Genomic DNA, 144,179 nt, shown 5'->3' on the forward strand with positions numbered 1-144,179 from the left:
TTGCTTTGATGTGATGTTAAGAGAATTTAAAAGATTATTAAAAGCTTATTAAAACTTCCTGCCTCTTTCTTGCTTCCCAAGCACCTGCACAGCAGCGAAGTGTAAAACGAAAATCTTAGTTAAATGATAATGTATTAAAACTAAACCAGGCAGCCCTGCTCGTAAGTGAGCCATTGTAATATTCAGGAAAAGTGCAAACTAACAGTGAGACCAGTCAGTGCAATCTCATAGGTAGTGGAATTGCCCATTGCCAGGGTATCCGTTCTCTTGAGCCCATGGATGCATGGGGGTTGAGTGAACAGGCCCATGCACATTTCAATCCCAGAAGTGCATTGATGAGCCATCACCCACCTCCTCCCAGCATTGTCCAGTGGCTGCATTGGCTGTTGGACATGGTAGCATGAGGCAAGTCCTGGTGCTGGTGCAGGTGCTGGAGCCTTCTAGCATCTGTGCTTTTAATAGAATCATACAATATCAGGGTTGGAAGGGACAGGGCCGGCTCTAACTTTTTAGAGCGCCGCACCGTGCCACCGAACCCCCCGCCAAAGCGCCGCACCGGGCCACCGAACCCCCCGCCCCCAGTGCTGGGCCGGGCCGCCCAAACCCCCGTGCCCCCCCAACGCCGCGCCATGCCGCTGAAACCCCCGGAGCGCCGTGCCGCCCAAACCCCTGCCCCCCTGAGCGCCAGGCCGGGCCGGCCAACCCCCCCGAGCACGGGGCCGGCCAAACTCCTGCCCCGCCCAAACCCCCAGAGCGCTGGGCCGCACCGCCGAATCCCACCCCCATACCCCCCAGCGCCGCACCACCGAAACATTCCCCGCGCTGCCCAGCCAAAAAAAAAAAAAAAGAAAAAACCCTTGAGCGACGCCCCGCTGAACAACAACAACAAAACACCGCGAGCGCCCCCTGCAACCTCAACATTGGCCGCCCCTTCTCAGGTGCCGCCCCAAGCACGTGCTTGGTCAGCTGGTGCCTGGAGCCGGCCCTGGGAAGGGACCTCAGGAGGTCATATAGTCCCACCTCCTGATCAAAGCAGGACCAATCCCCAACTAAATCATCCCAGCCAGGGCTTTGTCAAGCCAGGCCTTAAAAACCTCTAAGGAAGGAGATTCCACCACCTCCCTAGGGAACCCATTCCAGTGCTTCACCACCCTCCTAGTGAAAAAGTTTTTCTTTTCAGTGGATATAACGCAATTTGGGTCCCTTAGGTACAAATGGGTCAATAAGACTCAACTATGTATCATGAATTGCTCATAATTGAACAGAAATCAATTGCAGAGCCAAGATAAGAACCACATTTTGATATCCACCCTCCAAACCATTGTTACATAGTTGAACTTTAAAAATAATAATACAAGATGTCAGACAACCATCTCAATCAGAATTTATTTAATCAAAGATTACTAGCCAAAGATTAATACAGCACAATTCAAAATACAGAAAGGAAGGTTTTGTTCTTTACCCAGCCAATCTGAAGTCTGCTTGCATTCACAGTCACATGCGTTGCTCTATGGCTAATTAATTTTCTATCCATCATAGCTCTAGATCATAATGTTTAACATTATAAATTATATCATTTGTAAGCTCTGACACTACCATCTTTGGAGTGTCTCTCTTAGGGAGCAGCTGGTGCACAAGCAAAGTGCAGGTAAATTTTCAAACATGACTAGGAATTAAGTCTTATTTCTCTCGTTATACATGTTGCGGACAGAGCTGGGCAAATAACTGATTTTTTGGTTTGGTGGTAGTTCCAATTTTTTAAAATCATGTTGAATTGACCCCAAAACAATTTTTTGATACTTTTGGCAAATTGAGAGGTTAAAAAAATCATTTGGCCTCAGACAAAACATTTCACTTTGATTTAGAGCATTTTTATAAAACTTTTTTAAAAATACAATTGAAGTTATTTTTAATTAAAAAATTTAAATATTTTGTTTTGAAAATGTCAAAAGAAAATGTTTTGACTTGTTTGGAGTTTGTTAGCTTTGTTTTCAAAATGAAAACTTCGGTGAAACTAACACAAATTGTTGATATTACCTCACCCACCTTGTCTCACAAATTATTGAAACATTTCCGTGACACCAAATCATTTTTTGCAGAGAAACAGTTTCAGTCAGAAAATGTCACCCAGCTGTGAAGCAAGCAGCCTCATGCATAATAATAAACAGAAATGTTGCAGCGGGGAGGGACGATGTACCCATCCTGGGTGAAATCTTGGCCTCATTGTAGCTAACTGCAAAATTTCATTGACATCAATGGCCAGGATTTCATCCCCTGTCTGAGCACCATAAGATTAGAACAATGCAAAATGAATGTGGCTCAACTCCTATTTGCTAGCCGATGGCCTCTTGTCATTTGTAGAACTATCTCCATAGCCATCAACAGCAGCTCTGAACAGGGTTCCCTAGGTGCTACCTAAAACCTGAGTGACACTTTACACATGGAGCTGAGTCAGCACAGAGGTGATGAGGGCACTGGCTTGAATAAAGAATCAGTTTAAATCCTACCATATGCTTGCTCTTTTCCTTCCAATATAATCAGGGCCCTGCCCAGGCTCCTTAGGAACCCAGAGGAGTGAAGCATGAAGTAGCTCAGGTCTTTATAGTCATGGCTCTGTTTGCATTTTAGGTACTGTCATCCCTATGGGCTGAAAATAAAAGAATCAATTTTCAATGACTGAAATTTGGTTTTCTTTGGACAGATGCCTTCTACCTGCTGCTGCCTGGAGTGCTCTTCAGCATTTGAGAAGCTGCTGTCCTGTCATTTGGTAAAATCAAAATAACAAACAAAAAACCAACAGCCATGTTTCTGACTGACCCTGCAATGCTGTTATTCCTTCTGCTGCTGCTGCGGAGGCCAAGTTAGTGAGTTTGCTAACAAATATTTTCATGGAATCATGCTGACACCAGTGGAGATGTCTTGATAAAGAAAGGAGCAAATCTTCCATTGCCTGTAGGCTCCTTGAGGACAAAGGACACCAGCATTTGCCAAACTGAAAAAGACAAAATCAGGAGAGGAATAAATGATGTTTTCAAGCTTCTACAAGTTCTACAGACAATAAATATCAGCCCTTGTAAGTGTTAACACACTGGACTCCCTTTCTGTATGGTGACCTGGGTCCAGCCTTGCTTAAGTTCATGTGTCAAATCTTCGTATAGAGACACACCCATAAATAGGAACGGGGCAAGGGAGTTTGCTATCTACCACCTGACATGTGTCAGTGTAAGGGTCAAAGAGCACCATGTTGGGGACAGCCATGTTCCCCTTCCTCTGTCCCAGGAGATAAATTCGGCCATTCGCAGTGCTGCATCCCATGAAGAATTTCTGAGTCAGGCACTCTTCATCCACTTGGGTCCATTCATCTGTGTCCATATCAAAGCGAAAGGCTCCTCCTCCTATGGTGTAGAGTGCTCCATTCAGAGCTGTAACACAGAGGTCATACCTAGGGAGAAGGAAAACTGGTGATCTCAGGAGGACACAAAGAGAAAGGTCAGCACCCCCAGCATGCATCCAGTTTCCTCTAAATGGAAAACCATTGAACAATTTGTATAGATGCTGAGAATAACTCAGTTTGATGATGGTGAGTGAAGATCTCAGGCCCTCTCTGCAATATTCTTACTAATCAACTCTCTGCTTTACTTGCATCAGAAGTTAACTGAAATGTTGCTACTCTTTAGCTTTCAATAATAACCATCCACTTCAGGGAAAAATCACCTCCTTTAAATATCAGAGATCAGACATGCATCTGACAAAGTGGGTATTCACCCACGAAAGCTTATGCTCCAATACTTCTGTTAGTCTAAAAGGTGCCACAGGACTCGTTGTCGCTTTTTACAGATCCAGACTAACACGGCTACCCCTCTGATACTTGACTTCTTTAAATAGTTATTAATCTTTCCTGGAACACTGTCAGGTAGTTTAGGGCCTGGGATTTAATAGCAATTGCCTATCTTTTCTTCTTTAATTCAATGAATACTGCTTTTATTTTGCATTTAAATATCCCCCTGCAGCCCCAAACAAGAGCGAAATGCTAGGGCAAGAGCCCTAGATAGTGAAACTCACTAGAAACTGAGCAGTCTAGTGTCACTGTCCAAGTCCAGTGAAAGTAAAAAGGTAAACAATAGAAATAATGCCAGCCTTTGGTGATCATATTTTAAAGTGCGGTGATTGTCCAAAACAGCAACTTGGGGCTGTTTTTACAATCTTTCTCAACAGGTCTGCTCTTGGAATGAAATTCACTTGTGCAGAGGACAGCATGAGGCCTTCACACCAGTGCATCAGCTTTTTGCTGGCCCTGCACAGAGGTAAATTTCAACCTTTGTCATCAGATTAAAGGGGCACCTGAGCATAGAGAAAAAACTGCCTTTGTGATACCCTAGGGAGTGTTTCAGTTCTGCAGAACACCTTTCAGACTCATGAATGCATCAAGGACATTTCAGAGGGTAGCTAATGGTCTAACCCAAGTTTTGATAATTGAAGACATACTAACATACCTAGATGACTTCATTTGTTCCCACAAAACATGGAAGGAACATCTGGTAGGAATGGAAAGGATCCTAAAGCTTTGTAAGGAGTCAGGGTTTAAATTTTTGGGAAACAAGTATCAGTTTACAAGGAGTCACACCACCTTCCCAGGACATATAGTCAGTGCGGAGCCCCCACCTTGGAAACTGAATGTTACAAAGGTCTGGAAAATACTCCTTACACTCAGAGACTCAAAAGAGCTCCGTCTATTTAATTTATGAAAGAGAAGGTGATTATGTGATTTAATTACAATCTAGCGAGGGCTTATACAAAGAGAAGACATCTGATACTAGATGGCTCTTTAGTCTAGCAGAAAGACATAAGATCCAATGGCTGGAAGTTGAAGTCAGCAACATTCTAACTGGAAATAAGATGCACATTTTTAATAGTGAGTGTAATTAACCATTGGAACAGATTAGCAAGGGATGTGGTCAATTCGCCTTCATTTGAAGCTTTTAAATGAAGACAAGATCAATCTTTCTATTAAATATGCTCTAATTCAATCACAAGCCATTGCCTGAAGTTAGCAAAGTTCTAACTGAAATAAGATGCCTACTTTAACAATGAATGAATAACCATTGGAACAAGTCAGTAAGGGGTGTTGTAAATCCTCCATTACTTCTAGTCTTTAAATCAGGATTGGCTGTCATTCTAAAAACTATGCTGTAGCTCAGCTAAAAGTTGCTGGATTAGATATGAGGAGAAGTGGTGAGGTTGTCTGGCCTATGCAATGCAGGAGGACAGACTACACGACCATAATGGTCCCTTCTGGCCATGAAATGTATGGACCCATGAATGGGAGGGGACATGTTTCACAAGATGGTGAATAGAGGATGTGGCCACAAGAGAATCTGTTAAAATACTGTCAAGGCAGCCAATGAAATGTCTGAGGACCCTTGAACTAAATGCTATGCGATTCTTTACTTTGCAAATCTTTGTGATGTGATTTTCATCTTGGCATTGTCCCTTTTATATTGATTCTGACTCGCACTAATTTGAGAGCCAGACAACAATGGCCGGGGGGCTGAGCTGGAACTTCTACTACTGGTATGTTTATCTCTAAATAGAGAAGTAAATAAACCCTCAGCAAACTGCATGCATTGTTCTGGGCAGAAGCAGGTGTGTCTGACTCATGCCCCCTCTTTCCTGCTCCCTCCACACATTTGTTTGTAACACTCACTTGGTGCATCTGGAGTTAAATTAAGTGTACGCTCTTTAGGGCAGAGGTTGCCTCTTACTATAGGTTTGAGCTGTACCCTGCACATTGAGGCTTGATCTGAGTGCAGCCTCTGGTGTCACTGTAACAGAAATTCATAAATAAAATCAATCAATAATACCTAGTTCTTATATAGCACTTTTAATCTGCGAGTGCTTTACAAGGAGGTCAGAATAGTATGAACAATAATAAAGTTAATTCTGTCTTTTAAAAAGAGGAACAGTTGCGACCCTAGAAAATAGGGGCCAATCTAAGTGCTGCTGTGAACCTATCCTGGACATCACCTTATCCCTTCAAGAGATGGAACAGCTTGACGAGATACAGGTTACAAACAGAAACCAGCATGATCAGATGGATCATACCAGACCAACCAGGGGAGAAATTCAGCGCAACTGAAGTCGGTAGGAGTTTTGCCATTGACTTCAATGAAAACCCCGTGAAATCTTTTTCAGGGAGTCACATCCCAGAGCAGAGTTCCTCACCTGGGAAGTGGTGAGAAGGAGATGACATCCCAAACATCCTTCTCCATGTCCAGTCTCTGCACTCCACCATACACATCTCCCTTTTCATCCAGGCCACAGACCACGTAAAGCCTGGTCCCCACACTGACTGCACCTGCTCTCTCCACAGGCTGAACCATGGGGCTCATGCTTTGCCATTGCGAGTCCATTAATGCCAGGCGCTCCACATCTGGGATTATGCCCTCATCTGTGCTCCCTCCAAGCACATACAGATAGAGCCCAGCCCCTACGGCACAATGGCTGTTGCGAGACTGCTTCATAGCAGGCCCTTCCAGCCAGTTGTTGTCCCAGCAATTATAGATCAACACCCAGTCCACGCTGTACCACACAAACTCATCTCGGAAATAACCTCCCGTCACAAAAAGGAAGTTCCCTGGGGATAGAATGGAAAGAACTGTCAGGCAGAGGCATCTCTCAGCCATCCTCATGCATATCCTGCTGCCCACTTCCCCTCAAGCAATTTGCACATTTAGGCTTCCTTCCTGCAGCCTGATCTGTGTGGAGTCCCTTGCACCTGAGCAAGTTCTCCTTGGAATCAATGGGGTTCCAGGTAGGTATGGGGTCTGCCCATGTAGATCAGAGTGCAGGACTGGAGTCTTAATCTCTCCTTCAGCTTCTAATATGGATGAGACATGAACAGTTTGCTGCAAATATTTGACACTCGGTATTTGAAATTTAGCTGCATTGCCTGCATTGTGATTGGTCATGTAAGTCAGATGGCCTTGTTTCTCTTCCTTGATAGGAGGAAGCTAACTCTGAAAATAAGGTTTTCTATAGAGTACTAAGCTTAAAATGTGCATTCCACAGGTATTCATCCCATTACAACTTGATCACCCCAAAGCCATCACAAAATGGCTGCAAAGATAGAGCTAATCTGCTCTTTAATTTGCACTAAACGTCACACCAGTTTACATTTGTTTCAGTATTTGCTCAGATGTGTCAGACTAACAGAATATAGTAACTCTCCCATAAGAGTAATGCACTCAGTGTAACACAGTCAGGTCCGTGCAGTTAATTCTGAAGATCATCACTGTGACAGAGAGGGCTCTGGCCCTAAGAAGGAAGCTATACAATAGAGTTACTCTGCACAACTGATGTAAGTGGGAGTAGAGTCATAGCTTTAATGTTTATGCCCCATGATCATCACATTCAGAAAGAATGAATATTTCCTTTTTTCAGTCAAGTCCCCATACAAACCCCTTACAGCCAAGCCACCAGGACTAACAGGTCTTTGAACCAAAGAGAACTTTAGGTCTGAGTTAAGTCACTAACAGCACTGATGGTTTAATGGGGGGAGAATCTGAGCCCACAGCAATCAAGGCTCCAAACCCTGACTTCCTCTGAGTTTGCCCAGTTCTTGCTAGGTGCCACCTGCACTATTTGTTGCAAAGAGTTCTGAGCACACATGCATCTCAGAGAGTTACCTACTGCTGCCACTGCATACTGGATGAGGTTCCTGCGCTGCAGCGGGGAGCAAAGATGCCAGGTGCCAGATTTAGGTTGAAACTGAAATAATTCTTGCTGCTCCTTATCATGCTTCCCTCCCAGAATATATAGGGTCTCATAGCTCCTGCTGGTGCAAGGAGACAGCTCCATGTTCCTCCATCTGAGTGGAGGGCAGCTGTCTAACTTCTTTAGCAGCCTGGCAGAGGTATCCTTCTCTCCAGGGCTTTTGCTTTGTTTCACCAAGATATCAAGGAAGGAAAGACTCAGGAAGGTTACCCTGACCTGCCCCACCAAGTCCAAGAAGGCCTCCTCCCTAGATGCTGGGTCCTGCATTATCCATTTCATCACAGTATCAAAAACGACATCCTCTTGGGGAACAAAGAGGTCATTGTTTTGCAGGAGCTGCAGCAACATTTCTTTGGGAAGCTTCTTAAATTCTTCCTGAGAAGTCACTTCCGTCCAGTGCGTGAGAGCCACGCTGAGAGCTGATGCATGAAGCTCTGGACAGGCAAAGCATTGGGCATAGGCCATCAGGCTCAGACAGTTGGAAACGTGCAGCTCCCTCTCCAGGAACTTCTCACACATCCTTTTCACTCTCTCAAACTGGAGGAAGTCGGCTGTTTCCAGCAGGCGGGTGACATTGTGCAGAGTTATGAGCACCTTGGCTGTGCGAGTGAACTCGAGAAGCGCTTGGAAAGTCTCTGCATCTACTCCTCTGATCACTATGTGGTGTTCGGAGCTCTCTCTAGTGCCCCCAAAAAACATGGCCTCAAAATAGCGACTGTGGAGAGATAATGCACCACGATTGACCTGGAAAAGTCTCTGTCCAATCTCAAGAATGGTGTCGGTAACTGGTTCTGCCCGAAGTCTCAGCCCTTCTGGTTCCTGCGCACAGTCCATGTTAGTTGTCAGCTGGAGGAGTTAAAATTAACTCAGCCCTTCAGCACCCTTTGCTCATGTGAGGCATCTGGAACTGTGACTTTGATAAATATGTGATATGCCAGCCTTGTCCTAAAAATAGACCATGCTTCCTAGGCTCCTGTCTGGCTCCGTCTTTCCCACTCTCACTAAGCTTATTCTGCCACCACTTCGCTCCTCTCAGACCCCTCAGCAGCTGCAGCAGTAAGGCTGTAAATCAATACTGAAGTTTTGTGGCTAGTTTATAAACATTAAGAGCAAGGGGTAATAAGCCCCTTCAGAGGGGTTGATGGATTTCAGAAGCCTGATGGTGAGTGAGTGGAAAAAAAACCTGCACACCCTAGACAAATTCCATAATTTAATAAGAAATACATACTTGGCAGTTACACAGTGGCTTTCATTCAAGATTTTACAAAATCCAGTTAACTAACCTTAACCAGTCTGTGTGTGTGGATAGGCAGCTGATCTCTACTCCCAAGGAAACTGAGGCACAGAGAGGGGAGGTGATTTGCCCTGGCCCCCAGAATAAATCTTAGATTTAGCAAGAGAGCCCAGAACTCCCAGCCCATTTTCACCACAATGAGATTAAATGGTTTGACTAAACTACAGCTGAGGAATTAATTGTGTGTTTTTAAACCATCAGATCTCTCTGCAGTTCTGGGAAGCAGAGGAAGTTCAGAATGATGTGGGCTTCACAAAGTAAAACCAAAAGGAGCCAACCAGTTTTCTCAACTGCAGAAAGTCTGTTGTAAAACAAAACAGGAAATAAGTCATAACTCCCAGATCTTTCTCTAAATGAAGATCAATCTGCAACTTAATACTGGATAAACACAAGCAATCAACTAAACTGAGGCACAAATCTAGGTGCCCTGGAATGGATCCAGATCCCACCAACCCCACTCTACTTCTCACAGAGAACAGTGTGAATGTGCCCTCCCTCACTGTTCCCAATTAGCTAGGTCTTCACAGATGGGGGTATTTCCGCAAAGTGAATGTGGCTCAGAAAGCCAGCTGCAATAGAAAGTCCCCCTCTGTTCCTCCAGCTAAGGAGAAACTGTCTCCTAGCATGAGGTTCACAATAATGTTTCTTTAGCAGTTAAGAGCCCTTTTCTAAGGACCTTGGTACTAGGTCTCAACTATCTCCTACTCTGAACCTCACTCTAATCAATCAGACATTATGGATTTAAATGATGCTGGGTGCTCTGATGTAAGTCTGCCTCCAGATTTCTTACCAATCCTTGAAATTGAGCTCTGCGGGTGCACTGCAGAACTCATACCAGGCTACTACAGCTTGGAGAGACTGGGCTTCTGCACTTTAACATTGACACTATCCCTTTCTACCAACCCAACTCCTCATTAATAACACAAGGGCTGCCCCAGAGAGCAGTTGTAATTTGTCAGTCAATGTAAAGTGCACAAGCTCCCAGCTGATATGGTCAGATTCTAAAATATGTGACCTGAGGTGGAATTGGCTGTTGCCAGTAGCACTGGCAAAGGCAATATTATTCTCTAGAAGTGCTCTGGGTCATCATATTGCTGGTCTATTAGTAGGTCCATCTAAATACTTATACTATAGCTCATCACCATGGTATCTGAGAGCCTTTCAAAAGAACCAGGTAGTGCTCCACACACTGATCCAACTTTCTTCATCTATCCATGTCAAGGGACAGGGTGGGATAGGTGTTATAGCTGATTGGAAAACATAATTTCTGTCCCATGGGAAATTCCAGTATTTCATCATGTTTTCATCCTCAATTGGGACAAAAAGTCAAACTATCAAAACTTTTAGCAGATCAAAAAGTTCAGAAAAAATTTGATTTGCCAATATCTGATTATTAAGAGTCAATATTAACTGGTGCCTGCTTGAGTTGCCCTGGTGTCTCCTAGGAGTGTGTAGTTCACCTGGCTCATGGTCCCATTCTTCTTTACAAGCCAAGGTCCCCTGCTAGACTAACTATCCCATGATGCACCATGACACACTGCAGCAGTTTAGACGGATATAAATTAACACTGAACCCCCCTGAAACTACATGTTTTAATTTTCCATTAGGAAAATGGATAGTTGTAGGCAAAATTGACATTTCTGGAAAATCAACTTTTTCCACGGAAAACCACATTTTCCATCATTAAACAGAGCCAAGGTCATGGAGAAGCAGTGATCCTTATTCTTTCACTTAGTCCCACAAATGTAGAATGAAGATGGGGCAGAGGAAACAGGGAAAGTCTCATTTCTGGGAGTTCTCAGCAACTATAGGAACCATCCTTCCTCACTGACTTCCATTTCCAAATGGAGTGGTGGCCCCACATCAGAGTCCATATGTACATCAGACTTGGTCTCCTTTCACCTTCCCCTCCACCCTCTCTGCTCACAAACATCTCTATGCCTTCTTCACCACTGCCATATATGGTTGGCATGCTCTTCCAAGATCGATGCAGAGATGTGGCAGAGTTAAGGTTCTGGTGCACAGTCAGCAGGGGAGGTAACTGGTTGTTGTTGGAGAAGGTAGGCATGCACTGTTAAGCTACTTAACTTTTCATTTCCTTGCTTTGGTAGGTTTGCATCACGTATGTTTCCAAAGTTTTGTGTGTGTATTAGTCTACATAAGGCTGTAGGACAGAACCAGTTTTGGGGGTTTTCTGCAGAAGCCCCAGTACATTGTGAGTTCTATAACATAGCATGTTATACACGTAAAACTCCTGTTACTTTTCAGTAGTTATCACAATTACAGAAAAGAGCTTAAAAAAATAATTGGCACAGCTTTGATCAAGAACTAGCAAAAGCTTATAAAAACTAAAATCCAATGCCTTCATCATTTTATCCCTCTGTAAACAGCCTTTTAGTGGTACACCAACAGGGAATTTCTTCTTCCTGAAGTTTCGCATGTGTATTCAGAGACTGTCAACGTTCTAGTGACAAAAAAGGGAGATTTAGAAGTCCCCACTCTTCAAAATACAGAGTCCATGCAGCTAAAAAACAGAGTAATTCTATTTCAGCTCCTACCTTAGTAAGACTACATAACCAAGTTCCAATTAAAGAACAAAGTTTACCTTCAGAACCATGCAAAATCACGTTCAATGGAGCTGCCCAGACCAAGTTGTGCTTTCACATATATGGGCAGCATTGTTATTATTGATGCTGCATGAGCCAGAAAGAACTCTAGCGGACTTTTATATGCTATATTGAGTTTACAAGACTGGCTTTCCAGATTAAAATTGATATAAGCACAAGAGCAGCAAATTAGCCTCATAAGAGCTTTTATTTATTCACAGTTGCTCTGAAGTATTCCCATGTATCATATATAAAGTTTAGAAATGCATAGTTACAAGTCAACAAGAAGAAATCACAAGTGGGAGTATGTGTGCAAGCTACAAAGTAACCTAGTACTACCAGACTGCCTGCAGTAGAAAATTAAATTTTAAAATAAAGCATACAGGACAAAACCAATGTTCTTTCCCCGTGGTCCAATCTGCTATATAGAAGAAAACAGGTATCTTCAGTAGGTTTTAGGTCACTCAGCCAAGCCTGAAATTTTCTGGGGCCACTCAACACAGATGTCTCTAAGGAAGACTGACTTTACAAATTCCAAGAAGGTAAGATTTGGAACAAGAGCGAGAAATTAATAGATTCCCTTCTTAGCTCTGGTGTTTATAAAAAATGGTAACAAGTCAGTAAACACTCAAATTAGTTTCCCTATAAGGGCAGGTCTTCACTACGGGGGTGGGGTGTGTGTGTGTGTGTGTTGATTTAAGATACGCAAATTCAGCTACGCAAATAGCGTAGCTGAATTCGACCTATCGGAGCCAACTTACCCCGCTGTGAGGACGGTGGCAAAATCGACCTCCACGGCTCCCCGTCGACGGCGCTTACTCCCACCTCTGCTGTTGGAGTAAGAGCGTTGATTCGGGGATCGATTGTCGCGTCCCGACGAGACGCGATAATTCGATCCCCAAGAGATTGATTTCTACCCGCCGATTCAGGCGGGTAGTGTAGACCTAGCCTAAGTATCAGGGTGGGCAGGCAGGTAAGAAATCACTAGTACAGAGCCTAAGATACTCTATGAAATGGTCTCTGCCTATGAATTCTGCTGCCTAGAGGAACGAAAACAGGATGGAAAAAACAGATCTGAAGAAGTTCTCTGTGTAAGCTTGTCTCTCGCTAACAGACATTGGTCCAATAAAAGATATTACCTCACCCACTTTGTCTCCCTACTATGAAAACTTGGTTTTGGGCGTATTTAATTAGTCTTTTGGACCCAATCTTCACACATGCCTGCTGGCTACCACTATGATTTCCAATCAGTCGTTTTAAACCCAGAATAGAGAAAGGGTTCCCTGTACCTTTAAGACTTCAATTTGAACACTGACTAGATCAGTAATGAAGTTTTTCTTTATTGAACAAAATTAGATCTTATTTTGCAGTTGTCATTCAGTGTTCCTGCTATCACCGTGGCAAATGGCAAAGTAAAAAGGTCAAGGTCCTTCTGCCCTTTATAAAATGAACATTTAAAAAAAACAATCTATTCCCCAAAATGGGAAGGTTTCTCATACACTGTTCATTATCTCCAATGATTTGCAGCCTTGAGGCTTCAGTGAGTCCCAAGAAAACGTTAGCCCTCCTGCTGCTGAATGAAAGGGTTTGGAATAGCTTCCATTCCATCCTGTGGACAAATAAGAACCACGGATGTTCCTCTGCAAACCACCAGTCCCAGCTGACGGGTATCCTCTGTTAGTTTGTATTGGTCATCTGGATCTGAAAGAAAACCATCCAGGAGGGTTTAGGATTACAATGACAGCATAAAGAAAAGAAACAGAATTCAACAATTATTTTATAGAGTAGAGATTAAATTTCCTCTATCATTCTTCATAGAATCATATGGGACTGGAAGGGACCTTGAGAGGTCATCTACTTCAGTCGCATGCACTAATAGCAGGACTAAGTATTAGTCTTATAACTTTTGATTCCTATTAGTACCTCTAAACACTCACTGTTACTCTTCTTTTCTTTCTTTATTAAACTCATATTAACTATTCTCCTAAAATCTTTGCAATATTAGCAAGAGTGTATCTAAGTTCTAAGGCCCAGCATGTTGGTTCTTAACCTGTGAATGACTGGTATTCAGGAATTTTAGGTGATTGAGGGCTGGGCTGTATCTAATTCTTCTCAGGATCTGCGAGCCTGTGGGAATCCAAGTGTCCACAGAAAAGACCTCTCAAGCTAGTAAAAAATGTCTAGGAGTAGGTTATAAAAATCTGGGTGATCAATAAGGAATATTTGTTATGGCAGATTGGTTCTGTAATGGTGGAAATAATGACCACTGAAAAAGGTTTTAACTCATTCAGAACTGTCAGTTGTCATAGCTGTTAGTAATAGTGATAAGACTAGAGATTCCTTTTTACTTGGTCAGGTAAGCTGAGGACTACAAAAGAAATTCCATTAGTAAGTAGAAAAACAAGAATACATGGTAAAATTATCATGGGAAAGTATTTTTCCCCCTCCAATAATGAGTTTTTGATCTCATAACTTATAAAAAACAACAACAACCCAGGTCTTGGAAGTCAGGTTGGGGAGTGCAGACTATCAGCATCCCACCAGAGAGCGAGGAGAGAGAAACAGAGGCCAGCTCTTTCCCTTACATAAATGTAGTAATGTATCAATTCTTTCTGTATTCTGCATAGTGCTGTACTAATCTGATAATCTTTGCTTAAATAATTCCACTGAAGTCTGTTATTTGAGTATCTTGACTCGTTAGTAACTTCAAACATGCAACATACCTTAAAATGAAGTTACTGATAACTGAGAATTCAAAGCTGCACATATCCTGTGCTGTGACAATGACAATGTGTGACAGAATGCACCTACATCCACACCCTACACACTATTGTAATAATCTTTGTACAAAGTGTGTCCTGCAAGGGATCACTTGAAAACTCAGAATTTACTTGTTGTCATGTCCTGATAAAATGCGTGCGACAACGTTGTATGTGAAGTTTTAAGACTGTATGTTATAAGACTCCATTGTATGGTGTTAACATGTTCCAAACTGAGGTTGGCCAACACATCTGTCTCAAACAAAGGAATGTGTGCCCTGTTTGTTTATTGCTTAAATTCAAATTAGAGTCATCGTATAGGAAGGGTAGACAAAGAAACCTCAAATAGGTGAGGACAAGCAGAAGGGAATATCCTTTCCTATAGATTGCCTCCTGAATCTCAGCTGGAAATGTTTTCTAAGAGGGGGACTGACACTATAAAAATGAGGGACAAACACCCCAAGGTACATCATCTCTCTCTCTCTCTGCGCCCCTCAATTCACTGCACCAAAAGGAACAAAGGAAGCAACCAATGAACTGGGGAAGGGGTCCTGACCTAAAAAGTTGGTCTGTAAGACTTCTGAGATCATATGGTGAGAAAAACTTTGCTTTGAATTTAATATAGTTTAAGTTGTGCAGCAGTTGTGTTTTATTCTTTATTTTTCTTGTAACCATTTTGACTTCTATTCCTCATTACTTGTACTCAACTACAAAGAGATAAATTGTGTGTAAAACTTATTCTATTGTTTTATCTAATACAGTGTGTTTACACTGAAGTGTCTGTGAAACTCCATTTAGGGTAAGCAGGTCTGTGCATATTATTCCTATTAAAGAAATACAAACTTTATATGAATTTGTATGGTTTTAGGAGAGGGCTGGGAAATACAAGACATATATGCACGGGGAAAACAAATCTACAACTGGGAGTGTGGTGGGGTCACCCTGCAGTAGAGCCAAAGTATGGCTGGCTGCCTGACTGCAGCACGCACACACACACACACACGCACACACACACACACAGAGCTGGGAGTGACTTGCATGCTGCAGACTATTTGTGAGCAGTCCAAACTAGAAGTTACAGCAGCAAAGGATTGTAAACAGCACCCTATGATAAAGAGATTGCACTACAGTACTTGTATTAGGTGAATTGATATATATATATATATATATGCTGTAAAAAATATTTTTATTTTTGATTACAAATATTAAGTGATCACTGTACACTTTGTAGTCTGTTTTAACGGAAATCAATATATTTGAAAAGGTAGAAAACATCCAAAACTATTTAAATAAATAGTATTCTATTACTGTTTAACAGCGCGATTAATTTTTTTAATCGCTTGACAGACCTAATTTTTATCAATGACTTGGAAGAAAAACAAAATCACCACCAATAAAGTTTTCACATGACACAAAAGTTGGAGGAGTGGTAAATAAAGAAGGTCACTTATTTAGAGCGATCTGGATCAAACTGGGCACAAGCAGACACTATGCATTCTACTATGACTAAATGTATGCAGCTAGGAACAAAAATGTAGGCCATACATACAAGATGGGGAACTCTACCCTGGGAAGCAGTGACTCTGAAAAAGATTTGGGGGTCATAGTGGATAATCAGCTGAACATGTGCTCTCAGTTTGATGCTGTGGCCAAAACAGCTAATGCTATCCTGGGATGCAAAACAGCTAATGCTATCCTGGGAATGTTGAATAGGAACAGAGAGGTTATTTTACCTCTATAAATTGGCACTGGTATGATCGTTGCTGGAATACTGTGTCCAGATCTGGTGCCCACAATTCAAGAAGGGTTTTGATAAACTGGAGAGTTCAGGGACAAGCCATGAGAATTATTAAAGGAATAAAAAACATGCCTAATATGATAGACTCAAGGAGCTCCTTCTATATAGCTTAACAAAAGAAGGTTAAAGGATGACTTGATTCCAGTCTACAAGTATCTACTTGGGGAATATTTAATAAGGGACTTTTCAATCTAGCAGAGAAAGGTATAACATGATCCAATGACTGGAAGTTGAAGCTAGACAAATTCAGATTAAAAATACACGCCTTATTTCCAAACAACTAGAGTAATTAACCCTGTGTTGTGGTGGATTCTCCCTCAATGACTATTTTTAAATCAAGATTGTATGTTTTTCTAAAAGATCTGCTCTAGGAATTATTTTGGGGAAGTTCTATGATACTATGTTATACAGGAGCTCAGACTAGATGATCACAATGATCACTTCTGGCCTTGTAATCTATGAACTTTACTTTAAAGGTCATACCATTCAGATTCCTCAGATGGTAGAAATTAAAAGCTCTTATCAAACGAGACACCTAAGAACTGGTGTCCAGATGACAAAAGAACTCCCCAATCCCTAAATCATCACTCTTGCAGAGAGATTCTACGACCAAAAACTACAGGAAGACAGACTTTTCTATATATAAATTCCTCATTCACCCAGTAAGAATTACATTTGCACATCCCTAGTATTTAGCCATAATGGCGGAGGGAGAAAAATTGTTCTCCTTAACCTCTGAGGATAGGACAAGAAACAATGGGCTTAAATTGCAGCAAGGGCAGTTTAAATTGGACATTAGGAAAAGCTTCCTGTCAGGGTAGTTAAGCACTGAAATAAATTGCCTAGGGAGGTGATGCAATCTTCATTGTTGGAGGATTTTTAAAAGCAGGTTAGACAAACACACGTGTCAGGAATGGTCTAGGTAATACTTAGTCCTGCCTTGGATGCAGGGCTAGATGACCTCTTCAAGTCCCTTGCAGTCCAGTCACAGAATTGTAGGACTGGATCAGACATCAGTAGGGGAACATTCTCTTGTATGGATATTGCAACATCAAATACTATACTTTTTTGTAGTCACCACACTTAGCCATTATTTTTAGCATTCCACAGATTTTTTTTTTTTTTTAAATATACTTCTGAAAAATAAAATGTTATTCTAAAACTGTGGCCAACTGGACAGATGATACTTTGTGACACAATAAACACGCATTCTTTTGACCCTGTGTATCCTCCTGAAAGTTAGATAGCATGATGCTCATGACCTGGCATTGCCAGCAAATCGAGGGACATGAGCATTCCCCTCTATTTGACACTGGTGAGGCCTCATCTGGAGTACTGTGTCCAGTTTTGGACCCCACACTACAAGAAGGATGTGGAAAAATTGGAAAGAGTCCAGCGGAGGGCAACAAAAATGATTAGGGGGCTTGGGCACATGACTTATGAGGAGAGGCTGAGGGAACTGGGATTGTTTAGTCTGCAGAAGAGACGAATGAGGGGGGATTTGATAGCTGCTTTCAACTACCTGAAAGGGGGTTCCAAAGAGGATGGATCTAGACTGTTCTCAGTGGTAGCAGATGACAGAACAAGGAGTAATGGTCTCAAGTTGCAGTGGGGGAGTTTAGGTTGGATATTAGGAAAAACTTTTTCACTAGGAGGGTGGTGAAGCACTGGAATGGGTTACCTAGGGAGGTGGTGGAATCTCTTTCCTTAGAGGTTTTTAAGGTCAGGCTTGACGAAGCTCTGGCTGGGATGATTTAGTTGGGGATTGGTCCCGCTTTGAGCAGGGGGTTGGACTAGGATGACCTCCTGAGGTCCTTTCCAACCCTGATATTCTATGCTGTATCACAGCATATGCTAAAGAACAAGGTAAAGATCATAACACAGCAAGAGTTTTGTTTTTAAACAAAAAGAGGAAGCAGGCGTCAGCTGTAGTGGATCACCTGTTTGTGCTGATGGTCATTTTACAAGAGTGCCCCAGGGTTCATAAGACAGCTAAGACCGGAATTTTCAAAGAAGACTAATGAAACCTCAGTAGGTCCTGGATGTTTAACTCCATTAGCTTCTTTGAAGATCCCAACCTGAAGTGTTAAAGGCATTTTGTGGGAGGAAGCGATATAAATTAAAATAAATAAATAAATAAATAAATCGTTTTATTTTATTTATTTTATTTTGTGGGAGGAAGTGATATCAAGCAATTACTACCTGTGACATTGATTCACAGCAGTTAAGATGATCTGCCCCTTAGTAGTGATTCCTGGTTAAGACTACGTTTTAGTCATGGGTATTTTTAGTAAAAGTCATGTACAGGTCACAGGCAGTAAACAAAAATTAATGGGTCGCCCTGACTAAAACTTGGGCGGAGGGCCGCTGGTGCTTTAGGGGGGACGGTCCGGGAGCACCATGGGTACTGGGGGAGGTGGCCCAGGACCCCTGCTGGTGTTGGGGAAGAAAGGGGAGGGGTGCACAGCACGTACCCCACAATCCCTGTTAGTGCTGGGGAGGGGAGGAAGGGGGGCTGCGGCGTGTGACCTGGGACCCCGGCTAGTGCTGGGGGAAGGAGGGGGTTGGTGGGACTTCCTACTGGCTCCATCCCTGCAGCTCCTAGGCAGTGGAGTCAGGGGCAGGGGGAGGGAGGGGCCCTGCGGGCACAGGCAGTGCAGAGAACCCCCCGCCCCTAGGAGCTGCGGTGGGGCCCCTCACCCCAAGGTAAGCGCCCCCCACAATCCCCTACCCGAGCCCCCTCCCACACACCCAAACTGCTGCTGCTGGGCTCAGGCAGCCCCTGAACCAGCACCAACCACTGCAGAAGTCACGGACAGTCAGAGAATCCGTGACTGACTTGCAGCCTTATTCCTGGTTATTCAGTTTGGAGACTCGGGCGTTTTATCTATAAATGAATCCTTGACAACACAAAATCAGCTTCCATAGTTACTCTAAGCTTTCAGATGGCATGTTCCATACCTCTCATATATTCAATAGTGCCATCAAGCACAAGGTTTAGAAGAGGGTCAAATCCTTTCAAGACTCCGCTAGCTGAAGACACCACACACACATAAAACAAAAAACAAAACAAAAAACAAAAAAAACAGTTAGAAACTAAAATACACATAGCTTTTTTTACAAGACTGTAGCACAGGGGTAGGCAACCGAAGGCGGCACACGAGCTGATTTTCAGTGGCACTCGCACTGCCCAGGTCCTGGCCATCAGTCCGGGGGGGCTCTGCATTTTAATTTAATTTTAAATGAAGCTTCTTAAACATTTTAAAAACCTTATTTACTTTACATACAACAATAGTTTAGTTATTTATTATAGACTTATGGAAAGAGACCTTCTAAAAATGTTAAAATGTATTACTGGCATGCGAAACCTTAAATTAGAGTGACTAAATGAAGACTCGGCACACCACTTCTGAAAGATTGCCGACCCCTGCTGTAGCAACAGGAAGAAAAATCCCAAAGCCAAGATGTAAGAAAATAACAAATTCCATCCCACTCCCAAACTGGGAAGGGGAAACAAATGAGAGCAGCCACCAAGAAGTGCTTGATCTGGGAGAGAGAGAGGGAATGGAGGATGCCCTTCTCTTCATATTAAGATGTCATTAGTAAAGACAGTGAAGCAGGACAAGTTGCTTCTAGAACTTTCAGGTTATTCAGATAATTAAAAGCAAAGAAAAAGCCATTTCAACTAGTGAAACTTTTACATTCTAGTTGTGTGGTCAGTAGATTAGCACAGTCTTTCATTCACAAAATGAACTGTCCATGTTCTTACTAGAGCAAAAAAGTAGGTTAGTAGGATAGTAATTGTTTAATTGACATCATCATAAGTCAGAGTAGATTGTGTCTGTGCTGGTAAATTTTCATATTTTGGTTATAACAAAACAAAAAAACGACAACAGTAAGTCCCCCTAAACAGCCCAATGCATCCCATCTCCTGTGCATCTTTTCTAGAATGTAAGCTCTTGTGGCACAGGCATTGCCTTCATGTGTATATACTGTAAGGAGCCAAGTACCTTGTTCATACTAAAGTACATAAAGTAATGATTTTGCAAGGCTGGGCAATGAATACATTATGCAGGATCACATGAGTTGACTTCCCCGCCTTGTAAAAGCCAGTTTTACCATTTGTATTACCATAATGTCCAAGACCCCCAGTCATGCTAAGACTCCATTGTGCTAGATGCTGTACGAAAACAGAACTAAAGATAGTCTATGCCCCAAAGAGTTTACAATATAAGGCAGCTGACAAACTGAGATAGTTGGGAGTACAAGGAAATGACAAACCATATACCAGCAAACACGCTAGGCAGCAGTTTCACTGCACTAATGGGCTAACTGTTATCAAGTTCTTTATAGGCATCACAGCAAAGGGGAGTTTTAAGGAGAGATTTGAAGCAGGATAATGAGACTGTTCTATGGGGGTTTATGGTGAGCGTCTCCCACAAGTGAGGGGCAGCATGGAAGAAAGAATGAAAATGCTTGTTTGAAAATTTAACAAGTGGGTGATGGAGGCTGGCATCTTTTGGTAATGAGAGAGGGGAGTCAATATTTCGATACTGAATGAGAGATGAGAGGTAGACCATGGATAGGCTGTGAAGGCCCTTGAAAGTGAAGACAAGATGTTTGAGGTGTTAGAGAAAGGCGAGTCATAGTTGAGGGATGCAAACAGAGGGGTGATGTGGTGAAAGCAACGGGCTGGGAGAATGATGTTTGTGGCAGCATTCTGAATGGATACAGGACAAGACTGCATTTGTCCAGGCCAGAGAAAAAAGGATGCTATAGTAATTGAGACATGAGATGATGAAAGCCTGGACAAGAGTTTTAGCTGCTTGGATGCATACGGCTTATAAGGCCATATCTTAAGAGATGTTATGCAGAAAGAATCTCCAATATTTAGATGCATCAGCTAGATATAGAACAGGAGTATTTGTGGCAATAAGCTTTCATGGGCTACAGCCCACTTCTTCGGATGCCCACGAAAGCTTATGCTCTAATAAATTTGTTAGTCTCTAAGGTGCCACAAATACTCCTGTTCTTTTTGCAGATACAGACTAACACAGTTGCTACTCTGACACCTAGATATAGAGTACCTAGACAGAGGTTTGAATAAAAAATGATAGGCCTGTGACATGGGCATGAGTGACAGGCAGAATGGTGATGTTGCTTGCAGTGACAGAGAAAGAAGGTGGGGGGAGAAGGCTTGAGAGGACGATTAAGAGCTCTGTTAACCACGTTGAGCTTGAAAGGATGGATGGCTAGACATCCTTGGGGAGATGGCAGAGATTTTAATTTGGACAGAAGAACAGAAGTCGGGAGTAGAGAGGTAGATCTGAGAGATGAGCACAGAGACAGTAGCTGAATTTGTGTTTGTGAATGAGACTACTCAGAGATAAGGTGTATTGAGAGAAGAGAAAGGAATCAAGGAAAGAGACCTATGAAAGTCCCCCCTCCCCCAACTGGACATCTAGTGGACATGCTTAAAGAGCAATTAGAGAGGCAGGAGGAGAATGAGAAGAGGACAGTCACAGAAGCCAGGGTAGGACAAGGTTTAAAAAAAAAAAAAGTATGGCCAACTGTGTCAAAGATGAATGACAAGTTAAGGAGGAAAAGGATGGAGAACTGGTTCAGAGTTTTTTTGCTAGGAAAAGGTCATTACAGATTTTGGTGAGAGCAGTTTCAGTTGAGTGCAAGGGGTGGAAGCCAGATTGAGGAGTCTTAGATTGAACTGTAGGAGAGGAACTTCAGACAGCAATTGTAGACAGGAATTCAACAAGCTTAGAGATGAGAGGGAGAAGGGAAACAGAGCAGTCATTGGAGAGGCAAGTGGGGACAAGGATGATTTTTTAAAATGGGAGAAACAGAGGTTTGTTTTTGTGAGGTGAAAGAACCAGTGGAGAGTGAGAGGTTAAGTAGAAGAATAAGGGAGAGGGGGAGATAAGAGTGAGCACCAGGGAAATCTAAAGATGCAGTGGTGTTACTGGAGCACATGGAGGGATTATAGGAGGCAAAAAGCAGTTAGGATTATGGATGTGGGATGCATTATACCACAAATGCGTGATGATCTGCAAACCAGCATAGTTCAGTTTGAAACTTACCTTCCCTACCACCTTGGAATTTTACTCGAATTGTTTTGTCAATGTATTTTGAGAGATCCAAAATGCTCTCTTTCTTCTTCTTTTCTTTATCCTGGGGGGAAAAAAAGAAGCAAAGCTTACATAACTAAAAAGTAAACCAGAACCATCGCTTGGTTACATGTTTGGCCAGTGCTTGCCACAAAGGGGTCCTGCAATAAAAATAATTAATAATACATTATTAATAGTTAGAAGAAGAATGGTGAAAGTATGCCCTGCTTAATTGCAAGGGAGCTCTTCAGCATAAACTATCAGTGCCTTCAAATTATGGATTAGCCCACGGAAACTGAAAGTCCCCACAAACATACCTTTGTTTGGATCTAGATAGACTAGCGCATGAATTTTAGGCCATGCAAGATGCAACCTGCTTCATTAAAGTAGGCCCTTCGAATTCGAGGCAGGCTACCAAAAGCCTCACCCCACTCTGGAATATAACGTACACAACAAACCAACCGATCCCACCATATAATACACTTACCAAACGGAGTATTCAAGTAACATCTTTATCTCTAAATTGAGCCATAAAACTCTCACACCTCAACACACTAGCTTCAGGAATGACAGTAGTGATTTGTAAAAAAACAACAAGGAGTCTGGTGGCACCTTAAAGACTAACAGATTTATTTGGGCATAAGCTTTCGTGAGTAAAAACCTCAATTCTTCGGATGCATAGAGACTTGTAGTGATTTGTAATGATCGATTATAAGAGTCTCATGGCACGTGCTAAACCTTTGGAAAGGGGACTTTCAGTGTACTGGATTCTTCTTCATCCCTTATAACTTTCCTAAGGGAAATTTACACACTGGTTTGCTTTGCGGCGCCCCTCTGCGTTTGGCATCATCTCAGCTTGTGCCGCACCAGTCACTCGCCGTGCTGCTGCTTCCGCCACACGCGGCCCTCCCGCCAGTAACGCAACTCAGCGTTCGCCCCCCCCCCAGCCGGGGCTTTTCAGGGCAGGTTCTCGCCGCGGGACCCCAGGCGGACTCAGCTCCGCTCGCACCCAGCGCGACCTAGCGAGAGAGCGCGGGGCCGAGCCCCCCGTATGGCTTCACTCGCGTCTGGCCCGCCGCACTCCATGGAGGAGCCGGGCGGGGCAGAGCTCCCACAGCCTCCTCCCACCCGCTCAGGCGAGGAAGCTCCGTAGGCTGCTCCGCGGGCCTCCCCTAGCAGGGCTCGAACTAGCCCCGGCGCTCGGGAGAGACAAGGACAGTCCCCACCGCGGGCCAGCCCCGGCTCTCCCGCTACTCACCGCCATCTTGCGCCCACCAAGCACCTCAGCCCTCTGCTCTTTCACCCTGACACTTCCGGAGTCTGGGTCACAGCCCCGTCCTCTGATTGGCCGCTTCGCCCGCTTGCCCCCTCCCAGAGGCGGGACTTCCGGGCTGAGAGGCCGGGTTGCTGGGTAACACGGCCGGAGCGGTGCCAGTCCCGGCTCTGCTCACGAACAACCGGGGCTCCGGCGGCTCTCGGGATGGTGGCGGCGCTGACAAGCCGGGTCCAGCCTGGGCTGCTCCTGCTCCTTGTCGCCCAGGTGAGTCCCTGGCTCCGCCTGTGGGCACGGAACAGAGGCGGGGCGCGCCTGGGCCCCGCTTCCCCTTCCTGGGCCCCGAGGCAGCTCCCGACCCCTCCGTGCGGCGCGCCCGGGTGCTGTCGCTGCGGGACTCCGCCTTCCGACCGGGCCCCCCCGGCCTGGCAGAGCCCCTCGCTCTTGGACTGTGTTCGCCGCCCCAGCCCCCCGCGGCCTTCGCGCGGGCTCCAGCTGCCTTGTCTGGCCCGGCGGCCCCGCACCAGGGGGCGGGCGAATGCCCGAGTCGTAGCAGGGAACAGCTCGGTCCTTGGCTTACAGCCCCTGTCCCGGAACGGGGGTCTCGCTGTGCACCCAGCGGAGGGCTCTGCCTGAGGGGAGCCAGGGTTTGCCCCTCCAAACCAAAGAGTCTTGTCCGCGACCTGCGCTTCCAAGTGGGTGACGTGGGGTCACTGCCGCAGCTGGTAGCACTGGGCGCTTCCTGAACAAAAGACTTCCGAATCGACAGATATTTTCAGTGCCCAATGTCTGTTCAAGACCAGTCAAAGCTGAAATGTCCTTGATTTGTAGGAAGCCATGAAAACCATATACAGTCCTATACAGAGACAGAAAATAAACGTGGAGACATCTGCAAAATGGGGTTCAGGTACAAAGACCGGCTTCTTCACCAGACTGCAATAATAAAACTACAGTAAGGCTATATCTATACTACCACTTAAGTTGGTATAACTTATGTTTCTCAGGGTTCTTATGCCACCCCCTTAAGCGACATAAGTTACACTGACCTAAGCGCTTGTGTGGATAGTGCTATGCTGGCAGAAGAGCTTCTCCCGACAACGTAGCTACCGCAGCTCTTTGGGGGGTGGATTAATTAAGTAAATGGGAGAACTCTCTCCCATTGGTTTAGAGCAGTTACACTAGAGAGTTTACAGCGGTGCTGCTGCATCAGTAGCCTAGGTATGGAAGGGAAGAGAGACCTAGCTAAACTGGGACTTCAATAAGTCTCTTCCCCATCATGCCAGATACATTTTGGGATTTCCCATTACTGTTTTCTTAAGGCTGGTCTGTGCTACAGAGGTAGACGTAATGTAGCTTATGTGGACCCAGCTATGTCAGTGTCTACACTCCAGCCTTCCTCCCACTGATGTAAGTGCCCTACTACACCAACATAATAACTCCATCTCCATGAGAGGTGTAAGGCTTATGTTGGTGTAGTTGGGTGAGGTAGACACTGTGTAGACATCCCCTGTCCTGTCAATTTCATGGCAGGAGCTGTGAAATTGACAAGAAAGCCCCTGATTCCCTGGAGAGCTGGGTGGGTGAACCCTGCTCCCGGCTGGGAGTCAGGGCCAGAAGTTGGGGGGGGGGGGGGAGCAGAGAGGGGAGGGGCAGCCCCTTGGGAGCCTGTGGGGCAGCTAGACTTCTGGCAGGGAACTGTCAATGGAGCTGAGAACCAGGCTCTCAGCTCCCATGCTCAGGGGTGAAAGTAACTTAAAGGATTTACCGGTATGTCGGAGTCCTGAGCGAGGGCAGGGCCTCAACCAGAAGAGGCGGGGCCTTTCAATATGTAAACATGCTGTGGCTGGGAGTCCCAGGGCCTTTCAATACTGAAAGGCCCTGCCTCTTCTGGTTGAGGCGGCTGGGAGCCCCAGGGCTCAGGGGCGATTTAAAGGGCCCGGGGCTTTGGCCGCTGTGGAGCTCCGGGCCCTTTAAATCATGACAGGAGCTCTGCCACCGCTACCCCGGTGCGGCAGGGCTCCCGCAGTGATTTAAAGGGCCCGGGGCTCCCTGCAGTGGCAGGAGCACCGGGCCCTTTAAATCCCCGCCAGAGCCCAGCTGCCAGGGTCCCAGGGCTCCGGCAGCGATTTAAAGGGCCTGGATCTCCAGCCTTTGTGGGGAGTCCTGGGCCCTCTAAATCACTGCCGGAGAAGCCGGTCTAGTCCAGCACAGCGTACCAGACCATACCGGCTTACTTTCACCTCTGCCCATGCTGCCCCTCTTAGGTTGGTGGAGGCGCTCCTGGTTAGAATGTGCACCACTGTCCCAAGAAGGATAGTGTGGACATTCGACTGTGGTGACTGTCAGTCAACCTAATATACCTCAGCTTAGGTTTCTAGTGTTGACAAACCATAAGTTTATGGAGGGGATGATATAATGGGATAGCCTAATTTTGGCAATTAATTGATCTTTGACTATTAGCGGTAAGTATGCCCAATGGCCTGTGATGGGATGTTAGATTGGGTGGGATCTGAGTTACTACAGAGCATTCTTTCCTGGGTGTCTGGCTGGTGAGTCTTGCCTACATGCTCAGGGTTTAGCTGATTGCCATATTTGGGGTCGGGAAGGAATTTTCCTCCAGGGCAGATTGGCAGAGGCCCTGGGGGTTTTTCGCCTTCCTCTGCAGCATGGGGCATGGGTCACATGCTGGAGGATTCTCTGCACCTTGAAGTCTTTAAACCATGATTTGAGGACTTCAGTAGCTCAGACATAGGTTAGGGGTTTGTTACAGGAGTGGGTGGGTGAGATTCTGTGGCCTGCGTTGTGCAGGTGGTCAGACTAGACTATTATAATGGTCCCTCTGACCTTAAAGTCTATGATTCTATGTCTTTCAATAGTTCCTGAAAACATAGTCTTCCCTTCCCACTCATGGGAGTCCTGCCTGTGTACTCTGGGGAGAAGGAGGTGTGGATCAGAATACTTAATCCTGCACAAGTACACCAGTGGACATTTTTTTTTGATGTTGTGTTCTGAAATTCTCAGTCTTTGTTAAATTTTCTAACAAGCACCTTCTTGCTTTCTTCCATGCTATCCCTCACATTTGAGAGGAGCTCCGAATAAACATCAGCACAACACACTCATTATTCTCCTACAAAACCCCGTTAAAATTTCTCCTTTGCTGTGATGCCTACAAAAAAAAAACACCCCAAACAAACTTGACAGTTGCTGATGTGCTGAGACCACTGCTTATGATACTGACCATTATTGTCTCTGTTTCCTTGTACTCACCCACCTGTCTGCAACCATTTGTTGTATATTTTCTTATACTTAGCCCATGACCCAAAGAGCTTACAATCTATCTTTTTAGTTCTGAGTTTGTATGATGCCTAAATACAATGGGGTCATAATCCGTGTTCTCTCTCATTTTTTCCATCCATGTCTGGAATGAATTTTGTTATGGGGACCAATATCGATTTAATGTGCAACTGTGCACCACCAGTAGAAACAAAAAACCTAGATATAATATATATTTTTAAAAAGTTACCATAGGGATAATTACTCCAGCCATGACAGGTTAGGCACTTTAGAACTCAAAGAATTAAATTTAAGCGTAAGAGAGAAATAAAATTATGAAATGCATTGATCAGTCAAAAACCTAAAATAACAGCACTTTGAAAGAATAAAATTACAGAGAATATATGTGCATTGCAGGAAGTACCAAGCAATAACAACCACACAAGTATGTGTTGGGAGGTGAGTTTGAAAGAGACTGTGTGTGGTTGTATATGTGTGTAAGAGAGAGAGAGAGAGAGAGACAGAGACAGAATGTGTGTGTGCTGGCTGCTGGGGAAGTCTATGAGAGACCCTGTGCTGTCTCTTTAAGACACTCACACCAGAAGGCTCAGACAGCAGCAGCTGAGCTCTCTGCTCCTGAGCCCTGTGTCCCCCCCTTGCTCTGCAGAGATGGGGTACATGGGTGGGGGGCACCCTGACAGCGCCCCCTTATGCGCACACACACACACACACGCTCTGCACAGCAAGCAGGAGGGTCCCGGGAGCAGCTGGCAATGGGCTCCAAGGCAGAGGGCAGGAGCAACGTGCACCTGAACACACAAGCTGCCGTGTGTGGCTCTGCAAATCAAGTGCGCAGCACTCCTGGGTGGCCGTGTGACCACGCAGCTCTGAGGAAACACAGATCATAGTCCATAACTTGGGCTTCCTAGGTGCTATGAAAATATTAATAAATAACCCTAGTAATTCATTACATCAGGGGGACTGTTAAGGGTACAAAACAACTGGTTTCGGTCCTGCCGATTGTTATCATGAAGCAAGTTTTGTGCAGCTATTGTCTCTTGAGTAACATCTGGACATAATGAGGAAAATCACTCTCTTTGCCTTCTTATTATGACCTAAATTCTCCTGGGATCTTGTTATGGATATTCAGAGAATAGTATCAAGTAAAACAGATCCTGCCTTAGTCACAGTTCAGGGCAACTGCACCTTTATTTCCCCTCAGGGGTCCAGCAAGGGCACCCATTCTCATGCTTTCAGCTCCCCAGCTGTTGCCTTTCTTGGTGGAGATCCTTGTTTCTTTCTCTTCCAACTGGAGTATGTCCAGGCTGCACAGTTTCTTACCTTCACTGTGTATTTTCTAGCACAGACAGGTTGCCTAAAGACACTGTTTGCTTTCTTTTTTGAGATGGTTAACAAGTCACTTCCTATGCAAGCCTACTTTAGTCCTAAGGTGAAAAGCATTACAGAGAGAACATTAAAAACAATAGGAGAACGCACATGCATGCTATTAAACTTATGAGAATTACCCCCAACCCTAACAGGGATTCTGCCAGGAACAGTCCTTCAAACTCTCACCCAAAGGAATTCCGAAAATCTCGGGGAGGAGGGAGAGAGGAGTTGGGGAATTCAAAGGCTTGATACTGGAGGCAGTACATGCAGTGTGACAATAACACATACAGTTTTAATACAAAGATATTAACCCTAATTCAATAAGTCAGGATTCCCCTGAGCTAATGGCTCTTTCAGTTAGGGCAAGTCAGTTTCATAGCCAGTAGTAAGCAAGGGAGTAATGTGCTCAGCATCACATCCAACCAGTTTTGACTGGGCCCCATTTTGGAGCTGGCCATTCAGTGTGAGATCAAGTGAGACTTGAGCTCACAACCTTGACAATTGTTGTCAAGGGTCTTAACTGCTCAGCTACTATATCTCAAAGCTAATACCTAACTGGGGACTTGAACTGTAGCCCCTCAGATTAAAAGTCTGATGCTATACCAACTGAGCTATCCAGACTCATTATTTCAATAAAGTTTTTCTGAATTCCATAAAGTTTGTTTAGGAAATTACATGATATTGTCAGTATGTCTGTCACAGGATCTTGTTATGGGTGTTCAGAGAATAGTATGAAGTAAAACAGATCCTGGCTTTAATTTAGATATGTCAGAAGATCAAGACCTGGTATTCTGAGCAGCAAGCCATTGAGGAGAGAAGCTGGTGATAAAAGTAAAAGGATGGTTTTTTTTCTAACTGCCAGCCTTGCAGATTCTCCCAGGGGTCCTGGAGTCAAGTCCAATTTTTACCTTCTTAAGTATCACCAGTAATAAATTCTTCAGGGTAAATTATGTTGTCATTAACTCAATGCCTTCAGCAGGTAAACAACAGATATGTGATGTCAACAGATTTGACTCTGAATGGATTTACTGAGTAAGATAATGCGGTTTTTACAATAGCCACTTTTCAGAAAGACCTGAACTTTAAGATTTTCTGTGGTTGTGTCAACCTGACGTGGGCTGTACTTTCAGTGTTGGTAATGCAAAGTTCTTCTTCATGCATTTTTTTCCCCATAACTTCCTCTATCCTACCCTTTGATAGCTACTGAACAATCTGTCCTTCCTAGGTATTTACAGCCAGCACGTCTCTGCGGCCTGCCGCTTCCCACAGCTCCCATTGGCCAGGAACAGTGAACTGCGGCCACTGGGAGTTGCAGGGGGGCCATGCCTGCGGACGGTCAACGTAAACAAAATGTCTCGCGGCCCGTCAGTGGATTACCCTGATGGGCCGTGTGCCGAAGGGTTGCCGACCTCTGCCTTAATGCATCCTTAACTGAAGTTTCCACAGACCATGCACAACAGCAGAGGACCAAATCCTGGAAATAATCTAAAAATGGATGTGCAGCTTACCTTTGTCACACGTGTGGGTGCGTGCACGCTTCTTGCAACTCTTTCTTACGGTCCCTTTTGTTATCTCAAAGAATACTAATTCTAGATGGCATGTGTATATTTTCTTCCTTCTTTTAAATAGCGTGATAGGTCTCACTAAGCTCTCAATCTGCAATTTGTGTGGTTTGATCAATGTCAGCTACAAATCAAGTACTATTGATTCACTGAAAGCATCAGAAATGTTATATGAAAATAGACTAAAAGAAGCAGCAAAAAGGAACAAAAAATGGAGCTTGAGTCCATGAGTTATGATAAGCCTTGGAGCACTTTTCAGTGTAGGGGGATATGGCTTCAGTTAGTACAGACCTTTGTGGAAATGGCCCTAAAACTCTTTCTTACCTCATTGGAATAATGGAGGTGGCCCTTTCTGTTGGTGTACTCTCTGGCAAGATGGGCTGGTGCCAAAACAGGGATATGTGTGCTGTTTGTCACTCCATTGCATTTTGGAAACCCGATTGCTTCAAAACCATCTGTGGTCCTACACATTACCAAGAGTCACAGCCATGGTGCATTTCCCAATCCAAATTGATTTCCCACGGACCAGTAGCAGGCTGGTGTTGCCACTCGCTTCTCCACTGTCAGTGCAGCTCTCATTCTGGTGTCTCTGCGCTGGAGGGCTGGGACAAGCTCAGCATACAGATCCAGGTACATGGCTGTGCACATCTGAAAGTTCTGCAGCTGCTGCTCATCATCCCTAATCTGCATTACCCAGTGATGCAGTCAGTCAGTACTTGTTTCTCGGGCCCGGGCTCCACCATCTGCAGCTGCTCCATGAATGCCACCAACAACCTTGAATTGGTTTTTGCTATGTCCAACAGCAAACTGTCCTCCAAGGAATAATCATTTTCCCTACTCGTTCAGTTTCTCTTGCAGCTCTGTAGATAATGTTTTCACCCCTTAGCTCACAGAGAGCCGAGAAGCGATTACTACAGGATTGTGCTCCCTGAGCTTGCAATGCTCATGACAAAGCCCTGGCTGGGATGATTTAGTTGGGATTGATCCTGCTTTGAGCAGGGAGTTGAACCAGATGACCTCCTGAAGTCTCTTCCAACCCTAATCTTAATATGATTCTATGACAATAGTGAAGAGCTATGCAGGCTCCATGCTTTTGTCAGAGATGGCAGACAGTGAGGAGGGCCACACAAGTTTGTGGGATTTTAGGAAAAAAGGTGTGAAAATGATGGGATAAAGATAACATTATGGGATGGAGGCAGTTGCAAACTGGGAAGTTGACCCCATGCTCCCAGTCACCCCTACATGACTCATTTTGGCCCCATCATGCATTGCCAGAACTTTGCAAAAGGCAGGGCACTAGATGGTGGCAAGTTGCATAGTGGGATACCGGCCCAAGGTGCATTGCGCTCTGCATTGATACAAGCACTCCTGGTGAATATGTACACTGCCAACACAAGGAGCCATGTATGCATTTGCAGAAGCATTGTACTAACTGCTGTATGCTAATGTAATTTTGAGTCAATATAAGTATTTGGTCCTGCCATGCGGGCAGGGGACTGGACTCAATGACCTCTCGAGGTCCCTTCCAGTCCTATAATCTATGATTCTATGATAACTTTGATCTCAGGCTTTGTGAATCTCCATCATTTTCCAGGCACAGCAATGCTCAGTGTCACCACACCTAAGTTCCTTTGTGAAGCTCCCACTCTCTAAAGGGGTTTTGTGAGGATAGATGCATTAAAGATTGTGAGGCATTAAGGGTATGTCTACACTACGAAATTAGGTCAATTTTATAGAAGTCGATTTTTAGAAACTTAGAGACTTACAGAGCGGTGCGCTGTGGGTAGCTATCCCACAGTTCCCGCAGTCTCCGCTGCCCATTGAAATTCTGGGTTAAGTTCCCAGTGCTTGATGGGGCAAAAACATTGTTGTGGGTGGCTTTGGATACATGTTGTCAGGCCCCCCTTCCTCCCTCCCTCCGTGAAAGCAACGGCAGACAATTGTTTCACGCCTTTTTTTCCTGGGTTACCCATGCAGATGCCATACCACAGCAAGTGTGGAGCCCGCTCAGCTCACTGTCACCATATGTCTCCTGGGTGCTGCTGGCAGACGCGGTACTGCATTGCTACACAGCAGCAGTTCCTTGCCTTTGTGGCAGACGGTGCAATAGGACTGGTGGCCATCATACATCTCCTGGGTGCTCCTGGCAGACCTCGGTGAGGTCGATCAGGGGCGCCTGGACAGACATGGCTATCCTCCTCTTAAAGCACTGAATGGGAGCCAGAGACTCCAGGTCATTCTCTTCTTTAAGTTTCATCTCATGGAGATTCAGTCCTGCCTGGAATATCATGCAAGCTGGAGGCTTCTGCCTCAGGCTGCTCTCCCAGCCAGCAGCACCGCGTGGTCACACCTACCCCAGCCTACCACTTGCTCCCATGGCTCATGAAGCCTGGACAGTAGTAAGGAGCAGTTCAACTATAGGCTGAGCAAATGCAGAATGGTGGTAGAATGTGCCTTTGGATGTTTAAAAGCTCGCAGGCAGTGTTTGCTGACTAGGTCAGACCTCAGCGCAGCCAACATTCCCATTGTTATTGCCGCTTGCTGTGTGCTCCATAATATCTGTGAGAGTAAGGGGGAGACGTTTATGGTGGGGTGGGAGGTTGAGACAAATCGTCTGGTGTCTGATTTTGAGCAGCCAGACACCAGGGTGATTAGAAGAGCACAGCAAGGCGCGCTGCGCATCAGAGAGGCTTTGAAAACCAGTTTCATGACTGGCCAAGCTTCGGTGTGACACTCGTGTGTGTTTCTCCTTGATGCAAACTCGCCCCCTTTGTTGATTTTAATTCCCTGTAAGCCAACCACCCTCCCCTCTTCAAAATAAAGTAACTATTGTTTTGAAACCATGCATTCTTTCTTTATTAATTTAAAAAAAAAAATGAGATGACGGACAAGGTAGCCTGGGTGGGGTGGGGGAGGAGGGAAGGACATGGCCACATTGCTTATTGTAGCCACACTAAAAATCAAACTGTTTGAATGACAGCCTTCTGTTGCTTGGGCCATCGACTGGAATGGAGTGGCTGGGTGCCTGGAGGCTCTCTTCCCCCCCCCCCCCCCCGCCCTCCCATGTTCTTGGGCGTCTGGCTGAGGAGGCTATGGAACATGGGGAGGAGGGTAGGCGGCTATACAGTGGATGCAGTGGGGTCTGTGCTCTTGTTGGCTTTCCTGCAGCTCCAACAGACACTTCGTGTCCTGCTTCTGCTCTTCGCGCTCACTTAATTCTTTCCTGGCCTCTGCCACTGTATGCCTCCATGCATTAAGCTGTGCCCTGTCAGTGCAGGAGGACTGCATGAGCTAGGAAAACATGTCATCATGAGTGTGTTTCTTTTCACCTTCTAATCTGCGATAACCTCAGGGAAGGCGATGATAGGGGGAGCGTAGAAACATTCTATGCTCTACGATTCTGGGGGGACTGCACGGTCACCTGTGCTGCTGAGTTCGCCATGCTGACCAAACAGGAAATGAAATTCAAAAGTTCCCGAGGCTTTTCCTGTGTACCTGGCTAGTGTATCAGAGTTCAAAGCGCTGTCCAGAGCGGTCACAATGGAGCACTCTGGGATAGCTCCCGGAGGCCAATACAGTCGATTTGCATCCGCACTACCCCAAATTTGACCCAGCAAGGTCTATTTTAGTGCTACTCCCCTCACCAGGGAGGAGTACAGAAGTCGATTTTTAAGAGCCCTTTAAGTCAACAGAATGGGGTTGGTTGTGTGGATGCATTTTCATATACTACAGAGGGGGAAGGGAGAGGGACTCTGACCCCTCCTCTCAGAGGGGTAGGTCTCTTCCCCACTTATTCCAGCTCACACAGAGGCAAGAAGGTGTGGAGCAGAGTTGCCTGTGATCTTGGCACATATTGTGAGGGACCGGAGGTCTGGAATCCTGGTCCATAGGGCTCTTAGGTATTAGTAAGTTCCAGCCTGCCACCAATTGCTAGAACCAGAAGCTCAATTCCAACAGAGGACTCCAGTGATGGGATCTGATTGGCAGAACTCTGGGGCTCCTGATTGGTTCCCTGCTTCTATTTAAATGAAGCACAGGACTAGGAAGTTGTCCATGTGAGTTGGTTTCCCCTGCTTAGGACTGCTTCCCTTGTGCTACCTGCTTCTACAGCCTGACTCTTATTAACTGGTAATCTCAGCATGCCCGCCTCCTGACATCTATCTCGGTCTGCCTTCTGGCATATCTCAGACTCTGACCTCCTGGTATCTGACCTGACCTGACTTCCAACTCCTGTTCCGACCACTAGGTAAGATGCCCACTTCCCAGTCGTGACAGTTTGCATGGACCACTTACACCAGAGAAATGAGCCAGGTGGTGCCAGCAGAATTAATCTGGCTAACCCTTTGGGAGCACCGGACACATTCGAATGGGCTGACTGCCTTCAGGTGGACACCCAAGCCCTGCAGACATGGGTTGTCCAAGTGACCTCAGAAAACCAGCAGGAGCAAGTCAGACAGTTGCATGCTGAAAATGCCACACTCCAGACATGGCTCCTAGAACCCTGTTCCCCAGTCCCATCTTCTGGAACGGTTTGATGGTAATTGCCCAGTGCCGCTTCCTATTCATGATGTAGCCTCAGGGCTATGCTACTATTGTGCAAAGGTGAGCCTGGTTATCAGACAGCTATCGGGGGAAGCCTGAGACTGGGCCTCCCCCTTCTTGGAGTGGCAACAGCCTGATAGTTTCAAACTGGGAGGTCTTCCTCCAAGCTATGTCAATGCTATCCAATGTTCCGCACCGAGCCCAAATGGTGGAGGCTCACATCAAAGACGATGCTTGTTTCTGCTGTATATGATGGTATAAGATGACCAAAATCAAACTCTGCATTCAAAGTGAGGGTATAATCTTGATTTTTATATAATGGTGGTATAATATTTTCAATACTGTTTTCTGTCCCTTATATCCCGAAGAGAAACTTTATCTGCAGTTCATTCTGATGAATGACTTCCATTAATTCAAGTACTGTCTTGTTGGATCTACTTGAAGGAGAGTCTGTGAGCTGGAAGATTTTTGCAGTTGAGCCTATAGCATTCTTCGTGTGCTGCCAGGTTCAGCTGAGAGCTTAGTCTGGGAGAAGGTGGAGCTTTTTTCAGTTTATTTTGCCTTTCAATTATTTCCCATAGTGCTCGTAGTGGTGCAATCTTGTATCAAGAAGGAAGATTATACCCTGACAGCCATCCTCATGTTTCAGATAGGGTATCATTTTCACTTGAACGTGTCTAATGTATCAGAAGAGGCGGCTGTTCATATTCTGTGCAATAAAACTATATGGGAAAACTTAAGTTTACATGAGGAAATTCAACGTACATGCCAGGAAATTCAATGTACAGAACAGCTCTTTTTGTATACTGAGGTATGGTTAATTTCAACAGGTGTGGACTTGAGACAGCCTTTGCAGGTAGTGTGTGCTTTTCTCAAGCCTTTTACTAAGGAAAGGGAAACTATAGATGGAGTTGTATTTAGTCAGGGTGAAAGGAAAGGGGCATTGTACTGTAGAACCTCAGAGTTACGAACACCTTGGAGGTTGTTCGTAACTCTGAAGTGTTCGCAACTCTGAACAAAATGTTATGTCTATTTTGTCAAAAGTTTTGCAACTGAACATTGACTTAATACAGCTTTGAAACTTTACTATGCAAAAGAAAAATGCTGCTTTCCTTTTATTTTTTTAGTAGTTTGTTTAACCCAGTACTGTGTTTCCTTTTTTGTCTCTGCTGCTGCCTGATTGTGTACTTCTGGTTCCAAATGAGGTGTGTGGTTGACTGGTCAGTTTGTAACTCTGGTGTTTGTACCTCTGAGGTTCTACTGTACTGTGACAGTTTAGAGAGCTTGGCACAGGCAAAAAATCTTTTTGACTATGTCTTTGATGTAGGGAGAGAGGGTGAGAAAGCAGGACAGAATGATAGGAAAAGGAAGGGCGTAAAAAGAGGATTTAGGGTTATAATGAATAGGAGGATGTTAGAAATGTCTTAGGGGTGGGGAGAAGGGGAAAGTATCATTGGAGGGGAGTTTTTGGAGGCAGGGTTATCTTTACTTCCTTCTTTCAATCCATGTCTAATTCGTAAAGTTTTCTAATGTTAATATTCCCCACTGCAGGTGTCACTTGGATCCTTTTACACTTCTGCATTGCTTTGTACTGTGGTAATTTGTGTCATATAGCCCAAAATTGGTTAGGCCCTGGCTGATCTCTGAGATGCCTCTCTGTGCCTGATTGTGACCGTTGCATTCTGTTGGAATGCTTGTCTACCCTGGGCTTTACCTCCTGAAAGCAGGCAGCGAAGGACAGCACAGGTATGTGTTGGGAGGTAGGCGTCTCTGCACAGGGATCTCTTTCCTCTTGCCATCTGTTAGAGCTTGAGTTTGATTATTTTTAAGGATGCCCTGAAAGAAGAGTGTGTTCTCACTGTATGGCTTTCTTAATTTAGGCCTTCAGCCAGAAGGTAATTATCTCACGTGGAGGTGATAGAAGTTGGAATGAGTTTAATCTGTACCAGTTGTTGAAGAGTTGTTTGCTTTAATGTTTATACTATGTACCCAAATATTATAATGGGTGCAATACATACAAACTTTACCTTTTTGAATCTCTCTGCTTTCAGCTACTTTATTTTGTCATACTCAAGTTTATTGACCCTGAGAATCGTAGGGAATTCCTTCCCACTCTCTCCATCCACCACCCCAGTTGGTCTAGCGTAAGTGCTAGCAATGGTAGAAGTGTAGTGTAAAAAGTAGGTGTTTTCAGTATTGTTGTTTAAACCTGCTCCAAATAGGGTTGGACAACTCAGTGGTAAAAGAACTCTCCCACCATTCCTGGTGGAGCTGCAGCAGTACTAGAAGGATGGTGGGAGAATTGTGTAAAAGTCTTAATATAGACAGCCTCAAAGACTTAAGTGGCTTAAGCACTTAAGCAGAGAAATTAAAGCTTGTTTTGTTTGTATATTGTGCCCCTTTGTAATATTTGGGTGCCACAGCAGCTACATTATTAAACCACTCTTTACAGATCTGAAAGTAAGCATTTCCTCCAGCCCGCTCCACACATTCACATAGACTCCTAGACTTTAAGGTCAGAAGGGACCATTATGATGGTCTAGTCCGACCTCCTGCACAACACAGGCCACAGAATCTCTCCCACCCACTCCTATAACAAACCCCTAGCCTATGTCTGAGCTATTGAAGTCCTCAAATCATGGTTTAAAGACTTCAAGGTGCAGAGAATCATCCAGCAAGTGACTCATGCCCCACGCTGCAGAGGAAGGCGAAAACCCCCCCAGGGCCTCTGCCAATCTGTCCTGGAGGAAAATTCCTTCCCGACCCCAGATATGGCGATCAGCTAAACACTGAGCATGTGGGCAGGACTCACCAGCCACACCCAGGAAAGAATTCTCTGTAGTAGCTCAGATCCCACCCCATCTAACATCCCATCACAGGCCATTGGGCATATTTACTGCTAATAATCAAAGATCAATTAATTGCCAAAATTAGGCTATCCCATCATATCATCCCCTCCATAAACTTATCAAGCTTAGTCTTGAAGCCAGATATGTCTTTTGCCTCCACTACTCCCCTTGGAATCAGAACTTCTCTCCTCTGATGATTAGAAACCTTCGTCTAATTTCAAGTCTAAACTTCCTGATGACCAGTTTATATCCATTTGTTCCTGTGTCCCCATTGGTACTGAGTTTAAATAATTCCTCTTCTTCCCTGGTATTTATCCCTCTGATGTATTTATAGAGAGCAATCATATCTCTATACTTGGATCCCCTGGGAGAATAACATGAGGGGGAAAGGAGACCAGGAGAGCTGCCTGTATTTTAAAGAACCCTTATTGAGGTTTCAGGAACAAACCATCCCAATGTATAGAAAGAATAGTAAATATGGCAGGTAACCAGCTTGGCTTAAAAGTGAAATATCCTTGCTGATCTTAAATGCAAAAAAGAAGCTTACAAGAAGTGGAAGATTGGACAAATGACCAGGGAGGAGTATAAATATATCACTCAGACATACAGGAGTGAAATCAGGAAGGCCAAATCACACTTGGAGTTGCAGTTAGCAAGAGATGTTAATAGTAACAAGAAGAGTTTCTTCAGGTATGTTAGCAACAAGAAGACAGTCAAGGAAAGTGTGGGCCCCTTACTGAATGAGAGAGGCAACCTAGTGACAGCGGATGTGGAAAAAAGCTCATGTACTCAATGCTTCTTTTGCCTCTGTCTTCACGAACAAGGTCAGTTCCCAGACTACTGCACTGGGCAGCACAGCATGGGGAAGAGGTGACCAGGCCTCTGTGGAGAAAGAAGTGGCTCAGGACTATTTAGAAAAGCTGGACGAGCACAAGTCCATGGGGCCAGATGCACTGCATCCAAGGGTACTAAAGGAGTTGGTGGATGTGATTGCAGAGCCATTGGCCATTATCTTTGAAAACTCATGGGGATCCGGGGAGGTCCTGGATGACTGGAAAAAAGCTAATGTAATGTCCATCTTTAAAAAAGGGAAGAAGGAGGATCAGGGGAACTACAGGCCAGTCAGCCTCACCTTAGTCCCTGGAAAAATTATGGAGCAGGTCCTCAAGGAATCAATTCTGAAGCACTTAGAGGAGAGGAAAGTGATCAGGAACAGTCAGCATGGATTCACCAAGGGCAAGTCATGCCTGACTAACCTAATTGCCTTCTGTGATGAGATAATTGGCTCTGTGGATGAGGGGGAAGCAGTGGACGTGTCATTCCTTGACTTTAGCAAAGCTAAAGTATTCTTGCCAGCAAGTTAAAGAAGTATGGGCTGGATCAATGAACTATAAAGTGGATAGAAAGCTGGCTAGATCGTCGGGCTCAACGGGTAGTGATCAATGGCTCCATGTCTAGTTGGCAGCTGATATCAAGCGGAATGCCCCAAGGGTCGGTCCTGGGGCCGGTTTTGTTCAATATCTTAATTAATGATCTGGAGGATGGCGTGGACTGCACCCTCAGCAAGTTTGCAGATGACACTAAACTGGGAGGAGTGATAGATACGCTCGAGGGTAGGGATAGGATACAGAGGGACCTAGACAAATTAGAGGATTGGGCCAAAAGAAATCCGATAAGGTTCAGCAAGGACAAATGCAGAGTCCTGCACTTAGGAAGGAAGAATCCCATGCACGGCTACAGACTAGGGACCGAATGGCTAGGAAACAGTTCTGCAGAAAAGGACCTAGGGGTTACATTGGACGAGAAGCTGGATATGAGTCAACAGTATGCCCTTGTTGCCAAGAAGGCTAACAGGATTTTGGGCTGTATAAGTAGGGGCATTGCCAGCAGATCGAGGGATGCGATTATTCCTCTCTTTTCAACATTGGTGAGGCCTCACCTGGAGTACTGTGTCCAGTTTTGGGCTCCACACTACAAGAAGGATGTGGAAAAATTGCAAAGAGTCCAGCGGAGGTCAACAAAACTGATTAGCGGGCTGGAGCACATGACTTATGAGGAGAGGCTGAGGGAACTGGGATTGTTTAGTCTGCAGAAGAGAAGAATGAGGGGGAATTTGATGGCTGCTTTCAACTACTTGAAAGGGGGTTCCAAAGAGGATGGATCTAGACTGTTCTCAGTGGTAGCAGATGACAGAACAAGGAGTAATGGTCTCAAGTTGCAGTGGGCGAGGTTTAGGTTGGATATTAGGAAAAACATTTTCACTAGGAGGGTGGTGAAACACTGGAATGGGTTACCCAGGGAGGTGGTGGAATCTCCTTCCTTAGAGGTTTTTAAGGTCAGGCTTGCCAAAGCCCTGGCTGGGATGATTTAGTTGGGGATTGGTCCTGCTTTGAGCAGGGGGTTGGACTAGATGACGTCCTGAGGTCCCTTCCAATCCTGATATTCTATATCTCACCTCCGCCTTCATTTGGTCAGGCTAAACAAGCCGAGCTCTTTGAGTCTCCTTTCATAAGACAGGTTTTCCATTCCTCAGATCATCCTAGTAGCCTTTCTCTGTACCTATTCCAGTTTGAATTCATCCTTCCTAAACATGGGAGACCAGAACTGCACACAGTATTCCAGATGAGGTCTCACCAGTGCCTTGTATAACTGTACTAACACCTCCTTATCTCTGCTGGAAATACCTCGCCTGATGCATTCCAAGACCGCATTAGCTTTTTCCACGGCCATATAATATTGGTGACTCACAGTCAGCCTGTGATCAACCAATACTCCGAGGTCGTCGTCCTCCTCTGTTACTTCCAGCTGATCAGTCCCCAGTTTATAACAAAAATTCTTATTAATCCCTAAATGCATGACCTTGCCCTTTTCACTATTAAATTTCATCCTATTACTTTTACTCCAGTTTACAAGGTCATCCAGATCTTCCTGTATGATATCCCGGTCCTTCTCTGTATTGGCAATACGTCCCAGCTTTGTATCATCTGCAAACTTTATTAGCACATTCCCACTTTTTGTGCCAAGGTCAAAGTATGGCATGATCTACCTTTTGTAAAACCATGTTGTATTTTGTCCCAATTACCATTGACCTCAATGTCCTTAACTACTTTCTCCTTCAAAATTTTTTCCAAGACCTTGCATACCACAGATGTCAAACTAACAGGCCTGCAGTTACCCAGATCACTTTTTTCCCCTTTCTTAAAAATAGGAACTATGTTAGCAATTCTCCAGTCATATGGTACAACCCCTGAGTTTACAGTTTCATTAAAAATTCTTGCTAATGGGCTTGCAATTTCATGTGCCAGTTCCTTTAATATTCTTGGATGAAGATTATCTGGGCTCCCCGATTTAGTCCCATTAAGCTGTTCGAGTTTGGCTTCTACCTCGGATGTGGTAATATCTACCTCCATATCCTTATTCCCATCTGTCATCCTACTATTATCCCTAAGCAACTCATTAGCCTCATTAAAGACTGAGGCAAAGTATTTGTTTAGATATTGGGCCATGCCTAGATTATCCTTAACCTCCACTCCATCCTCAGTGTTTAGCGGTCCCACTTCTTTCTTTGATTTTTTTTTTCTTATTTATATGGCTATAGAACTTTTTACTATTGGTTTTAATTCCCAATTGCAAGGTCCAACTCTACATGGCTTTTGGCCTTTCTCACTTTATCCCTACATGTTCTGACCTCAATAAGGTAGCTTTCCTTGCTCATCCCTCTGATTTTCCATTCCTTGTAGGCTTTCTGAATCACCTCTCTGAGATGCTTGCTCATCCTGCCTATGAATTTTTTCCGCTTTCTTGGGATGCAGACTTCTGATAGTTTATGCAACTTTGACTTAATTCCAGGCCTCCTCCACCTTTAGATCCACAAATTCTTCAGTCCAATCCACTTCCATAACTAATATCCTTAATTTTTTTTAAAGTTAGCCCTTTTGAAATCAAAAACCCTAGTCACAGATCTATTTTTGTTTATCCTTCCATTTAGTTTGAACTTAATTAGCTCATGATCCCTCGAAGCAAGGTTGTCCCTACAATCATTTCTTCTATAATATGGTCCTCACTACTCACTGTCAAAGTTAGACTCAGGACTCATAGTTTGTCAGACCACTCTGTTTTATTAGCACAGCGCTCTGCTAATAACACCCAGATAATATGAGCACCATGCAAGATTCAAACAGTTTTATTTATACAGATAAAAGTGTGCGAGCTAAACAAAGGGACAGAGAGCAAAATTGTAAAATTTGCCTGGGGCACAATATGCATATCCTGCTTCCTTATTAACTTTTACCAGAGTTTTGATTACTTTTAACTCTTGCTTCCAAAACACACAGAGATCTGAAAAAGAAAACAGTCTATTGTGGCTCCTTTGGATTTTAATTAAGTAGCATGTTTCGTTTGCATTTCCTTTACCCACCTCTATAATACAGTGCACATGTCTGCACATTCCTTCTATACTTTAACTTTTAAAACATTAGCCATATTAATTTTTACATAAGGTGTAACTGTTTCTTTTGTTCTTACAGAGTTTTATGTATCCTTATCAAAGTGACAATATGATTACACAGAGCCATTTTAAGGCTCACTGTTTCTAACATTTCTTCTTTTTGTTTTGTGCACCTCACCCCTGCTGTTGCTTCAGGGGGGCACTGTCTTTTTATTCTTTTACTATAGCTCTCATTTGCTATTTTGTTATAAAAAGAAACAAACAAACAAAAAGAATCCAGAATCTCTTCCTATTCTTCTGATTTTTGACTGCCCTGCTGCAGCCACGACTTGGCCTTTATTTTATAACATTTTAAATTTTGTAAAGAATCAAGTTACCCCTTAAGGGTTAACTACCAAATCCCAAAGCCAACCAACACTGATTACCTGTGTCTGACAAAAAGGTCTGTCAGTTTTGCAACTTTGAATTAAAGAGTCAAATGGATTTTTAGTGGCATTATAAACAAAACAAAACCAATTTATCTTAAACCTACAAAACAGGAGTTTTACAAACCTCACATATTCCCACCGACAGACGGATACATACATTTTCTTTTCCTTAACATCCCTTTTACACTGCTTTGTTTTTACATAGCTGTACATAGATTACATTACCTTTATACATTTGGGGCAGTTAAGTTCCAACAGAACCCCCCTATGTTCTTTTAGCAAATTTGACTTAATTGTCCATAGTCAAATTATTTTAATTAGATAGTCTCTTTACCTGGATTATTTACAGACTTTTTTTGGAAAAGGGCCCATTTTTCCTTCAGAATGGCTGCAAAGAAACCAAGAATTCTTTTAACAAGATCCTTAACATTTTTACAAGATTTAACTGCTTAATTCTTTTCAGCCTCTGTAGAGTTAACTTTTCACTCTCTTTCCTTAAATCACTTGTTTATCTCCCCAAATGACACCTTTATCAACTCTGATTTCACCCTTTTAAGTATTGTTCCAGGGGTTCATACTTTCACTTACTCCTGACACTATATCCTTAGGGCTTCCAACCTGTTTTTCAGTTTCTTTATCTGTTGCTTGCCTGCTTGTCCGGGCCCGATCCTGCTTTTTCTAGTGAACCGTTTTTGTGAGTGATATTGTGGTCATTTCACAATTTTGAAAGAAACGTTTAAGGAAAGGGACTAGGAAGGGTGGGGGCTAGTTGAGGAGTCCACTCTCCTTGCTGAATTGGTAGTGGAACACTAAAGAATCAGTTTCTGAGGCAGACAACGAAGGGGAACAGAACAAGGGGCTTTTTGTCCTTTTTACAATGAGATGGGAGTATGAAGGGGGTTGGGATCGATCCGGGGTTGTTGGTTTTTTTCCGGAGAACAGGGTAAAGGGGAGTGCTCGGTCTGGTGGTGGGAGAGGAGGCTTTTAATAAAGCTTTTAACTTATTATTTGAATATTTGAGAGAGGCGAGTTTTGATTTTGTCCGCCTATGATTTGCCTCTTCCCACCACTGCATGAAACAATTAACCTCTTCTTTTCCAATTTAGTTTTAGATTGGCCGAGTTTGTCTTTTAAGATGTCCACTCGGTCCTTGTTCCAAGATTTTAACAGTGGCCACTGAGTTTTGGGATCTCCCTGAGTTAGCCTAGACCATTTTTTCAGAAATTTACAGTCCGGACCCTTCCTAAAACTGAGCCGACTTAGACGTCTGGTTACCAATACAGGAAGACTTTACACACACCAATCACACAAGAAGGAAATTCGGGTTCATCAGAGTGATGCCCGGTGCAACACACAAAAGGAACCCACAGGCTACTGCCTCAATCGCCCTTGCTTTCACACCAAGGGTTTTACCCAAGGTGGGGTGCAGCTGCAATTGTGCAGTTTTCACTCACTCTGACCGCGGGGACAGGAACCGCTTGGTCGGCCGATCCCCGGACGGAGATGGCACCCAGACTCAAACACTCCACAGAAGGATGGATAGACACAGAGACAGGACAGTCCTCAGTCTGGACAAAACACAGAAATAATTACCTGACCAGATTCCTGATGTCAGATCCCGGGATCCCTACCAGAACAGAGTGGGAACCAACAGGTTCGATGGCGTAAACCTCACTGTGGTCGTGCGCCCTTCCGTTCAGGGGGAGGACCGCTCGGGCCAAATGCCCAGGTGCCGGCTACCACGGTCATCCTACAAAAATGGTCAGGAATCACATGGCCTCAGTGAAGATGGTTGCCATCTTGGTGGAACCTCCAAATTGTCAAAGTTAGACTCAGGACTCATAGTTTGTCAGACCACTCTGTTTTATTAGCACAGCGCTCTGCTAATAACACCCGGATAATATGAGCACCATGCAAGATTTAAACAGTCTTATTTATACAGATAAAAGGGTGCGAACTAAACAAAGGGACAGAGAGAGCAAAATTGTAAAATTTGCCTGGGGCACAGTATGCATATCCTGCTTCCTTATTAACTCTTATCGATCTAAGGCTAATGCTTCACCAATCGCCCTTAAGTGGAGCAATTCATTAACAGTTAATGTCTGCTTTCCTGATACCTGGATTGCAGCATTTCTCATTTCTACGTAAAGGTACATACAGCATTGTTTCATTCATTCTATTTCTTTAATATAATTTATTTCACTTTCACATCACCAAAACCAAATCTAAAATGGCATCCCCTCTTGTTGGTTCAGCAACTATTTGGTGAAGGAATCCATCAGCTACCGCATCCAGGAAAATCTGAGCCCTATTATTATTACTAGCACTTGTCCTCCAGTCTATATAATAATATAATATTTGGAGATATACCTATCTCATAGAACTGGAGGGGACCCCGAAAGGTCATCAAGTCCAGCCCCCTGCCTTCACTAGCAGGACCAAGTACTGATTTTTGCCCCAGATCCCTAAGTAGCCCCCTCAAGGATTGAACTCACAACCCTGGGTTTAGGGGGGCCAATGCTCAAACCACTGAGCTATCCCTCCCCGCTGGGAAGTTAGTCTCCTATGATCACACAATTCCCATTAGTATTTACTTCATTAAAAACATTAAAGAGGTCTCTATCCATGTCCAAATCAGATCCCGGTGGTCTATAGCACACCCCAAGCACTATCCCAAGGGAGGCTCTAGTAGCTTTCTTCCCCAATGTGATTTTTATCCAGACAGACTCTGTCTTATCCATTCCATCACTTCTTATTTCTTTACAGTTTACTTCATCACTGATTATACAATGCTACTTTATCACCTTTGCCTTTATTTCTGTCTTTCTTAAACAACACATACCCTTCTACACATACACATCTGTACTCCAGTCATGACTACTATTCTACCATGTTTCTGTTATCCCTATAATATCTGGTTTCACTTCCTGCACCAGTAGCTCTAGTTCCTCCATTTTATTACCTAGGCTCCTCACATTAGTGTACAAGCATCTTAATTTTTGCTGTTTGGCTTTCCTCACATCCTTTACCAGATTAGACACAGACATTCTACCGCCAGTATCACCTATTAGACTGGTGTCTACACTACCCTTCCTCCTTATGTCCATTCTCCTACCCACGGCTGTATCCTTTCTTACTTTGTTTTCTTCCCTCTCCATGTTAAAATCTGGCATGGAGATTACCCGGATATCGCCCAACCATCTCCCCCATATTCCTAGTTTAAAGCTCTCTTAATCAGTTGTGCAACCCTCTATCCTAGGAGTCTATTTCCCGCGCTACTCAGGTGAAGTCCATCCCGAGAGAACAGTCCTCTGTCCATGAATGCTTCCCAGTGGCCATACATCCCAAAGCCCTCCTTATAGCACCACTGCCTGAGCCATCTGTTGAGCATCATGCTCTTGTCACACCTTTGTTGCCCTTCTCTAGGAACAGGCAGAATCCCATTGAAGATCACCTGAGCCTCGAATTCCTTCCCCAGTTTGGCATAGTCTCTCTTGATTCATTCCAGCGAGAATCTAGCCATATCATTTGTTCCCGCATGAAGGACAATCAGTGGATTCTTTCCTCTTCAGCTTCAGGTCCACATCCCATATCTCCGCACCCGGTAGACAGCACGCCCTTCTGTTCTCTGGATCAACTCTGGTTACAGGCCTACTTCTCAGTAAGGAGTCCCCAGTCACGTAGACCTGCCTTTTCCTGGTGATGGTGTGATTTTTCTGGTCTATCCCCTGTTCCCTCTGGCTGCAAGTCCTCTCGATTCCTATTCTCCCTTGCAAACCTCTGCCACTCTCCTGTATCCTCCTGGGACTCATATTTGGTCCTATAGGACTCACTGCTCTTCTCTTCTTCCTTGTCCTCTCACCTTCAGTGACCACCTGCTGTGCCCCTTCTTCATTTTCCACGTCTGCAAACCTGTTCCTGAGCTCTCTTTCTCCTTCACTAGCCCGTCTTTTCCTCTGCCTGGTTCTCTTAATCACATGCTTCCACTGTCCACTGTCTTCACCAAGCAGTCTCCCCTCAGAGTTCTTTGGTCTGCTTCCATTTGCAAATCTGAGCTTTTCCCTTCAGCCTCCTCATGTCTTTGCTCCATCATCTGCTCGAACCCCCTTCTAAACTCAGAGTTTCCACCTGCATCTCCAATCCTTGGATCTTCCATCAGCTCTATCTGGCGGCACTTCATGCAGACGAAACTTTTTCGGTACCCCCTCCAGGATCATGTACATACCACAGCTTCCACATCCAGTCATCTTCATTGTGTCTTCCACTGGTTGGCTCACCACCACTGCTGCCTCTGTCATAGCCTTCCCACCTAAGTCCTGTTAGTCCGGGGAAAAAGAAAACGTAACCAAACCACCACAACCCACAGCAAAGCAAACCCCCAACGAGCACCAAAACATGGCCAGAACACCACGCACTCCCTTCACTAGCCTGTCTATTCCTCTACCTGCCTCTTCCCTGCAAACTCCCATTCAAACTCCCCTGTTTACAGCTCTGTTTGCTGGCTCCTGTGCTGCTGCAGCTGTCACATAGGATTGCCAGGTGTCTGGTTTTTGACCAGAACACCTGATCAAAAAGGGATCCTGATGGCTCCAGTCACCACCGCTGACTAGGCTGTTAAAAGTCCAGTTGGCGGCGCAGTGCGGCTGACAGGCTCCCTATCTGGCTCCGTGCAGCTCCCCGGAAGCGGCGACGTGTCCCTGCAGCCTAGCTTCTGGGGAGATGCCTAGGTAAGCACTCCCCAGAGCTCACACTCTGAACTCCCTCCTGTGCCCCAACCCCCCAGCCCTAAACCCGCTCCTGGAGCCTGCACCGCCTCCCACACCCCAACTCTGTCCCTTCCCCTCCCCGCACCCAAAGTCCCTCCCTCAGCCCACACCCCAACCCTCTGTCCCAGCCCTTGTATGAGGTGAATTGAAAAATACTATTTCTTTTGTTTATCATTTTACAGTGCAAATATTTGTAATCAAAAATAATATAGTGAGCACTGTACACTTTGTATTCTGTGTAATAATTGAAATCACTATATTTGAAAATGTAGAAAAGCATACAAAAGATTCACAAAAAGAACAGGAGTACTTGTGGCACCTTAGACTAACAAATTTATTTCAGCATAAGCTTTCGTGGGCTACAGCCCACTTCTTCAGCTTATACTGAAATAAATTTGTTAGTCTCTAAGGTGCCACAAGTACTCCTGTTCTTTTTGCGGATACAGACTAACACGGCTGCTACTCTGAAACCATACAAAAGATTGAATACCAATTGAAATTTATTATATTGTTTAACAGTGTGATTAAAACTGTGATTAACTGTAATTAATTTTTTTAATCATGATTATTTTTTTGTTAATCGTGTGAGTTAACTGTGATTAATCAACAGCCCTAGTTCAGAGTTACAAACAACTTCCATTCCCTGAGGTGTTCGTAACTCTGAGGTTCTACTGTCAACTAAAGGTGTGATATATAGCACTCCTAGCTGTCCCTGAAATGGTGCAAAGATTTATACTCTGCACTTAAAGTGAAAAGGTTGCCATGGTTACATGGTTATTGTTATTCAGCATAACTAAGAACCTGATGTAGCTACAGCTTTTTTTTGTAGATAATCATGGACACAGCAGGTGTATAATGTCCATCAGAAAGCTCCAAGGCTCTATCGCAGTACCTACAAAGCTCCATAGAAATCTATAGCCTGAGCTGAGTAAAATAAGTGAAAACTATTAGGGCTCAGTGCGCACAAAATGATATACAATGTGGCTGCTGGTGGTTTCTTGGCTTAATTCTGTCTTGAGTTCCTTCTCCTCAAATGGAAGGTTTACACTGTGAAAGGATAGGGTAAATATTTGCTTGTTGGGGGTGTTGAAATCAAGGATGGATTTCTAGACTTGTGGCTTAGTGTGCCATATGGCAGCACTGCTGATTATGTTGATGATAATGATATTTGACACTAGAGGAAGAAAACATCATGAGCTGGGCTGATCTAGGGTCTAGGAAAAAGGAGGCATTAGGGTAAAGACACTGTCATCTTGTAGGAAAGACTGGTGGAGGCTGCAGAGTGGGAGAAGGTAGAATTGGCAGTTGTGATAACCTGGTGGATGGAGGGCATTTTGAAGTGAGAGGAAAAGTGCGAAAACTGCACTGTGTGGTGGGAAGAGTAGGGGAATTGTAAAACTCAACCCTTTCCAGAGTGGATGTGAAAGGCTTTTGGACTGCCAGAAGAAGGGAGGCAGACTAGTGGAGACACAGTCATTAGAAATTAATCCAGACAAGAGAAGAGCAGCAGTCTCGGTTCAGCATGTTGGCCTGTGGGGATGGGGCAGAGTAATGGCTGAAATTTATTATTTGCAGACTAACAGTGTAGCTGATGATGAGCAGGTGTCACCCCTGTGATTTGCTGAAATACATGGTTAGTCACATCTCTAGGCTGGTCAGTTGACCATTAGTCCAGATTATCTCAGAGCGCTAGATTCTTGTTTGGGTCATTATCTACAAACGCAATGTTCATATTAATAGTAGTAATTTTGTGTGAATTGACAACTGACTTTCAGTACATGAAAACTCAGGCAATGGCTGTTATAACATCAAGCAAATGCCCTGGGAAAAGTAACGGTGTGAGGAGCCCAGTAAACTGGTCAATATTCAGTAGTGTCTGGTATTGCTAAACGTTTCCTTATCGAACACCCAGCATGATTGGACTAAATGAATGCTCTCTGAACCTTACTCCTAAGGAGCATTTGATATATACTGAACTTCTTTCCCAGTAGCTTGTATGAGTCTGTCTTGACCAGTTTTCTCAGAGGTCTAATTATAAATACAATTTGCAACTACCATAAACCTCACTCCCTCAAAATATTAGGAACCACTACTAGTGGAAGGTTATTGCTGTTCTTCATATAGAGAAACTACAAAATTAATACCTGCCTCATAGGGGTATTGTGAGACTTAATATTAGTAAAGAACTTTGAATTCTTCAAATGGAGGGGTCTAGAGAAGTCTAGTGTTATCATGGAAGCTTCATGATGTTTCATAAAGGCTTAAAATGCACTTGTAAAAAGTGGCCAATTCAAATGCTGACAGAAAAAAGACTACTTAAATATTGATTTTGGGGGGGGGGGGGGGGGGAGGAAGGGGTGTAGAGGTTTGAACATAAGAACGGCCATACTGGGTCAGACCAAAGGTCCATCTAGCTCAGTATCCTGTCTTCCAACAGTGGCCAATGCCAGGTGCTTCAGAGGGAATGAACAGAACAAGTAATCATCAAGTGATCCATTCCCTGTTGCCCATTCCCATCTTCTGGCAAGCAGAGGCTCGGGACACTATCCCAGCCCATCCTGGCTAATAGCCATTGATGGACCTATCCTCCATGAATTTATCTCATTCTTTTTTGAATTGTGTTATAACCTTGGCCTTCACAACATCATCTGGCAAAGAGTTCCACAAGTTGACTGTTGTGTGAAGAAATACTTCTTGTTTGCTTGTTTTAAACCTGCTGCCTATGAATTTCATTTGGTGATACCTAGTTCTTGTGTTATGAGAAGGAGTAAATAACACTTCCTTATTTACTTTCTCCACACCAGTAATGATTTTATAGACCTCTATCATATCTCTCCTTAGTCATCTCTTTTCCAAGCTGAAAAGTCCCAGTCTTTTTAATTTCTCCTGATATGAAAGCTGTTTCACAGGGGTGGTTATCAAAATTGTTTCTTTTACTTCTGATCATTTTAGCAAAAACATCCCATCAATGTGATTCTCTCAAAATATCCCCCATGCTTCCATAGGTTCTGAAAGATCCAACAGCCTATTGCTCGTTGAAAAGCTTTCCATTTTCTTCCTGACAATTTCTGTGATGCAATTATGAATTATCAATACTAAATCTGTAGCCCATGGAAAATTTAATAAAAGCAGTATAAAACCTGATTTAATGTCCATGAATTACAAGGGACAATTGTTCTGACTTTATTATTTGTTTCCATACAACTTAATAGAAATCTCCCTCTTTTTTTTAATGTAAATAAAGAATTTCCAGTCTTTTCCACCCCACTGCAGACATCCTTCCTGCAGAATTTAAATCCAACTTCATGCAAAGTACATAGAGTCCTGGCTGTAATTTCTACAGGCAGGGCCGGCTGCAGGCACCAGCGAAGGAAGCTGGTGCCTGGGGCGGCCAATGGAAAGGGGCGGCAGTCCGTCCTTTGTTGGGGCGGCATGTCCTGGTTGGTGACAGCAGCTCAATTGGCCTGCTTCAGTCTTCTGCGGCAATTCGGCAGCGGGTCCTTCACTCCCTGTCTTCCTCTTCGGCGGCAGCTCAATTGCTTTTTTTCTGCAGCTTGGGGCGGCCCTGTCTACAAGTAGAATGTCTGTATTAAAGATGAAAGCGACTACAGTCTGCAGAAGTTACCATTTTGTGCAAGTTAAACAAAGGCCTCTGGCTCGTAGCAAGTGGCTTGAGTGTCCTTATTTCAATGATTGTATCCTTTTGTTCTAAGCTAAATATTCCCCATTTCAACTAAAAGCTGCCTTCTTAAGTCAAACCATTTAAATGAAAGTTACAATTAGAGCTGACAGATTTCAGAGTGGTAGCCGTGTTAGTCTGTATCAGCAAAAACAATGAGGAGTTCTTGTGGCACCTTAGAGACTAATAAAGTCTCTAAGAGCAGCAAAGAGTCCTGTGGCACCTTATAGACTAACAGACGTATTGGAGCATGAGCTTTCGTGGGTGAATACCCACTTCTTCGGATGCAAAGTCTCTAAGGTGCCACGAGGACTCCTCATTGTTTTAATTAGAGCTGAGTGAATTATTGACTTTTTTGGTTTGTAGTTTTGAACCGAAACTGGATTGTTTTTTCTCACCTTCTGGGCGCAGTCCAGAAGGTGAGAAATACCTTGGGTGTCTTAGCTGCTGTGGCTTATAACCTGGACACCAACAGCTAGCAGATAAGCATGCAGTATCCTGAGTGTCTGTGTGCTATGCAGCCCCGGTTCAGTGCTCTGACCCCAGCAGTCTGCTTACAACACAACTCTGTCATCCAGTTGCCTTATGCAGGGGTGACCTAATATTCCCAGTCCTGAATTTTCCCCAAAACCATCTGCCCTGAAGTGTCCAGCCCTCTGCTGGAACACTTCGAGAAATAATTAAAGTTTGCGCCTCTAAACAGACAAAATGCACAGCTTATCACTGTCACTAAAACACAGCACTGGCTTGGTTTAGATTAAAAGTAAAACAAGTTTATTAACAAAAGAAAATAGGATGTCAAGTGAGTTTATGTCTAAAGGATAAGAGTCAGAAATGTTTACAAGCAAATAAAAGTGAAAAAATGTTTTCTAGAGACTAAATCTTAACAAAACTACAATCTTGTTTCAAAGTAAGATTCTTATCACACTACCTTTCAGAAAGATGGCTGACCACCCCTCTTATCAGGTCTTCCACAATGTCCAAAGTAAAGTTCATTCAAGCTGTGAGGAAGGCTCAATGGAGTCTCCTGGTGAAGGAAGTTTGATACTGATTTCTTCCCTGCTGGTGTTTGCTATAATGCAAATTGCTTTTTCCTACAATCTCCTTCCCCTGTCCTGATTCTGAATGATTATCTTCTCCTCTTGTTGTCTTGATGGATCTGTTTACCTTTTATGTAAATTGCATTCCCATTGTCTCCTAATGTACCTTGGAAATACCTTCAAGTAGCGGAACCACATTCCTTTGGCTAGAGTGTAATAACTTCAGCCCTGCTTGGCAGACACACTTTAAAACAATAATTTCCAATACGTTTCTAATTTTGAATTTGTCCTCCTTACACACATCACACAGCAATGATCAGTATGTTATTATTGGTCAGGCCACTTGAAACTTACTACCAGATACCAGTCATCCCCTTTGCCCTCTCGCATTGGGATGCTATTATGGTCATACTCACCAAAACAAAAAAATAAAACAAAACAAAATCATCTTTCTGATAGATTAAAAGGTTTTGAAACAAAATGTCATTTGAATCAACATTTTTCAAACAGTTCTAGATTGGCTGTACAACCATTTGAACCAGATAAAAATAAGTCTTTATCTTTGCAAAGCTCCCTCCTTTTTCTTTGTATTTCTAGTTGCCGCCATCTTCCTTTCTCTATCCCAATTTATAGAATCATAGAATAGAATATCAGGGTTGGAAGGGACCTCAGGAGGTCATGTAGTCCAACACCCTGCTCAAAGCAGGACCAATTCCCAATTAAATCATCCCAGCCAGGGCTTTGTCAAGCCTGACCTTAAAAACCTCTAAGGAAGGAGATTCCACCACCACCACCCTAGGTAACCCATTCCAGTGCTTCACTACCCTCCTAGTGAAAAAGTTTTTCCTAATATCCAACCTAAACTCCCCCACTGCAACTTGAGACCATTACTCCTTGTTCTGTCATCTGCTACCACTGAGAACAGTCTAGATCCATCCTCTTTGGAACCCCCTTTCAGGTAGTTGAAAGCAGCTATCAAATCCCCCCTCATTCTTCTCTTCTGGAGACTAAACAATCCCAGTTCCCTCAGCCTCTCCTCATAAGTTATGTGCTCCGGACCCCTAATCATTTTTGTTGCCCTCCACTGGACTCTTTCCAATTTTTCCACATCCTTCTGGTAGTGTGGGGCCCAAAACTGGGCACAGTACTCCAGATGAGGCCTCACCGATGTTGAATAGAGGGGAACGATCACGTCCCTCGATCTGCTGGCAATGCCCCTACTTATGCAGCCCTAAATGTCATTCGCCTTCTTGGCAACAAGGGCACACTGTTGTCTCATATCCAGCTTCTCGTCCACTGTAACCCCTAGGTCCTTTTCTGTAGAACTGCTTCCTAGCCATTCGGTCCCTAGTCTGTAACAGTGAATGGGATTCTTCCTTCCTAAGTGCAGGACTCTGCACTTGTCCTTGTTGAACCTCATCAGATTTCTTTTGGCCTAATCCTCTAATTTGTCTAGGTCCCTCTGTATCCTATCCCTACCTTCCAGTGTATCTACCACTCCTCCCAGTTTAGTGTCCTCTGCAAACTTGCTGAGAGTGCAATCCACATAATCCTCCAGATCATTAATAAAGATATTACACAAAACCGACCCTTGGGGCACCCCGCTTGAAACCGGCTGCCAACTAGACATGGAGCCATTGATCACTACCCGTTGAGCCCGACGATCTAGCCAGCTTTCTATCTTTCTATCCACCTTACAGTCCATTCGTCCAGCCCTTTAACTTGCTGGCAGTTAAAGTGGGAGACCGTATCAAAAGCTTTGCTAAAGTCAAGGAATAACACATCCACTGCTTTCCCCTCATCCACAGACCCAGTTATCTCCTCATAGAAGGCAATTAAGTTAGTCAGGCATGACTTGCCCTTGGTGAATCCATGCTGACTGTTCCTGATCACTTTCCTCTCCTCTAAGTGCTTCAGAATTGATTCCTTGAGGACCTGCTCCATGATTTTTCCAGGGACTGAAGTGAGGCTGACTGGCCTTTAGTTCCCCTGATCCTCCTCTTTCCCTTTTTTAAAGATGGGCACTACATTAGCCTTTTTCCAGTCGTTCGGGAGTTTTCAAAGATAATGGCCAATGGCTCGGCAATCACATCCGCCAACTCCTTTAGCACTCTCGGATGCAGCGCATCTGGTCCCATGGACTTGTGCTCGTCCAGTTTTTCTAAATAGTCCTGAACCACTTCTTTCTCCACAGAGGGCTGGTCACCTCCTCCCCATACTGTGCTGCCCAGTGCAGCAGTCTGGGAGCTGACCTTGTTTGTGAAGACAGAGGCAAAAAAATCATTGAGTACATGAGCTTTTTCCACATCCTCGGTCACTAGGTTGCCTCCCTCATTCAGTAAGGGGCCCACACTTTCCTTGACTGACTTCTTGTTGCTAACATACCTGAAGAAACCCTTCTTGTTACTATTAACATCTCTTGCTAGCTGCAACTCCAAGTGTGATTTGGCCTTCCTGATTTCACTCCTGCATGCCTGAGCAATATTTTTATACTCCTCCCTGGTCATTTGTCCAATCTTCCACTTCTTGTAAGCTTCTTTTTTGCATTTAAGATCAGCAAGGAGATTTCACTGTTAAGCCAAGTTGGTTGCCTGCCATATTTACTATTCTTTCTACACATGGGGATGTTTTTTTCCTGCAACCTCAATAAGGATTCTTTAAAATATAGCCAGCTCTCTTGGACTCCTTTCCCCCTCATGTTATTCTCCCAGGGGATCCTGCCCATTAGTTCCCTGAGGGAGTCAGTCTGCTTTTCTGAAGTCCAGGGTCCGTAATTCTTCTTTCTGCTAAGGCTACTGGTATTGAACTCATTTTTGAAGCATGTGTCACACATTGGAGTATGCAACAGTATCCAAGGGGATTGCTCAGGTTTGACGTGTAAGGTAGCCAATCAAGAAAGGGGAGAGGTTTTATTTTGTACTCATTTAATAATAATTTTTTAAAAAAACCTCTTATCTTTCTCATTTCTGTTACTGTGGCAGATTTGGTGAAACAGATTTTTAGGATGTCTCTTGTTTCTATACATTTGTCTTGAAAATTCCCTAATAACGTAATATTGTGAAATGTAACTTTTTTGTTAAATGTAGTGACTATATGGTACAGAATTTGTATGATCTAGACAGATATGATGACCTGAAAGTAATTGATGTGTGAGAGAACTTATTGCATTTCTGACTTAACAGGCGCCTTAGATAGTCTGCTAAACCACATCAGAAGCCGTTATTGAACAGTGCAAGTGAGAGGATTGAAAGTTCCATGTCACCATAATCAAAGATATTGAAACCAAGTAATCTCTTCAGCTTTCTGCTTGATAGGTTCCTTTTCATCATAAGCGAAAAGTGGTGTGTCTATGTTCTACTCTGCTCGATACGACCCAAACTTACCTTTTATCTTCAGAAATAGTCATTGTCCTTAATTAAATTGCTGATGGTAAAAGCTGAGAAACTGAGTCACAAGTCCACCCAATTTAGGCTTAATCAGTTTTCTCCTTTATTTATACAATTTCAGACAGAATTATTGTCCCTTATAGTGTCTGGACATACATTTATGCCAGACAAATAATAACAGACAAGACAGACTTGGTAAATGTGCCCAATTTACCACGTTCCAGGACACCAGCAAGTTCTTCCATCTTCCATGATAGTTGTCACCATCTCTGATTCCTTGGTCTGGTCCTGCAGTCCTGTACTTCAGTTTCTGGTCCAGTGTTTCTCCAGTTTGGACCCATGTTCACTTAGGTCTTATATACATTTCTACATTACAGATTACTTAATCTTTATCCAACTGGCTTTTAGCACATCAATCCTTTGGATTTTAGGTAACTTGTACATTATTCATATTCAAGCTTCAATTGCCCAACTTCTGTATTTTTCCTGCTGGTTCTGCAATTTCTCGATCCTGTTGTTTTTGTGTCAACCATCCCTGTGTCTTCCCAGAAGGGATGTGTGTGTGGTTATTTATCATTACATGTTTGTGTATCCCTTACTTACATCTTCCAACACAATGTTGTCAGCAATATCATTTTGAACAAATTAGCCCGTACTTAGGCCAAGTCCTTGCTGGCATAAGTGTTACCTCATCTGTACTCAATCACTATACATAATTCTAAATCATTAAAATATAGTTAACAAAGCTTTTTAATTTTACCGTTAATAATTCTTCATTTTATATTTTACTGTTAAATAATCAGTATATGTTATTCTGTGCTACCCATAATCTATTTGAAAGGGAAAGGGGAATTATGGGAAACATGATGATTCCTTAATGTCAACATTTCTTATCATCTTTAAACTGGGTTTTTCATTCAGTCTAGTTTTTGTTTGTGAATTATTACAAAGCAACTTCATTAGAGGGTGTCTCAATTTTAGGGCCTTGATATTTCATTGTTTTTAATGAAACCCCAACAAAATGTTTTATGTTTTCAGGTGTGTTGCGAGTATGGCATGGTACATGTTCTTTCGGAGAAGGGGAGCAGTAAAGGAAAGGACTACTGTATCCTCTTCAACTCTCAGTGGGCCCACTTGCCGCATGACCTGGGAAAAGCTGTAAGTACCTAAATCAAGCAAGGAGAGAGGAACATAGTTCACAGACTTCCATATTTTAGGGAGCCCGTTAAGTCTCATCTGGTTCTGGTCAGGCTAGCAATGACTAGGGTGTTTGATTTCAAAAATATTCTTTGCTTTATGTACATTTCCACAGGTAATCTCTAGCAAACTAATGATTTAGCCACCATCCACTTTTCCAAAAACAAATCAGAAGTTGAAGTTAACCAGTGTACCAGTCTTGTAAAATAACCTTCCTTTGTACCACCAGAGCTCTTTAATAAAACTGAAAATGGCACTCACCCCTGGCAAGTAAGGTGTTTAGTTCTTATTTCTGCAAAGATAACCTTGTTTATGTGAATTGAATATAAACAGATACTGTATACTAATGATACTCCCTAATGTTTAGACAAAGAATTCTAATGTCTTTTCAGAATCACGTTGTTCTGCTAAGGTGCAGTAAAGAGAAAACAGATCCGTCTTGTCCGGTTTTACTGCTTTATTTAGACCTATGAGCAGCTTTAGGCTGAGAATTGGGTCAGTTTCACAGTGCTCGTTGAGAAAAGCTATGAGCAATGCTTGAGATTAAAGTACAAAAATGGAGGCTGGAGGAGGAATAGATTAATGGAAACTTCCTCCCCACCATCACAACTGCCAGGCATCTCTGGGGTGGCAGGCGGGAACTGAGAGAGGCTCTAAAATTTATTGTACACCTGCTACTCAGATGCTGTAGAGTATGGAGATCCTGAGTGGGATCCAAGGACAACACCTTGGTGGGAATTGCTTTTCCTAACAGCTTTGGGGAGAAGGGGCATGGCAAGCACTTGATTTCCCACATGATCTTTCATACTGCATTTTGGCTAGTAGGTTTAGAGAGATTGTGATATTAATATTTTTGTAGGGAGACGCGCGAGAGAAAGTACAGGAAAAAAAGTAGGAAACACAGTTTAGGAAAAGATTGGGGGATATAGGGGAGTGGAGAGGGGAAGAAAGAGAAGAGGAAGCACTGAAACAATCTACGTAAACTATTTGGGGAAAAGAGGACGAGGGTGGGGGTGAGAAGGAAAGGGAGGCGGGGAAGGAAAGGGAAGGTATAACCACACCAAGAGACTTAGTGAGGTTTTTTTTAATTGATACTAAATAGTTGTTTTATATGTTACAATTAAATACAATATTTAACTGTTTTACTCTTTAAATTGTAAGGAGGTGTGGTAGTAACAATATTTTTCCATCTATCTAGTAGGCTTAGCAGTTGGGCTAATAAGTATTGGGTAATTTTTTCAAGCCCTGGAAATACATTAATTTTTTTCTTTAAACAAAGGCTGGTTCCTGGGAGTCTTAAAATATAACTAAACTAATACAGAAATGGACATCATGTCCCACACAACAGAGCAAGGTGGAAAAAGAAAATATTTTTGGTTTTGTGACATGAAATATACATTTGTCACTGAAATATACATTTCTGTGCTATGCTCTGGGTATAGTTAATGTGCTTCTCCCAGTGTCTGCAATACTCAGTGAAGGTGATAATAATGGGCAGAGTTCTGGGAGTATATTCCAGATTCTGTTGTTGTGTACCTTGATTAGGTATTTTTCTTTATTTTTTTAGGTATTGTGGGAATAATTCCATTTTCAAAAATGGCACAGAGCAGCATAAATATGTGAATATCTAGGGTTGCTTGACATAATGCATAATTAGAGAATGAATCTTTCATCGTTTGGGACCTACGTCCAAATTCTCATTTTGTTCACATATGGAAATATTACTTAGCACTTGTCTGGTGCTAGATGGATTCAAAGGGTTGTACAGATGATAATACCCACACATTTCCTGTGAGTTGTGTACAGCAAATGCTGTGCATCCATCTATACAATGGGGATAACAAGTAAGTGGCAGAGTTGGAACTTGGGGGCTCCTGACTCCCAAACTTGTGCTCATTCTTTTATATCATGCTGTGCAATAAGTTTACATGCTGCTTAGTCTGCATTCATTTATATCACACCACCAGCATACAGCTATGAAGGAGGCAGGCCTAGGAAAGAAGTGTCTGCTCAGAGTTAGGGTTGTAGTGGTTTGGCAAAGCTGTTGTTGAAATCAATGGCAATCTGCATTGAACCTGCTTCAAGAAAGAAATGTGCAGTTTTTTGCAACAAAGTTACATAAGACTGGTTACACAAATACTGTATTTCATTAAGGCGTTAATTTTGTAATCTTTTGAACTACTCATTTTTAACCCTGGAATACTGAGAAAGCAGCTTTGAGATTTGTTTGGGGATTTCATGTTATTGTGCAATATGTTGCAGTCTTATTGTAATTTGATTTATTAATGTTCTGAAAAATTCTTAAAGGTAACTTCATTAGAACATAGATAACATAAGAGCTGACGTAGTGGGTCAAATCATGGTCCATCTTGCCCAGTATTCAATCTCTGACAGTGGCCCATATCAGAGCTTCTGGGGGAGTGTACAGAACAGAGCAATTATGGAGTGATCCACCCCTGTCTTTCACTCCCAGCTTCTGGTATTCAAAGGTTTAGGGTTGCTCTGAGCTCAGGGTTGTGTCCCTGACCGATAGCCATTGATAGATCTATCCTCCATGAACTTACCCAGTTCTTTTTTGAACCCTGATATACTTTTGGCCATCACAACATCCGCTGGTATTGAGTTCCACAGGTTAGTTGTGTGGAAAAAGTACTTCCTTTTGTTTGTATTAAATCTGTTGCCTATTAATTTCATCGAATGACCCCTGGTTTTTGTATTGTGTGAAAGGATAAATAATACTTCTCTATTCACTTTTTTTCTAGACCATTCATGATTTTGTAGACCTCTATCATATCCCCCTTTAGTTGTCTCTTTTCTAAGCTGACCAGCCATAATCTTTTTTTTTAATCTCTCCTTGTATGGAAGCTGGTCCATACTCTTGATCATCTTTTTTCCCTTCAGTGAACCTTTTCCAGTTCTGTTTTGTTCTTTTTGAGATGGGGTGACCAGAACTGGACTCATGGGCACACCAGGGATTCATATAGTGGCATTATGATATTTTCTGTCTTATTTCCTATCTGTTTTCTAATAGTTCCTCCCTTGACTGCTGATGCTGCACATTGAACAGAAGTTTCAGAGAATTATCCCGGTGCCTCAAGATCTCTCTCTTGGGTGGTAACAGATCATTTAGAACCCATCATTGTGTGTTTATATAGTTGAGATTATTTTTTCCAATTTTGCGCTTACCAACGTTGAATTTTGTCTGCTTGTTTGTTCAGCAATGGCAACCATCTCATTTAGGTAATGCTTTCTTAGATAGTCTATTGTGATCTAGATCTCATTTCCTGTAGGCTTGAAGTTCTTGCTGCTTTCTTCCAGTCCTCTGAGCTGCACTCATAGTTGTTTTTTCTAGTCAGTTATATTCGATCTGAGACCCCAAATTAAAATATTTGGTCAAAGCTTACTGTGGAGATTAGCAGGAAAGAGGATTTTAAAATTTTTATTAAAGTTAATGTTTGAAATTAACTTTAATAAAAAAATTTAATTACGCTACTCTGCTTCTTTAGTGGTGTGGTTTCTTTGTCAGGGTAATAGCTTTCTTTCAGAAGGGTCTTTAATTCAGATTCTCATTGTTCTCAAGGACACTGAAAGTTACCCCATTCCACCTTGACACACTGCATTCACTCTTAATGTTGTCTGATTACAGGACATTGCACGTTGGCTCTTATATATAAGCCAGGGGTGCCCAAATTAAGGGCTGCACTCGTCAGGAACCCGAGGGCTGCACACAATTTGCATAAAATGGGAAGATTGCATCCATCTTTTTCTTCAGTTTGAAAGTGTGGCTTCATGTAGACTGAGTCCCAGAATGCATTACTCCACCTCGGACTGAGTGGGCTGCTTGGTTCAAGGAAGCATTGCATGCTGGGAGCTGTAGTCTGTGGGGAGAGCACAACTTGTAAGCAGGACTTTGTGACATTGATTGGGACATGCTTAAAAATTAATCACTTTATTCTGTGTTATACAGCTAAAATGGGTCCCAGTTCATTGCTATTGTCACACCTCACATGAGGGCCTAATGTCATTTTTTAAAAGTTTTGAGGCTAGTTGACTGAGGCTCAGTCCACAGAAGACTGAGATAGTGATGATGGAAACAACTAGTAAAAGTTTTCTGGGCCTTTTTGAGTGTGTCAGTCAAGTTTGTTGGCTTGTATAGCAGCAGTGACGGGCATTTCAAGATTAGAGTATTGCACTATACTCTACATGGTGCTGCACCTTATCAGCCCTGAAGCTGGTGCAGAAGGTGGAAGATCTGCTTGTTAAGTGGTGTCTCACCATGGGTGCAAGAAAACCAGTGCTTTGAAATCTATATTGGCTTCCCATGGGTTTCTGGAAGGAGTTAAGGTCCGTATGTTTTATTATATATCCTAATAGTCCCTAAATGGAATGTGGTCTGTCTACCTGAGACACTGCTCTCTGTATGTTACGTTGCCACACTTTAAATCAGTGGAGATGCTTGTGCTATAGCTCCCTTGGTATAGAAGGAAGAGAGCTGCTTGGAGGGTGAGGCCCTTTCTCTGAGGGTGTCTTGACTTTGGAATTCACCCACCCACGTGGCCCATAATAGTCCAAATCTGTTGACCTTTAGTGCACACAGTAAGGCTGTGGTTATGGATCTGGATAAGAGTGAGAGGCGTTTTATTGGGGAGGTTAGGGTTTAAAGCAGTGGTCACCAACCCGTAGATCGCGATTGCAATCTCAGGTTGCTAAAAGTCCGGTGGTGCAAGGCACGTCCCTGCCTGCCCTGGCCAGACGCCGCTCCCGGAAGCAGCCAGCACACCCCCATGGTGTCGGGGGGAGGAGCAAGTGGCTTTGTATGCTGCCCCTCTCTGCAGGCACCACCCCCGCAGCTCCCATTGGTCGCAGTTCCCCGTTCCCGGCCAATGGGAGCTGCGCGGGTGGTGCTTGCAGGCAGGAGCAGCACACAGAGACTCCTGCCCCCACAGGGGCGCGTTGGCCCCTTCCAGGAGTGGCGTGGGGCCAGGACAGGCAGGGAGCCCACAACCCAACCCCCAGCCCTGAGTCCCCTCCCAGACACAGCACCCCATACTCCCTCCTGCACCTCAACACTCTGCCCTAGCCCAGAGCCCCTTCCAACACCCAAACTCCCTCCCAGAGCCCGCACCCTCTCCTTCACCTCAACTCTCTGTCCCAGGCCAGAGCCCGCACCCTGCACCCTCTCCTGCACCCCAACACTCTGCCTCAGCCCAGAGCCTGCACCCTCTCCTGCACTCAAACTCCCTCCCAGAGCTTGCACCCCTCACCCCCTCCTGCACTCCAACCCTCTGCCCCAGACTCAGCCCAGAGCCCCCTCCCACACTCCGAACAGAGGGAGGGGGGATGGAGTGAGCGGGGCAGGGCTTTGGGGAAGGGACGGGGCCTTGGGGAAGGGATGGGGTAGATCCTGGGTTGCACTTAAATTCAAAAAGTGATCTTGAGCCTAAAAAGGTTGGAGACCACTGGTTTAGAGGTTGTCCATTGTCTGTGGAGAAAGGTCACCAGTTTTGTTACTGCTGGTCTTGTTTGAGTTAAATTGTATTTTTAATTATCCATGATGATACTTAAAACTGGAATAGGCATCCTTTTCTGTCTATGTCCATATATTGTATTCAGTGTTGGTGTTGTAGCAGTGTCGGTCTCAGGATATTAGAGAGACAAGTTGGGTGAGGCAATATCTTTTATTGGACCAACTTCTGTTGATGAGAGAGACCATTTTTCAAGTTTACACTGAGCTCTTCTTCAGACCTGAAGAACTTGTCTCTCTATATCCATATGTTGAAATCCAAAATAAAAAATACATCTTTATGAGCAATATTACTTGCAACTTTCCAATCTTAAAATAAAGATAAGCAAATCTCATGCTTTTGGGCATTAAGATGATCATCATGCAGGTCAGAATAAAACCCATCTGGTCTAATCCCACCAGTGATTTGGTTGGAATAGTTTCCATTCTCTTATTGGATGACTTTTGCAAATGCTTGTGTACATGTTAAGTAGGGTGACCAGATGTCCCGATTTTGAGGCGTTTGTCCCGCGTCCCAACCGAAATAAGATATTTTGTTCTGGGCGTTTTGGGGGGGGTTTTTTACACTCACCCGTCTGGGTCTTCGGCGGCGGGTCCTTCAGTTGCTGACGGTCTTTGGCGGCATTTCGGCGGTGGCTGCTCTGTCTTTGGCGGCAAGGTTTATTACCCGCTGCCAACAGCTGCTACCATTAGTGTCCCTGGGCCGGAACCCGGAGTAGAGGGCGGGCCCAGGTTCCCCCCAACCCACCACTACAGGAACACCTCCTGGGAGGGGAAGTCAGGCCCCTGTCAGGACAGGAGGCTAAACTGTTCTAAAACAAGCCCCTAGGGACAACAGAGACTGTGGGAGTTCTCTCACTAACCTCCTTGCTGGCCTATGTTGAAAAGGGCTCAGTAGACTGTAACCTTGGCCCTAGAGAGAGAAGGGCTACATGGAGGGTCACAGTGAGCCACTGAGGCTAGCATATACCGCCTAGAAGCACAGGACCCACTGGGGCTCTGCCACAGTGGGCACTAATGGAGCTACAAGATATGACCATGAGCAGATCAGAAGTGACTACAGGGCTATGGGAATGAGCTTGAAGGAGCTGGGAGCACAGGTTGTGTTCTCATTGATCCTTCTGGTCAAGGGTAGGGGTCTAGGCAGAGACTTATACATCCTGGAGGTAAATACATGGGTACCTGGATAGTGTCTCCAGGAGGACTTTGGTTTCCTCAACCATGGGATCTTGTTCTGAGAAGGTGGTCTGCTGAGATTAGGCCCACCTGTCAAGGAAGGGGAAGAGTATCTTTGGATACAGACTGGCAAGCTTAGTGAGGTGGCCTTTAAACTAGGTTCGATGGGGGCAGGAGACAAAAGCCCACAAGTAAATTCAAAATATAGAGCCCTGTGGGTGCAGGGTCAGAATCTCTGGGGAACATGGGAAGTTGCAGCATGGACAAAGGAGAGACAAGAGGGAATACAAGGGGGAAAATCTAATGAACATCTTAGATGTCTGTATACTAATGCAAGAAGTATGGGGAATAACAGGAAGAACTAGTGAATAAAAACGTAAGAACGGTCAGACCAAAGGTCATCTAGCCCAGTATCCTGCCTTCCGACAGTGACCAATGCTAGGTGTTTCAGAGGGAATGAACAGAACAGGTAATCATAAAGTGATCCATCCCGTCGCCCATTCCCATCTTCTGGCAAACAGAGGTTAAGGAAACCATCCCTGCCCATCCTGGCTAATAGCCATTGATGGACCTATCATCCATGAATTTATCTAGTTCTTTTCTGAACCCTGTTATAGTCTTGGCCTTCACAACATCCTCGGCAAGGCTGACTGTGCACTGTGTGAAGAAATACTTCCTTTTGTTTGTTTTAAACCTGCTGCTTATTAATTTCACTTGGTGACCCCTAGTTCTTATTGTATGAAAAGGAGTAAATAACACTTCCTTATTTACTTTCCCCACACCAGTCATGATTTTATAGACCTCTATCATATTCCCCCTTAGTCGTCTCTTTTCCAAGTTGAAAAGTTCCAGTCTTTTTAATCTCCTTGTATGGAAACATCCAAAACACAGGACTTGGTAGTGATGGGGGACTTCTGCTACCCAGAACTTGTTGGGAAAATAACATAGCAAGGCACAGATTATCTAACAAGTTCTTGGAATGCATTGGAGACAATTTTTTATTACAGACGGTGGAGAAAACAACTAGGAGAGAGGCTATTCTGGATTTGATTCTGACAGGGAGGAACTAGCTGAGAATCTGAAGGTGGAAGGCAGCTTGGGTGAAGATGACCATGAAATGATAGAGTTTGTGGTTCTAAGGAATGGTAGGAGGGAAAACAGCAGAATAAAGACCGTGGACTTCAAGAAGGCAGACTTTAGCAAACTGAGAGAATTGGTAGGTGAGAGCCCATTGGAAGCAAGTCTAATGGAAAAAGAGAGTTGGCAGTTTTTTAAAGAGGCATTATTAAGGGCACAAGAGCCTTTGTGTGTAGGAAAGATAGGAAGTATGGCAAGAGGCCACCCTCACTTAAACCAAGAGATGTTCAGTGACCCAAAACTCAAAAAAGAGTCATACAAGAAGTAGAAACTAGGTCAAATTATAAAGGATGTATGATGGTGTGCACTCACCTCTCATGAGCGCCTCCTATTGATCAGGTGCGAACCTGCACTCACTCTTTCTCCCAGTGCCCCCTGTCGGTTGTTAACCTCATCAGGATTTCCAGTGGCTCAGCCCTCTGGCCAAGTCTCACACAGTCGAAAGCAGTGATCTTCAAACTGTGGGGCATCCCCCAGAGCTTCCTCCCTGACGATCTTTATCCTCAGTAGTTCTCACTGACCCTGCCCTCCAGCCAGGTCACCTCTCGCGTTCATTCCCCTTCCAGTGGTAACAAAGTTCAACAAATGGTTGGCCCTCTCTAGGGTCTTCAACCTCGTCCTTGAGCCCTTTAAATTCTAGCCCCTTTCTTGGGCTTCTAAACAACACCACTACTTCAATTGCTTGCTCATACTGATTCCAATTAGTTGTGTGTGCACGCTGTGTGCACAGTGGCCGGAAGGTTTTTCCCCTAGCAGCACTGGTTGGGTCGGCTGTGGAGCCCCCTGGAGTCGCGCCTTCATGGTGCTGCATATAGGGCCCTGCCAACCCGCCACCTCTCCAGTTCCTTCTTACCGCCAGTGACAATCATTGGGATGTTTTGTCTCTTGTCTTCACAAGCAATCCTCTAACATAGAGTCTCTGTAAATTGTTAAAAGATAGTGGTGGTTTTTTTTTTGTTTTTTTTGTTTTGTTTGTTTTTTTAAGTTTTTATAGTTCGTTTAGCTATCTGAACTTGGGTTACTGTGTGTGTGGGGGGAAGTTCTCTTCTCCCCCTACCCGCCATTTCCCCTTCCCGCTCCTGGGCATGCTTGGACACAGGGGTTTAAACCGTGTGGGGTTTGCTAAAAGCTTATGTCCAAGGGTGACCCACACACGGCTTGTCTAAAGTTCCTGGGGGAGTCCCATTGAACGGACAGGTGTAAAATCTGTAGGAGTTTTTGCCCCCACATGAAAAAAGAGGGCCCACAGGCTGAAGCTGCTGCTAATGGAAGCAGCTCTGTGCCCTCAGTCCGAGTTGAGCCCCATGGACACGGCGCCCAGCTCCTCGGTATTGATGCGCAGCACACTGGCTTTGATCTGGGACATGGCACCGAGGAAGGACTCTGGGGTCAGAGACCCTCGGCACCAGCACTCCTTAGCACCAAAGTCCACAGCGTGGGAGCAATCGCCGCACCGATCTGTCTCCTGTGCCAAGGAAGAAGCATAGGAAGATGGACAGGGAGCCGCAGAACGAGAGCCACCCAAGGGAGGGCGACCTGTGCTGGGCCACACCTCCCCTCCTGCTCAACAGCTGGCACTATCAACTCAGGCCAGCGGCAGGGGCCATTGAGTCTGGTACCACCAGAGGAGACCCGGGTGGACGATTTGGATCTTCCCTCCACGCTGGAGACTTTCGAGGCGGCCCGGGACCTTTATAACCTTGACCAGTCCGCACTCTCCCAATCAGGGTAAGAGTGCACTGGCCCCGAGGCTCCAGGCACCACAAAGGCCACTGCTGCAGTCCAAGGGCAAGCCTGCTATGACTTGGCACTGATCTCCATCTCCCCGGCACCAACAGATACGGTGCCTCCATGTGATCAGTGATCAGAGTCCTTGGAGTCCAAATCGGAGGCAGACTCCTGTGTGTCCCAGAGGAGCCGGCACCGTAGCTGCCGGCACTCTCAGACTGTGGGGATGACACAGACCTTCCCCCCCGGTGCTGTGGCTGGCTCAATGGCAGGTACCAGCCCAGATCCCGGCACAGTGGCCTTTCTGGACCCCGTGGCCTTACCATCAGTCCCAGGGGTCCGTCTCTGGGCGCTCCTTCTTGGTTGCATCAGAGAGAAGGACTGCGTCTAGGGCCAGGGATCTCTCTCGGGCTTCAGTCACTGCTACGACTACTAGCACCACCACTGGTACCATGTCCGACACCAACAGCAGCACCGGCACTGGCACTGCGCCCGACACTGTGTCTACCATGGGCACTACAATCAATGCCGCGGAAGGCACCGTGGCCGGCGCCACGACCGGCACCGAGGGGACACCAATTTGGGGGTGGAGCCGCAGCAGTTAGAAGAGTCAGATGGGCAGGAGGACCCTCCCTGGTTTGGGGTTCCTCATCGTCATCAGACGAGGTGGTGGTAGGAGCGTCCTCAGGGCCTCCCCCTCCCGACAGCAGGGCCCACCTTGAACTCTTGAGGTGTGTCGCTCAGAATCTTGGAATAAAGATGGAAGAGGTCACCGAGGTGTCAGGCCCAATGGTGGACATTTTATTCCCAGCAGGGCCCACCAGGGTGGTGTGACGTTGCACTCCATAATGTTCTATGGAAATACGCTTGAGTGTGAATATAAGGTAACTGGAATATGCTTTATGCAAAAGGTCTCTTGTAAGTTATCATTACAAAGCTTATAATCTACTGAGTGTGTTCATCCTATTTGTATGTATGTATGTATGTATGTATCTGAAGCTAGAAATATGAAGTATAACTCTGAAGTCCTATTGTAATTATGCAAAGTGTGGGCCATTAATGGTGGTTTGGAAGCTTCATGGCTCCCATTGACTCCCATTGACTAGGACAATTGGTTGTAAATGGCTCTGTTTATTTGCAAACCTCCCTGGGTACTTGTGGGCCAGCCCTGGAAGAATGAAGTCTCACAGGACATGTGACCATGTCACAGGTTACCGGAATCCTGGTGCTTTTCCATTTAGAAGGAAGGGTGGGGATCCAGAGAGACAAAGGGTTCCCGCCTTGGGCCAAAGCTATAAAAGGGGATGGAACAGAACAAAGGGGGCTGCCAGTCATGAGAAATCCCCTAGTTACCACCTAAGCTGGAACTAACAAGGACTGTACCAGGGTAAAGGATTGGGCCCAGACTAGGAAGAAGTCTAGTCTGTGAAAGAAGCTTATTGCAACATCTTTGAGGGTGAGATTTATCTGTATTCAGTTTCTTAATGTATTATGCTTAGACTTGCATGTTTTGTTTTATTTTGCTTGGTAACTTATTTTGTTCTGTCTGTTATTACTTATAAAAAGTAGGATTTACTAAATAAAATCACTTTTGTTTAGTAGCAAACCCAGAGTAAGTGATTAGTACCTGGGGGAGCAAACAGCTGTGCATATCTCTCTATCAGTATTCTAGAAGGCGGACAATTCATGAGTTCACCCTGCATAAGCTTTATACAGAGTAAAACAGATTTATTTGGGGTTTGGATCCCATTGAAAACTGGGTGTCTGGGTGCTGGAAATAGGTAACCTGCCAAGTGGTTTTCAGTTAAAGCCTGCAGCTTTGGGGGCGTGGTTCAGACCTTGGTCTGTGTTGCAGCTGGCTAGCGTGTCTGACTCAACAAGGCAGGGCTCTGGAATCCCGAGCCATTAGGGAAAATGGGCTCAGAGGTGATTTCAGCACATCAGGTGACAGTCCCAAGGGGCGTTCTGTGACCAAACCCGTCACAGCTGGCTCTTCCCCGATTAAAACTATTCAGAAGAACACAAAGACCCTCTGGCAAATGCCGGCGCCTCGGGTTCCTACAGCTAACGGTGTCAATAGGAAATACTTTGTGCCCTCCAAGGGCTACGAATATTTGTTCACTCCCCACTCCCACCAGACTCGGTGGTGGTTGTGGCTGTTAATGAGAGGGAGAGGCAAGGCAGCAGGAGCCTACCCCTTGAGCTAGTGACACAAAGAAACTGGACCTCTTTGGGAGGAAGATATACTCCACCAGACGGCTCCAGCTTTGAATTGCAAACCAGCAGGTGATCCTGAGCCGATATAACTTTAAATCATGGGATGCAATGTCCAAATTCTTGGACCTTGTCCCACTGGACTCTAAGTCTGAATTCTCAGCTCTGGTGGATGAGGACTCGGTGTACTCTGCAACGCGAGCCATGTCCTCAGGCATCACAATGTGCCGTTGCTCCTGGCTGCAGGCCTCGGGCCTCCCCAGGGAGGTACAACAGACAATCCAGGATCTCCTGTTTGAGGGCACTACACTATTCTCAGAAAAGACTGACTTGAGACTCCAAAGCTTAAAAGACTCCCGAGCCACTCTGAGATCACTGGGACTGCACACTCCTGCCACCCAGCATAAACAATTTTAGGCCTCAGCCCATGTCACGACCGTACCAGGGGCAGTCTTGACAGGACCATAATCACAGGCGACCCAGAAACCAAAACTGCCCTTGCCCTAAGCAGACCTTTTTGAAGATGCGTCCAAAGGCAACATACCAACCTGTAAACCGGATCCTTCTTTCCCCTTTTCTGCACACCTATCCGATTTCTACCAGGCGTGGTCCCAAATCACCTCAGACCATTGAGTCCTTCACACAGTAGAAATTAGTTTTTATCCACCCTGAATTACAGGGAAAGTCTTGCTCAGGCCTTGAATCCCTGGGATGGAGCTTCAGTACAGATGCAATCATTGGATAATTTAGCTTCTTAGCTCTCAAAAGTCTGTACTGAGAATGTGCAGACTGAGATTTTTCAAAAGTTTACAACTTGTCCAAGTTTGGGCAAATTTGCATGGGAATGGTAAACAGCACAATGCTGACACCAGGCCGACCCCTTCCCCCTTGCAAAATGTCAGTTCCCTGCATCAAGCATGGTATTGCTAAGGTTTCTCAATAAAACAATTGTATGATTCTTTTTTTTAACATTGGCAAAACATTTCTCCCCAGTCTTGTTCTTGGAAACAGCTGAACTATTTTAACTGTAACTTTCCAAAAAAAAAATCAGCCTGGGGCAGATGCTCACTTTGGAAAATTTCAGACCAAATTTTTAAAGATTGACCAAGCTATAAGCAACTGAAAATAGGGTCTTATAATATTAAGTGTTGGGCAATGTTAACTATAGGTTGTGCTAATAGTACTGTCTGTAATACAAGATAAGATGGGCAGCATGTCAGAGTTCATGCTACTGTGAGAACTCTGACTTTCGTTTCCTGACTTGAATGTTCAAAGTAACCTTGACATCATTCTAATACAGGTGCTCCCCAACTTTTTAGTTTAGGGAATTTTTTCTATAAATGCGGATTTGCGTAAGTCGGGTTTGCATAATCTGGGGGGGGAGCGTCTGTATAAGTGTTGTTTTATTACAACTTAAATTCAGATATTTGTGCCTGTTCCTTAGATCCTGGAGTTGTGTGGGGGAGGGAGGAGTGGTGGTGGGGTGGATTGTTTGTATGTTTGTTTGTTTTTGTACATGGCAATTCTTGCTTAATATAAAGAAATTAAGAGTGATATTTTTTTCCTATAGTTTCTGCTCTTGGTTTTTCAACTAGTGATTCTTACTTTTCAACTAATGTTTCTTCCTCTCCAGTCCCTCTTGCCGCTTCAGGATCAAACAGCGTCTGTCTTGTGTTCTCCTTCTGATGTACCAGATGGGGGATTTCATAACAGAATCCCTATGGTGATGCGGGGGAACTGCACCTTCTATGAGAAAGTCAGGCTTGCTCAGATCAATGGAGCCCGGGGGTTACTGATAGTCAGTAGAGAGAAACTGGTGAGTATATTCCTAATTATTGTCTGCAGTACTGATGTATCTCTGATGTTAGTCTTGGTTATAAAACTTTATTTTTCATCTAGACTTTATTCTTGATAAGCTGCATTGTCTCAGTGCTTCCCAGAATTGCTATTTTTACCTTATTTACTTTTGGGTTTTCTGACCTGGCAAGTTTCTTCCTAGAATTCATGTCTCTCTGTGGACATGTGATGACTCAGCCTGCAGTATTTTGCACCTGTACGAGGGGCTGTGAAACTGCATATAAAGTTACTCGTGTTCTTAGCCAACAGAAAAATATATGTTCATTCCTGATATACTGCCTGAATAATTGCTATTTTGTGAGTAATTTTGTTAAATTTTTCTATTTGTGGCATTTAATATTTATTAATGAAGCCAGAGGTTTTACTCACACAAGTCCCATTTGGAACCATCATGACTTGTGTATACATAATGCCCCTGCGTGAAGTCTTGTCTATCATTAAACACTTGGCTAAAACAGTGAAACAGCTAGTCCAGCTCCTTGGACCTCAACAAAATATTAGTTCTGTGTTGTGACTTAGCATTCAAAAGATTAATCCAATGAAATATACAGCAGTATGGCTTCTGTTTAATGAAATCTGAGTGTCAGCACTGGAAATACATGTCTCTCATAGAATCATATGCCAGACGTGGAACAGATGTTGCATGAAGATTGGTTCTTCTTTGAGTGCTTGCTCATGTCAATTCCAATTAGGTGTGTGCGCGCCGCATGCAGTCGCCAGAAGGTTTTTCCCCTAGCAGTACTCATCGGGTTGGTTATGGAGCCCCATGGAGTCGTGCATTCATGGCGCCACATATAGGGCGCTGCCGACCCACCACCTCTCCATTTCCTTCTTACCGCCAGTGACGGTCGTTGGAGCGTTTCTTCTGTCGTCCAAACATGCAATCCTGTAGTTTGCTTGTTGTACATATATTTCTGTAAATAGTTAAAAATAGTTTTTCAATATTAGTTTAGACTAGTTGAACCCTTGTTACCAGGGGTTTTCCCCCCGTTTCCCTTCCCTGTCCCTGGGCTGGGGTATGCCTCGGTCCCAGGGATTTAAATCACGTGGGGCCTGCCAGAAGCCGATGCCAAAGGGTGACCTACACACGGCTTGTCTGAAGTGCCTGGGAGAGTCCCATCAAGCGGACAGGTGCAAAATTTGTAAGAATTTCCACCCCGGAAGCGAGAAGGAAAGGGACCACAAGCTGAAGCTGCTGCTGACGGAAGCAGCTCTGTGGCCACAGCCAGAATCAAGCCCCATGGACACAGCACTGGGCTCGTCGGCATTGGTGTGCAGCGCACCAGCTCCAATCCAGGACGTGGCACCAAGGAAGGATGCTGGGGTCAGACACCCTCGGCACTGGCACTCCCCGACACTGAAGACTGCTTCCCGGGTGGAATCTCAGCACTGCTTTCAGTCATCTGTGCCACAAAAGAAGATGGACAGGGCACTCCCCCTCTCGAGCGTCAGAGTGTGAGCCACCTAAAGGAGTGCAACCTGTGCCAGGCCACTCCTCCCCACATGCACAGCAGCTGGCACAGTCGATTCCGGGCCCACAGCGGGGCCTGTCAAGTCCGGTGCCTCTTGAGGAGGGCCAAGTGGAGGACGTAGACCTTCCCTCCATGCTGGAGACCTTCGAGGTGGACAGGGATCTCATAGCCCTGACGGGTCTGCACTCTCCTGACCAATGTGAGAGGGCACCGGTCCCGAAGCCCCCGGCACTGGTGCAGTCTAGGGGGAAAGCAGGAATGATGCGGCACTGCTCTCCATCTCCCCAGCACTGACGGGCACGGCGCCATCTTGGTCACCACGTTTGAACTCCTCGGAGTCCAATTCTGAGGCAGGCTCCTATGCGTCCCGAAGGAGCCGGCACAGGAGTTGGCGAAACTCTGACTGCGAATATGGTACAGATTTTCCCTCCGGTGCCATGGCCAGTGCAATGGCAGGTGCCAGCGCAAATGCCGGCGCAGTGGCCTTTTTGGACCCCATGGGCGTACCATCAGTCGCAGGGGTCCATCTCCAGGCACTCCTTGGTTGCATCTGAGGGAAGGGCTGTGTCCAGGACTAGGGTCCCCTCACGGGCATCGGCTACCGCTGCCAGTGCAGCGCTGCCACTGGCACCATGCCTGGCACCGCCACAACGGTGGGCGGCACAGTGGCCAGCACTGCGATGGGGGCAGCGGCAGACAACAGAGGCTGCTTTGCGGAGCCAGACGGGCAGGAGGGACCCTCCCTAGCATGGGCCTGCTCATCATCTTCACCCGACGAGATGGTGGCAGGAACCTCCTCGGGCCCTCCCCCACCTGACAGCAGAGCCCACCTGCAACTCTTGAGGAATCTGGGCATCCAGATAGAGGAGGTCACCAAAGTGTCAGACCTGGTGGTGCACATTTTATCCCTGTTGGGCCCCACCAGGGTGGCACTTCCCCCGAACTTTGTGGCAAACTCCTACCTCTCTGACTCCCACAGTGAAGGGGGTCAAAAGAAAATATTTCATGCCCTCCAAGGGTTACAAATACCTATTTTCTCATCCCCCGCCAGACTCGGTGGTGGTGGCGGTGTTTAACACGAGGGAGAGGCAAGGGCAGCAGGAGCCTACTCCTCGAGCTAAGGACTGGAAGACTCTGGATCTCTTCGGGAGGAAGATGTACTCCAGCAGAGGGCTCCAGCTTTGCATCACAAATCAGCAGGTGATCCTTAGCCACTACAATTTTAAATCGTGGGATGCAATGTCCAAATTTTCGGACCTTTTCCCGGTGGGTTCCAAGTCCAAATTTTTGGCCCTGGTGGATGAGGGTAAGGCTGTGGCCAGGACATCACTGCAGGCCGCACTGAATTCAGCAGACTTGGCCACTCGCACCATGTCCTCAGGCATCGCAATGCGACGTTGCTCCTGGCTGCATGCCTCAGGCCTCCCCACAGAGGCCCAACAAACTATACAAGATCTCCCATTCAAAGGTGCCATGCTGTTCTGAGAGAAAACAGACTCGAAGCTGCATAGCTTGAAAGACTCCCGAGTCACTCTGAGATCTCTGGGGCTGCACACGCCAATCACCCAGCGTAGACACTTTAGGCCTCAGGGTATGCCCTGGCGGTGTCAGGACCACAATTGCAGGCAGGGCAGAAATCACAACCAGTGTCGCCAGCCCCAACCTCCGAACAACCAGGCGTCTGGGTTGTCCAGGCAACCACTGGGCCCCAGGCAGGCCTTCTGACGATGTGCCCGGGGGTGACATACCAACCCAAGTACTACATCCTTCTTTCCCCTTTTTGGCACGTCTATCACATTTCTACCAGGCATGGTCCCAAATCACCTCGTACTGTTGGGTCCTTCGCCCAGTAGAAATGGGATAGTCTCTCCAATTCTTCTCGCCCCCTCCACCTTCTTCAGGAACCCTTCTCACGAGCAACTCCTTGTACAGGATATACGAACCCTCCTACTGTCATGAGCTATAAAGGAGGTTCCACTGGAGCTCAGAGGCAAGGGGTTCTACTCCCAGTATTTCCTAATACCGAAAGCAAAGGGGAGCCTCAGTCCCATCTTGGACCTGCGCAACCTCAACAGGTTCATGAAGAAACTAAAGTTTTGTATGATCTCTTTGGCCACCATTATCCTATTCCTGGATCCAGGAGATTGGTACGCCATCCTTGACTTGAAGGACGCATACTTCCACATTTCGATAATCCCACTTCACAGGCACTTCCTAAGGTTTGTAGTGGTGGAGAGACATACCAATTTGCAGTACTCCCATTCGGCCTGTCATCGGCATCTTGGGTGTTCACCAAATGCATGTCAGTCATGGCCGCCTTCCTGTGGAAAAGTCAAGTTCAGGTATTTCCATACCTCGACGACTGGTTAGTGAAGGGCCATTTCAGGACACAAGTGGATCAACCGGTCAGCCTGATAAGATCACTTTCGACACACTGGGCCTCCTGTTAAACACTCAAAAGTCAACGCTCACCCCTACTCAGAGAATAGAGTTCATAGGGGTGGTGCTAGACTTGAGGCAGGCCAGAGCGTTCCTACATCAGTCCCACTTTCAGGTTATACACAACATCATACAAGACCTCAGATGGCTTCCTACAGCCATGGCAAGGAATTGCTTGAAACTCCTTGGGCACAGCGTCCTGCATGTATGTGGCGCAACACACGAGGCTCAGACTCACACCTCTCCAGGCTTGGCTAGCATCCGGGTATCAACCGAGCAGACACAGCCTAGATGGTAGTCACACTTCCACTGTGGGTTCTCAAGTCTCTTCAGTGATGGCTCGACCCCCAAATGGTATGTGCAGGGGTCGCCTTCTCCAAACCACACCCCTCGTTGTGTCTGGTCACCGACCATTTGGCAATGAGGTGGGGAGCGCACCACAGAGTGCACAGAATTCAGGGCCTCTGGTCTCCAGAGGAACTGTTGCTTCACATCAATGTCAGGGAGCTGAGAGCAGTTCGTCTGCTGTGTCAGACTTTTCGGCCTCATCTGGAGGGCAGATGCATATCAGTCCTGATGGACAATACAACAGTGATGTTTTAGATCAACAGACAGGGAGAGCACACCCCTCTCCCCTATGTCAGGAAGCCCTCAAGCTCTGGGAGTTCTGCATAGGACGCTTCCAAGAGTATTGAATGTGCTATCTCCCCGGGTCTCAGAATGACCTAGCGGACCATCTCAGCAGATCTTTTCACAATCAAGAGTGGTCCATTTGCCCAGACATAATAAGCAATATCTTCCAACGATGGGGAGTTTCCCCAGATCTGTCTGTTCGCCACAAGGGGCAACAGGAAGTGTCTGCAATTCTGCTCCTTCCTGAACCACAGCCTGGGCTTGTTGGCAGACTCGTTTCTTCTTCCATGGAAAGGTCACCTCTTCTACACATTCCCTCCTATCCCACTCGTTCACAAGGTCCTCCTCAAAATCCACAGGGACAGAGCCTCGGTGATCCTGGTAGCACCAGCCTGTCCATGTCAGCATTGATACACCATGCTACTGGAGCGATCAGTGGATATGCCAATCACTCTGCCATTAGTTCCAGACATCACTCAACATCACGGCCAGCTCCAGCATCCCAAATTCGAATCTCTCCACCTCTTGGCTTGGAAGCTGCGTGGTTGAATCCACTGGACCTCTCATGCTCAGACCCCATTAGGGAGATTCTTCTGGGCAGCAGAAAACCATCGACCAGGACTACCTACTTAGCCAAGTGGAAGAGATTCTCGATTTGGTGTTCGCAGAGCCGTATCCCTCCAACACAATCTCCCATTTCCTTTATCGTGGACTACCTACTAAAGATGAAACAGCAGGGCTTGTCACATTCGTCAGTAAAGGTTCACCTGGCCGCCATCTCAGCTTTCCACCCAGGAGAGGTAGGCCGCTCCGTCTTCGCTAGCCCGATGGTGCAACGTTTTCTTAAAGGACTAGACAGGCTATATCCTCAAATCCATTGGCCAACCCCGGCTTGGGACCTTAACCTGGTGCTTTCGTGGCTGATAGGGCCTCTGTTTGAGCTCTTAGCGACATGCTCGCTGCTCTGTCTTTATAAAGTGGCTTTCTTAGTCTCAATAACTTCAGTCAGGAGGGTGTCTGAGCTGAAGGCCCTCACATCTCACCCTCCCTATACCATCTTTTACAAGGACAAGGTGCAGCTTCAGCCTCACCCATCGTTCCTCCTGAAGGTGGTCTCAAATTTCCATGCCAGCTAAGACCTATTTCTTCCAGTCTTTTTCCTGAAGCCAACAGTCCCAAACAGAGACTTCACTACCTAGATGTTTGGTGGGCATTGGCTTTTTATATTAAACAAACAAAGCCGTTCCACAAGTTGAAGCAGCTGTTTGTCATGGAGGCGGACAGGGTGAAGGGTCTCCTGGTATCCTTCCAAAGGATATCATCATGGATCATGTCCTATATCCAGGCATGCTACGACCTGGCAAAGGTCCCTGCCCCTGCACTGATGGTGCATTTCACCAGAGCTCAGGCTTCCTCGGCGGCCTTCCTGGCCCAGGGCTGATTCAGGAGATCTGTAGAGCAGCAACGTGGTCCTCAATTCACACCTTCACTTCCCATTATGCTATAATCCATCATGCCAGGAATGATGCAACATTCGGCAGAGTGGTGCTTCAATCAGCGATTCCATGAACTCCGACCCCACCTCCTAGGTAAGGCTTGGGAGTCACCTAATTGGAATCGACATGAGCAAGCACTCGAAAGAAAAATGGTTACCTACCTTTCGTAACTGTTGTTCTTCGAGATGTGTTGCTCATGTCCATTCCAAACCCATCTGCCTTCCCCTCTGTCAGAGTAATCCAGCAAGAAGGAACTGGAAAGGTGATGGGTCGGCAGGGCCCTATATGCAGCGCCATGAAGGCGCAACTCCAGGGGGCTCCACAGCCGACCCAACTGGTACTACTAGGGGAAAAACCTTCCGGTGACTGTGCACGTGGCATGCACACACCTAATTGGAATGGACCTAAGCAACACATCACAAAGAGCAACAATTATGAAAGTTAAGTAACTGTTTTTTGTTGCCTTTTTCTGCTATGCCCTTTAGGGGCTGATATCTGTCTGGTTGCAGACCTATTGGAGTGTGACATTGTTAGGGATGCCTTGACATCTTTTTTCAGTTTTTTGAGTTAAACTATAAAAACAAATCCTTTTAATATTGGATATGACCAGAGAATGGCATCACAATGTGGACATGAATCCAGGGTAGTTGTCCCTTGTGTCATCAGAAAGTTAAATTGAATCTGACATCACCATGCAAAATTTCTTGGAGCTTAATGCTATCCTTTTGGGGAAATGCTGATACACATTTTTATTGTTTAAAGCAATATGTTAACCTGAGTGCTGGGTCTTAAAATCTCACTATAAAATGTCATTTTGGAAATATATTTTGCATTTCCAGTCAAATAAACATCTGTTGTTTTCAGAGGCCTTTGTGAGACATGGCTGTTTGTAATCTTGCCCAAGCAAATTTAATAATGAAGGATTAATCAGCTCTATAGTTGATTTGGGGAGCAGGGAGGCTGTAGGTGCTTTTGTAAGATAAATAACGTTATTCTTTGATAGATAATGATTTGCAAGTCTTTGTAATGGATCTTTTCTGTTCTGGTAAATATATTGTGATACTAAGGTCAGGATGTAGCCATCTTTTGCATACATAAAACAGCACATGATCCTAAATTGTATTATTTTTATCTACTATTAGGGAAAGGTTTATTAATCTACTTCTCCTGCCTATGCAGAATGGATGTTGGTTTGAGATACTGATGTCTCATACACAGACTGAAGGACACTAGAACAGATTCACATTATTATGGACAGTAAAGTGGCCTCTTGTAACTTTTACTGTTGTTTTGTGTTAGTCATTCGATTTATTTTCTGCATAATCCTTATTTTGTTATAATCCCAAATGTTAATATGTCTTGTTCCTTTCAAAAACTTTTCAAATGATTAGAAATAGACCTTTATCTCTACTAAAGAAATACAGCCAGCTCTACAAAGACTTCTGTTCTGACTTTCAGGCTCCCCCAAAAGGTAATTGGAGTCAATATGAAGAGATTGATATTCCTGTGGCTTTGCTCAGCTACACTGACATGTTAGCTATTGGAAAGGTAAGCACAATTTATATGGAATAATTTCACATATACCATCTGAAGCATGTCATGCCAATAGCAGTGTGTTTGCAGTGCATTTTAGAAGCTTTTTAAGTTGCACTTTTCTCAATGAGTGAATGGTTACTGTAAGCATATTTTTTTCTGTCTTAAGTATACACAAAAATGAAATTCTCTACAGAGAGGCTTATGGTGTAATGAGATGGTGTGATTTAGAATGCTTTGGTGCTTGACACAAATACCATGAATAAGTAAAATCATCACCTTGTTCTCAAATATTTTTAATAAGGTTTTGAGTCTAGGGGCTTATCTACACGGGAGATTCAGTCCACGCTAAGTCGAGGTACTCTGGTATGAAAATACCTGCATACACACAATGTAATTCATTAGTGTGCCCCAACTCTGCATTTATTGCAAACTCTGAACTCCTCTTTCAAAGTGTGCTAAGTTTGATACAAGTTGAGTTAGTGTGGTCAGTTCATGTGCACACAATGCTGCTGCACACTACTTTGGCAGTCCTCCAACTGCGGGCATCCGTTACTGACCTGTGTTTTTACCTGTGTGCCCTCCACTGCTCTGGGGTCAAGTTGACCGGATGTCCCCTCCCCCTAACTAAAATTTGGCATGTGCCAGAATGGGTCCATTTGCTCCTTGATTCCTATATATTGGCACTGCAGCAATATCATTCCAGCAGCCTTTACAACATGCCTCAAGCAGCCGCTTGGAGCCGTACTGAGACCCTAGATCTCCTCACCATCTGGGGAGAAGTATTGGTGGAGCAGCTTCTTAGGGCAGCCAATAGAATAAAGATGTGTTTGTGGACATTGCTGGTCAGAGGTCTGCAAGTGGTCACAATTGGATTGCTGACCAGTGCCAGATAAAGAGCCAGCAGCTTATGCTAAAACCAGGGATGCTAGGAAACAGATGGCCATGGAAATATAACCTGTCCATTTTTTGAGGAGCTGCACAGGATTTTGAGTAGTTGCACCACTACTGAACCCAAGGAAGTTGTGGACCCTGCATTTCCCTCTCCCATGGATAAGCAGCACGAGTCATCAGAGGAGGAGAATGAGGAGGGCAGTGAAGAGCTCTCCCTGGAAAGCCAGAATCTCTTTAGAACTTAATCCTGAGAGTGAGCATGTAGAAGCCATCCTGATTCTCAGCAGGAAACCCAGCCTGGGACTCAGGAGGCAGAGTGTTATGCTTATAAGAAGCACATGGGATCTTTTTCAGGGGAAAAGGTAATAAGCCGCATTTATTGAAGATGTAACAATTAGCATATGCATTCAATCACACCACACACACACACACACACACTGTCCTGCCATTCGATGTTACAGTTACCAGTCCAGAGTCTGGATCAACCTGGTGGCCAGCTAGGTTGATCACCGATAGGGAGAAGCCGGGTTCTGTCAGTCACGACACGATGCTCCAGGGACGTCTGGGCAGTACGAACCCAAAGTCTCATGGCAAGGCACCCTGTTTATATAGTGATTTTCCTTCATTGGGACCAATGAATTTTGCATTGTCATGCTGTAATCAATTGTTGACGAGTGCTTGTTTTCTTAAATCGTCCTTCTCATCCTTTATCTTGTTCTTTCATCAAGACTCTCAGGGAGTTACCCCATGCTGGTTTTGATCACAGCTATCTTGTCCCCGTTGATAGGTACCTGTCTCATCTTTAGAGTCGTCAATCTGCCCTCCTCTGACATTTCAATAGGGGCGTGTTGCAGCCTCTTGGCGCCTTTCCATCTGTCTCCAGTTCCTCCCTAGACCATCTGGTTCAGCGATGGCCTTCACACTTATCTCTTAACACACACATTCCTCATTCACACACAAAACAAAATTAATTTACACAACATTTTGATCAGGAACATCAAGTTGCAATGCAAAAGAAAACAATCGTGGCATTCTTTTACTATTTTAAAATGCTAAACCTACAACAAATTGGTGACCCTGAAAGGTCTGTCACTGCCTTGAAATCAGCACAGACACAAATTCTGGTTGATATATCTCTACCAGTGGCCCATTAGGCCATTCCTTTCTGCTATTCAAAAAGGGTGGCTAGCAAGACATGATCAAATCATATACCAATGCATTTAATACATGCTACATTATTATTCTTTATTCTTCATTCTAAATTATATAAAATACAAACATAAAATCCTACTACTACAAGACATGCGTCTGACGAAGTGGGTATTCACCCACGAAAGCTTATGCTCAAATACATCTGTTAGTCTTTAAGGTGTCACAGGACTCTTTGTTGCTTTTTACTACTACAAGAGCCTCTCAAGGGACTCTTGGTATATATCTGCCTTTCATAGAATCATAGAATATCAGGGTTGGAAGGGACCTCAGGAGGTCATCTAGTCCAACCCCCTGCTCAAAGCAGGACCAATTCCCAACTAAATCATCCCAGCCAGGGCTTTGTCAAGCCGGGCCTTAAAAACCTCCAAGGAAGGAGACTCCACCACCTCCCTAGGTAACGCATTCCAGTGCTTCACCACCCTCCTAGTGAAATAGTGTTTCCTAATATCCAACCTAGACCTCCCCCACTGCAACTTGAGACCATTGCTCTTTGTTCTGTCATCTGCCACCACTGAGAAGAGCCAAGCTCTATCCTCTTTGGAACCCCCCTTCAGGTAGTTGAAGACTGCTATCAAATCCCCCCTCATTCTTCTCTTCTGGAGACTAAACAATCCCAGTTCCCTCAGCCTCTCCTCATAAGTCATGTGCTCCGGACCCCTAATCATTTTTGTTGCCCTCCGCTGGACTCTTTCCAATTTTTCCACATCCTTCTTGTAGTGTGGGGCCCAAAACTGGACACAATACTCCAGATGAGGCCTCACCAATGTCGAATAAAGGGGAACGATCACGTTCCTTGATCTACTGGCAGTGCCCCTACTTATACAGCCCAAAATGCCGTTAGCCTTCTTGGCAACAAGAGCACACTGTTGACTCCTATCCAGCTTCTCATCCACTGTGACCCCTAGGTCCTTTTCTGCAGAACTGCTACCTAGCCATTCGGTCCCTAGTCTGTAGCAGTGCATGGGATTCTTCCTTCCGAAGTGCAGGACTCTGCACTTGTCCTTGTTGAACCTCATCAGGTTTTTTTTGGCCCAATCCTCTAATTTGTCTAGGTCCCTCTGTATCCGATCCCTACCCTTCGGTGTATCTACCACGCCTCCTAGTTTAGTGTCATCTGCAAACTTGCTGAGAGTGCAGTCCACGCCATCTTCCAGCTCATTAATAAAGATATTAAACAAAACCGGCCCCAAGACCGACCCTTGGGGCACTCCGCTTGAAACCGGCTGCCAACTAGACACGGAGCCATTGATCACTACCCATTGAGCCCAACGATCTAGCTAGCTTTCTATCCACCTTACAGTCCATTCATCCAGCCCATACTTCTTTAACTTGGCGGCAAGAATACTGTGGGAGACCGTATCAAAAGCTTTGCTAAGGTCAAGGAATAACACATCCACTGCTTTCCCCTCATCATCCACAGAGCCAGTTATCTCATCATAGAAGGCAATTAAGTTAGTCAGGCACGACTTCCCCTTGGTGAATCCATGCTGACTGTTCCTGATCACTTTCCTCTCCTCTAAGTGTTTCATAATTGATTCCTTTACAATTTATTATTGCACTATACTTGTCATGGAGATAAGGGTAACATAAAATCCCTCCTGGGAAGCTGTACTAAATCACTTTACCTGTAAGGGGTTAAGAAGCTCAAATAACCTAGCTGTCACCTGACCAGAAGGGCCAATGTGTTAGGGTTCCCTCCCCACTCTGAACTCTGAGGTACAGATGTGGGGACCCGCATGAAAACCCCCCTGAGCTTATATTCTACCAGTTTAGGTTAAAAACTTCCCCAAGGCACAAATTCCTTTCCTTGTCCTTGGATGGTATTGCTGCCACCACCAAGTCATTTAAACAAAAATTCAGGGCAAGGTCACTTGGAATCCCTAGGCCCCCAAAATATCCCCCCAAGCCTCTTCACCCCCTTTCCTGGGGAGGCTTGAGAATAATGTACCAACCAATTGGTTAGCAATGTGAGCACAGACCAAACCTTTTGTCTTTAGGACACTAAAAATCAATCAGGTTCTTAAAAAGAGTAAAAGAATCACACCTGCAAAATTAAGATGGAAGGTAACTTTACAGGATAATAAAAAGATTTAAAACGCAGAGGACTCTCCTCTGGAGTCAGCTTCACAGTTACAAAAACAGGAATAAAACTACCTCTTAGCATAGGGAAAATTCACAAGCTAAAACAAAAGATAATCTAATACATTTCCTTGCCTTACTTACAATTTTTGTAATCTTAGATTGGTCATTTCAGGTATGTTTTCAGGGGATGTTGTCCCTGCCTGGTCTCTCTCTCTCTGTCCAGAGAGGGAACAACAAAGAGAGTACAAACAATCCCCCCCGCCCCCGAGTTGAAAGTATCTTCTTTCCTCATTGGTCAGGTGCCAAGTAGGTTATTTCAGCTTCTTAACCCCATACAGCTAAAGCGATTTAGTATAGCTTCCCAGGAGGGATTTTATGTTACCTTTATCTCTATGTTTATGACAGTACTGCTGTGCTAACTTCTGTTCTTCAAGTAGTGTCCCTATGGGTGCTCCACTTCACCTGCACATGCGCCTCTTGAGTACTTGATTGGAGGCTTTCAGCTATCAGTGTCCATTCGGCCCGCACGAGCACCCTAAGCCTCTTTGTGCCAGACACCGAAGCTTTATAGGGGTGCATGGGCAAACCGCCTTCCTTCTCAACTCCCTTGGCCGGAAACGGAGCCTTAGTGTGTCCACCTTGAGCATGCTTCAGCCTTTCTATTTTTTCTGAGTGTTAAGGTATTTAGTGTAGTGGTTGTTAGTTGTGAGTTTAGTTTGATTGTATAGGTAGTGAGGGGGTTGTTTGTTCTTTTCTCCCTTTTCCCTCTGGTAAACTTGTTTTCCTGGCAGGGCATGCCGGCTCGCTAGGCTTCAAACACTGCCTCTCCTGCTGAGAGGCTATATCTGTAAGCAATGGCCACTCTAACTGCATCCATTGCTTGGGGGAGTCCCACGTATCCCAGAAGTACAACATCTGCTTGGCCCTCAAGTCTAGGACAAGGAAGATCAAGCTAAGACTGTTCATGATGGAACGCTTCCTGCAACCAGAACCGGGTTAGGAGACATCCCTGTACATCTGTCCCCAGACAGATTCAGAGCCTCTTCTACCTCACGGCAGGCTTTCCCTAAGGAAGTGAAGACTTTGGAGGCTTCTGGGAAGACTCCCCAAAAGAGGAACATGGAGACTCACACCAAAGAGCCCACTCCAAAAAGAACTAGGTCCTGGACCAAGTCTGTGGTCTCAGAGAGTACCGTTGAGGCCAAGGACTCCTCCACTGATACTCCTCCAAGGAGAAGACATGGCTCTGTTAGGGCCCCGGTACCCTCTACCAGCAAAGAGAGCAAGCGTAGGGCATGTCGAGTTTGGCCCAGCCATTGGTACCTATGTGTCCGGCCCAGTTTTCAGTACCGATGCAGTCTATCCAACTGCCAGCACCAGTGCATTCGGCATCTTCAGCACTGAACAAACAATAATGCCCCACCTTCAGCTGAGGTGCATTCATCGTTGGAACAGTTGGCTTCAGTGACAGTGGCCTCAGCCACCATGTTGATACAGGATTCCTTCTTGGTACCTCAGGACTTCTGATACTCTAAGGATCTTTAGGTATCAAATGAACCAGAGTCTCTGCTTTTTATGGTACCGAGCGCCTTTCAGTATCAAGACCCCGGTCTCCGGGTTACTGTCCTCCATCACCGTAGGAGACTCATCCATTTTCAGCAGGTGCCCCGACATGGGATGATGTGGAGGATGAAGAAGACTCTCATTCGGTCCCCTCTGTTTCAGTCAGGGATTCACCAACATACCCCTTCAGGAATCCCTTTCCGGCTAGTCAGAAGGAGGATAGTACTGATCACCAAGGGTGATATAACCAACCCTGTATGCCACCTTCCCTTCCATATGGACCACAATGACCGTATTGGGACTGCTGGGTGGCCTATCGACAACAGTTTGCCAGACCACCAGTACCATCTCATAGGGAGATCAAGGTTTTGCACCTCCCTCTCGCCAACCAGTCCCCACATTGGAGACATTTGAGGAACAGGAGGCTAGGACAGATGAGGAGGCCACCCCTGAAACTGCCATCTCATCTTCATTGCTGGATGAGACAGTCATGCCTCCATCATCTTCTATGGCTGAGGAGTTCCCACCCCAACCCTTCCAAAAAAAGTAAACAGAGAATTGGAGGTTGTATTTTAGATTGGAGAGGGAAAATGACAGGGAGCTAGCCACAGACAGTGTTGCAGTGGCCAGAGACATGCAGAGACAACTCCTGGAGACAATACAGAAAGAGAATACTCTGCTGTGGTGCATGCTACAAGCTGGCACGCAGACAATACAGTGCCCTTAACCAGGACCCGGCCATGTTCTGCAGCCCCTGGACAATACAGGGTACTGGGAACACCAGCATATGTTCCCCCACTGAGCCCCCACAGCCATGGTCCCCCCCCCCCCCGCCATTCCCCTCCCTGGCCCAAACTCAGGGGAGTGAGGACAATTGCACTTGGGAGCCCAGCTCTATTGAGCCATCTGATGTAGGGTTACCATACGTCCGGTTTTTCCCGGACATGTCCGGCTTTTCGGCACTCAAACCCCCGTCCGGGGGCAATTGCCAAAAAGCCGAACATGTCCGGGAAAATGCCGGCCAGGCACTTCCCCTCCCGCGGCGGCTCTGCTCCTCCCCTGACTCTTCGGCTCTGTTTAAGAGCCGAGCTGCCCGAGCGCTATGGGCTTCAGGCAGCCCCCATGCCTCCGGACCCTGCGCCCCTGGCCGGGCACTTCCCCTCCCGGGCTCTGGCGGCGCAGGGTCCAGAGGCATGGGGGCTGCCCGAAGCCGGTAGGACTGGGGCAGCTCGGTTCTTAAACAGAGCCAAAGAGTCAGGGGAGGAGCAGAGCCTCCGGCCGCGGCGGCTCTGCTCCTCCCCGACTCTTCGGCTCTGTTTAAGAGCCGAGCGCTACGGGCTTTGGGCAGCCCCCATACCTCCGGACCCTGCGCCGCCGGAGCCCGGGAGGGGAAGTGCCCGGCTGGGGGCGCAGGGTCTGGAGGCAAGAGGGCTGCCCGAAGCCCAAGCGCTACCGGCTTCATGGTTTGTTGGGCAGCCTCCAGACCCTGTGCCCCCGGCTGGGCGCTTCCCCTCCCGGGCTCCAGCTGCGCTGGGGAAGCGCCGGCCGGGGGCGCAAGGTCTGGGGGCTGCCCGGCAAACCGTGAAGCCAGTAGCGCTCGGGCAGCCTTTTCCGCGTGGCTGGGAGTGGGAGGGAAGAGGGGGCGGAGTTAGGGCGGGTTGGGGTGGGGCTGGGGGTAGGGAATGGGTGGGGCCAGGACCCCGTGGAGGGTCCTCTTTTTTTATTTGTTAAGTATGGTAACCCTATCTAATGCCCCTGCTACACCGCAGGCAACACCGGAAGAGAGAAGAAGCAGCAGAGGCAAGGCCTGTGAATTGGAGCCCTGCTCTCCACCCCCCCCTTGCTGTGTGCTGCTCTCCACCCCCCCCTTGCTGTGTGCTGCTCTCCACTACACGGTGTCACTTGAAAGCTGTGTTTCATTGTTGTTTTAATTAAAGCTTTATGTTTTTTCTGGTTGCTAAATACTAAACAGTTTAATAATACAAAACATTAAAATTAATTCATAAAGAATCTGCAATGCATAATACAGAGAAAAGATCTAAATTTTGCATGTTGTAAGCTTTTATGAAAGTGTAAAGGCGCACACACCATAAAATGAGGAGTGCCAAATGTGCCACTTCTGCCACCCATAAAAGAGACTGCAATGCATGCAATCCATTCTTCCCCCGCCCCCGCCCCCGCCCCCGCCATAATAGCTGCATATTTTCAGGCCTGAGACTAAAGATAAGAGCAATAGGCATCCCATTGCCCTGATGTTTCATTTTCTAATGTATGCCTTGCTGTCTGCTCAAACTGTTGAGCATGTCTTTGCATCTAGCATCCCACCCCTTGTTAAGGCTTTCTCCCTTATGCTCATAAATGTTGTGCAAAATACAGCATGCAGTTAGGCAAGTTGTTTTCTGCAACTTTCAACCTACCCATAAACAGCACCACCTTCTTTTCATACGGCCAAATACACATTCCACTGTCATTCTGCAGCTACTGAGGCAATAGTTAAACAGTTCCTTCCTTCTGTCCAAGTGGCCTCTGAATGGCTTCTTTATCCAGGGAATCCGAGGTTAAGCCATGTCTCCCAGGATAACCAGAACAATGTCCATACCATTAATGTCCATAGTGATCCTGGGGTAATAGTCTCCTTTATTCATTAAGGTAAACAGGGAGAGTTGCAAAAGAACCTATGTTCATGGACTCTTCCAGATGCCTCTGCATTTATGTTTGTGAACCTGCCATGGTGGTCACGCAGGCCTTGGAGCACCATGGAGAAATACCCCTTTCTGTTTATAAGCACTGTGCGCTGGTGGGGGAGCCATCCAACCCCCCATTCCGCACCCCCTTACCATGCTGCTCAGAGCACCAGGACTGGCATCCATGCCGCCCGGCCGGAGCCAGCCATGCCACCGCACAGTCTAGAGCACTGGGGCAGGCCGGCAGCTCTCGCAGCCACACTGCCCGGCAGGAGCTCGCAGCCCCACCTCCCAGAGCACTGGCGGCATGGCGAGCTGAGGCTGTGGGGGAGGGGAGACAGCAGGGGAGGGGCCGGGGGCTAGCCTCCCCGTCTGGGAGCTCAAGGGTCAGGCAGGACTGTCCTGTGGTTTGCCCACCTCTGTGATAGGCACATGAGTCCCATCAATTGCCCCAGTACAATTTGTGAGCCACATGAATGCAAAGCCATCAGTAATCTCCTAAGCATTACCAGACTTTATAACCAGTGCAACAGTACCTTAGGCGTGGCGTCACTCACCTGTATGACAATGGCCTCAACAATTGGTCTCCCTATGCCAAATTGGTTGACTATGGACTGGTAACATTCAGGGGTGGCCAACCTCCAGACAGAAAGGGTGACCCGCTTCTCAACAGCTATGGAGAGCTGAATGTTGGTATGCTGCCACTGCAGCTCCAGAGCAGTTCAGCACATATCTCAAAAAATGTTGCTTTCACCATCCTGAAATTCTCTCACCACTGCTGGTCATCCCAGGTCTGGAGAATGATCCTTTCCCACCAGTTGACTCTGGTTTCCTGAGCCCAGAAATGGTGCTACTCTGTGTGAAACTACTCCAGGAACAGCTCCTGTAGTAGCAGTTGCTCAGTGTCTCCTTCATCCTCCTTTTTCCACCGCTGCTGCCGCTGCAGCCACATCATCTGTTTGGTAGTGTGGCAGGTTAAGTCCAGAACCAAGCCCACTCAGCTCTGAGAGCACAAATAAAGTCAAACAGCCTCTTGTGTATTCACGGTTGCCAACATAGCACCATGGTGCATTGTTGGGTCCATGCTGGCTGACAGCAATTTGAAACTGGCACTAGTCTGCCCAGAAAGAGAAGAAGCAAGGGATGGAGAAAGCACAATTATAGGATTTTTTAAATTTGATGCCAAGTCCCAGAATTCCACTGGCTTCTTCCTGGCTTCCACTATGCATCTGCAACACACAATGAGAAAAATCCCAGATTACACACTGCTTAGCAGTGAAGCAGAGGATCATGGGTATCTTCCCAGAATGCCACAAGGTTAGTATACAACAAGACCTCACTACATGTATGCAATGATGTGAATTGAAAGAGGGCATAGCCATCCCATATGCATACTATTAGTTGGCGTGCACTATGTAAGCCATACCAGTGCATGTCAGCTTGGTGTGAAATAAACCCCCTATGCAGAGAAGGCCTCAGAGTGCTTTTGTAAAAAAAAACAAATAACATAACCTCTCTCAGCATAGCTTTGGGCCTTGTGTCTTATCGACTGCATCAAAAAACCAAAAGTCCTCTTCTAGTTCTTATCAAAGGGGCTTTTGGTCCTCTCTTCCTTGGGAATGTGCATAGAAGCTTTTATGTGGGTACAAGATTGTCATCATCAAGTTAATGGCATCTAAGGAGATTCTGCCAATAGTTTGTTCTCTTTAAGGTCAGCAGGTTAACTTCTCTCAGAAATGTAGCCATCCTTAGCTACTCCACTCCTTTTCTGGAGAATCTTACTTTTGGGGAGAAGGAGGCTAAGTAAGAAGAAATGAAGGATGGGAATTTTCGAAAGCACTCAGCGTTCCTCTAGCTTTGAGGCAACTGAGTCAATGCAGAGCAGTTTTGAAAATCGCATCATGGTTCTCTTGGAGGACGTGGGTCATGTTGCTAAATGGTAAACTACAAACACTGGAGCTGTCAACATCAGTCTGAAGGCTGAGTGCAGAACTGACAAAGCACTTTCACATAGATAGAACTAGAAATTATCTTACTGGGTTTAAAGAAATGGTTGATTCTGATGAGGCTGAAACACTATAAACAGTTTGTAATTTTCATGTTTCCATTACAGAGTTTTGGCAGATCAGTGAAGGTGGCAATGTATGCGCCAAATGAGCCTGTTCTTGACTATAACATGGTGATTATCTTTGTAATGGCTGTGGGCACTGTTGCAATTGGAGGCTATTGGGCAGGAAGCAGGGATGTGAAAAAGTAAGTAGAGCAAATTGAGTGCCATGTTGTGCAGATATTCTTGAGTTCTGTTATGATTCAAAGAATGCTTAGCAAACATGATTCAGAGAAGCCCAAAGCAGCACCGCTCCAGCTGTTGGGGTGGCCGTGCCTCTGTATCTGAAATGGGAAAACACTAAAGTGATAAATAGATGTATGGGCAAGCCTAACAATGACCTTTGGAGTTACTTCAATATAATTTGAATTTATGGTATTTTGGTGCCTCAGTTTACAAGGAAAACATTTGGAGCATGTTTTTAAAATATTTAAAAGAAGAATCCAGCTGAAATGTTAGTCTTCCTATCTGGGCCTCTGTGAGGGTTCCTTTAGGCTTTTCTTGGTGTTTTTCAGTTCATAGAAAATATTTTCGATGACTTTTTTTTTTTTTCTTACTAGTATAATTTCATTTAGGGAGGGATTTATTTATCCACCCAATGATAATTTTAGTGCAAGAAATACAAAAAATATTTTTAATCAAATGTTGATTAAAATGTGGATGTTTTGCAGCATGTGTTGAGCATCTTTTCATATTTTAAAATATTAAATATTTAATATTTTAAACACTCGGTTCATTGAGACCCGTTGCTGAAATTTTATATATTCCCTTTCCTAAGAAGAAAAAGTGGTGCTCCGTTGACTTCAGTGGGGCTCCATGCAGGCCCAGGTGTCGTCCCATTCTCATCATCTTCCTCCCATTGCCTCCTCTTCCTGTGCCGTGCACCATGAAGGATTAGAGCCCTTGTCTGTTCACTGCAGGATCTGATTATAAACATGCTGCTCTCTTTCAGACGATACATGAAGCACAAACGAGATGACGGGGCAGAAAAACATGATGATGAAACAGTTGATGTCACTCCCATCATGATCTGTATATTTGTGGTGATGTGCTGCTCTATGCTGGTCCTCCTTTATTTCTTCTATGACCACTTAGGTGCTTTTTTTATTATATTTCTATAAAATTGTCTTATTTTATACTATCAGACTATTATCCCTTAAAGTGCATGCCTAGTTTGAAAAGTGATTGTAAAAATGGCTACCAGTTCATAAACCGGTTAGATTCTTTTGTTTGTTTAGAGTCTCATCTACTTATTCTAGTGACAGACATGCTTTTTACTACTTCTAGTAGCTCTGAAGGACTTGCACATTTCTTTGAGGGTGAACTGGATTCCCGTCTACCTTGTGCATGACAGGACTGTTAGTGAAGTTCCCATTGCGGGGCCAAATTCAGTTTTCAGTTATCCTTCTGTAGCCCCGTTGAAGTGAATGGTGTTGCACAAATGTAACTGGTGTCAGAATTTGGGTAGCCAAATCTTTGGTGGTGATGCCCAAGTTAGAAAAGAAACCATTACTCTCAAATCCCAGGTTTGTTTGTTTGTTTGTCTTACAAACACACCAGGTTTTTCTCAATTAGAAGTAAAAAAAAAAAATCTCATCTTATTGATGTGTAATAGACATGAAACCTTGATATGCCATTTCTAGTCACTTCTCAGAGCAGAAATGCACGTCAGAGATAAGTCTCTGAATTAAAATGTTTAATGGCTACTGTAGTCTCTTCCTCAGCAGTGTTTGCTATTCCATCCCTATGGTCTTCAGCTTTGAATCCATGCCATCCAATGGTCAGAAAAGATTTGAGCTACAGTGTTTCTGAGCTGAAAAGCAGACTATATATTAGTTAACCTTTCAGGAACATACACTGATGTAGATGTGTTAAATAATTTTATCTCACCAGCAAAAACCAGAGGGGAGTTTTTTTTCTCCTCTAAAGGAACATTATGGAGTAGTTAAGCCCAAAATGTAGAACAAAGACATTTGCAACAGCAGGTTTTTTTAATATAATCTTGCATTTCATTCTTCTTTGCTCCTGGGGGAATTCTGCACCACTACACGCACCCAGAATTCAATGTCCTCTGCAGATTTCTTTTCTTCCCCACAAACGACTTTCTGATGGGGAAGCAAGGAAAGCAGCAAAAGCGGTCACGCACTCCTCCCTGGCAGTGTGGGTGTGTTGTTTCAGGCTCCCAGAGTAGCTGGCAGAGAGGTAAATCACGGGGGGTGGAGGGCTGGGGACACCATGCTCCTACCATGCGCTGGGCTCAGCTGCTAGTCCCAGCTGGGCTGGGGGCAAGAAGGATGGGACTTCCTCTTCTCCTGCACGAGGGGCTGTGGCCAGGGCTAGGTCAGACCCACCTCCAGAAACCTCTCCTGGCTGCAGACAGACAGACAGACAGACACACACACACACACACACACACACACACACACACACACACTCTTCCTGCCCCCCATTGCTCCTCAGTCATGGGGAGAGGAGTCACTGTTCAGGGAGTTGCGCCCCCATCTGTCCATCCCCTGTGCATCTGGAGTCCCCCACACCCAGACCCCCTCACAAAGCCTCATCTCCCCCCCACCGCACCTGAACCCCCACCACACCAAGCCTCACCCCCTGAATGTGGAGCCCCCCTGCACCAAAACCCCTGGCTGAGCCCCACCTCTGCACCCAGACTGCCCCCTGCTGAGCCCCCCCCCTGCTGAGCCCCCCCCCCCACCTGGACCACCTCAACGAGCCCCCCACCCCACTGAGCCCCAACCAGTTGCACCTGGCCCCCACCCCACCAAGCCCCACTCCCCCAGCACATGGACCCCCACTGCTGAGCCTTCCACACCCAGACCCCCCTCTGAGCCCCATCCCCTCACACCCAGACCCCCCTACTGAGCCCTGACTACCTTCACCTGGACCTCCTACAGAGTCCCATTGCTTCTGCATCTAGAACTGTGCAGTGAGCCCCTGTGCATCCAGATCTACACCCAGACCCCCTACTGAGACACCCGCACCCAGATTGCCCCACACAGAACCCTCTCAACACACACCTGGATCCCCCACACTAAGCCCCTCCATGCTTGAATCCTGCCGGGCACAGAGGGGCAGGACCCCAGGGTGTTTCTGGAGTAGGCCCAGCCCTTGCACTGTGTCAGGGTCAGATGCAGCCTCAAGTTCATGTCCTAAGGAGGAAGGAGAAAGGGCTGCAGGGTAATCTCCCACCTCTCTACAGCTTCCCACTACCATGCTGGAGATCTACATTTATTTATTTATTAACAAATAAAATTTGTTTGCATAATTTTAAAATATTGTGCGTATAATGTTTAATTTTTTGGTTCCAAATTTTAATTTTTTAGCATAGAATTCCCTTGGAGTACTTCTAGCACCTCAGTGAGAGGTGACTGTCTCTTCAGATATGATCTTAAGGAAGCACTGGAACTTCCTACTTTCATAATAATCCTAGAAACAGAGATGGAAAAAGAACCACTGCGGTGTTTACACATCCTCCTCGTCAATACAAGCTTTCCAAGGATCATCATGTGCCAAGTCTGATCTACTAGTATCCTAGAGATTAAATTTAAGAAGCCACATTATCCATCCTCAATTAAAAACTTAAGAAGCTCTATTTATTTAGCTTATCAAAGAGAGGCTTAAGAGATGATTTGATCACAGTCTATAAATACCTACCAAGGGACAAGATTTCTGATAGTAGAGAGCTCTTTAATGTAGCAGACAAAAGCAGAACAAAATCCAGTGCCTGGAAGCTGAAGCTAAATAGATTTAGGAAAGAAATAAGGCATGATTTTGAAACATGGTAATTGGAACAATTTCGATAGGGACGTGGTGGATTCCCCATTGCTTGAAGTTTTTAATCAGGGTTCCAAAATATCTGCTCTAGCTTAACCACGAGTTCTAGGCTTGATGCAGGTATTGCTGGTGTTATGGAAGCATTCAGACTAGAGGATCATAATGGTCCTTTTTGGCCTTAAAATCTATGAATCCCCACTTATATGTGGAATTCAGTGCCCCATGCTCTTGGTCTTGTCTGGAGAAGTCTGTGTAATTGAAATGTATAATCTGATTTCTGTTAGTTATTTTAATGTTGTTAAAACATGAAAAGCAGCATCAGATTTTATACATAATACACTTATCATGTAATTCAGAAAGTTACTGTTAAATTATATGATCACTTCAGAAAGGGACCTGGAAATGTAGCTTGAAAGTTTAATGCACTGAAATGAGCTCCAGCTAATAACCATTTGTAGAGAGATATATTTTTATGCCCCATCTTTATGTAAGGAATGGAATAAGGAAATCCTGTTTTATCAACATATTAATAAAACTGATTAACAAAACCCCACATAGTGACCAGATGAATATGTGACCAGTAAAGTAGTAAAAAGCTGTCCATTTTTTGGTGTAATTTAATGACAGACAGCTAAATATTTGCAAGATACAGCTTCTTATCTATTAATAACTGCATGCAACAAAGTCTATTGCGTAAGAACAAATGGGCAACTAATAGAGGATGAGCTAGGTAGATTTCAACAATATTTGAGTAGTAAGAGACCTTGGGTGCAAACAGCAATACTTCAGAATCCCCTTGGGAGTTTAATCTTTTATCTATAAAACTGTAAACAACCTCTTCCCTGCCTCACCACTGGCTGTTGTGTTGCATGAACAAGTAACTTTTCATTTACCTGAATAATCCCACTAGATCGCAATGATGGCTTTTAATACACTTTTTAATATGGTTTTCTTTTCTCCAGTTTGGGGATATGGAGAGCCACATGGTTGAGATGTGAGGGACAGTGTCTGGTATCCTACCATCACTTATTAATTTTACTCTTTCAGTCTATGTTATTATAGGGATTTTCTGCCTGGCTGCCTCCATTGGTCTCTACAGTTGTCTGTCTCCCTTTGTAAGAAGATTCCCATTGGGGAAGTGCAGGTATTTGACCATTTGTGTACTTTTTAAAGTAAAAAATGTGTTTCATGAAGTCTTAGAGTATGTGATGCTTCCCTTGGGTGTTAGGTCAGAGTTAGACTTGGATTGTTGCTGCATAATTAAAATGTTAAACTGAAAAAGGGTAATTGTGCCAAAAATCAGGAGCAGGTAGGAGTGGTTGTTTTCCAGTATGCCTATATGTTGTTCAAAGCTTTACCTAAAGTACCCTGAATATTCCCTTTGTCTGTTAATGTTTACATGGTATCTTTTCCACTTTCAGAATCCCTGACAACAACTTGCCTTATTTTCACAAGCGTCCGCAGGTCCGGATGTTGCTTCTGGCTGTGTTTTGTATCTCTATTAGTGTGGTTTGGGGAGTCTTCAGAAATGAAGATCAGTAAGTCCAGGCTTTACTTTCCACACTGAGTCACTGTAATACTGAATACTTTGTGTTGTCCAAGAGAACAAGTTAACAGACCCCCTCAAAAGCCTGTTTTGATACTGCTCCAGGATTCAGGAAGGGAGGAGGGGCTGCAGAATTTAGGCAGGTAGAAATTGTCAACCACATCTTCCAGGAACTGAGTACTTCATCTCTGCACTGTACTCTGAGCCCACTGACCCATGATTCATAAAGCTGTACCTGCTACCAAACCCAGGTTTTCATAGGCACAGCACATTGTGCTGCCACTGAGGTCCTGGGTGGTCTTACACTTTGCAGGGCCTCAGCCTTCCAGAATGGGAATGCAAATTAGGCCATGAGGTTCCACTGCTGGGTGGAATGCTCCCCCTCCAATCTCAGTGCTGGTCAGAGATATAGAACTGGCCCATGATTTGGATATGTGGCTCCAGGTGTTTGTTCAGAATGGTTCATCTGAGCTGTTGTTAAAACCATTACTCATTTGGTGTAGATCAGTTAACTACTAATTCTCCTTCGAGTTCTTGTCCGTATGCACGTTCCACTAACAGTGCACATGTGCCTCACGCACTCAAGTTCAGAGTCTTTTGGCCAGCAGTATCTGTATGTTAGAACTCTGCAGTGGGACTGGGATACCACGGGTCCCACAGGACCCACTACCATAATAGTGGGAGCGAGTAAAATGTACTTTTTTGCGGGCGGGTTTGAGTGGGCAAAAAAAACTAAACTGCTGTAATTTGTGGGAAAACACCAAATCTCTTGTCAGTTTACCATAAAAATTGTGTCTGAATTCCATTTATATAGATTAGATTAACTGATGGGGGTTTTTTTGTTTTGTTTTATTTTGAAGTAACATGGGAGAATCTCTCTCTCTCTCTCTTGCTGGATTTGCAGGATCTAAGGTTTTTGCAGGTGGGAACAGCATAAAAATGCAAGAAACAATGCAGGAATGGCTGGGAGTGGGTATTGCAGGGCGGGATGGGAATGGGATTAGGGGGTTGTACTAGCCAAGATGGGCAGGGATGGTGTCCCTAGCCTCTGTTTGCCAGAAGCTGGGAATGGGCGACGGGATGGATCACTTGGTGATTACCTGTTCTGTTCATTCCCTCTGAAGCACCTGGCATTGGCCACTGTCGGAAGATAGGATACTGGGCTAGATGGACCTTTGGTCTGACCAAGTATGGCCGTTCTTATGTTATATTCTATTAGCGTGCTGTAACATTTTTGTATTTTTATGTCTGATTTTGTAAGCAAGTAGTTTTTAAGTGAGGTGAAACTTGGGGTACACAAGACAAATCAGACTCCTGAAAGGGGTACAGTAGTATGGAAAGATTGAGAGCCACTGAGTTAAAGCACTGCAGACCTTTATAGGTATCTCTACACAGCAACTAGACACCTGCAGATGGCCTGTGCCAGCCAACTCGGGTTCGCCAGGCTCAGGCTGCGGGTCTGTTTCATTGCTATGTAGATTTCTGGGCTTGGGACATATGGTTGGTTTTTTTCCCAAAGTAAAATTATTCTTGGCTACCTAGAAAATTGGAACGTTAACTGAACTGATATGATCAGATAAAATGAAAATATTTGGCCCTCTGTAAGAATATAAGCTTTTACAGCATGCAGAGGAGCCAAGATAAGACCCAGTGTCACTTACCTAAATACAGATTGCTGTAGATAACCGTTCCTGTTCTTTTTAATAATGGCAAACTTTTGAGCAGTTCGTTTTAAATTATCCCAGTTAGTACATACAGCTGAACCTTAAAAATTGTTACTTAGCTAATTGACAGATCACATTAAGTCCCTCCACAAACACCCCGTGGTCTCTCCCTACTTCTCAGCAAATAGCAGATTGTTGTGATGAGGTCTCATGTTACTAAGAATTCGGTACTGAAGCACATTTATTGGTATTACTGCAAATAAATAAAGCTAAATTGTATCTGCCAAAATAAATGAACAAAGTACATTTTATAATACAATGTCCTTTTTATTCTCATGTTTGTTACTTCCTTGCTAATCCACAATAGGTCTGCAGGTAAATTTGCAAAATTGAATTTGGATTAAATTAGGGGGGGGAGGGATAGCTCAGTGGTTTGAGCATTGGCCTGCTAAACCCAGGGTTGTGAGTTCAATCCTTGAGGGGGTCACTTGGGGATCTGGGGCAAAATCCGTACTTGGTCCTGCTAGTGAAGGCAGGGGGCTGGACTCGATGACCTTTCAAGGTCCCTTCCAGTTCTAGGATATGGGATATCGCCATTAATTTAATTTCATTAAATACATGCAGAAATATGAAAGTTTTTCCTAGATTGTATCAATATAAGTACATGAAATACCCCAACTTGACATCAGAAATGCATTTTAAATACATAGTATGATGTAGTAGCTCACTATATAAATTATAATTTCTCTTCAGTAGCACTGCAAACAGTAATATCTTTCACAAACACACTAACTTATTGAAAAGGTCTCAGTGATTAAAAACAGTGTACTGGCAATGAATGTTTAATAGTCTTTCTCGGTCTGTTTTGATGTCCAGGTTCCAGGCTGTTGACAGAAAATGGAGGAGGGGTATGTGGGTAGAAGACAACCAGGGCCGGCTCTAGGCACCAGCATTCCAAGCGTACTTTTTGCTTTGGGGCGGCAAAAAACCTGGAGCTGGCCCTGAAGACAACTACAGAAGTTAATTGGTTTTCATAGACTTAATTGGCATGTACAAAATGCACCGTTTCTACTACAATTTTCCTTATTGTCATAACAGATAAGGCACTAAGTACTAAATTTTACATCTGTCTCAGTTTTTTAGCCTATTATAAAGGTTAATTCAAAAGAGAGAAAAAGACAACACTAATAATGTGTCTATGTAGCATGCGTTCTTTGCCCAAGTTGGTGGTAAGCAACTATTCCTAATGTGGTTGAGAGAGCCTGATTTGGATTGGCTCTTTTTGTGCCTCCTGCAGGAAAGTAACGTTCTTGTCTCTCTAGGTGGGCATGGGTTCTGCAAGATGCTCTGGGAATCGCCTTCTGCCTTTACATGTTGAAAACAATCCGCCTACCTACATTCAAGGTATGGAAACAGTGCAAGTGCCAAAATAAAGAACCTGCTCAGACATGGTGTGTAAAAGGGCAGTTTTTGATTACATAAATTGATTTGGAAACACATTTCTGGTTTTAACTGGTGCTGTTCGTGGATTGGGGCAAACATAGACAAAGAAATTTAAGAAATCAAATGGCTTGACATTCAGTAGAGAGCTGGCCACTAACAGAAAATAGCCCCTATCTGAAAGTACCAACTACTATCATATAAATGTGAGGTAAGACTTTGGGAAAGGGGTGTCCATGCAGGAATAGGATAAAGGGATAAGAGCGAAATGTGCTTGTGCCCTCTCCACCATTGATGTAGTACTCAGCTTTAGACTCTTCCATAGCTTTCAGATTCATGGAGACAAAAAGACACTTGAAGGGCCAGAGTATTCATATTGGATCTTGGACTAGCCAAGTGCATAAGTGGAGTAAGATTTGTACCTGTTGAGGTTGCTGGATTATCTTTCTAGACGGACATCTACAAATGTCTTGAATCTTGATGTCTGATCAGGATGGCCCTTTCCAGAGCCCCCAGCATAGTTCTTTACGCCTCAGACTGTTACATTTAGAAGAGCTTCTGAAGGAGAAAAGAAAAGCGAACCCATCGTTTCACAGTGCAGTCCCTCATGAATGTTCTTTAATTTTTGTAAAATTCATCATTAGAGCTTTCATTTGTCTATGAAGAGTTTGTTCCCATGATGCAGATTCCCTCGATGATATATCCCTGTTGTATTACACCTTTTTGTATCCTGGCAACATTCCCATTGTTTGGACTACATAAACAAACATGCAGTAGGGGTGTGGAATGTGCTTTGGTTTTTATGGGTGCCATGTCTCTGAATTGGGTACTATCCCAGATCTTTACTTTCCTCTTCCTTTCAGTGGAATGTTTGTGTCCTCCAGCTGATCATTCTGGGTCAGACTGATCCCTCCATCTCTTACTGTAAGCGGCTGCCATAGCAGATTTTCTCACTGGGCTAGGAAGATGGGCAACTTGACTTTGTGTAAACTACTGTCAGAGGCCCAGCAAGGATTAGCCAGTGTTATAGCTACTGTGGTCTAGCAGAATCTGTCCTCCAGAGCTTTCCCATAATTCCTAACAAAGCAAAATTGCAGCATATTTAGACTTCATAGAGCAAGCATATTTCATGGCAGGAATTCTATTGGGAGGAAGTGTACAGTGTCATGTCTGAAGGATAACACAGTTATACATTGTGTGCAGGGACATATGATATATTTGTGCAGAGTTGAATTCAGGGAAAATACATGGGTATATTGAATAAATCTTGGAAACTGAATACTCTTGAACTGCTAACTGTAAATTTATTTCCATTAGCTAGCACAGAGTACATAAAATATCCACTGAAGCTCTCATCTTTCCCCCAGGGTTGCACCTTGCTCCTGATGGTTCTTTTTGTGTATGATGTGTTCTTCGTATTCATCACACCTTTTCTAACAAAGGTTTGTACAGTGTGTCTCCAGTACTTGCTGTTCAGAATAGACTGTAACCCAACAGCATATTTCTATGTGTGTTCTTAAATTATCCAGACATGCTGACTGAAATGCCGGTTTACAATTTCCCCTCTTTTCTTTAGACAGGGCAGAGTATAATGGTGGAGGTGGCCACAGGCCCGACTGACTCTGCCACTCATGAAAAGGTACTGTATGCATTTTGAAAATATGAGACTATCTACCAGCTATTAATCTCTGAGGCTTTCAACTTCTGAAAGGGTCAGATCACAAAGAGCTGCTGAAATGGCCTGGCACTTCTAGGGCTGCTTGTTTCAAAAGCATTTGGCGTGGAAATATAAAGCACTGCAGAGTTTCATGGGAATCCACAGCATTCTCAGAAGTAGAATTTTAAGTAACTTTCTGCAGTAGGTCCAATGTGGTCACATCTTGAATTGTAAGTTTTCAGTGCAGGGAAATTTATGTGCCACTGTATTTGCAAAGAACTGTGTAAACATCATAATGATTAATATTGTTAATATCTGCTGAGGTAGGTGTATTTCTTCCATTTCCGTGGTCAGAACAATATGCGCACTACCATGACATGAAAAAGCACAGTGTAGTAAGGAAGATATGGCTTTTGGTGTGCAGAGCAATGAGTAGCACAAGCTATTCATCACTTACATAGTTCATTTAAATAAAAATCATTTAATTTAAAAAAATCTTCAAGCAGTACATGGTTTTTTTTCCAAAGATTTTAAGAAAGTCACTGAACTCTGGTGGAAGTCACTGTCTAAGCACCTAGAATCAAAGTTTGTTGAAATGCTCAGCTAACTTTTGGGAGGAATAGTCTCCTCTGCAGGTGCAGAAGAGTGTTTCCTCATTTTGGTTTATTCAACTAGTTCAGTTCAATGACTAGTTAATTCAAAGCTGAGAAACCAAATGAGAGTTGAAAAAGTAGGAAAGCTTGTTTTCTTTTTCCCATCTGTGAATTAAAATAAGAGGTAAGACAATGAGGTCTACTAGTTCTAAAATCTTGAAGAGACATGGTGACCAGAAACAATCAGTTCAGTTCACTAACTACAGATAATACTTCCTTTGTTTAATAAAAGAGTTAGTTTTAAATGCAAAACATGTTTTGTTAAGGAAAAAAAAGTAAGTTTATATATCCAGCACATTTGAGGTAGTTTTATTTAACTAGGTAAAATATATTTTAAATGCTTGGGTTTTGGGTTTTTAATTGAATTCCAGTTTCTACACAAATGTAGCTTGACAAAAATTCCAAGTTTAAAAAAAAAATCATCTAGTAAATAAGAAGTGCATGATTCACCATTTTCTAGTATAATAATAAAAAATGTAAAACTTAAGAATCTGAATAGATGAATGGGAAGCAATATAATTCTTAAATAAATGTATATAGCTACAATGTATCCCCCTGATTAGCAAAAAATACCAAATTATACGAACCATTGAGAACCAACTTTTCTTTAGGAAAATAATTACAAAATAAAAATGTTCAGCAGGATTAAAATCAATGATTTAAAGCAAGATTTTCTGCTTGGTGATTTTAATCAGTCCACCCTGTTCAAGGGAGCTCAGTAAAATGAAAAATAACGCTCAGATAATACTCACTCATATATGTAGGTTTCATATGTTTAAAGTCTGCATACCCAGTATGACAAGACAGACATGTATTTGGTACTGTTAGTACATGGGTGAAACCTTTCTACTTTATAAAATGTCTTCTCTCATTTCCAAGCTCCCCATGGTCCTGAAGGTTCCAAGACTGAACTTTTCACCATTGGCTCTTTGTGATAGGCCTTTTTCCCTCCTAGGATTTGGAGACATCTTAGTTCCAGGTATTTCTGATTGTTTGCCTAAGCAATATGATGCAAAGGGAAAAGTTCTTATTGACACATCTCCCTTCTCCCTCAGTTCCCACTCCCAAGTGGTAAATTTGACCTGACCTCTCCCAAGCTGGCGTATTCATAAACATATCCATTTTTCCTTTGGCTCTGCTCTGTTTGTTTTTTCTTAATAGACAAGTTAAATGAGAAGAATCTACATGAATTTGGTGTTATGATGAGACTTGTGCATCCAGGGAAGTCAAGAAATATAAAGGGGTGTAGGCCATGGTTGGCTTGTGTCCTGAAACATGAGCATTTATACTCTTAAATTTTGCATTCTAGCTAATGAAACTGGATGCTTTTATTAACCATATCAATAGCTGATATTTTAATTGTGCTAACTTTTAGCCTTAATGATCTCTTGTTTCATTGGGTACACAGGATAATTGTGTTTTGTGTATTTTTTTTTTAATCCCCTTAGAGTTTTAAATTTGTGGCCTTTCAGTTTCATTGGTTTGAAATTTGAAATTAATTCAAAATTGTTAGGGTTTTTTTTCCATTTCACCAAAATTGATACACTCATTTTTGAATAATGTATACATTTTTTTGAGTTTATTATAGTCCTATAAGAAATTTTGCACACAGATAACAGTGAGAGAAGATAGTAATGTCACAACTGGCTTGTCTAATTGATCTTTCTGGGATCTAAGTAGTAAGTGGACTTTCAAGAAAATGTGCACAATAGGTATGTGGGTGAGGTAATATCTTTTATTGGACCAACTTCTGAGCGCGACAAGTTTTGAGCTTACACAGAGCTCTACTTGATAACCCAGGGACCCCCCTGAAGAAGAGCTCTGTGTAAGCTCAAAAGCTTGTCTCTCTCACCAATAGAAGCTGGTCCAATACAAGATATTATCTCACCCACCTTCTCTCACTAATATCCTGGGACCTACAATGGAGATGAGCGTTAATGAGGAAAATTTCATATGCACATTCTGAACTCTGCTATTCATATTTTGATTATTAATTGGAGATGTTGTCAAGTCTGCTGAAGAAAATTTGAGTTGTTAATAATTTGGGCTGCTCTGTACAGTAATATGGCCCAGATCTTGAACTGAGCCTTAAGGACACAGATATAAGCCATAAGTTACCACTATATGCACTAATATAGAAATCTACAATGCAAAGGGCACAAGTTATGGTTGCTGTCACTGTTAATGCTGCTTGTATGCAGTTCTTTACATTGCATATGGACTGTCTGTTGTTTACTGGAGTAGTGTTTACTTACAGATGTCAAGTTTCTTATTCAATAGTTTATGTAGAAGTGCATATCTTCTGTTCCATGAGTTGTGCATTCTCGTGAATCATATCAGGATGGTAGGGCACAGCTTATTAGGCAGGAAATCTAGCACAGTGGTGGGCCATCTTATAAACACCTAGATAGGGCACTACATTCTGTGCGTCTTACAATTAGTGTGTATGTGTTTAAAAACTGCTTAACTTTTCTTTACTTCCCTAGGCTTACTGGTAGCCTACTGCCATAGATTTGATATTCAGGTGCAATCCTCCAGAGTCTATTTTGTAGCCTGCACTATAGGTAAGTATGAGCCTGGTATTTCTACATAGCAGCTAGTGCAGTCCCTGGAAAAGCAAAGCCGGAGCTCTCATATTACAGAGCTTGCTTTTCAACTCTTATCTTGTTTTCAACAATCAAGCAGTGAAGCAGTTTAAAATAAATAAATAAAAACTGTACTACTTTTGAGGTTAGACCTTCGAACCCTAGCTCATCTAGCATAACACATGTCTGAGCTGCTTTACGTGTCCAAACTAGAAAGTAAGCCCTTTGTCATGATTTACACCATCACCAGAACCCTTTGGTTGAATTACAGTGGTTTTATGTATGCTTGGGATACACTTATTCTTTCTTATCACTGTAATTTTCTTGTTAGTGAACCTTTCAAATTGCATTTATTACATGAGAGAATTCAAGTTTAGTGCTTGTCGTCTTGACTTCTGTCTTAAACTGTGTGTCTGCAAAAAATCTGTAATTGACCTCTGTTAAATTAAATTAAATTGTGGAGACGATAGTGTCTTCATAGATACTATTAGCTTTCTTTTAAAAGTCTGATTTTTTTTTTTTTTTTTTTTGACAACACTGAGGGCAGGTCTACACTAAAAGTGCTACAAAGCACTTTCCTATCAGCATAATTACACCATCTCCACGAGAGACAAAAGCTGTGTTGGTGTGGACAGCGCTTAAGTCGCTGTAACTTGCATTGCTCAGGGGGGTGTCTTTTTCACACTCCGAGTGATGTAAGTTAGATCGACAATCGGTAGTCTAGACCTGCCCTCAGTTGATTGACTAACCCAGTGAGCTGCAACTTATCCTTTGTGGTTCTCTGCTGATGGAGGGGGAAGAAAGTTTCTTCAAATTTGAGATAGAGATAAGGCATTTTAAAATGATGATCTGAAAAATTTGGAGGTTCACTTTCAGGAAAGGTTGTGAATGATTTTGCCACCTCCTAATTTGATAAAACTTTGCCTCAAAGCTCAATTTTTTATTTTGCCCTGCATTAGGAGTGATGTCTGACACTTTTGGGAGGCTGTTGGGTTAGTTGACTTTTGGCTTTATTCAGTACATTTCATCTAACCCTAATAACTGATGACATCGAGAAAGCTGAAGTGCTTAATGCTTCTTTTGCTTCAGTTTTCACTAAAAAGTTAATGATGACCAGATACTCAACAAAATACCCGTCGGCGGAAGGAATGCAAGCCAAAATAGGGAAAGAACAAGTTAAACAATATTTAGATAAGTTAGATATAGTCATGTCTTTGGAGAACAGGATTATAATTCAAAATGATCTGGACAAACTGGAGAAATGGTCTGAAGTCAATAGGATAAAATTCAATAAGGACAAATGCAAAGTATTCCACTTAGGAAGGAACAATCAGTTGCACACATACAAAATGGGAAATGACTGCCTAGGAAGGAGTACTGCTGAAAAGGATCTGGGGGCCATAGTGGACCACAAGCTAAATATGATTCAAGAGTGTAACACTGTTGCAAAAAAAGCAAACATCTTCCTGGGATGTATTAGCAGGAGTGTTGTAAGCAAGACATGAGACGTAATTCTTCCGCTCTATTCCGCACTGATTAGGCCTCAACTGGAGTATTGTGTCCAGTTCTGGGTGCCACATTTCAGGAAAGATGTGGACAAATTGGGGAAAGTCCAGAGAAGAACAACAAAAATGATTAAAGGCTAGAAAACATGACCTATGAGGGAAGATTGAAAAAATTGGGTTTGTGTAGTCTAGAAAAGAGAAGACCGAGAGGGGACATAAGAGTTTTCAAGTACCTAAAAGGTTATTACAAGGAGGAGGGAGAAAAAATATTGTTCTTAACTTCTGAGGATAGGACAAGAAGCAATGGGCTTAAATTGCTGCAAGAGAGGTTTAGGTTGGACATTAGAAAAAACTTCGTAACTGTCAGGGTGGTTAAGCACTAGAATAAATTGCCTAGGGAGGTTGTGAAATCTCCATCATTGGGGATTTTTAAGAGCAGGTTATACAAACACCTGTCAGGGATGGTCTAGATCAGGCCTGCACAACTTGTAAAGCTGCGAGGGCCATATTACTCCAAAGAAAACAGCTGAGGGCCGAAACCCCCCCCCCCCCCGGCCTTGCCAAAAAACCCCTCAGCGCTACCCAGCCCCCCCGAAACACAACACCCCCCACAGTGCCGCCCGCCCCGCGGAAACAACCCCCAGCGCTGCCCAGCCCCCCCGAAACTCCCCCCCCCCAGCACTGCCCGCCCCGCGGAAACAAACCCTCCTTCCCCAGCACGACTGGGGAAGGGGGGAGGGATAGCTCAGTGGTTTGAGCACTGGCCTGCTAAATCCAGGGTTGTGAGCTCAATCCTTGAGGGGGCCACTTAGGGATCCGGGACAAAAATCAGTCCTTGGTCCTGCTAGTGAAGACAGGGGGCTGGACTCAATGACCTTTCAAGGTCCCTTCCAGTTCTGGGAGATAGGATATCTCCATTAATTTAAAAAACAGCAGTATTGAACCTTTGTAATATGTTATAGTGGGCTCCTAAGGTAGTATAATTAAGGTAAAAGAAAAATGTCTTTTTGCTAGAAGTAGAATAAGATCTTCCCCCCACTTTGTAATCAATTGCCCTGTTGAATGAATGAGGTAGGCATGGAAGGCAGCACCTACAGACAGCTGCAACCCTTGGAGAGGGGATGGGAGCCAGACCAGATCAGTAGACCAGGTCAGCCATCAAGTCACTGCTTGCCTCCTCAACCCCCCTCCCGCACTGCCGGCTCACCTGCACCTCTGCCCCTGCCCGCCCGCTCGCCTCCTCATTCCCCACCCCCTCGGCTCGCCTACTCACTCCCTGCCACTGCCCACTCGCCTCCTTGGCCCCCCTCCCTCACTGGCCGCTTTCCTACTCACCCCCCGCGGGCCGCACAGTGAACCCACCTACTCACCCCACGCGGGCCACACAGTGAGCCCACACGAGCCGCATGCGGCCCCCGGGCCACATGTGCAGGCCTGGTCTAGATAATACTCAGTCCTGCCATGAGTGCAGGGGACTGGACTAGATGACCTCTCGAGGTCCCTTCCAGTCCTATGATTCTATGTCAGCAGAGCCTGATGAAATTCATCCTGTAGTACTTAAGGAACTAGCTGAAGCAGTCTTGGAGCTGTTAGCAATTACCTTGAGTACTCCTGGAGGACGGAAAAAGTTCCGGAAGACTGGAGATCGGCAAACATAGTATCTATCTTTAAAAAGGGGAACAAGGAGGAAGCATGGAATTATAGACCAGGCAGCCTGACTTCAACACCTGGAAAAATACTGGAGCAAATTATTAAACAATCCGTTTGTAAGTACCTTGAGGATAATAGGGTTATAAGGAATAGTCAGCATAGATTTGTCAAGAACAAATAATGCCAAACCAACTTAATTTCCTTCTTTGACAGGATTACTGACCTAGTGGATGGGGGAAAGCAGTAGTGATATACCTTCATTTTATAAGTTTGACATTGTTCCACATGACATTCTCATAAGCATACTCTTTACATGAAATTACTATAAGTTATCAACAGTTTGCTGGCAAATTGGAGGGGCACATCTAGTAGGGTCCTGCAGGGATTGATCCTGGGTGCAGTGCTGTTCAATAGTTTCATTAATGACTTGGATAATGGTGTAAAGAGTATGCTTATAAAATCTGCAGATTACACTGAGCTGGGAGGGGTTGCAAGCACTTTGGAGGACAGGTTAGAAATTCAAAATGACCTTGACAAATTGGAGAATTGGTCTAAATTCAACATGATGAAATTCAGTAAAGACAAGTGCAGAGTACTTCACTTAGGAAGGAAAAATCAAATGCACAACTACAAACTGGGGAATAACTGTCTAGGTGGTAGTACTGCTGAAAAGGATCTGGAGGTTATAGTGGATCACAAACTGAATATCAGTCATCAATGTGATCCAGCTGTAAAAAAGGCTAATATGATTCTGGGGTGCATTAACAGGAGTGTTGTATGTAAGACACAGGAGGTAATTGTCCCACTATACTCAACACTGGTAAGATCCCAGCTGGAGTACTGTGTCTAGTTCTGGGCACCACAATTTAGGAAAGTTCTTCTTCGAGAGATGTCACTGTCGGTGCTCCACTCCCGGTGTTGGTGCGTCCCTGCGCCTTCGCTCGGAGATTTTTACAGCAGTACTCGTACTGATCACGCACGCGCAGAGCCGCCGCCCTCCCCCCTCTCTCTTACACCCCCTCCCCCCCCGCTCTGAGTGTACCTTAATAGTACATGTGCATGACCAGTCTCCTCAGTTCCTTCTCTACTGTCCCCGGCCTGAGACAGAGCTCAGCAGACTCGTTAGAGAATTTCTTCTCTCCCTTGTTCAACTTGTTTTCCCTCTTAGTTTAGCTTACCAGTAATAGTTAGGTACCCTTTTCCCATCTCTCTCGTCTCTTTAAAAAAAAAAAAAAAATTTTTTTTGTTCCTGTCAGCACAGCTGCTTGCAACATGCCTTGCTCTCCAGGTTTTAAGCGCTGCTCTAACTGTAATGATGCCATTCCTCTTTCAGATTTGTTAGTCTCTAAGGTGCCACAAGTACTCCTGTTCTTCTTTCAGATGGCCATTCTAAATGTATTAAATGTTTGGGGGAGTCCCACATCCCCCAAAAGTGTGTCCACTGCAGCAAGTTGAAATCCAGGGCACACAAAGACAGGGAGCTGTGGCTAAAACTGCTCCTGCTGCAAAAATCTCTCGGACCAGCCTCAGACCCAGGCCCTGACTCTGCGGTACACCGCAGCCCCCTGCTTTAAAGAGACAAAAGAAAACTTCAGAAAAACATCAGTCTCTCTCACCCGCAAAGGGTATTCGCAGGGATAAGCCTTCTCCAGGGACTACTTCCCTCCCCGCGCTCCCCCAGCTGAGTATCTTTGATGCACCAGGCTCCTCTGGCACCATGCAAAACCACCTGCGGCTGCAGCGGTCACACAAACCTCCAGTGCCAAGGCTTCTGTCTCTCACACGGCACTGTTCGGCACCACAATGGAAGCGGTGCCGACACATACTAGCCTGCCTGACCCCCTGCAGGCTCCTCTCACTTTCCCCGCACCGTCTGCCTTTGAACTATCCAGCAGTGACAGAACGCTCAGTGCAGAGGAATCCCTCCTCACAACAAATTCCTCTCGCTCAGTTCTTCCCTCACAGAGGCACTGCAGCATGGCAGTTCACACGCTCAAGGGACCTCCTGGTGTCACCTATCTTGCAATCACCCCTACTTAACACCTACTTCTCTCCGGACCCTCAGGCAAGGTCCGCACAGCTTTCCTCCAATGATGAGCAATCTGGGCTGTAGGGAGAATTTTCACCTTATCAGATCTCCCATCCACAGTCCCCAGTCAAGATAGGTCCTAGAAAAGCTGCCTCGTCCTACTCTGAGGGTCCTGCCCCATGGTGCGTTAACCCCTGGATGATACCACCCATGCCCTTCCCACCACAGTGGCAATATTGGACTCCATGGGCTCCTTATACTCAGGACCATACTCGTTATACCAATGCAGCCAGGCATGAGGCCTGCTCGATACCATCAGCTGACAACTCTGCCACTGACTCCAGACACCAGGCAGCCCTGTCACAAGAGCAAGCACGGCCTGCCTCTAACCCGGTAGAACCAGGTGTTCTGCCTGATGAATCATTGCTTCCGTCGCCTCCTCCGACGTCTTCGGACGACTTCTCAAAATTTCAAGGCCTGTTTAAAAGAGCTGCCAGTGAGCTATGAATTAACCCGGAGGAAGTTCCTGAACAGCAGCATGAGCTAACTGACATCCTGCAGCCCTCTTCCTCTTCTAGAATTGCATTACCTATCAACGCAGCCTTTTTAGAACCTGCCATGGCCATTTGACAAACCCCGACTGCAAGCCTGCCTACCTGTAAGAGAGCAGACCGAAAGTACTTTATTCCTTTCAAGGGCTCAGAATTCCTTTTCACTCACTCAGCGCCAAACTCGCTGGTAGTAGATGCAGTTAACCAAAAGAACAAACACCATTTTCCCCACTCCACTCCCTCCGATAAGGACCGTAAGCAAGTAATTTGCTCGGGCATAAGGTATACGCTTCTTACACGTTGCAGTTTCGCATTGCTAATTATACAGCTGTTCTAGCAAAGTACAACCACAAAACTTACAATAAATTCATGGACTTTATTAATCACATTCCAGAAGAAAAGAAACAATTTACAGCCATAGTTTCCAAGGGACAAATCATCTCCCGCACTGCTCTTCAAACTGCCCTTGATGTGGCCAATACAGCGGCACGGTCCACTGCCACAGCAGTTGTGATGCGTCGAGGGTCATGGCTCTCGTCGTCTTCCTTTCCCCGGGAGGTCCAAAGTACCACTGAGGATCTCCCCTTCGACAGTGACAAACTATTTGCCTCCACCACAAATGACGTACTCCACTCCATGAAGGACTCCAGGGCAACTCTTTGGTCTTTAGGAATTCAAACCCCCTATGACCAGAAGATGACAACATAGATACCAGTCTTACAAGCAACCATGCTACCTCACATACACCCAGCAATTCCATAGATCTCACGAGCAACAGCAACAACAGCAACGTCAGAGTTCCAGATACCAATGCCACCGTCCCAACTCCTTGGCAGCATCTCAACCCCCTCCAACCAATAAGCAAATTCTATACCCTTGGTTGAGGGCATAGAAAACAATATTCCTACTTCAGCGCTTACACCGCCTGCCCCTATTTTTGGTCACCGCCTATGCCCATTCTCCCATCAATGGCGCAATATTACCAACGACAAGTGGGCTTTAGAGGTCCTCACAGTTGGCTATTCTATCCCTTTCCTCTCCCCACCTGCCACCCACCCACCCTCCCCATCCCTCTTCAGGGACCCCTCTCACAAGCAATTGTTCCTCCAAGAAGTACAACATCTCCTTCGATTGGGGGCAGTGGATATCGTTCCTGAACAGCACAGAGGGAAAGGTTTCTACTCCCACTACTTCTTAACAGAAAAGAAAACCGGAGGGATGGCGACCAATCCTCACCTCAGGCAGCTAAACAAATTTATCAAAAAGCAAAAGTTCAAAATGGGATTACCCTCACCACTGTAATCCCAGCGCTGGAGCAGGGCGATTGATTTTCAGCCCTCGACCTAGAGGACGCTTATTTTCATGTGACTATTCACCCAGCCCACAGACGTTTTCTTCGTTTTACCCTCGGTTTGACACATTTTCAATACAGAGTCTTGCCCTTCGGCCTATCTATCGCCCCCTGAGTTTTCTCCAAACTCCTAGCAATGGTTACTGGCCACCTCAGGAAATGGGGTTATAATATTTCCTTACCTCGACGATAGTCTTCTCAAAGCCTCAACGGTCGACGAAGCGCTTCGATCCACGCAGCTTACAGTCACTTGCTTCCTTTCCCTTGGCCTGCAAATAAACAAAAACAAATCCACCTTATCTCCTACCCAACAACTGGAGTTCATAGGAGCGTACTTTGATTCCCGAAGGGGAATAGCGTTGCTCCCACTTGATCATTTCAACACCATAAAACTCCTGGTTACAAAACTTCACAACAGTCCCCAGGTGACTGCATGAGACTGCCTGCAACTATTAGGCCAGATGGCCTCGTGTACTTTCGTGGTCAAAAATGCACGCCTATACACGAGGTGCTTCCAAGCTTGGTTGGCCACAGTTCACAGACCGAACGTACACGCTCCAAACAAGCCTCTATCCATACCCTTCAGAATCAAAGACTCCCTCTGATGGTGGACAGTTCTCTCCAACCTCTGCTCAGGAGTCCCCTTTCTCCAGGACTCCCCATCACTCATGACTGCCAACGCATCCCTCACAGGATGGGGAGCGCACATGTCCCACCAAAGCCTCCCTACATATAAACGTCCTAGAACTGCAAGCCATATGCAATGCCTGCCGTCACTTCCTCCTATTTATTCAGAACCAACATGTTCGGATAATGACCGACAACATCACATGCATGTTCTGTGTCAACAGGCATGGAGGGGCTCATTCTCATTCGCTTTGTACAGAAGCCATAAAGCTCTGGAATTGGTGCCTCACAAACAACATCCAGATATCGGCCGCCTATCTTCCCGGGGCCCTGAATACCACCGTGGACGAACTAAGCCAGTGGTTCTCAAACTTGTCCTGGTGACTCCTTTCACACAGCAAGTCTGTGAGTGTAACCCCCTTTATAAATTAAAAACACTTCTTTTATATTTAACACTATTATAAATGCTGGAGGTGAAGCGGGGTTTGGGGTAGACGCTGACAGCTCGCGAGCCCCCATGTAATAACCTCATGACCCCCTGAGGGGTCTTGACCCCCAGTTTGAGAAGCCCTGAACTAAGCAGACATTTTCCCTGGGATACAAATGGGAGATAAACGACACGATGATAAGCAATATATTCCGCGTTTGGGGCTATCCAACCATGGACCTCTTTGCGACTGCAAAGAACAAGAAATGTCCCGAATTTTGCTCCAGAGAGGGATTGGGCAAACATTCCCTAGGGAGATGAATTCCTGATCTTATGGGCTCAACACTTAATGTATGCTTTTCCCCCAATACCAGTTCTTCACAGAGTTCTGACAAAGATACGAACAGATCCTGCCAGGGTAATTCTGATTGCCCCATCATGGCCCAGACAACCATGGTTTCCGTTCCTCACCAGAATGTCAATTCGCCCACCGATTTCATTGCCCCTCACTCCGAATCTCCTATCACATCAACACGACCGATTTCTTCACCCCAACCTGTCCATGCTTCACCTCAAAGCTTAGTTCCTACATGGTTCTTCCAAAATGAACTAGCATGCTCTGAGCAGGTTCAAAGAGTGTTCCTACATAGCAGAACACAATCTACTCACATCACCTATCTCCAAAAGTGGAAATGATTCACACAATGGTGCTCAACGAAACAACTCCCTCCTACTTCTGTACCTCTTCTGCCCATACTTGACTACCTATTAGACCTTTAAACAATTTGGCCTTTCTTTCAGCTCCATCAAGGTCCACTTAGCTGCTATTACAACTTTTCATTACAAGATCGACGATACCTCTGTTTTTGCTCATCCAATCACCAAGCGTTTTCTCAAAGGGCTCCAATCCCTATACCCGGACATTAAACCTCCTACCTCTTCGTGGGACTTTCACTTAGTATTATCCTGCTTAACTCAACAACCATTCGAGCCCCTAGCCACTTGCTCCCTCTTACACCTCTCTATGGAAACAGCATTCTTAGTGGCAATCACCTCCACCGGACATGCAGGAGAAATAGCAGCTCTCATGGCGGACACACTGTACACACTATTTTTTAAGGACAAGATTATCCTCCGACTACACCCCAAATTTCTTTCAAAGGTGCATTCGTTATTCCACATCAATGAGCCGATACACCTACCAACCTTCTTTCCTAAATCACATGCAAACTCTTTTGAATCCACAATGCGTACGTTAGATGTACGCAGTGCTTTGTCCTTCTATTTGGATAGAACCAAGCCCTTTAGAAACTCTTCTAGACTCTTTGTCTTCATTGCGGAGCACTCCAAAGGGACACCTATTTCTACCCAGAGACTTTCAAACTGGATTTCTGACTGTATCCTACTGTGCTATCAAGTAAAGAAAGTTACGCCTCCAGCCGGCATCAGAATTCACTCCACTAGGTACCTCCGTGGCTTTTCTACACGAAGTTCCTCTGGATGACATCTGTAAAGCAGCCACTTGGACTTCTGAACACACATTTGTTAAGCATTATGCCCTTACTCAAGGCCCTCACTCTGATGCACGATTAGGCAGAGCTGTATTATCTACTGCATTCCTACCGAATCCGAAGTCCCTACCTCCTTGAGACACACTGCTTTTAAGTCACCTGGAGTGGAGCACCCACAGGGATATCTCTCTCTCGAAGAGGTGGTTACTCACCCTGTGCAGTAACTGAGGCCTTGGCTACACTTGGGAATTCACAGCGCTGCCACAGCAGCGCTGTGAAGCGCAAGTGTAGTTGCGCCGCCAGTGCTGCGAGAGAGCTCTCGCAGCGCTGTATGTACTCCACCTCTCCGAGGGGAATAGCTTGCAGCGCTGCGAGTGAGCGTGCAGCGCTGCAGGTGCTGATTACACTGGCACTTTACAGCGCTGCGCTTGCTGCGCTCAGGGGGGGGCATTTTCACACCCCTGAGCGCAGCAAGTTGCAGCGCTGTACAGCGCCAGTGTAGCCAAGGCCTGAGGTTCTTCGAGATGAGTGTCCCTGTGGGTGCTCCACTACCCAACCTCCTCTCCTCTACTTTGGAGTTGGGTAGCCTCCATTGTAGAGAAGGAACTGAGGAGACAGGTCGTGCACACGTACTATTAAGGTACACTCAGAGTGCGGGGGCAGGCTCTGCACATGCATGACCAGTACGAGTACTGCTGTAAAAATACCTGAGCGAAGGCTCAGGGATGCACCAACACCTGGAGTGGAGCACCCACAGGGACACTCGAAGAACGTCAGTTACTGCACAGGGTGAGTAACCTCCTCTTGTGGACAAATTGGAAAGAGTCTAGAGGAGAGCAACAAAAATGATAAATGTTAAAAAATTGGGCATGTTTAGTCTTGAGAAAAGAAGAGTGAGGGGGGACCTGATAAGTCTTCCAATATGTTAAGGGCTATTATAAAGAGGACGTTGATCAATTGTTCTCCATTTCCACTGAAGGTAGGATATGAAGTAATTGGCTTGCTTTGCAGCAAAGGAAATTTAGGTTAGACACTGGTGACAACTTTTTAACTATAAGGATAGTTAAGTTCTGGAGGAGGCTTCCAAGGGAGATTGTGGAGTCCCCATCATTGGAAGCTTTTAAAAACAAGTTGGACAAAAACTTGTCAGGGATGGCCTAGGTCTGCTTGGTCCTGCCACAAAGCAGGGGGCTGGACTTGATAACTTCCCAAGGTCCCTTCCAGCCCTACATTTTTATGATTCTATATGAAGTATATGGAGTCTGTAAAATCTACAAATCATATTAGATGGAGTTAAGGATTACTGCAGCCTATGGTCAGACTTCCAACTCTGCAGACTCCCTAAAGGAAATTCTTAAGCCAGTGAGAGCTTAAGCTATTTCCAGTTGAAGGCTCCAAAACGCTTTAGGAAAAACTACTGTAGGGATTCCTACAAGAGTTGCTAGCTCCAAAGGGACTCCTAAGATGACTTGAGCTACCTTGCTGCTGCATTACCATTCACAGGTTTGGGGTGTTTAAATGTAATCTTTAAATTTGAATTTCTTGACTAAAGCTACACTTATTCTGCTGTGGTATTCTCTTAAATCAGCCTTGCAAAATAGACATGAAATGTACTAGCCTAGATACGGAATTACTTGCATACCCTTTGCCATAACAACTGGATAAACAATATATTGCCTCCCAACAGTAAAATACTTGCCTTGTATGGATAGAATTTTGCATGGCTGCTTTAAGTTATAAATTAGCATTTATAACCTTAACTTCAAGTGATTGAAGCTTTTTGTCTGGCTATTTTATTTATCTTCCTGCACCAGAAATAAGCCCACAAACTTGCACCTTGCAAGCTTTTAAAGGTCTTTTGTATTTGTTAATATTTTCTGCAAATATATAAATGTTTCAATGAGTAGTAACATTCTAACGGCAGGCACTCACCCCTTGAGCACCTTCTGCTGTTATGTGTGGTATTGTAGACCTTTTCCCACTCCTTGCACCCTCTGTAGGTTCACGTATCACGGGGTAGCCGTGTTAGTCTGTGTCTACAAAAACAACAAGGAGTCTGGTGGCACCTTAAAGCCTCTGTAGGTTGTCAACATCGCTTGGCGGGTCTTCAGTGCCTTGGCCCTTCAGCAGGTTCACACAATCAAAACGAACCCATTCTGGAGTAGCAAAAGTCCAAAAACTATCTGCCCTCCCCAGAGGTGAAAGTAAGCTGGTCCGGTCTGGTACGGCATACTGGCAAGAGCCAGTAGGCAGGCCTGGAGGACCCATCTTCACTGTTCCTTTCCTAGAGCAGGGTATAGTAGGATCCAGGGGCCTCCAGCAAGAGGCCACAGAGGGCCTGGTATGCCCCATCACAAACACAACTAGGTATCTGTTTAATGATGTTGCAGTGATGCCCAAGAACGTGAGTGAAAAGCCAAGCACTTCCAAATCACCAAGAAGTGCTGATTATAGTGATCAGGCAGTATTTATTTGTTTTAATTAAAATATTGTATGGTTTAAATACAAGGCCTTTTTTGCCTTTTTTTTTTTTAAACTCAAGTGATTTAATTAAAAGTTTCATTGATTTATTTTGCCTTTGTAAAATTGTTCTAGATACTGAGTTAATTGTACCACAAATACTGCACAATTGTCCTGTTTCACTGAAAGACAACATCTCATAGTCTAGCACAGGGGTGAGAAAACTTTTTGGCCCGAGGGCCACATCTGGGTATGGAAATTGTATGGCAGGCTCATGAAATTGGGGGTTGGGGTGCGGGATGGGGGTAAGGGCTTCGGGATGGGGGTAAGGGCTCTGGCTGGGGGTGGGGCTGGGGATGAGGGGTTGGGAATGCAGAAGGGTGCTCCAAGCTGGGACAGAGGGGTTCGGAGAGTGGGAGGGGGATCAGGGCTGGGGCAGGGGGTTGGGGCGTGGACGGAGGTCAGGGGTGCAGTCTTCGGGCGGCACTTACTTGAAGCAGCTCCTGGAAACAGCGGCATGTTCCCCTTCTGGCTCCTATGTGGAGGTGTGGCTAGGCAGTTCTGCGTGCTGCCCCGTCCGCAGGCGCCGCCCCTGCAGCTCCCATTGGCTGTGAACCGCAGCCAATGGGAGCTGCGGGGGCGGTGCTTGGGGCGGGGGCAGCGTGCGGAGCCCCCTGGGTGCCCCTACCCATAGGAGCCGGAGGAGGAACATGCCACGGCTTCTGGAAGCCCCACAGCGGAGCAGGGCACGTCCCTGACCCCACTCGTCAGCAGGAACTCAAGGGCCTGATGAAAACATCTGAAGGGCCGGATGCGGCCCCTGAGCCGTAGTTTGGCCACCCCTAGTCTAGCAGATAATCTTTCCATGTTTAGCAAAGAGTAATCCTGAACGAATGTTGGACACAGAGTGGTGGTATTTAGGGAAGTCTGCAAAGCACTATAAAAGCAGCTTCATACTACTAACTGAAGGAAGCTATCATTAGAATGTTTTTCTAGATAATTGTGCTACCATTCTTGACCAGAGCTATATCTGAATTATTTTCTTGTGTTATTTTTATCTCCCTTTAGCATATGGCATTGGCCTTCTGGTGACTTTTGTAGCCTTGGCATTGATGCAGATGGGTCAGCCTGCTCTGCTCTACTTGGTGCCCTGTACTCTTATCACTAGCTTTGCTGTGGCTCTTTGGCGTAAGGAGCTTGCAATGTTCTGGACGGGCAGCGGCTTTGCGGTGAATACCAGTTTGATATGAGTGTCTTCAAGAAATACTAATATTATAAATCCTAAATAGAATTAAAGTTGAGTAAAATATTGTAGTACTATCCAACAATACAAAGAACTTGATATTTTGCATTCATTTAATGTTCATGTTTTGGTCCTAAAGAGTCTTTTCAGGCTATAGCAATTGTATAACATGAGCCTTAGAATTTTCTACTTTAATGTTTGTGGCCACTAAAACTAACCAGTATAAAATAGATCAGTCCTTACCTGTCCACCCTGACCCTGCTCTAAGTCTTGGTATTTGTGACAAATAGCTTTATTGTATATTTTATTAATTATAACTTCATCAGGTGACTTCCATGAATATGAAGAATTGTAAGGATCTTTTTGCAGGTTAACGGAGGTAGGGAGTTAATTTAGGCTCTTAAATTGTCACCTTTAGGCTAATTTGTTAAATTCTTTGTTGCAAGTTAAATGCATCCATTATGAAGGGAGTAGGTACCTCATAGTAAGGGATAATTCATTGAGCAGATATTTAATATAAGGGTAAAGATGCAGCAAATCAATTCAAGATCCTGCAGAAAGAGACTAGATTTTTCATAGGATGTCCCACAAGCTTCTGAAACGTCCTGGTTTTTCACTTAAGTCAAAACACTTGTGGATTTGTTTTTGTATTTGTTTTTGTTTTAGAACTATTATTTTTTTGGTTCAAAATGTATTTCCGTACAGAGTATAATTTATTGTGTGTTCACCAGGAAACACTGCCCAGTGGAATGAGAGTTCAGTGTGATAAACAGTATTTGGAGTGAAGAGACAAGTCCAGTATCAAAGCAGTTCTTTTGCTATGAGTGAATGTTAGTCAATTGATCGGTTTCATGATAAATTCAGGCCTTGTCTATACTACAAAGGGTTTGCCAATATAACTATATCAGCATAACTATACTGGCAAACCCACCTAGTGGAGACATAGCTTGTACTGACAGGAGTTCTTTTGCTGATCTAGCTTATACCAGTTCCCTGATTGAACTGAGCTATCTGTATAACTGTGTCTGCACTTGGACTTTTGCCAGCAGAGCTATGGATTGTGATTTTTTTTTCATATGCCCAGCTGGCATAGTTCTACTGGCAACATTTGGAAGTGTCCACCCAGGCCTCACTCAGAACACTAAGTTACTATGAAAAATCCTCCCCTCGGAGAATTATGCAACTATTGGGTCAGAAGCTGGAAGTAATAACACCAGCACACTTTAAAAAACAAACACTTTAGTCCTAATGATTATTTTCATGGCCCCAGAATGTTTCTACAAAAGTCTCTCTATATTTTAAAAAAAAAAAAAATCACCTTATTCTGTAGGCAGTTCAAGGTATGAGAATGGGGAGAAAATGAATAACCATAAAGATACATTGTGGAATGAAAAAGGGTCTCTTCCTTTGTTTAAATCCTGCTGATACTCACAATTTGTATTTAGTATCTATATCCCTTTGATAGCCAAACTTTTCATATCTGAAGGCCACATTGGAAACTTGTTGGGAGCAAAACTGCAGCTGATTTGTGTAAAAGAAAGCCATCACTAACATCCTTAGAAAGGGGTGCAGCCCATTGCAGATCAGTGCAACGTGGGTGTTCAGATGAAGATAGTTTGTTAGAATCTGTATCCTCTACATTGAGGTTAATGATAGCTATAGACTGGGCTTTGCCCATCTCTGGTCTACACAAATGCCAGGCACAGAGCTAATAGGCAGGTTGAGTTTGAGTTGATAATGCATAGGAAGCTTGACCTTTAAGTTTGAAGAAGCTTGTTGGAATTAAATGTACAAGTCAAATGGCAATTCAGGTAGGAAGAGCATATATAGCAATGATAGACAAGGGCTGAAAGGAGGAGAGGTCACTTTCTATTTAAGAGAACATACTACAGGAACCAGACGAGCCCTCATGATGCAAATGGAAAAAATGAAACACAGTGGAGAAAACCAATAGACCATCTTACAGGTAGTCTGTTAAAGACACCTAATCATGGGGAAGACCAGAGCAAATCACTGGTAAAGTATTTAAAACAAATAGCTACTGCTATCCAGATTTTTGGGACATTATCTGTATTGAATGTGTATCCCTTAAATTTGATTACTCTCCAGTAGAAAGGAAAAGTCAGAGATAGGACCTAATGGGTAGAGCTTGGGGCAGGGGTTTAATTTCTCATCTCGGTACTTAACATATCTTACACTTCAGTTCCTCAACTGTAAAATGAGAATAAAATGTTGTAGGGGAATTGTGAAGCTTAATTAATGTTAAAATACTTTGAGATCTGGTGAACTGTGCCAGAAAAGTGCCAGCTGTTATTTATTATTAGTGAGGATGGGAAGCAACTATCACCATGGCAGGTAAACAGGAAGAGAGCTGAGAGTGCTTCCCATATCAGTCAGAGATAATGAGCCTATAGGCTTTAAACATTTAATTAGATTAATTAGAGAACATTCTCCCACTGTGTTTGTTACTCAGTGGGACCTGCCCAGAGAATAGATGTGCAAATCTTTCAACAATTAGGGATGATTTGAATTAACTGCAGTTGCGCAGCAAGTAATCCTTCTCCTTTCAATGTGCTTCAGTTCATATTTTTGAACTCCTTCACCAAAAGCCCATTGTGTAATTGCTGTTGGCCATTCAGTATAATGATTGGTCTCCTGTAAAAACTAGCTGGTTTTGAGAAATTATGGTTTAAGTTGCTCTTAATAGCAATAGTAGCTCTTATTACTCACTTCACATCATCCTAAAAATGATTTTTATTTTTTTTATTTTCTTACAGAAAGACCTACCTCATCCTCCCTTGGTGCTGGCTCCTGTCAGCTGCCCCACCCCCCCCAAAGATACGAATGCACCAGCATCTCAACAAGAAGCAGAACAACAAATGACCAACCCCACGCTCCATGCAGATGATCGAAATAACCCTTCCCTGTGTGCAGAGGAGCTGCCTAACTTGAATACCAAGGAGCTGACCAATCCCAGCATGCGAGCAGAACAGCCACAAATTTCCATCCCACAAATAGAACAACAAACCAGTCAGAACAAGGATGACCCTGAAAGCAAGAGCCTAACAGTAGAAAAGAACCAGCTGGATTAGATGATGAAATAGGAAATCCTTTTCCCCCCTGCCCGTTCCCGTCCCCATCTCCAAACCTCCCCACATAAAATCAGAAAACCAGTATGTAGACTGGTTCAGTAGTGTTCACATTCATTGAGGAACCTCACTGGGAATCTGATCATCAAATGCAAGGATATTCTGCCTTTGACTTCAGATACAGCTATACATTTCAAACAGTTTTCTGAAATATGGTGCTTTACAAAAATTCTGATGTATGAATTTCAATGATCATTTTATTAGTTGGATGCCTTTTCTCTTTCCTATTTCATTATACTAGGGTAATAGTAAGAATTTTTATTTATACAGTACTCTGGGCTTGTGTGGCTGTTGTACTGCTTTAGTATGGTGTAGATTAATGTGGAGGAAAAGCATCGGACAAGTCTGCTACAATGCTAAGCGGGGAGAAATACTGTCGTTTTATAGATTTTTCCCTCCTTGATACTTTTCAATTTCTGCTTGTAAAAGGCATTGATCCAAGTGAATGGTTTAGTATAAATTGACACTCAAGAAATGTTGAGAACTGGTTAAATTACCAGCCTTCTGCAAGGATTTGTTTTCCATGGTGCATTAAATGCATCTCTTTCCTCAACATTTTTTTTCCCACTTCCAGGTGCCTGGGTTGGATGATATTCTAGATTAAAAGGCAGAATGCATGGATCTCCAGTAAGCACTGTAAGCACTCCTATGAATTCTAGGATCTGTCTTTGAAATAAAATGTTCACTGAGTGGACCTTGCAGAATAATACGCAGTAGACAAGCTTACTCGAAGTATCTTTGATGTTTTGTTTGGTTTTTAAAAGCACCCCACATCCTTATTTACCAGATAAATCAGATCATAAATAGTAACATTCTGCACAACTTAGTGATCTGGTAGAATGGTCTGCAGGAGACTTTAAGGACTGACTTTGATTTAGGAAGTTCAGCAGGTTTCTTTGAATCTCTACTTACTATTATTTTTATGAATATAGCTTTGATTTCTATGGGTTTGTCTACATTACAAATATTTTGCTGGTATTGCTATACCAGTATAGCTATGTTGACAAAAACCTCTAGTGTAAATGCAGGATATGCACACGGAAGGGTTTTTTCAGTTGGCATAGTAACACCACCTCCCCAAATTATGTTAGCTATGCTGACTGAAGCACTCGTCTGTTGTCATAGTTGCATGTACACTTGGGGTTTATAGCAGCGTCGACTGCAGGGAGGGGGTTCTTACCCTTGGTCAACATAGCTGTGCTGAGAAAACTTTATAGTGCAGACTTGGCCTATTGCTGAAGAAAAGTCTGAAGTTCTCTTCAAAGGAGAGCATGTGGTGCAGCTGTTCATGGTTTGCAACCTCTTTATAACTGGTCAGCTGCCACAAGTCAGGTTTTGTTTTTGTCCTGTGAGTGTTCAAAGTGTGACCTGCAAGGTTTTAGAGTGAGCCCATAGCCACCTTCACTCGTGCTAGAACTGTGGAATAGATGCCCTTCCATGCAATGGGAGAGCTGCATCTCCACAACGAAGTTTAGGGAGACTACAGTCTATTCAGCTTTAACAATATTAGGTGCAATTGCACTTCATAAATTGCCAGTGCAGCTTTTCAGTATCCAAAACGTGGGCATCTCTTGTGCAACCTGACTCGTTTCTTTGCACACCTGTTGCACATGCAGAGGGGCAAAGTAGTCAGATTAACTTTTGTTAATTATAAATATTATGTAGAATCTATTCTGTTTAAGAATTTACTGATCAAAGCCATTTGATTTATTTCTAAGACATGCACATTCTTTATTTTAATTATAAACATTCCAATCCATTCAAAAAAACCTTGCATTTTAAATGCAATTAACAAGGTTTTCAGGAACCTGTTAATATCCTGGAAATAGAATATAATCTCCGACTCAATGAGGAGGGCCATCCCTCTGCCACTCAATAAATACAGTTCTTCTGACAGAAGAATTATTGCAAGACATATAGTGTGACATTTTCAAGAGTATAGTCTCAATGGACCCAAAAAAATGTATTAATATTAAGCTCCAGTTGGCCTTTTGGATCAAGTTTTGAAAGGCTTTCAGTTGGCAGCTGTAGGTGATGATTCTGTTTCTGTTTTCCTTCCTTTGAGTAGGCCTTCTGAAAGTTTATGCTGTGTCTTTTAGACTGTAACTGCTTTCCCTCTACTGTTTCATGTTAAGTGGACGATATTCGTTTTCCAGAATATTAGAGGCTTTCTGTAAAACTACACTATGGGTTCAGAAGTTTACCATCTTCTGCCTAAGCCTTGATGACCTTAACTGGGCTCTGTCTGCCAAGTTGACTCATTTCTGGCTGAAATGATGGTGAGTTTCTTGAAAGGTTTGAGTCCTAAAGTCTGTAGTGTGTTCAGATTTGTTTTTCAAATTAACTGAATGCAACATGTTTTGAACAGTACTAAAGAGATTTTACCTATTTTATTTCCTCTTCTCCTTTCTGAGCAGTGTTGCTTTTGCTGAGGGTAAGCTGAACCAGCTTTTAGTCATGCAGAGTGACAGAGATGCTTGTGTTGGACACTTCAGCCAGCTGGATGATGCCTTAATTTAAGCCATTTTATAAATATGTATATTAAACATTTATTAAAAAAAACTGTTTAAATAATAAACTTGACAGACAAATGCCAGGAAATTCAAAGTTGAGGCTGATGTGTCATGACATTTGAATTTCCTTTTGCCTTGATTCTCTTTCAACCATAACATTAAACATAATTTTTATATATCTAATATTCAACCTGTTTTATTTGGTGATAAAGTATTAAGTTTTATCAAATTTCCTGAAACATACATTTCTTTTCATTTGCTGTGGTGTTGCTTCCAGAGGTGAAACAGAGGTCTGATGGGAGAACGTAGACCATCATGTTGCCTGTAATTAAATTGAAAAGAAAGAATTCAGAGCATTATAACTAACTTCTAGTAAGCATTTTAAAGTCACTTTTATTGTGTAGTCTTCTTGGCTAATCTGTTTAGGAGAGATAAGTTGCCTTTGCTTTTGTGAATTATCCCAACAAATATGTGCACGTTTCACCTCCTGTAAAGACATGTAAGGAAATGGATCTGTTTAGCACACTAATGCAAGACCTCTGGTTAAAATAGGTGATTTGGAGATGCTTTGACCATTACAATACTGTTTAAATCAGGTGACCCTGATTGTTCTCTGTGGCTGAGACTATCTGGGCTCTGTCTCTGTGCAGAGCAGTAACACTCTCCATCATGATGAACCAGTTTGTTTTAAATGTTTCATTATAAGGTTACATTTTTCTATTTTATTTTTTTAAAGCTTCCTTGATTGGTTTTAATATTGTAAAACTCAATATTGCATTGAAAAGAGCTAACAATATTTTCATAAGTTTCATTTATAATTTGATAGCAAACTTGTCAGTCCAATGCCAAATTATTGTTGAAATGCACATTTTAAAAGTAATGCTGAAGCATTTAATATTTACATCCTTCAGTATCTGGTTAACTGAAAATTAATTTGCTATAATAATCAGAGGATAAAGAACTTACTTCCACAAATTTGTGTGTGTTCAGTCACAAGTACTTGTTTTAGTGACCTACATTTTTCCTGTTTCATACTCCTTTAGAATCTCTACAACAGTGAGAGAGGGGAACTAGGTTTATTTTGGCTCAGGTATCATAAAATTCTAATTAGCACACCAAATCCTGTCTTCAGTTCCACCTGTCTGTCCTGTTGAAGACAGAGGGGTTGCACAGATGGAACAGAGGACAGAATCTGGCCTGCAGAATTTTGAATAGAGGTGGTACATGAGTCAGAAACACTCAAAACACTATTTTAAATTATACTTCTGTTTCTTTAGTCATATTACACATGAAGAGTATTTTTAAGTGCAATCCATTACAGCATGAGAAAACTTATACTGCTTTTTAAGATAACAGTGAAAGATAAGACAACTCCGCAAGATGTAGAAATTAAACCCCTGAACCACTTATCATTGACTGAAGGTGAACTTGTAATCTAATCAATCAATGAAGTTCCTAGAAAAAAGGAGGGGGGGAAATCAGCAGCATGCATTCAGTTTTTTTTCTGCATCTTTTCCTGTAGAAGATTGCCAGTTTACTCCATTGTTTTTATCCTTTTTTTTGTATTAACCATCTCTGATCTGGTTATTCTAGTAGCTGATTTCTTTACCTCTCAGCTGAACTTTCAAGCCTTTCCTTTAGACTTTGCATCTGTGTTACGATTGCCCTCAAACTCTCCCTCACATTCCTACTGACTTAAAAGTCTTAAAAGCATTTTTCGCAGCAGTGTGCAGTTTCTTGAGCCAAGTTTGTTTTTGTACCCATGATCTGTGTATCTGAAGGTATGTCTTCACTACCAGCCGGATCAGCGAGCAGCGATCGATCCAGCGGGGATCGATTTATTGCGTCTAGTCTAGACACGATAAATTGACCCCCGAGCACTCTCCCATCGACTCCTGTACTCAAGCTCTGCGAGAGGCGCAGGAAGAGTCGATGGGGGAGTGGCAGCAATCGACTCCCCGTGGTGAAGACACCATGGTAAATTGATCTAAGTACGTCGACTTCAGCTACGTTATCCACGTAGCTGAAGTTGCGTAACTCTAGATCGATTCCTCTCCTCCCCCCCCCCCCCCCCCCCCAAGTGTAGACCAGGGCTAAGATTGAGAGCTCCATGAGTGTGATGGCAGTACGTTAGGAAAGGCAGCAGTGACCAGTGGTGACAGAGAGGGACCAGGCAGTGTTACTTTGGTTCACCGTACTGCGGCAGGGCTTTGAGGTAGTAGCTGCATTATCTGGGCAACTAATAGAAAGATGGTGAATTGCCATCTGCTTGCAGTTTTGACCTCTGTGTTGTGTACTGTCCTGGAAGCTCTCATGGTCCTTTATAAAGACATGGGATTTTAAAGGCTGTTTTCTACTAAAACCCTGTTCTTCTGTAACTCAGTCCATGTTGAAGCATCTTTCCAAATAAAATGATTGAGCAGACATGCATGTTGAACATCTCATCTCTATGGAATTTGCCCTGTAGTTTTTGGAAATCTCTTCTGTTCCTTTTCCTGCTCGCTTGTAAGTGTTCATACCAGGAATGTATCTGGATTGTGTCTCCTTAACTACTTTCTATTGAACTCTACTTGTGTTAGGGATTCCTTGGCTCTTTTATGAAACTCCTCTTATGGCCTCTTTGGCTTGACTACAGAATCATTTTTTCAGTTCTTGTCACTCCTGCATTGGGTGTCTGGAAATGAAATTGCTTCAAGGAGTGGACTCTGTATGCAAATATCTAATATGAGCGACAGTCAAGTTTGTTTTTTCCTCCTTTCATCTTTTTCCTTATTACTGGATGGATTGTTGTATGTATTTCTGTGTGATAATTATTTTATGCACTAAAGTTAAAGTCTAGGATGTAAAGTTCCAGGAACTATCTTTTCTTCTTAACGTGATTGCCCTTGTGTATTCCACAGTAGGTGTGCGTGCTCGCCACATGCACCGCTGCCGGAAGTTTTTCCCTTAGCAGTACCCGTACTGGGGGAGCATTGTGGCGACCCCTGGAGTGGCACCTGTATATCATGCTATAAAGGGAGCCACGGGCTCCCCCCACCCTCAGTTCCTTCTTGCCGCCAGTGAAGGTAGTTGGAACTTTTGTGCTCCATCTCTGCTGCAGCCCTTCTTCTCGACCTTAGTGGTACTGTTGTAGATTGTTCTTCAGTTGTTAGAGTGGGCTCGGGACATGCCCCATGCCCCAGGCTTCAAGTCATGCAACTTCTGTCGCCGTTCTATGCCCAGGAGTGACCCTCACGTTGAGTGTCTTCGTTGCTTGGGTGAGACTCACGTCAGCGACCGTTGCAAGATCTGCAGGTCATTCAAGCCAAGAACCAAAAAGGAGAGAGACTTCAGACTTCGAGCTCTCCTGATGGAGTCGGCGCTGACTCTGACGCCGGTGCGCAGATCGGACTCGGCGCCAGCCGCCACATCATCGGTACATAGAGAGGCCCCTTCAACCAGTCGGCGCCATTCTCCCTCCAAAAAGCAAGGGAAGGGCTCGGCCTCGCAACAACGCTGCGATAAGGACAAGGTGGAGGCTGGTCCCGCGCTGGGCAGCCCTCGATCCCCCCCCGGGCTCAAGGGCTCCAACTCGTGTGGAGCGGAGAAGCCCGGTACCGTCAATCCAGGCATCCCCACCGGTACGATGCCGTCAACGCCGGAGGTGGTGCAGGCTGCGAAGGACATTATGTCTCTGCCCACCCCGAGTTCACAAACGGGTACGGGTCCTAGGTTGCAAAGCAAGCCCCCTTTGGGTGCCCACCAGACCTCTCCAAGCAGCCGCAGTTTCAGCGCGCAGCGACCGCTCTTCTGACAGCTCCTGGCCACCCTCGACGCCGGCCAGACCATCCAAGGCACCGTTGGGATGGGAATCGCGGGGACCCTCTACGCCGCCTGACAGCGAGCGGAAGCACCGAGAGAGGCATCGGGAACGCTCACCTGCTAGACGCGGGTACCGGAGCCACTCTCGACGGGACAGATGTTGGCACTCCCGTTCCAGTTCCTGCTCGTCTAGATATCACGCCAGAGGCTCCCCTCGGGGTACCTCGGCATCACGGCACCAGGCTTCGCATCACCGCCACACGTACTGAAGCAGTTCGTCGCGTGGGTACCGTTCGTCGTCATCGAGATCCCGGTCCCGAGGGAGACGATGCCACAGACACCGCTCCTACTGCTCCTGCGGCGCCGAGCGTTCTTCGGTGGTCCACCCAACCTCGGCACGCGCCATTCCACTGGGGCACATATTGCCATCCCGCACTCAGCCGAACCAATGGCCAGGGACCCTGTGGCAAGGACAGTGGTGCCAGTGGGCACCGTGACCGTCGGTGCCAGCCCAAGTGGAGGCCCGTTCAATCGCTGGAGCGTCTCGGGCTCCATCGACCTCCTCTGGCTACCCACAGGACAAGTCGGCTGGTCATGAGTCAGCGGACCCGCGCCAGGACTCTGACCTCGGTCTCGATGCCCCGGCACCGACCGAGGCACCTAACTCCGTACGGGCCCTCTCTCCGGTACCAGACGACACCATAGCGGCGCCTCCGCCATGGGTCCCGCAGGAGGACTTCAAGGCGCACCAGGACTTGCTAAAGCAGGTGGCTTCCAACCTCCAGCTGCAGGCCGAGGAGATGGAGGGTCCGTCTGATTCCCTCTTTAACGTTCTGTCTCCTTCGGCGCCAGGCCGCATGGCCCTGCCTCTGCACCAGGGTATTGCCAACATCTCAAACTCCCTGTGGCAAACTCCCACCTCCTTGGCCGCAATCTCGAAAAAGGCCGAGAGGAAATACTTTGTGCCGGCGAAGGACCATAAATACCTGTATTCCCACCCGGCACCCAACTTGCTCGTTGTGGAATTGGTAAACCACAGAGAGCGTCAGGGCCAGCCCGCGCCCACCCCCAAAAACAAAGACGCCAAAAGACTGGACTCCTTTGGCAGAAAATTTTATTCGTCGGCTAGCTTCCAGCTTTGCGTAGCCAACCACCAGGCCTTACTGAGCAGTTACAACTTCAACTTGTGGGAGTCCCTGCCTAAATTTGAGCCCCTCCTCTCAGACCAGGACAGGAAGGACTTCAAGGCTCTTATAGAAGAGGGGTTGGAGGCAGCAAAAGTGGCTCTGCAAGCGGTGTCCGATGCTGCTGACACGGCGGCCTGCTCGATGGCTTCCGCGATCACCATGCACAGGGCGTCGTGGCTCTTGTTGTCCGGGCTGTCGACAGAGGCACAATCTCTGATGCAGGACCTCCCATTCGATGGCAAGGTGCTCTTTGTGGACCAGACAGACGTCAGGCTGCATGGGATGAAAGATTCCCGCACCATCTTGCAGACTTGGGCCTCTGTCCCTCCGGCTAAGGACAAGGCCAAATCGCTTCCGGCGGCTCAGCCTGCGAGGAGCAGATATGAGCCCCTGTACAAAAGGCTGAGAGACCAGAAGCGTCGGTCTCGGCAGCAGTCCCGCTCTGCCCCGCAGCCTGGTCCCTCTAAGGGCAAGAGGCAGAGAAAGAGGCGGTTTTGACTATCTGCAGGGGGCACCAGGTCTGTTGCCAGGGAGACCCCCTGATTAATAAAGTTTGTGTTCTGCAACCGATTGTTTGCCTTCCTCAGGGCGTGGTCCCGCATAACTTCAGACCAATGGGTCCTCAGTACCATTTCCAAGGGATACACGTTGCAGTTCACCTCACCCCCACCAAATCACCCACCCTCCATGATGGCCCCAGGGGACCCGGACCATGTCCGCCTCCTGCGTCAGGAAGTGGATCGGCTGCTCCACCTAGGGGCGGTGGAAAGGGTTCTGGTTCAGTTCCAGGGCAAAGGGTTCTACTCCTGATACTTCCTGATCCCGAAAGCGAAAGGGGTCTCTCAGGCCTATTCTGGACCTGCGCAACCTGAACAGGTTCCTAACCCATTCCAAGTTTCGCATGGTGTTCCTGGCCTCTATTATCCCCTCCCTGGACCCGGGGGACTGGTACGCAGCCCTGTATCTCCAGGACAGGTACTTTCACGTCCATATTTTCGAGGGGCACAGATGCTTCCTCCGATCCATGGTGGGGATGGACCACTACCAATTCGCGGTCCTCCCCTTTGGCCTATCCACGACTCCCAGGGTTTTCACAAAATGTATGTCTGTGGTGGCGGCCTACCTCAGGCGCGAGGGGGTACAAATCTTCCCCTACCTGGACAACTGGCATCTCAAGGGGGAGTCTCGTTTTGAAGTGGAGTCCCACGTGGAGCTGCTCCTCTCGACATGCGCCGATCTAGGCCTGGTCGTGAACAAGACCAAATCAACATTAGTGCCTGTTCAGTGCATAGAGTTCATTGGATTCCTCCAGGGCCACAGCCTCTCTCCCCCTGGACGGGTTCAAGACCCTAAGGGATCTCATCGCCTCGGTCACGGCCTTCCCGGTGACCACGACGAGGGCATGTCTTCGGATTCTGGGACACATGGCGGCGGGCACTTACGTGGTCTGCCATTCCAGGCTCCGTATGAGGCCCCTCCAGATATGGCTGGCCTCCCAATTCTCCTAAGCTTGGGACGGTCTGGACAAGGTTCTCACGGTTCTGTCCCCGATACTGGCTTCCCTCCTATGGTGGTCCTGCCCAAGCAATATGCTACAAGGGGTTCCCTTCAGGGAGGCCAACCCATCCATAGACCTGATGTCCGATGCTTCGGACCTCGGCTGGGGAGCCCACACGGGGGATGTGCAAACCCAAGGAACGTGGTTGGCCCCGGACTTGCCCCTTCACATAAACGTCAAGGAGCTCAGGGTGGTACAGCTAGTGTGCGTGGCTTTCCTCACACACCTCCGAGGTAAGGTGGTCAGAGTCCTCACGGACAACACCGCCGTCATGTACTATATCAACAGGCAAGGCGGGACTCGCTCCCTAGCCCTCTGCCGGGAAGCCCTGAACCTATGGGAGTTCTGTATAGCCCATGATATCTCCCTGAGGGTGGCTCACCTCCTGGGCGTCCGCAATACGCAAGCGGACCGCCTCAGCGGGGTCTTCTCCCCCCAGTACGAGTGGTTGCTCCACTTGGAGGTCGCTCACCAGCTCTTCCAAGAGTGGGGAGCTCCCCAGATCGACCTGTTTGCAACCCGTCAGTACCAGCAATGCCCCCGGTTCTGCTCCAGGGGAGGGGTGGGGGAAGATGCGATCTCCGACGCGTTCCTCCTGAGCTGGTTGGGCCAGCTCCTTTATGCCTTTTCCCCCATTCCCCCTCATCACCAAGGTCCTTCAGAAGGTGAAGGTGGACAAGGGGAAAGTCATTCTTATAGCCCCGGCATGGGCCCGCCAGCACTGGTACAGGCCCCTCCTACATCTCTTAGCGGCCCCTCCAAGGGCGCTACCGCTCCACCCAGACCTCCTCTTCCAGGACGGGAGGTGCCTCCTCCATCCCAATCTGGCCGCGCTTCACCTGACAGCATGGCTGCTCCATGGCTGAATGAGGAGGAGAATAGGTGTTCGGAGCAGGTAAGGCGAGTCCTCCTGGAAAGCAGGAAACCATCCACGCATCAGACGTACGTGGCGAAGTGGTCCAGGTTCGCCAGGTGGGCGAGTGAGCAGGGAGTGTCCCCCTCCGCCGCACCTCTCCAGTTTATCCTGGACTACCTCTTATCCCTTAGGGCCCAGGGACTGGCACCTGCCTCCGTCAGGGTGCACCTGGTGGCCATATCGGCTTTTTATCCGGTCTTCTCCCACTCAGTGACCTCCCGTTTCCTGAAGGGCCTTGACCGTTCGTTCCCATACTCTAGGCCCCCCCATACCACAATGGGACCTTAACCTGGTCTTCTGGTCTTGTCCCATCTCACGGGACACACACCCCCTTTGAATCCCTGGCCACGTGTTCCTGGTCGCACCTTTCATGGAAGGTGGCCTTCCTCCTGGCGATCACGTCAGCCCAACGTGGCTCGGAGCTCAGGGCCTTAACCTCAGAATCCCCCTATACGATTTTCCATAGGGATAAAGCCCAGCTCTGCCCACACCCGACGTTCCTCCCGAAGGTGGTCTCCACCTTCCAAATGGAGCAGAGCATCTTCCTCCCCGTGCTCTGTCCTAAGCCCCACTCCTCTAACGAGGAGTGCTGTCTACACACGCTCGATGTGCATAGGGCGTTGGCTTTTTATCTGGATCGGACTAGGCTGTTCTGCAAATCCTCTCAACTCTTTATTGCCTCGGCCAAGTGGGCAAAGGGGCAGCCCATCTCCACCCAGCGGCTTTCCCGCTGGATCACTTCGTGCATATGCACGTGCTATGATCTGGCAGGGATTTCCCCGCCACTGATTGTCAGGGCACACTCTACGAGGGCTCAGGCCTCATCAGCTGCCTACGTCACCCATGTCCCCATCCAGGACATTTGTAGGGCGGCCACTTGGGCCTCAGTTCCCACATTTTACTTCACATTACGCAATCGTCTCCCAATCTAGGGATGACGCTGGGTTCAGCAGGACGGTACTTCGTCCTGAACCATCCTGAACTCCTACCCACCTCCAACAGATATTGCTTAGAATCACCTACTGTGGAATACACAGGAGCAATCACTCGAAGAAAGGACAGTTACCTGTTCCATAACTGGCCTTCTTCGAGATGTGTTGCTCCTGTCTATTCCACACCCCGCCCTCCTTCCCCTCTGTTGGAGTTGTCCAGCAAGAAGGAACCGAGGGTGGGGGGACCCCATGGCTCCCCTTATAACGCGATATACAGGCGCCACTCCAGGGATTGCCACAGTGCTGCCCCAGTACGGGTACTGCTAAGGGAAAAACTTCCGGCGGCGGTGCACGTGGCGAGTACGCACACCTACTGTGGAATAGACAGGAGCAACACATCTCAAAGAACGCCAGTTACGGAACAGGTAACTGTCCTTTTCTGCAGCTTTATTGATTAATTGTAAACAAAGTCAAATATTTTGGCTATGGCTTTAATCACTTGCAACATTTTTTTGTATAATTTTTATTGAAGTAAACAGTCCAGTCACTAACATACCAACCATTTCAGAGAAATGTTGTACTTCAAGTTTTAGAGGGCTAATGTTACACATACAGTTTGAGTTTTAACATTCTATGTTTGCATTTTAGATACCATGGTGATGAACAACATATAAATGCCTAAATAGATTTTGTTTGAGCCATTAAAAGATGTCAAGTAGATGTCAGCTTAGCCAGTTTTACTGTTGCTACTGCTTGTGACTGAAGATCCCAGTCAGGATCAGGTACAGACACATGTTCTGGCATAGTTTCCATTTTTTGTAAATCTTATTATAGATTGTCAGATATCAACATTTGCTTCCCCTCCATATTCATACTGTTCTGTAGAAAACCACCATTCTTTACTTACTGTTTCAGCAAAGACGGTAGAAGGGTCTCATCATTAATGGGTATTGAGGGCAAGTATAACAGCTTTTAATAACTTATATCTTTTCTGAGGCCCTTATTTTTCCTGTTTAAAAACTCCCAGTTCTGGGGTTGGAACAACAGTGTCACGACTGGGACAAGGGCAGTCAGACCTACTGGTTGGGCAGGAGGCAGGCAGGGTCAGGTACCGAGAAGTCAAAGTCCAAGACAGGCCAGAAGGCAAACCGAGAGTCAGGAGACTGTCAGGGTCAGGTTACTAGGAGATCGGGGTTGAGTGCCAGGTTACAGACAGCAGTTGAAGAGTGAAGCTGAGGACAAACCAGGCTCAGAAGCTAGAGTCCAGGGTCAATTGCAAGCAGGATCTGGAGCAGAGATAGGCAGGCGGCCTGTGTTGTTGCTCAGACAGCTTTGCTCCATAGCTTCCTGGTTTAAATACAGGTACCGGACAATCAGTGGGCTTTGAGGGGCCGACACTCGGGTCCAGCTGGATGGTACTTCCTGCCGAGCCCCGCCTCCCCTGTGGGAGCCCAGCCTAATCCTCCAGTGGCAATGCAGAGGTGGTAGCAGCCCAGAGCCTCCCAGGGTCCAGCCCTGCAGATTCTTACAAATGGGGAATTCCTGTCAACACTGATATTACTGGAAAAACTTCAGTCCAGAACCTCTGTATTTTTAAACACATCCCCCATTATTATGAATCCAAGAATCCCACTTTTTCTTGCCTGTCCAACACTTCTTTAAAGATCCCACCAACTACTACAATGGAAAGCCCTAGCTGGGATGATTTAGTTGGTGTTATTCCTGCTTTGAGCAGGGAGTTGGACTAGATGACCTCCTGAGGGCTCTTCCAACCCTAATCTTCTATGATTCTATGAATAAATAGGCTTATAAAACCAGAGTAGTATTTTGTGTAATTTATTAATCTCAGACTTAATTTTAGATATTGAGATTGCTGACTCTAATTATCCAATCATTTTTCGCTGATTCTATCCCCATACCAATCCACTGGTCCTTTCTGTCTTTCTAGGTTGCCTGGACTTTGATTTAACAACTTTGCATATAGGAGAAGCTGAACCCCCTGCCACCTCTTCTTGATTAACTGAATCCTCTTCTCTTTCCAATTTATAGAGCCATAGAGTTGCCCAAAATTAGATTTTATTTGTTAATAAAAATAATCATTTTGGAGAGTTTCAATTTCTGTCATTGTTGTCCAAAAGACATTAGGACAGGGAGGATGCTCTGGTGGTTAAGGTGGTGGACTGGGAGTTGAGAGATCTTGGTTCACTTGCCAGCTCAGCCACAGATTTCCTTTGTGACCTTGTGCAAATCTTGTCCTCCCTGTGTCTCTGTTCTCCATCTGGAAAATGGAGATAATACTGCCTTTCTCCAGCCTGTCTGTTTCTATTGTAAGCTCTTCACATGATTGTTCAGCACCTAGCACATAGTGTCCTGATCTTGATTGGGATTTCTAGGCACTACTATAATAAAATAATGAATACTAGATACACACACTAAGACAAAATGTCTTGCACAGAAACACTCTTCCCATAAATACAGTCTTTATTTCATAGAATCATAGAATCATAGAATATCAGAGTTGGAAGGGACCTCAAGAGGTCATCTAGTCCAACCCCCTGCTCAAAGCAGGACCAATTCCCAGCTAAATCATCCCAGCCAGGGCTTTGTCAAGCCGGGCCTTAAAAACCTCCAAGGAAGGAGACTCCACCACCTCCCTAGGTAACGCATTCCAGTGTTTCACCACCCTCCTAGTGAAATAGTTTTTCCTGATATCCAACCTGGACCTCCCCCACCGCAACTTGAGACCATTGCTCCTTGTTCTGTCCTCTGCCACCACTGAGAACAGCCGAGCTCCATCCTCTTTGGAACCCCCCTTCAGGTAGTTGAAGGCTGCTATCAAATCCCCCCTCATTCTTCTCTTCTGGAGACTAAACAATCCTAGTTCTCTCAGCCTTTCCTCATAAGTCATGTGCTCCAGACCCCTAATCATTTTTGTTGCCCTCCGCTGGACTCTTTCCAATTTTTCCACATCCTTCTTGTAGTGTGGGGCCCAAAACTGGACACAGTATTCCAGATGAGGCCTCACCAATGTCGAATAAAGGGGAACGATCACGTTCCTCGATCTGCTGGCAATGCCCCTACTTATACAGCCCAAAATGCCGTTAGCCTTCTTGGCAACAAGAGCACACTGTTGACTCATATCCAGCTTCTCATCCACTGTGACCCCTAGGTCCTTTTCAGCAGAACTGCTACCTAGCCATTCGGTCCCTAGTCTGTAGCAGTGCATGGGATTCTTCCGTCCTAAGTGCAGGACTCTGCACTTGTCCTTGTTGAACCTCATCAGGTTTTTTTCTGCCCAATCCTCTAATTTGTCTAGGTCCCTCTGTATCCGATCCCTACCCTCTAGTGTATCTACCACGCCTCCTAGTTTAGTGTCATCTGCAAACTTGCTGAGAGTGCAGTCCACACCATCCTCCAGATCATTAATAAAGATATTAAACAAAACCGGCCCCAGGACCGACCCTTGGGGCACTCCACTTGAAACCGGCTGCCAACTAGACATGGAGCCATTGATCACTACCCGTTGAGCCCGACGATCTAGCCAGCTTTCTATCCACCTTACAGTCCATTCATCCAGCCCATACTTCTTTAACTTGGTGGCAAGAATACTGTGGGAGACAGTATCAAAAGCTTTGCTAAAGTCAAGAAATAACACATCCACTGCTTTCCCCTCATCCACAGAGCCAGTTATCTCATCATAGAAGGCAATTAAGTTAGTCAGGCACGACTTCCCCTTCGTGAATCCATGCTGACTGTTCCTGATCACTTTCCTTTCCTCTAAATGTTTCATAATTGATTCCTTGAGGACCTGCTCCATAATTTTTCCAGGGACTGAGGTGAGGCTGACTGGCCTGTAGTTCCCCGGATCCTCCTTCTTCCCTTTTTTAAAGATGGGCACTACATTAGCCTTTTTCCAGTCATCTGGGACCTCCCCCGATCGCCATGAGTTTTCAAAAATAATGGCTAATGGCTCTGCAATCTCACCCGCCAACTCCTTTAGCACCCTCGGATGCAGCGCATCCGGCCCCATGGACTTGTGCACGTCCAGTTTTTCTAAATAGTCCCGAACCACTTCTTTCTCCACAGAGGGCTGGTCACCTTCTCCCCATGCTGTACTGCCCAGTGCAGCAATCTGGGAGCTGACCTTGTGCGTGAAGACAGAGGCAAAAAAATCATTGAGTACATTAGCTTTTTCCACATCCTCGGTCACTAGGTTGCCTCCCTCATTCAGTAAGGGGCCCACACTTTCCTTGATTTTCTTCTTGTTGCTAACATACCTGAAGAAACCCTTCTTGTTACTCTTAACATCTCTTGCTAACTGCAACTCCAAGTGTGATTTGGCCTTCCTGATTTCACTCCTGCACGCCTGAGCAATATTTTTATACTCCTCCCTGGTCATTTGTCCAATCTTCCACTTCTTATAAGCCTCTTTTTTGCGTTTAAGATCAGCAAGGATTTCACTGTTTAGCCAAGCTGGTCGCCTGCCATATTTACTATTCTTTCTACACATCGGGATGGTTTGTTCCTGCAACCTCAATAAGGATTCTTTAAAATACAGCCAGCTCTCCTGGACCCCTTTGCCCTTCATGTTATTCTCCCAGGGGATCCTGCCCATCTGTTCCCTGAGGGAGTCAAAGTCTGCTTTTCTGAAGTCCAGGGTCCATATTCTGCTGCTCTCCTTTCTTCCTTGTGTCAGGATCCTGAACTCGACCATCTCATGGTCACTGCCTCCCAGGTTCCCATCCACTTTTGCTTCCCCTACTAGTTCTTCCCTGTTTGTGAGCAGCAGGTCAAGAAAAGCTTTGCCCCTAGTTGGTTCCTCCAGCACTTGCACCAGGAAATTGTCCCCTACGCTTTCCAAAAATTTCCTGGATTGCCTGTGCACCGCTGTATTGCTCTCCCAGCAGATATCAGGGTGATTAAAGTCTCCCATGAGAACCAGGGCCTGCGATCTAGCAACTTCTGCTAGTTGCCAGAAGAAACCCTCGTCCAGGATGACTTACACAAATTACCCACCCTGGCCATGCTGCCACTACGTAGTAGTACATCTGTGTTCCAAAATCAGTTGTCAGGCCAAATTTTGGTAGAACTGTGCTCAACAGTCTCTTTCCAACAGGTTTGTACCACAGCTGGCCTGACTTACTTTTATTACCATGGTGAGCACAACTTTATTTAAAATGTATGCTACTTCTACACTATGCTTCTAGATTCCCTAGCAAACGTTCTTAAAACAGTGTTGAATGTGAACACAAATTCTATTCAGTGTCAAAACTCTTTCAGACCTGTTTATGAGCCCTAGTGTGGAGAAGCCTCAGTGACATTATTGCTGATTAAAATCTTCAGTTACTCTGTTTACTGGTCTATTTTATCCAGCTTTATTCTACATGAGTATGACAAGAATGTGCTATGAAGCCAGCCTCTCAGTGTGAGAATCTTTAAAGGAAGACATTCATTTTTCTCAGGCCACCAATATAAATAGGGCCCTACAAAATTCACAGTCCAACTTGGTCAATTTCACGGTCAAAAGATTTTAAAAATTGTAAATTTAATTATTTCAGCTATTTAAATCAGAAATGTCACGCTATTGTAATTGTACGGGTCCTGACCCAAAAAAGGAGTTGTGGGGGGAGGGGGAAGGCGCCAGGTTATTGTGGGGGGGGGGGGTCATGGTACTGCTACTCTTACCTCTGTGCTGCTGCTGGCGGTGCTGCCTTCAGAGCTGGGCAGCTGGAGAGCGGCAGCTGCTGGCTGGGAGCCCCGCTCTGAAGGCAGCACTACCACCAGCAGCAGTGCAGAAGTAAGGATGACCTGGTATAATATTGTCACCCTTACATCTGCGCTGCTGCCTGCAGAACCAAGCCCTCAGTCAGCAGTTGCCACTCTCCGGCCCCCCAGTGCTGAAGGCAGTGCAGATGTGAGGGTGGCAATATTGCGACCCCATACACACACACACACACAACTCTCTTTTGGGTGAGGACACTGGTCTCCCATGTGAAATCTATGTAGTATAAGGTAAAAGCACACACAAGACCAGATTTTACAGGAGGAGACCAGTTTTCACGGTCTATGATGTGTTTTTCATGGTAGTGAATTTGGTAGGGCCCTAAGTATAAATGAATAAAACACACTCATGACCTGCTTGTAACTTAGCTTTGTCCCAAGTTATCTTTTACACTTAGTATTTCTGAACTCACTCCTGTAGGCAGCCACCTTGCTGAAAAGACAATTTCACTCGATTTAAAAACAAAATCTTGTGTGGAACTCCTTTTTAATGCTCATTAGAGCAATTTGGAAAATGCTTAAGGAATATGCTCCATGGGGCACTTGTACCATCTGGGTCACAAATAACGTCAGTCTTTAGCCAGACAGCATCTTCAGCAGTGCCAAATGTAATTGAGTAGTTGGGGTGAAAGAGATTTCACAAGTTATTCAGGGTGACCAGTTATTCTTGCCCTGTGAATATTCATAATGCAAAGCTGTACAAAATGGGGTGTAGTTTCACTTTGAAATACAAGAGATGGTATTTCTCATGATAAGAGAAACTACACTGCTCAGGACTGGGCTGGTAGTTGTACATGATGCTGTACTACAGTGCTTTGGGACAAAAGTTTGGCTCTGTAGGAGTTTCAAGTTCAGGAAGCGGAGATCAGCCTCGTATAAGAATTTTATGTAGAATAAAAGTTTTCATCCATAGACCTCAAAACATTGAACATGGTTCAAGGGATAGCATGGACAAAGGATGGGGGGTAGTTTGTGATAAAGATCAGTTGTACAGGATCCACTGCTTAGTTATCATTTCCAATAATCTCGCTGAATGGGATTTTCAACAGCACCTAAGGAATTTAGGAGCCCAGCTCCTAACTGACTTTTAATGGTGGTGAAGTGCTTTTGGAATCCCACCTGCTATGTATTATGACTATCTTCAATATATTGTGATATCTCATGAAAACTTACTAATACACTGTCACATTCTGGGGTGCAGTCCATACCATTGTGAGTAACTGAGAGGCCTCATCTGGAGTACTGTGTCCAGTTTTGGGCCCACACTACAAGAAGGATGTGGAAAAATTGGAAAGAGTCCAGCGGAGGGCAACAAAAATGAATAGGGGGCTGAAGCACATGACTTATGAGGAGAGGCTGAGGGAACTGGGATTGTTTAGTCTGCAGAAGAGAAGAATGAGGGGGGATTTGATAGCAGCCTTCAGCTACCTGAAGGGGGGTTCCAAAGAGGATGGATCTAGACTGTTCTCAGTGCTACCAGATGACAGAACAAGAAGTAATGGTCTCAAGTTGCAGTAGAGGACAGGGTGACCCCAACACTCTCCCAGTCCCGAATTTTTCCCAAACCATATGCTTTGCAATGTCCAGCCTCTCATGGACAGTTCAAAGAAATAGTATGGTTTGCTTTAAGGAGACAAAATACACACCAGTTTGCCACATTAATTGGAATTGACAACCACTTTAGTACAAACACAGCACTGTTGGTTTAGCTTAATAGTAAAACAAGTTTATTAACAAACTCACTTAAAATCCTACCTCCTTTTATATATAAGAGAGAAAGTTAAAATAGTTACAAGCAAATAATAGTGAAAACTCACATATAAAACTTAATCTAGCAAGGTTTGGTTCCAGGCTTTGCTCAAGATGGCCTTTCTCACCCCCCTCTCTTCCAGCAGGCTGGTGACTCACCCTCTCCTCGGTCAGGATCTCTTTCAGAGGCCCAAAGGTGCTGCTCCATTTGTCTTCTTAGGTAAAAAAGAGAATGTTGGGGTTCTCTACCCCTTTCTTTGAAATGGATTCTTCCAAAGGATTACCCCCCCAAAAAAAAAAATTATTCAAGCTGTGAGGAAGGCAACATGGAATCTGGTGGCAAAGGAAGCTCATGATCTTTCTTCCCCCACGTGTGTTTGCTGAAATGGAAAGTGTTCTGTTTCCTGCCATTTTTTCCCCCTGCTATCTTGATGGTCCTTATGTGACTATGGATCTTCATTGTCTTTGTGTGAATATCAAACTGATCAGAGAATCAAATACATGTTCCTTTGTCTAAGATAGACCTGTTTTGTGCACACTTCAGTCATAATTCCATCATATATCCATAACTCTTAATACCCATTGCATACATACAGCACACAAGAATATTAATTATTAATGAGTTGTTAATTTCAAATACCTCCTCACAAGGCATATTTTGTACAAAGGTTATTACAGTAGTGTGTAGGAGTGTGGTAACAGGTGCTTAGTGTCACATACATCACTATATTTCAACAATCACTTTGCTAGAATTAATACTGGGAGAAATAGAATTTGTCTTTTAGAGCCATTCATTCCCTTGAAAAGGGGCTTTGAGACCATTCCGACTGCTGTAAGGAAGCTGAGAGAGCTGTGTAGGGTCCACCAGAGCTACTTTGTCCCTCTCTGTAGGATGTACGGGGCTCTTGGGAGGGATGCTCAGCTCTGAAATTTCTTTAGTCTCATGATTGAATGCCACTGTCATGAACTCTCACTGCAGCACTCAGCAGGCCTTTGCTTGAGTGAAGTGTTCGCTATAATGCAATTTGTAGGGCTGTAAATGGCAACATATATGGGAAGCACAGAATCATGTGTACAGTTGAATAGATACAAAATTTCCCTTTGCCCTTTTTCAGACTAATAGGATTTCATAAACTGTCTGGAAAGAAAGCTCTCCAAAATGTGTAGATATTTGATCTAACATTTCTTCAACAATAACCAGTCCCTGAGAAATTAGTGGCTGATCCTAATAAGCTTGTGTCTGACTTTCAGAACTGAATAGCTGTATGAGGTACAAGAGGGTGTCTCTGGGCATTGAAACAAGAAATTTGGCTCTTTGCTGAGCATTTCTAAGTTTAACATGCCCATGGTGTTGGGGGGAGAGATAGCTCAGTGGTTTGGGCATTGGCCTGCTAACCCCAGGGTTGTGAGTTCAATCCTTGAGGGGGGCCATTTGGGAACTGGAGCAAAAATCTGTCTGGTGATTGGTCCTGCTTTGAGCAGAGGGTTGGACTAGATGACTCTTGAGGTCCCTTCCAACCCTGATATTCTATTCTGAGGACAGCCAAATTTAAAATAAAGCAAACATTCATCTGTAAAACACCAGCTATGAGAGAGCAAATGAATTCTCTCTCTGCCTAGTACATTAGCAGTAGCATTGTCAGCTAAATTATCACCATAAACAAAGGGTCTACAGTTGGAAGTCAGTCAGCAAAAACCCAGTTTGATGATTGGCTCACAGGTTAGGTTTACTGTGTTGGTAATTGGATAATATTTTGAGTTTTCAAATGAGCAAATTTGATCCTGGGACCCACTAACAGAATAAATATGGGACCCAACAATTTCATTCTGGGCACATATTAATGCAAAACCTTAGAGCAAAATATTGCTGCACTAGGACAGTTTGTTGTAGGGTGGATTATGGTCGGTTTTTTAGCCCTTTGAGGTGGATGGTCTGTTCAGTACGTGTAGGTTAGTCATATCCCTACTGATTCTCCTACTACTACCATGGTGAAGAAAGTGGAGACAGACATAGTTGTAGATGAGTACTGATTGAACAAAACCAATGCTGCTTTATCAAAAGAGAACTGGTGCTGCTTCATGGGTGGAACAAATGGAACATTTAGACCAAATCACAGCATTCTACCCAATATGGAGAACATTTAAAAGACAAGATATAGGAATGTTTTTATTAATAGTTGGTTTATCTTGGATGCTTGACAGAAGCTGCTTTTGGGGGAGAGGCTTATCCGTGGGGTGCATAATCTACAGACCAGTTCTAATGGGCTGGCTTTATGGAAGGGCCTTGTAATAATGTGTAAACACAGCATATCAGTATTGTAAAGACTTTAAACACTAAGGGGGTATTAATCTTAGTTCCTGGGGAATCATATATTTAACTCTGCATATGTAAACCTGAACTGAACCCTTTAAACTAGTATTTCATGCTGTATAGTCCAGTAGCCAAATGCAAGTTTTGGGCCCTTGTTTAGTGTCCATAGAGTGTTGTTGTTTTTATGTGGATTCTGAATTTCAGTATCCTAAATTCAAAACAATCGCCTTATGACACCTTGTCATGCTTGAACATTTTGAAATCTGAGCACTTATTACCACCTCCCTCCAGACTCTCAAGCTAGGTGAGAGTGAAATCACTTTAATTAAATTTCAATTGTTTTTTAATGAAAGCTGCACACTAATATTTTGTTATGGAACATAATTAGCAAAGAGGTACATATGTAATGTCTGTATTGGTGTGTGTATAATCCGTATATCTTGCTAGTGCACCCTCACCTTCCCACTAAGCCATATTCTTGTACTCCCAAACCATGCGGACAACAAATCCTTGCATATTTACTCATGAGAATTAATTTTCAAATATTGGACAGTTATGGGTATTAACACATTATAAACCAAACAGAGATTCAACTCTTTTCCTCATTCACTGATCCCTTAGACTCCACTTAGTACCCAGAGGCAATAGTAAACATTGTCCGTGGTAGAGTGTCAATGTACGCACTTACAACTGGAATTCACCAAATGCAAGAATTGAACATAGCTGGCCCACAGTATTCTGTGGCACAATACCAAGGATAGTAGGCACTCAGTGACAAAAAAAAAAAGGTACAGGTGGGTCTAATAAAGGTATGATACTAACCTTCACTATTCAAGAGTGATAGGCCTACAAGCAAGTTCATGAGAGGTTGACATCAAGAATATTTTGTCATACAAATTGGATCCTGTACAAGTGTCCATGTTCACTAACTGATTTCATGAGGATTTCTGCTGCTGAGTCTAACCTAAAGAAGCAGCTGTATACGGAACTGTCAGCTAGACATACTTCACAAGAAATATCCTACACAGTCATTGATGGTTCAACAATTCCTTGGGTTACTCAAGCAGCATTATTAAGGATTTTGACCAATTTCAAAGTCTATGGTGAACATAAGCTAGCAGCAGGTGATGCTTGTCTTTGACAGGTACAAAGACTTCAGCACAAAGAATGTCACAAGATCTAGCAGAGCCACAGAAGCAAGTAGAGTGCATCAGTTGAGTATAAGTACCCAGCTACCTCCACTGAAAGTTGTCTTGATAGTTACTGAAAATAAGAAACCATTGACTGACATTTATACAGAACTCATTCAAGACAAGAAGTTTGACGCTAAAGCACAAACTAATCATCACAGGCAGAGACAATACCACAGTTGAAATAAACGAGGGAGATGTGATGATCAACAAAGAAAATACAGCCACCTCAAATGAGAGAGCCAATAACATCCTTGTACAACAAATGGTTATGGTTGCAAAAGAGAAATCAGTGGGAATGTCAGTATTATCACTGATGTATTTGTCTTATAAGACAAGAGCACCCTTATCTTGAACAGGGCCTAACATCTTTGATGATTATGGAACCCCAGTCAAAGAGAAATCTGTAATAAACATCCATGCTACTGCAGAGCAACGCTGGAATGCTGTACCAAGACTGTTAGCTGCCTGTGCACTCTCAGGCTATGATACAGCAGCTTCCTATTTTGATCTCGATAAAGGAATTGTGTTGATTCTGCAAGCTAAATACACTCTCTCTCTCTCTCTCTCTCTCTCTCTCTCGGGTGACATCAATGCAGCAATGCCAAATTCATGGCTGCATGGTACGGACAATCAAATTGTGCCACCATGTTAGAAGAATGGCAGAAATCATGGGCAGCGAAAGCGGGCAAAGAAACCAACACCAAAGCGAAGCTCCATACCACCACCAACTGAAGCATTTATAGAAAACCTAAAACATTTTCAGGTATGTGTGTAGAAAAGTGCTTTGGATCCAGATGCACCACCATCTGAGCCACTTAAGTATGGATGGATACATGATGATTGTTCTAAATCTCTGTTCCCAAAAACTGTACCATACAATGTCATGCTTGATCCTCCAAATATTTTGAAGTTTATCTGGTGAAAGTTATGCACCTTGTAAATGTGAGAGATGTGGATAGAACAGTGCCAAACTGCCATATACCATATTCTTTTCATGCCAGGGAGAGGTGGGTACGTTGCAATGAAATGACAAACTTAGCTTTCACATTTGTAGATAAAAACAGTGCTGACAAGTAGTGACCTGATTATTTATATTCGGACACTCAACTATAGTTTGAATGACAAGAACACTAATCATTTGTGATGGTTCTAAAGTGAAATATTTGGTTCAAATGGTTTTGTTGAATATTTTTCACATTCGAATGGACAGTGTATTGAATGAAAATTGAGGTCTGTGCTTATACCCACAACCCCCCCATGTACCTCATTATTCAAATATGTATTGTTATTGATTAACATTTGCAATGACAAATACTTACTTTTTATATATTAAAACTCTTTTGGCTTGGTTTTGGCAAACTCTTACTAACAGGGATAGGGATGGCAGCAAGGGTGGGATGAGATGTCAATATTTCAAATGCTCCGCAGTGACAGTTTCAGGCAGATTTTTAAAATATTTGGTCCTGAGATACAGAAACCACAAAAAAGCCTTATATGGACCCTAAAGCACAGCTGACTAGTGGGGTTGATAGACTCTTGACAGACTCATCTCCACTCTTGACGGGCACTACCACAGTAACTGACACTGTGAAAATGGGGCATAGATGGGCTCTAAAAGAACTGGAGGTTCTTCTTCGGGTGTTTGTTCATGTTAATTCCAATCAGGTATGCGCACACCATGTGCACAACAGCTGGAAGATTTTTCCCCTAGCAGTATCCGTAGAGTTGGCCTGGGCGCCCCCTGGAGTCACACCCTCACGGTGCCCAATATAGGGCCCTGCCAACCCGACCCCCCTCAGTTCCTTCTTACCACCTGTGACGGCTAGCTGGAACTCCCCGCTGCTCTTGTGCTTGAAGTATCTCGGGGAGGGTCACCTTAGGGACCATTGTAAAATCTGTAGAGGGTCTTGACCCAGGACCCTCAAGGACTGAGAACAGTGCCTTCAAGTTCTGTTTATGGAGGCAGCACTTCGGCCTTAGTCAGATCCCGGCACAGTAGACCCGGCCCCAAGCGCCCCTTCCTTGGTGCGCTGTGATCGACGCGCATGCTGGTGCTGAGGAAGGACTCCTCTAGAGACCCACGGCTCTGCGCACAGGACCCAGTCATCTGTCGGGCACCAGTCTCACTCCCCGACCAGGTCTAAAGACCAGGTGGCCAGCAAGCCACGAGGACCTACAGCTTTCCTCCACACCGGCAGCATTTGAGGCGGCATCAGACCTCCTGTAGCTGGCAGCACCACCCTCCCATCCAAGACGGGAGAGGTCGCCAGCACCGGTTCCTGGCCCAATACACTCTGTGGGCAAGCTGGCGATGATGGTGGCGATGAGGGTATTGTCCCCTGTGTGCTGAGCCCCGACACTGGTGGCCCATATGGGGGAGCTACTCCCGTCCCCCAGTTGGCATCACTCGCTGGCACCAAGTGGCTCCGCTCTTCCGTGTCGGAGACCTCAGAGTCAGAAGCGGAGTCATCGCACTTCAGTAGGATTAGAAGATCCTGCTCCCACTGTAACTGACAGCCCTACCTGGCACAGTGGCTGGGACAGTGGCAGGCTCCTCAGTGGCCCTTCTGGACACCCTGGGCCTATCACCAGAGACTGGGCAGAGTCAGGATTTCAAACCAGTGTCGGTGGCCTCGGCGTCCTTCAGGCACATGCCCTCCATACCAGGGTTCCTGCAGGGGACCCATCCGGCAGCTGTACTGACGTCGACGATCTTGGCACTGATTGGGGCATTGCTGACGGGAACGCCGATTACCGCACCGACCATGGCACCGCCAGCAACACCATCCATGGCACTGACCACGGCACCAGTGTTCCTCATTCCTTGGGACTCCAGAGGGGCCAAGGGCAGGGAGCAGGCTCCTGTACTGGCCACCATCTCGTCCTCCTCATCTCCGGATGAGATGGTGGCTTGCTCAGCAACTGCTCCAGCCTTCAAGGGTCCTACAGCAGCTGCTGAGATGAGCGGCCCAGAACCTCAACATCAAACCTGAGGAAATGGTGGAGGAGGCCGACCTGATGGTCGACATTCTTTCCCCTCCAGGGTAATCCTGTATCGTGCTGCCGCTGATTAAAACCATCAGCGATGCCACGAAGACCCTGTGGCAGACCCTGTTCTTGTTGCTGCCTACCACCAAGAGGTACGAGCGGAGATACTTTGTCCCCTCAAAGGGGTAGGAACACCTATATATGCACCCCCAGCTTGACTCCCTGGTAGTGGACATGGCCAATCAGCGTGAGCACCAGGGCTACCAGGGGCCCTCTCCCAAGAATCGAGAGGCCAAAAAACTGGACCTCTTCAGGAGAAAATCTGTTCCATGGGGGTGAGGGGGGGGGGTTGCTGCTCCATATCGCTAACCATCAGGGGGTGGTTAGCAGGTACAATTATAATACTTATGGGGCCATGCAAAAATTTGCAGAACTCCTCCCTATGAAGAAGAACAGGAGTACTTGTGGCACCTTAGAGACTAACAAATTTATTAGAGCATAGTCCTCCCTATGGACTCTCGCGCAGAGTTTTCTGCACTGGTAGAGGAGGGCAAATTAATTTCCTATGCATCCCTTCAGGCGGCCGCAGATGCAGCGTCTCGCATCATGGCTGCTGGTGGCCATGAGGAGTTCCTGTCTGCAGGTCTCTGGCCTCCAGACGAGGTGTAGCAGACAATCCAGGACCTCCCCTTTGAGGGCCAGTCTTTGTTTTCTTAGAAGACTGACTCTCGCCTGCACAGCCTCAAGGACTCTCAAGCCATCTTGAAATCCCTGGGCCTCCACACCCCTGCCAACCAATGGAGCCCCCACCAAGGACTTATCAACCTCAGGGTAGGAAGGATGGGTTGCGCAGGAGGAGTAGGAACTCAAGTAAGAGACCTCACCCCTCCTCTGGCCAGGGCTCTGGCCAGTCTAAACCCTCCTCAGGCCCAAAACAGGCTTTTGAAGGTCCGCCCAGGGGCCACGCACCAGTGCAAAGACTGGATCCATCCTGCCTTACCTTTTCGTCCCATCTGTCCCCTTTCTACCATGTGTAGGCCCATATTACGTCGGACCGCTGGGTACTCCTCACGGTAGAGAGGGGATATTCACTCCAATTCTCTCCCCTCCCGTCCTTCCACCCCCCCTTCACCATACCTCTTCAGGGACCCTTCTCACAAGCAACTCCTTATACAGGAGGTGCAATCGCTCCTCTTGATGGGGGCAGGAGCAGAAGGGCAAGGGCTTCTATTCCCAGTATTTCCTAATACCGAAAGCCAAAGGCGGGCTCAGGCCCATCCTAGACCTACGAGAGTTCAACAAGTTCATTAAGAAACTCAAGTTCCACATGGTCTCCTTGGCCTCCATCATCCCTTCCTTGGATCCAGGGGACTGGTATGCTGCCCTCGACTTGAAGGACGCATACTTTCATATAGGAATTACACTGTCCCACAGAAAATACCTCAGGTTTGTGGTGCACAACAACCACTTGCAGTTCACAG

At 45.1% G+C, this 144,179-nt stretch overlaps 3 protein-coding genes across 5 annotated transcripts; 1 reads left to right on the top strand and 2 right to left on the bottom strand.

Annotated features, from left to right (window-relative positions):
* Positions 1-2,635: 2,635 nt before the first annotated feature.
* LOC101946073 (kelch-like protein 23) lies at positions 2,636-8,759 on the bottom strand. The gene is made up of 4 exons (XM_005309306.5): positions 7,686-8,759; positions 6,223-6,634; positions 3,241-3,442; positions 2,636-2,992 (listed from the first exon to the last, which is right to left on the bottom strand). The coding sequence occupies exons 1-4, from the start codon at positions 8,605-8,607 to the stop codon at positions 2,774-2,776; spliced, it is 1,755 nt and encodes a 584-aa protein (XP_005309363.2). The 5' UTR covers positions 8,608-8,759; the 3' UTR covers positions 2,636-2,773.
* A 3,104-nt stretch (positions 8,760-11,863) lies between these two features.
* Positions 11,864-23,741, bottom strand: LSM7 (LSM7 homolog, U6 small nuclear RNA and mRNA degradation associated). 2 transcript variants are annotated; one of them, XM_005309309.4, is made up of 4 exons: positions 23,609-23,741; positions 22,324-22,414; positions 19,193-19,264; positions 11,864-13,375 (listed from the first exon to the last, which is right to left on the bottom strand). In XM_005309309.4, the coding sequence occupies exons 1-4, from the start codon at positions 23,612-23,614 to the stop codon at positions 13,233-13,235; spliced, it is 312 nt and encodes a 103-aa protein (XP_005309366.1). In that variant the 5' UTR covers positions 23,615-23,741; the 3' UTR covers positions 11,864-13,232. The 2 variants fall into 2 exon arrangements, with proteins under 2 accessions (XP_005309366.1, XP_005309367.1); XM_005309310.4 differs by lacking the exon at positions 19,193-19,264.
* Positions 23,742-23,757: 16 nt separating this feature from the next.
* On the top strand, positions 23,758-120,465 carry SPPL2B (signal peptide peptidase like 2B). 2 transcript variants are annotated; one of them, XM_005309308.5, is made up of 15 exons: positions 23,758-23,890; positions 56,023-56,142; positions 69,594-69,776; positions 77,316-77,405; positions 87,939-88,078; positions 88,885-89,027; positions 92,769-92,865; positions 93,143-93,259; positions 96,254-96,335; positions 97,739-97,813; positions 97,948-98,010; positions 99,561-99,660; positions 101,168-101,245; positions 114,446-114,673; positions 117,398-120,465. In XM_005309308.5, the coding sequence occupies exons 1-14, from the start codon at positions 23,831-23,833 to the stop codon at positions 114,625-114,627; spliced, it is 1,530 nt and encodes a 509-aa protein (XP_005309365.1). In that variant the 5' UTR covers positions 23,758-23,830; the 3' UTR covers positions 114,628-114,673; positions 117,398-120,465. The 2 variants fall into 2 exon arrangements, with proteins under 2 accessions (XP_005309365.1, XP_005309364.2); XM_005309307.5 differs by having other exon boundaries at positions 114,446-114,606.
* The last annotated feature ends 23,714 nt before the right edge of the window (positions 120,466-144,179 follow it).

Source organism: Chrysemys picta, chromosome 25, assembly GCF_011386835.1.
Source record: "Chrysemys picta bellii isolate R12L10 chromosome 25, ASM1138683v2, whole genome shotgun sequence".
In the NCBI taxonomy this organism is placed as follows: Eukaryota; Metazoa; Chordata; order Testudines; family Emydidae; genus Chrysemys; species Chrysemys picta.

Coding starts and splice junctions, on each gene's coding strand:
- SPPL2B (XM_005309307.5), top strand. CDS start 23,831: ATGGTGGCGGCGCTGACAAGCCGGGTCCAGCCTGGGCTGCTCCTGCTC. Junction 98,011..99,560: donor ACTCTGCCACTCATGAAAAG/GTACTGTATGCA, acceptor CTCATTTCCAAG/CTCCCCATGGTCCTGAAGGT. Junction 99,661..101,167: donor TGGAGACATCTTAGTTCCAG/GTATTTCTGATT, acceptor TTACTTCCCTAG/GCTTACTGGTAGCCTACTGC.
- LSM7 (XM_005309309.4), bottom strand. Junction 19,265..22,323: donor ATTCCAAGGTGGTAGGGAAG/GTAAGTTTCAAA, acceptor TGGTGTCTTCAG/CTAGCGGAGTCTTGAAAGGA. Junction 13,376..19,192: donor CACTATTGAATATATGAGAG/GTATGGAACATG, acceptor GTTTTCTTTCAG/ATCCAGATGACCAATACAAA.
- LOC101946073 (XM_005309306.5), bottom strand. CDS start 8,607: ATGGACTGTGCGCAGGAACCAGAAGGGCTGAGACTTCGGGCAGAACCA. Junction 3,443..6,222: donor TCCTTCTCACCACTTCCCAG/GTGAGGAACTCT, acceptor CCTTCTCCCTAG/GTATGACCTCTGTGTTACAG. Junction 2,993..3,240: donor ACATGGCTGTCCCCAACATG/GTGCTCTTTGAC, acceptor TGTCTTTTTCAG/TTTGGCAAATGCTGGTGTCC.